The sequence below is a fragment of the Sarcophilus harrisii genome, chromosome 3 (genome assembly GCF_902635505.1).
Source record: "Sarcophilus harrisii chromosome 3, mSarHar1.11, whole genome shotgun sequence".
In the NCBI taxonomy this organism is placed as follows: Eukaryota; Metazoa; Chordata; class Mammalia; order Dasyuromorphia; family Dasyuridae; genus Sarcophilus; species Sarcophilus harrisii.
Window position 1 is genome coordinate 292,637,132 of NC_045428.1, and position 144,179 is coordinate 292,781,310.

At 34.8% G+C, this 144,179-nt stretch overlaps 4 protein-coding genes across 5 annotated transcripts in view; 1 reads left to right on the forward strand and 3 right to left on the reverse strand.

The window, feature by feature from the left end:
- Nucleotides 1-33,666: 33,666 nt before the first annotated feature.
- Nucleotides 33,667-51,010, reverse strand: LOC105750145 (cell surface glycoprotein CD200 receptor 1-like). Its single transcript, XM_012547028.3, has 7 exons — nucleotides 50,778-51,010; nucleotides 45,141-45,233; nucleotides 43,919-44,224; nucleotides 43,511-43,762; nucleotides 41,470-41,575; nucleotides 35,329-35,374; nucleotides 33,667-34,115 (listed from the first exon to the last, which is right to left on the reverse strand). The coding sequence occupies exons 1-7, from the start codon at nucleotides 50,845-50,847 to the stop codon at nucleotides 34,053-34,055; spliced, it is 936 nt and encodes a 311-aa protein (XP_012402482.1). The 5' UTR covers nucleotides 50,848-51,010; the 3' UTR covers nucleotides 33,667-34,052.
- A 10,624-nt stretch (nucleotides 51,011-61,634) lies between these two features.
- Nucleotides 61,635-96,645, reverse strand: LOC100934611 (cell surface glycoprotein CD200 receptor 1). 2 transcript variants are annotated; one of them, XM_012547024.3, is made up of 7 exons: nucleotides 96,341-96,642; nucleotides 73,025-73,108; nucleotides 71,986-72,303; nucleotides 71,621-71,875; nucleotides 65,835-65,931; nucleotides 65,009-65,048; nucleotides 61,635-63,807 (listed from the first exon to the last, which is right to left on the reverse strand). In XM_012547024.3, the coding sequence occupies exons 1-7, from the start codon at nucleotides 96,411-96,413 to the stop codon at nucleotides 63,718-63,720; spliced, it is 957 nt and encodes a 318-aa protein (XP_012402478.1). In that variant the 5' UTR covers nucleotides 96,414-96,642; the 3' UTR covers nucleotides 61,635-63,717. The 2 variants fall into 2 exon arrangements, with proteins under 2 accessions (XP_012402478.1, XP_031815524.1); XM_031959664.1 differs by lacking the exon at nucleotides 65,835-65,931 and having other exon boundaries at nucleotides 96,341-96,645.
- Nucleotides 96,646-119,285: 22,640 nt separating this feature from the next.
- Nucleotides 119,286-134,868, forward strand: GTPBP8 (GTP binding protein 8 (putative)). The gene is made up of 6 exons (XM_031959666.1): nucleotides 119,286-119,668; nucleotides 124,997-125,095; nucleotides 126,469-126,599; nucleotides 127,869-127,968; nucleotides 129,708-129,826; nucleotides 133,108-134,868. Exons 1-6 carry the CDS (start codon nucleotides 119,342-119,344, stop codon nucleotides 133,187-133,189), a joined length of 858 nt encoding a protein of 285 aa, XP_031815526.1. The 5' UTR covers nucleotides 119,286-119,341; the 3' UTR covers nucleotides 133,190-134,868.
- Nucleotides 134,869-137,386: 2,518 nt separating this feature from the next.
- The window catches only part of NEPRO (nucleolus and neural progenitor protein), an 11,545-nt gene continuing 4,752 nt past the window's right edge, over nucleotides 137,387-144,179 (reverse strand). The window contains exons 4-7 of the mRNA XM_031959665.1: nucleotides 144,117-144,179; nucleotides 143,675-143,733; nucleotides 140,926-141,185; nucleotides 137,387-138,730 (exon numbers count right to left, since the gene is read on the reverse strand). The exon at nucleotides 144,117-144,179 is cut by the window's right edge and continues 287 nt beyond it. Of these exons, the coding sequence (XP_031815525.1) occupies nucleotides 138,298-138,730; nucleotides 140,926-141,185; nucleotides 143,675-143,733; nucleotides 144,117-144,179 (815 nt within the window). The 3' untranslated portion in view covers nucleotides 137,387-138,297. The remainder of the gene's footprint in view (nucleotides 138,731-140,925; nucleotides 141,186-143,674; nucleotides 143,734-144,116) is intronic.

The following is a 144,179-nucleotide window of genomic DNA, read 5'->3' on the forward strand; positions in this document are numbered from 1 at the left end:
TATGGGAAATTTAAATCTGTATTATATTTGATTTTAAATTAAAAAATAGGTTATTAAAACAATGTTCTGGTAGCTTATCTTAGGGGGTTGTAATGCCAAAGAAACTGAGCAAGATAGAGGTTAGAGACCAATTCAATAGTTTATTAAATGGAGAGAGATACTGGGACCAGATGGATCTTGGTCCCAGGGCTGGACAAGACTATCATCTCAAAGAATCCAGCCCCAAGTATTGGGACAGCAAACTTTTTAATAGTATCACAAGAACAGTGACATAATGGGGGAGGTACCTAGGTGGAGATAACTTAATGGTGGGGGAGACCCCTAGGATGACACAATGGATGGAGGTTACTGATATTCTAATGACATCTAAAATGGATAAACCTTTATCCTGTCAAACATTAAGAAGGAATGTCTATAACCTAAAGATATAAAACCTTCATCTCAACCATTTAAGAAGGAATGATTATAGCCTGGGGTTTGGGGGCAGAGCAACTGAGGTAGACCTTTATCTCATCAAACATTAAGAGGGAAAGGTTATAATCTGAGGCAGAATAACTAAATAGGTCAATTGGAGAAACTGGGTCACGACATTAAAAGGGAACTTTGGTACAACAGGGTCACATGTTTATATTCCCTAAATAGATGAAGTATGTTGCTTTCTAAAATGTATATTGGGTAATTTGTAAAAAATTATGGGTTATGAGAGCTCTGCTGGATATATGCATAATATTTATGAAATTTGCTCCAAAGTTATTTAGATATTAGCTATATTGTGAATCACAATATTGTGAATATAGTAAAAAAGAGGTGATTTTAAAAAACAAAGGACAAGAAAAATTGATTTGCATAAGCAATTGTAGTTTGAATGGAATATCTAGTTAGAATATCATAAAGTACTGATTTTTTAAAATAACTTTTTAATTAGTGATTACATAAAAATTGGAAACGACTGTAAATTACATGAGATTCCTATCCATTTTAAAATAGGCTATGTTATATTTATTTGGCTATCATATATGAAATTTGTGAAATTGCTAATTAAATTATGTGGGTTATGTAGACACCAGATGAAGATAGGCTCCAAAGTTGGTGTTTAGTCATGTGGGGAATTCACATTGGCCATTGTCTTTAGCAAAAGGTAGACTGATTATAGAAAGGGACAAGTTCCTGGAGGAACTTCCCATTTGCCAGGGGAAAGAAGACACTCCATGAGGTTGGGGCATGTACTTGGCTGAAGGACTGGGTCCTGAAGGGGGACTTGACACCCAAAAAAGAATTAGGTCTAAGGAGAAGTGGGGTCAGGAAGCATGATGGAGTTGGAAGAGACACCACGGGGAGTGGAAGGGAAAGGGAAAGATTTGTCAGTATGGGAAGGTGAAGATTTAGCCTACTCTTTCCCCCCTGAGTTTGGCTAGTTCTTAGAAGTGAGAGAACAAATTTACTCACTGGAACTCATCCCCCTCACCCCCACCAACTTCTGCCACCACTCCCCCTTGCTGGTTAAATGAAATTACTTTAACATTAATTGCTTTTTTTGTTTAAAGGAACAACTTATATTTACATGGTGTTAATAACAATATTTGTTTTATTTTTCAAGTCTGTGGTTGTTTTAAGGCAAAAAGTCGTTTGTATACTATGTCAAAGGTTCTACCACTTAGCACTTCTAAGAGAAGTTTGTTATATTTCTGGTTAACTGCAAATTCTCTGAAAATGGTTATTTCAAAATCCAGTCAGCAAGTTATTTAAATATTATTTAAATGCATAATGGTCTCTTTGTTTAATGAATATGATAACAAATATGATATAAAGCTTTCTTGAAGTACCTAGAACAGAATTTTAAACTGATATCCTTGCTCTAGTTTTGATTATGTTTTACAGGAGCATTTGATAGGTTATGCACAATGGTTTGTAAGAATTTTTTTTGTTATTATATAGATCTGAAGCCCCAATTAATGAAACTTGTTACTAAGATGAAATTTCTAAGGACTGTAACTAATATTTTTAATGAGTTTTGATGTTGGATATGATTGCCTAATGGATCCTTAAGTCAGTAACTCATCATTCTAGAGAAATGTCAAAAGTTACTCAGAGGGATTCCTTCTTGAACTATTACAGGTGGATATCTTATCTAGACAAGAGCTGGGAGGACAACCTTACCTTCTGCTTAAGGTGGGATCCTTCTGACTCAGTTTCCCAGTTCTGTTTCTTTGCTTCCCAAATGATTATTCTTGAGTCTGGCTATGAGGGGGAATTGTTACTGCATGATTGGTTGTCAAAGCTAAGGATGCTTTATCCTGTCATGTATATGCTCTCAGGCTGAGGCCCTGAAGAATCAATTTTGACTGATTATATTATATTATAATTATGTCCCTGCTTTTTCCTTTTATAGCAAATTTCTGTAATCAGATCAAGTGGTCAGTAAAAGATATGAGGCACAATACAAATATGTAGATGATATTTTGATCTGCAGCTCAGCCCTGGAGGTTCCTCTGGATGCTGCCATAAAACCTTTAACTCTCTTGCTTCCTGAGTGCAGGACAATCTTATCACTGATAAGGTCAAAGTTTTTAAGACCATGAAGGCTAAAACTGACTTCTCCCTACCTTTTACATTGTTGGGATCAGGTCCTAGGGATCTCAATTCAGTCTCTGGAACTCTGTTCTAGACCCCTTGCCTACTTCTCAAAGAAACTTGTTGTCTTTGGGGTGAACCCTCCTGCCATAGAACTAGCTGCCACAGCCCTCCTAATTGAGGAAATCTCTAAGCTCATCCTGGGCCAATCGTTGGAGATTCTGGCTCCCCACCAGATTTGGAGCACTTTTACCTATATCAGAGGTTTTAGAATTGAGGAAAGGAATGAGATCTCTATACTGACTTCAAACATGTTTTTAATACTTATGGGACCTCTATGGAAAGAAAGGAGATTTTTGACAAACATTCCCCATTAAGTATACAGAGGAACAATTACTGCAATCTATCATTGTAATGGGCTGAAGCTCAAGTTGATGCACTGAGGTCCCAAGCACATGAGGCTGAATAGTAATTGGACCATACTCTATTAATATATACGCTGGGAGAAAGAATGGCCCCCGCCCACTCTTTGTGCAAGTCCTGATAAGTTGTATAGGAAATGACGATTTTGGTGGGTGGAGGCAGAGAGACAGGAAGAGAGGAGCGGAAAGAGACTGCTGGCTGGCTTCTTACCTGGCTGGCTTCTTGATGCAGCAGCACACATTGCTATCGCAATACCCCCTTCACCTCCAATCCCCCTTCGTCTCCGATCCTTCTTCACCTCTACTGAGAATAAAGATTGAAGATTTTCTCTTAACCTGAATTCCTGACTCTGACTGATTTGGACCTAGAGACATTTTTATCATGTTTTGTAAAAGAAGGGGAATTTACTTCAAGCCAAGAGAAATAGGCTTGACGATTTAGCTGCCCATGCTGCTGCCTGTTTGCCCCTGACCATGGCATCTTTAATTCCCCAACTCCTGATTCCTGCATTCCCTCATGTAGCTCCCAGGCAAGTAAATTCTGAACGTACTATTAAAAAGGCCTACATATATGCCCCCTTGCAGGGGCTTCCAACTGCTTTCAGTTTTGTTAACCCCTGTACTAGTTGGGTAAAAACCTTGCCTTGTAAGACTAAGGGCTCTATAGTTTTTGGTAAAGAAGATTATACTCACTTAAGGCCTCATGTTACACTATTGCCCCATCTCCTTTGGGGAAACAAAAGCAGGAATTTGGGGAAAATATTCTTTGGCATTTATTCTAGAAAAAGTTACCTGGATGAGAGATATTTGTGACAAGATCATCTTTCCCCCTAGCCTTCCTCTGGGAGGAGTTCCTGGTTACTGTCCCAAGTAACCCCCATATTGACTTCACTTTCGTTTATTCTTTTTCTTTTGCTCATATTTAGTTCTTGCATATATAATCTACTTGTAACAGTTGTTTCTTCCAGACTCTGAGCCATGAAATTCCAACCACTTGGTCAACCTGAAATCACCTGAGACCTAATTCTGACACTCAGCACTGGACACTGGCACTGTCACTGCCTACAAGTCACTTGTCTCCCCTCCTCAGTCTGGACCCCACTGGGCAGGGCCATCTCTATGCCCCTTGTCAGCCTGAAGCAGCTCCAAAAGATGAGACCTTTGTCTCTTTGTCCCAATGAGTCTGGGTCCGGACTGTTTGAGCTAGGAAGGATGTGACAATGGCCCTGAGACTCCTGGGCCTCCTGGGACTGGAGTTCTACAGTCGCCAGATGACAATCTATTGGTCTGTGATGACTGGGTTTCCAAGACAGATAATGGGAATTGGTGGAAGCCAGATCTGATTCCTGCTCCTTGCTTTAAGCAGCCATATCCTGTCACCTTCTTGTTTGTGCACTTAGTCACTAGAATAATTCAAGATTTCTTAGCCAAAATGGTTCCTTAAAGCTTCCACTGATGTGCAGCTGTTGGTTCTAAGTAATAGAGGGCAGATTACAATTAGTACTGAAGAGAAGGATGAGCCTTAAGGCCTAGGTAACAAGGATATCTTAGGGGAAGACATATCAAATTTGGCATGAGAAATCTTAAAACTTATGAAAAAGATGAGAGAGCTAAAGGGACCAAATGAAGATTTCTCAAAAACTCTATGAGATGGAGTAGGTCAGGCCTTAGGACTGAGTTTCAGGAAGTTACGTGACCCACAGGAAGCAGACAGCATTGCTGACCATTGGGCAGTGGTTACTTCCTTTTCAGTCCATCCAATGAACCCATGTCTTTTGCTATTGAACCAATTCACTAGTAATTGGTGCCAGACAATGCTGGGAGATGGAAGCTGAAGTGCTATGAGTCTGCTCAGTTGGTGTGCTTGGGCTTCTCCTTGCAAGAACCAAATAAATGCTTCCTTTTTGTATCTGAAGATGCCTCTGAGTAGTCAGTTTAGATAAGGGGGACTAGCACCTGTCCTACACCTCCACAAAAACAATCAGAGAATCCTAGAATAAGAAAAAGCAAAATGGGGTTTATTACAATCCCAAGAGAAAGGGCATCTTCCTTCTGACAAGGTGTTTGTCAACAAAGAAGTGCAAGCAAGCATAAACAGCAAAACACCAAATTAAATAGCCTGAAAGCAGAAACTCCAAAAACCTTCTCTTTCCCCCAATCCCAGGCTAACCTTTTCTGCCATTGTTTGAGAGAGTCCAGGCTTACACTCTAATCTCAGAAATCTAACCCAGAAGCAAAAGAATACAAGTCAATAATAATAAACTCCACCAATGAGAAATTTCAAAGTCATCACCTTTAAAAGAAATACTTAAATGCTAATTAAGAGGTGGTGAGAAGTAGGAGAGGACAAATACCTGCAACTTTTAGCTATAGCTCTATTATTATAAAATTATTGTATTATAAAAATATTATATATATAATATTTTATATGTTATATATATAACATATGTATGTATTATATATATATTATAAAATATTGTATTATAAAATAGAACTTTGGGGTTTTTTTTCAGGGCAGGAGATGAAGTAAAGGAAAGAATTTGGTAGCTCAGAGGGAAGGATGAAAGGGGAGCCAAATGGAATGCACCTGGCAGACCAGGCCCCAGACTTGTCTAAAGATATGATAATCAATATCTCAAAGGTTGTTTATAGATGTGGAAAGGTTTGAGGGATACACAATAGAGGATGAAAAAGATTTCCATCCTTAAAAATCACTCTATACAAACAGGATAGTGTGGATATTGATTATGCCTGATAATGGCCAGATTTTTTTTTTTTTTTCTGACAAGGGAAGAAAGTAAGTTCAAAGTCCATATCACTAAGACTAATCAGTGAAAGCTAGAGTGATTTGTGTGCAAGGCACGGTCAAGTAGCTCCATCTAATGCTTACAGGACTTTATCAAAGTCTCATTTTCTAGAGGCCAGCTCCTTAAACTTTGGGTTGTGACCCTATATAGAGGCTCATAACCCCTCACAATGTAGGGGGTCACAAAATTTTGATTTATTTTCATTGTGTTTGATTTGTGTATCTATTTTGTATACCTATATGTACAAGGTCACATAAATAATTCTAGGGTAAAAGAAGATCATGAGTGGAAAAAGGTGTACCTTAGATTAATAGGATTTAAAGGAGCTGATAAATATAATACTATTCAAGTATTCCATCTCACTGACCAGATCAGAATAGTTAGTCACTCCACAGTCAGCTTCCTGCTTCCCCTCCTGACAGGAATTAAAGTATCCTTTGGAGAAGGGGAAAGAGATGAGGCTAGAGAACACTAGTCTTCCTCCTTTTGAGCCACTTGAAACCTTCATATTATATGTGGGGTACAGATTGTCACATATGGAAAGAGCTCTAGGCCTGGAAACAGTTGCAGGATCTAAGTCTTTCTGGCTTTGATACTTGCTAGAAGTGACTGAGAGCAAGACCCTGAACCTCAGCTTCTTCAATATCGAAAGAAAGCTAACGCTGTCTTTGCAATGTAAATCAACAATAATAATTAAAATTATTAATATTAAAGCTAATATGTACATAATACTTTTAACACTTAAAGCATATTTGATCTCACTTAGCCCTCACAATAGCCCTTGGAGATGGTGTCATTATTATCCTTGTTTTATAGATGAAAAAAATCAGTTTGAGCAATATTAAATGTCTCATTCAGATTCCTACAGCTAGTATGAATCTGAGGCAGGATTTAACTCAGGTCTTCTTGACTCCAAGTATAGCACTCTATCCTCCATACTATCTACCTTTTGTTCTGGGGGTTGTACTCCAGAGCTACACAAACTGCATGATGAAATTTTCAGGTGCTAGATGGTTTAGGTAATATATATAGAGAAAACATTATCCTTCATCTTGAGAAACGTGGAATCTAATAGGAGATAAGCAAAATGCATAAATATAAAGATATAATAGAATCACCACATACTTTGTTCTAGAATCACCACACAATAGGGGCTGCTAAATGACTCAATGGATAGAGAAGAACTGAGGTCAAATCTGGTTTCAGACAGTTAGTAGTTGTGTGAACCTGGGCAAGTCACTTTAATCTGTAATCTCAGTTTCCTAAACCGTAAAATGCATCTACATTACATGCTGTTGTAAATCAGAGAAGATGTTATTTATTAAACTGCTAAACCCAGTGCCTGAGACAAAGTAATTGTTATGATAATGTTTATTCCTTTCCTCCTTCCCCACAAATAATGATCAACTTGATGAGGTTCAGATTGGTCTAGAGATTAGTGGCTATGAGAAAGTTATTAAGAATCCCCTTTAAATCAGCCACAGGTTTTAGGAGTGAAAGAATTCACTCATTCCCTAATATTAGTTGCAAAATGAAAGTTTATTGTTAGATAGAAATCAGTTTAACCAGAGACTGACTTCTATAGTGGCAGATCTATGGAAAATGAAGTTTTGCACTGAGAATGCAGTTCTCAGTGGACAGAAAGTCCTGGCAGCTGAGTGAGCCACTGAGGTCCATCTGCGAAGACTTTAGTTGATGGAAGCTCATATTGGGTATCTTAGTGGGGGTTGGAAAGCCCGAGCAGATCAGAACCAGTGAGGGCTGGACAGCCCACGCAAGTCAGAATGGGCGCTGGGATATGCCAGGATCTCCTATTGGAATTCAAAGCGATGCTTTTTGACCAGGATTTGTAATTAAATCAAAGGCTCTGGCATCCCAGAAAGACAACTTGTCACCCAGGAGGGGCTGGGAATCTGAAAGGAATCACAGATCAATAGGAAATACAGTTTCTTAAAGGGACCACAACCCGCTTCAAACTCTGCCCCCAAAAAAGAAAGAAGAAAATATACCCATTTGTTTTCTTGGCAGAAGTTAGGACTATCCCCACATCTACTTCCTCCTAGCTCCCTTTTTTTCTCCTTCCCTTTGTGCTCTGGTTTCCATCCAACAGGAAGTGTTTTCTTGAATCTACCTGTGGAAATGAGATGAGGAGGAGACATGCTGTGAATCTTGAAATCAGCTTATTTTCTCCCTTTTTCAGGAAATGCTAAAGGACTCATCCTGTAAACTTAGCTTCCCAGATTGTCTTGTTACCACATCAGATAATCATGATGTGCTCAGACAGCCTTGATGAGCATCTTTAAGATATTCATGATGGAAAGCCAGGCTTTCCCAGAAAGCCTTTGTTAGAATCTTCAAGTTAGTCTCAACAACTCAATATACATCCTGATTTTTACCTTTATTTCCCCTTCTCCTCTGAGAATTTCCTTTATATTTCTCCTATAAAAGATGTGCTTATGATGAAGGACTTTGCTAAGGTCTTTTCAGAACTAAGTCTGCTATGAGGTAATCTGTCTCTCTCCCTCCTCATTCTTACTTCCCTTTAGAGGTGTCTTTCTTCTTACTACAGCTAACTCTGGTTTGTCTGCTAATTCTTTATGGATTTGGCTTGCCAGTCAGTAGTATATTCACACCTCATGGCATATTTCCCTTCTCCTGGTTAATTGTGAGTTCCATTGAGGAATTTGTCTTTTTCATTGTTATTTCTTAAAAACCCTTTCTTTCCTCTCTATATGCTCTCCCAAATCTGTTTCAGATTTATCATTCCTGCTACCTATTTTACTTCTTCATTTTGTCTACAACCTCTTCTAAATAATTGTACCTTTTGACTAAGGAGAAAGCTCTTATGAGTTCTTCACATTGGAATTGCTACAGAACCCCATCATTTGATGCCTACACTCAATCTCATCAGATATAAGTATAGTCATTATAAATACTTCCTCTAAGAGAAAATCTCCAATTTTCTTCTCACCTAATTTCTTCCCCCAATATTATCTAGCTTATACTTTGCCCAAGAGAATCCATAAATTGTCCTGATTTATTCATATTTTTAAGGTTTATTTTTATAGTGTTTTATAATATGCTTTCAATACAGATCCATTTGGTTTCTTCAAGATTCCAGCCAGACATTCTATCAAAGTAGAATGAGAATTTGTGTGTATGTGTGTGTATTTGTTTCATTGTGTGTCTCTTTCTGTTTTCCCCAGTCAGGAATAATTCTCAGTTTCCTTTGAGCAAATAAAATATATAAAAACCAAAATATTTTCAATTTAAATGCAATTTTATCTTAATAATGGCTTTTAGAGACAACATGAACTGGGATAAAAAATAAAAATAAAATTTAGAATGAATTCACACTCTCCCAGAGGAAACAGAGAAGAAATATTAGAGGCTAGAAAAAGAATACAATCACTAGCATTATTGTCAGCAACCACAGGTACAGTCTTCATCAGCCCTGGATAGCTTCTGAAAGTTTCAGCTTCTCCCCTCAACATGGCTCTGACAATTTTGCCAGCATCAGTGGCAGTAACTGTTGATGGCCCCTAAGACTTCTGTCCATCATCATTCTGTAGCTGAAGAGGCTGGGCACAAAGTTTGTGATGAAGTAACTGTTACAGTATCTCTTGAAGCAGTTTTACACTTCAGAAGCTCTCTCTCTCTCTGTCAACTTCTCAGCCCCTTCTCAGAGACTGAAACTTCTGAGCTTCCCTTTTCTCTTAGAAAACAAAGGGATTGAACATCAAGTCTGCATCCTAGGATCTTCCAAATAAGCTAAAATAGATGAGCTTTTGGTTGCACAAATATACTTGCATAGACAAATACCAGAGTCTTGATCTAAACATATATTTGTGTAGGCTATAAGGTTATACCGTTACTTTGTGGTGGAAATCGTTTGGGTCAAAATCATGCTGATCTGACTGGAGAGATAAAAAAAGTTTCATTCTGCAGCTCCTGCTTTTGAACTATAAGCAAAACCCACTTCCGTACTAGAATGTGATTAAAGAGAGACCACACATTGTAAAGCACAAGGCTTAGGATCTGAGTGCGGGTAAATGTCAGTGTGGGACTCAGCCAGGCTCAGGAGAATCTGGCTAAAGTTTATTTCCCAAATAGGAATAGAAATAGCCATTTCTATGCCTTTACATAAAAGCCATATTTGTCCAAGTGTTTACACATTCTAGGACTCAATATCTTCAACAATCTGAATTTCAACCAACTACTTCATAATGCTCTATTAGCACGTCCTTTGGCTTCCCGTTTTGTGGTATCAAAAAGACTATGAAAAAATAAAATATAAATCAAAAGGATTAAAAACACTAAACTCTTCTGACAAGAATTATTATCCTAATTCCATTTCACTTTCTCTGTCTGTAAATCAGCTAATGTAGACATCATCCTGGTTGATGTTTCAATTTGTCCTAAAAGAATGCCTGGACATGCTTTAAATTTTTGTCTATTGTTGTAATGAATCTCACTTGTTGGTTGGCATTACAAATAATGGTTTTTGATGATTTTGCTACAAAGAATCTGCCAAAGTTTTGTTTTAAATGCACGCTTCAATCACTGGGAAAATGTCTGATACAAGCAAAAGTGAAGTTATTTGTACTGAGGAGATCCCATTGCTCAGGAGGAAGTAGAGCCAGAAGGAAGAAGAAAGGAAAGAAAGAAGAAAGAAAAGAAGAAAAGAAAAAAAAGAAGAAAGGCTTGGGATTTTCCTGGCAAAGATACTGGAATGTTTCCTTCTCCTGCTTATTTTACAGATGAGGAATTGAGACTTAAGTGAGATTTAAGTGACTTGCCCAGGGTCACACAGCTAGGACATATCTAAGCCCAAATTTGAACACAGGAAGGTGAGTATTTCTGACTCCAGATCTGGCACTCTATCTACTGCTCCATCTAGATACCCTGGGGTCAGGAAGCAATGAAATCAAATCCAGCCTCAGACACTTACTAGCTGTTTGCCTCAGTTTCCTCCTCTATAAAATGAAGACAATTATAATACCTACTTGTTGTTGTTATGTTGTTGTTGCAGATAAAATGAGATCATAATTGTAACGTACTTAACATAGTATCTGGTAATTGTAAAATAAGCACCATTTAAATGTTAGCTATTATTATTAATGATAATTGTGATAATGATAATACATCCCCCTTCATACCTGCTTCCCCATCTCCATCCTTTACTTTATTCAGAATTCTATTTATAACTGAGCTACATCAAGTATACCCTGCCCACATCAATGTCTCTACTTTAGTTTTCAGTAAAGCTTTCAAAGGATAAAGAATAACATTTTGACAACTTCTTCTAGTATATAATGTTTCATTTAAGAAGATTGTATGTGTGTGTGTTATAAAAGTGTCTTGAGCATTATGAGGACCTCATAAAGTTTAATCAATGAATTATTACCTGATACTATAGTTTGCCCAAAAGACTCAGAATGCCCCCCGAAATGAAAAATTTTACAATCCAAAGGATCAATGTAAAAGTTCCTGACATTCTGAAACCTTTGAACAAAGAATATGTTAAATATATCATAAGTTAATACATTTCAGCCTACAATTATTTGATAATTTTAATCTATTTATAAAAGGATTGTTAAAATTTCAATGATTTTTCTGTCTCACTAGTGTTGCTGCCATTTCTCTGCAATAGGCCTAGGAAACCTCCCCATTTGCATAAAGAAATGTTAAACTATGTAATCTGTCACAAAAAAGAATGGTGAGAGATATTTATTTATCCCTTAATACTAGCTTTTTCTGTAAAATAAGAGATTGCATTCATTGGTTTTCAAGGTCTCTTCTAGCTACAAGTCCTTGATTCCATTATCCTATAACCTTCCTGATTTCAATTCAATAAAATAAACATTGATTAAACACCTGACAAATGTAAAACATTGATCTAGTTACTGTAGGGACAAAAAGGGAAAAAACAATAAATTTCTTGATTGCAAAGAGGTTACAATCTAGTATGTAAAATGAGATTGTTATAGAAAATTTTTTTTAAAGAAGCATAAGACAAATTAAGATTTAATTAAATACTTTGTTGCTGTTCCATCATTTGAGTCATGTCCAACTCTTTGTGACCCTCATTTTGGGTTTTCTTGGCAAAGATACTACAGTAGTTTGCCATTTCCTTTTCCAGATGAGAAAACTGGGGCAAATAAGATTAATTGACTTGCAGAGAGTCTCACAGCTAGTATCTCAGGACAGATTTGAATTTGTGTTGATGAGTCTTCCTGATTCTAAGCATAGTACTGTAACCACTGGGCCACCCAACTGCTCACATTAAATGTAGAGAAGAGATCAAATCAAAGAGTATAAATAAGAACAGTAAGGACTTCCAGTCAGGAAGGATGGGAAGTTTCATGGAAAAGCTAGAGCTTGAGCTGAGCATATACAAAGATAAACATATTTCAACAAGCTCAATTAAGTCAGTTAAGTCAGTCAAAAAAATGCCTTCTATGTGTCTGCCACTATGATAAGTTCTAGAGATACAAAGAGACATAAAAGACACTCTTTGCCTTCAAAGAGCTACAATTTAATGGAAAAGGCAGCATGTAAACAGCTATGCAAATAATTCATGAACAGAATAAATTGGAGATATTCTTGAAGGGAAGTCACTGGAATTAACAGAGACTGGAAAAACTTCTTGTGAAAAGTGAGGCTATTTCTAGTACTTAAAGGAAAGCCAGGAGGAAAAGTTGAAGAAGGAAAGAATTTCAGGTTTTTATAAACACAGTAAAAAATGCCCAGAGTCCAGAGAAAGAAGGTCTTGTACAAGAGACAGCAAGGAGGGCAATGGGACCAGATTGCAGAGTACGTAATTGGGAATGAATGGTATATAAGGTATAAATAGATGAGACAAGTATTGGTGGGGAAAGTTATGAATGGATTTGAATGCAAGATGATTTTATATTTGTTACTACAACTATAGTTATGGTTTTATATTTGTTACTACTATTATAATTATAACCAAAAAGAGCAAAGAAAGAGATTGCAAAGATATGTTACTTTTGTAGTGGCAAAGAACTGAAAACTAAGGGGCTATCTGTTTCTTGGGGAATGGTTGAACAAATAATTACATATTAAAAGATGGAATATGATTGCTTACTCTTATTCCCTTCTCCTATTTCCCTGTAGAGAAATTTTCAGCTGTGTCTGTTTGTGTGTGTGTATATGTATGTATGTATTTTTCCCTCTTTGAACCAGTTCAAATAAGAGTAAAGTTTAAAATATTGCCTACTACCATTCCCATATCCCCCTCCATTGTAAAAACTGCTCTTTTTGCACCTCTTTTATGTAAGGCAATTTTCCTTATTCTTCCTCTCCCTCTTCCCTTCTTTTACTGTATCCTTCTTTCTCATTCCTCTATTTTTTTGAGAGGATCCCAACATAATTGACTCACAGGTTTGCCTTCTGTTTCATAGATGCACTCTACCTATCTTAATAATGAAAATATTTTTAGGAGATTATAATCTTCCCATATAGAAATGTAAGCAGTTTGCATTATTAAGTCCTTTATAATTTCTTTTTCATGAATCATGAAAACCTTTTTATGCTTCTCATGAGTCATGTATTTGAATGTTGAATTTTCTATTCTTCCTGATCTTTTCATTGAGAAAGGTAAAAAGTCATCAGTTTTGTTTGTTCAGTCATTTTTCAGTCAGGTCTGACTCTTCATGACACCATTTGAGGTTTTCTTGGCAAAGATACTGGAATGGTTTGCCATTTCCTTCTCCAGCTTATTTTGCATGGGAAAACTGAGGCAAACAGAGCTAGGTGACTAGCCCAGAATCACACAACTACCATATTTGAACTCAGTGTTTCCTATTCTAAGCCTGGCACTTGATGCACTGTAGCAATAGGAGTGTCTTCAATTTCATTATGTGTGTGTGTGTGTGTGTGTGTGTGTGTGTGTGTGTATGACGTAATAGCATGTTTCCTTTTGAAGGCTTATACTCCATTTTACTGGGTAGGTTCTTTTTGGCTGTAATGTGTAAGATTACTTGCACTTGAAAATCTCTAAATCTTATGTAATCGTCACTGTGGCTCATGATATTTAAATGATTTCTTTCTGGCTGCTTGAAATATTTTCTCTTTGACCCACAAACTCCTGAATTGGGCTATATAATATTCTGAGTTTTCATTTAGGAATCTCTTTCAGAAGGTGATCAGTGGATTCTTTCAATGTCTATATTTCCCTCCAAATTCTATGATATTGAGGCAGTTTTCCTTGATAATTTTTTTTTAAATATAATGTCTAGACCAATACCTTACAACATTTATCAAGATCAGGTCAAAATAGATCCATGATAATATGAATACATAAAGAAATATAGAAGAAAGTTTGAAGAATATATAATAAATTACTAATCAGATTAATGCATAAGCAAGCAAATCATAAATAAAAATGAGATAGAGAGGAGTATAGAATGTAAAGTGAAAAGTTTCAGTTATCTTCAATTATGAAGGTTTTGTGCAAATAAAACAAATACAAAGAAGATAAGGAGAAAATTAGAGGTGGGGGAGTGATTTTATGAACAGTTTCTCAGAAAAATCTCAAAAAGTTATCTCAAAAATAAAAAAAAATTTGGAAAATGTATAAGAATTGATAAATTTAATTGATAAATGGTTAAAGAATATGAACAAATAGTTTTCCAATGAAAAAATTTTAAAATATCATGTTAAAAATGTTGTAAATCATTATTGATTGTGGAAATGCAAGTTAAAACAATCTCATTTTATATCTTAAGTGGCTTAAGTGATTGTTGAAGAGGAAGGAAACACATTTTATAGGGAATGTGAAAAAATTGGGACACTAATGCATTGTTGGTGGCATTGCAAACTCAGTCAGCCATTTTGGAGAGCAATCTGGAATTATACCCAAAGAATTATTGAATTGTCTCTTCCCTTCAACCCAGCAATAGCACTATTGGGTCCATTTCTGAAGAAGCTTAGGGAGAAAGGAAAAGAACTTACTTGTTCTAAAATATTTATGGTGCAAAAAACTGGAAATAGTGGAGATGCCTTTCAATTGGAGAATGGTTTAACCAGTTATGGTATGTGGTTGTCATGGAATAGTAGTATGTTAGAAGAAATGATGAGCTCAGTGATCTTAGAAAAACATGAATGGACTTGCTTTAAAAGAGCAAAAATAAGTATAACCAAGAAAACATTGTATTCAGTAACAAAGTTGTTTTTAAGAACAATTTTAAATAAATAAGTTATTTTTGACTATTATAAATACTGAAATTCACTATTAAGGACATATAAAAAAAAAGATATCTAACCAGAGGAAAAAAAGTGATAAATAAAAATATGTATAAAATCATTTTAAACATACACACATACACACACACACACACACACATACACACACAACTGTATCTAATTGTAGCAATCTTGGGGGAGGAAAAAGAGAGGGGAAAAAAGAAATTTACATAATAACTATCATATATTTAAAAGGAATAACAAGTTGTCCATAATAGATTTGCAATTTCATATGCAATGAATTTTTTTAAAAAATATTCTGTAACATGGAAATGCTATCTTTATTTCATAAATTAAACTTAAATTAATACAAATTCAAAAATAAATATATCTAGGCTCTTTTTTTATTGTGGCTTTCAGATAGTGCAATAAGTCTGAAATTATCTCTCCTCAATCTCTTCCAGATTATTTGTTTTTTCTGATGAGATAGTTCACATTTTCTTCTACTTTTTTTTTTATTCTTTAGATTGTTTTATTGTTTCTTGATATCTCATGAAGTCATCAGCTCCCACTCACCCAATTCATATTTTTTAGGAATTAGTCTCTTCAGTGCATTTTTGTGCTTCTTTTTTCATTTCACCATTCTTTTTAAGAGGTTGTTTTCTTCGTGAATTTTGGTATCTCTAAATTGACATTAGGCCAATTCTATTTTTAAGGTGTTTTCTTCAATATTTTTTGTGCCTCTTTATTGTTAATTCTCTTTTCATAATTTTCTTGCACCACTCTCATTTCTTTTCCCAGTTTTTTCTCTATAGCTCTTTATTTCTTTAGCTCTTCCAGGAATTTTTGTTGGGCTTCTTCCCAACTTGCATTTTTCTCTGAGGCTTTCTTTTTGTTGTTTTCACATTGTGTCTTGAGTTTCCTTCTTATTATAGTAGCTTTTAATGCTCAGGTTCTTTTTTGTTTTTCTGCTTGTTCATTTTTTTAAGTCAACTTCTTGATATTAAATTTTTTTTTAAAGTTAAGAGTCTTTTCACTTTTGTGGAGGCATTATCCCAGGCTTCAGGTTTTTCTCTTTATTGTTTTCAGAACTACTACTAAGAAAGTGTAAGTAATCAGTATATTCAGTACTTTCATGATGAGATGTGGTTACTACTTTCCTGCTCTGTACCCAAAGGGTCTTGGTTCCTCTGCAGCCACAACCACTTCTCTCTGCACTGGAAATGCAACCAAAAATGGTCAGTGAAGTTGGCAATCAGTGCCTAGTTTTGCTCTCAATGCCCCTATAATCTCTTTTTGACCAATTGTTCAGTCCCATTACCATCTGTTGTCTGAAGCTGCTGTCACAGCCACCATTGATGCTCCTGCTGTGAATACTCCAGGCTAACCCCTACTCTGGTGTCATAGATCTTTCCTTCAGAATTCCTAAGTTGTCTTAGCTGGGAAAATGTCTCAGTATGACATTTTGTTGAATGTGATATCTTAGAATCGAATTTGATGCATAATTTTAAAGTTATTTGGAGGGGAATATAAGGAGAGTTCACCTAAATAGCTTCCTTTATTCCATCATCTTGGCTTTACTTTCTCCTTCAATGTGATTTACAAAACAGAGAGAGAGAAAAAAAGAAGATAATATTATAAGATGAAATAATATTATTATCTAGGTATTGTGGATGGATTTGGAAGACATCTATAAAATATTGCCATTTCTGTTCCCTTTTCATCTTCAATTCAATTGTTTTAGAATATCTTCAAATTATAATTTCTACATTCCTTATTTTAATTTTTGCCTTTCCTCAATATTCCCTCCCTGAGAGAAGATGTTGAGAGTTTTGTCTCTGAGGAATATGTCCCATGTTGCCATTGCAATATTTTTATTGAATTAGTAAGGCAGTAAGTAGAAGACGGTCTTAGTATCCTCCTGTACAAACAATGAGTTAGTAATTACACATAAAAACAAAAGAGAAACAGAGACTTTTTCTGGAACAGTTCCTCCCATAGCATCCTCTTTGAAGTTTTACCTGCTCCTGATCTAAGTCTCAGATTTGTAAAGTTACACATTCATTTAAAAAAAAAAATCCAAAATATGTAAGTGGGATAGGGAGAAGTTGGGATTATACCAATCCCCAGCAATTGATAAATCAGGTAATGACAGCTTAAGGCATTAAAGAAAGTGCACAGACATGTCCATCTATTATTAACTTTCCTATAACGGAGTTCTGCCCAATAGAATTATAAATCAAGTTATAATTTTCTCTATAATAATGAGCCATGGAAGAAGATGCAAAGAGAAGCAAGGTATGGAAGATAAAATAATTAAAGCAAAGAGAAATTCCTTCTCTCATTCCTACATGCTAAGTTATGAAATTTTGCAACAGAAATAATTACCATTAGGTAACTCTACATGCAGCAGATGTAGATTTGCAAAGAAGAGAGAACCACTTTCAATGAAAAGTGGCCTCTGTAATTGAGAATTAAGCTGTGAAGAGGAGCAGATTCTTGAATGATCCTTGATTTCTAGGATTTCTGTTACATCAAATACTTCTTCCATATTGGTCTGAATTAGATAATTGTTCCCTTTGTTGATCTCTATAACTTTTGAAAGGAAATTATCAGCAGAACAATCTAAGAATGCATTAGCTGCTTTTTTTTAGCAGGAAAGAACCTTCATATAATGTCTATATATATTGAAGACTATCTCTATAATCTCTGTGAAGGTGGTTCACAAAAGAAAATGATCATTTCCTATATCTAACTGAGTGGTCTATAGCACATTCCCTCTATGATACTGATTTTGTTTATTCCTCCCTATTGATCTTCACCCCAATAGTTTTCTATAGAGATGTTTATCTTCTTAATTAAGAATGCAGTACTTCTGTGCCTTCCATCTAATCTGTCATCTTCAAATGCTCACCCTGATTTACTGCATATAAGCAATCTACTGTCAAATCTTGTTCCTATCTACACAGTCTCTCTTGCATCCTTCTTAGTTACAAAGACACTGTTCTAATTCAGACCATCATAGCTCTTGCTTAGACTGCTGAAATAGTCTCCTAATTAGTCTGATTCAATCTTCTCCCTCTTCCTATGAACCCTCTATACAACTACCAAAATTATTTTACTAAAGTGAAGATCTGATCATGTTAGCTTCTCCAATAGGAGCCAGTAATTCCTCATTACTTCTAGGATCAAATGTAAACTCCTTTGCTTGATATTTAAAGCTTTCATAGCCTAGCCCAATTCTATTTATCCAGCTACATTACTCCCCTCTGTATACTCAAAGGCCAGTTTTACTTAGTTATTTGCTGTGGCTCTTCAGTCACGAGATTTCATATCTTCTCTCAGTGTCCAAACACTGACTATCCTCCCTGTCTGGAATGCTTTCACTCTTCACCTCTGCCTCTTGGAGGCAAGACTTTATTCAAGACTTTGCTCATAATCTACCTTCTGCAAGAAACCTTTCTTGCTGTTCCCTTTTTTCCTTTAATATCTGTTTTATATTGGTTTTTAATATAGTGATATATGTACATTCCATTCTTTCTTTACAATGTAAGTTCTTTGAGGATAGGGATAGTTTCAACTTGTCTTTATATTTCTAGTTCCTAGCACAATATCTAGCATATAGTATATACTCAGTGTGTGATTATTTGATGATTTCTTTATTATGTACACGTGTGTATGTGTACACACACATATTCTTCCATTGATCTATTTCATTCATGAATCACACAACCCATAACATTTTAGTGATACCATGAGTTCATATTTATCTGCTTTTAATTGAAGTCTCTATATTATCTAAAACATTAGCATGAGGGCATGAATACAGTTTTTGCCCATTTTCCATATTACTCTCTCTTGTGCTCTTCTCAAGTCACACCTGCTACTCTCTATGGTATCAGGCCTCGCAGTTTTAAGTGGGCAATCCTACATGTCAACTTCAATTTTTAATTTAATACTCCTTTAGTCAAATCGAATAAAGAGGTTTTTCCCTCACCCTGGTTAAATGAGTTATTTTAATTTATCTGTAAAAGGAGAATACATAGATAAGACCAACCATCTTTGGTGGAGGAATGAAAAAAGAAAAAAAGATTCATTGCATTCATCACATTATCTTTGTTTTGTGTTGTCATTTTTTATTTGATGATAACTAGTTTTAAACATGTAATTCTACCAGATAGATAATTGATTATATTTTTTAAAGTTTTTGTACAAACAAAACTAATACAGACAAGATCAGAAGGGAAGCAATAAATTGGGAAATAATTTTTATATTTAAGGATACTGATGATAAAGGCCTCATTTCTAAAATATAAAGTGAATTGACTCAAATTTATAAGAATTCAAGTCATTCTCCAAATGATTAATGATCATGTCAAAGGGTGCAGTAGATAGAGCACTAGCCCTGGAGTCAGGAGGAGCTAAGTTCAAATCTAACCTCAGTCACTTAGCACTTCCTAGGTATGTGACCTGGGCAAGTCACTTAACTCCAACTCCAACTACCTCATTGAGAGAGAGGGGGAGAGAGAGAGAGAGAGAGAGAGAGAGAGAGAGAGAGAGAGAGAGAGAGAGAGAGAAATTATTTTATATCTATCAGGTTGGCTAAAATAATTAAAAGAAATTGTGAAAAAGAATGGGACACTAATTCATTGTTGGTGGAATTGTGAACTCATCCAATCATTTTGGAAAACAATCTGGAGTCATGCCCCAAGAGTTATAAATGCCTACATATCCTATGATCTAGCAATACCACTACTATGTCTATTTCCAAAGACATGCTTAGGGAAAAAAGAAAAGAACTTCTGTATTCTGAATTATTTATAGCAGTTCTTTTTGTGGTGGTAAAGAAACGAAAATTGTGGGGATGCCTATCAATTGGGAAATAGCTAAACAAGTTGTGGCATATGATTGTGATGGAATACTATTGTGGTATAAGAAAGGATGAGTTCAATTATCCTAGAAAAAACATGGGTAGATGTGCATGAAACAATGAAGAACAAAATGAGCAAAACCAAGAGAGCATTGTGTACAATAACAGCATATTGTTTTAAGAACAGCTTTGAGCAGATCAGTCATTTTGATTATCATAAATACCTATGTTAACAACAAAGTACATATGAAGGAAGATGCTATCTGTGTCCAGAGAAAGAACCGATGAATAGAAATATTGATACACACACATATAACATCAACATACATGTATACATGCATATCTAGATACATATATTATATGCATTCATCTGAAGAGAGATTTAGGACACATATTTATATTTAATGGTCACCCCCTCCTCAGGAGGGGAGGGGAGGAAATTATATTTTAAAGGATTAGCAAGTTGTACATAACAGATTTGCTCTTTCATATGCAATTTTTTTAATACTATGTTGTAGAAATGTTTGTTTTATTTCATAAATTAAAATTAAAATAAGTACTTTTTAAAAAAAAACAATAAAAAAAAAACACATAAGACTACTCTGTACTTACCAGATTACATCATTCTCAAAGAAACAGAAGATGGAGTTTTAGACAAAAAGTAAAGACAATGACAAAAGATAAAATAGATGGCTTTGTATTATAAGCAACTGAAAGCTTCTACACATTAAAAATTAATGAAAATAAAAAAAGATGGGAAAAGGTCAAATGGAAAATCTTTGCATAAAATTTCTCTGATGAAGGTTATGTACTCAAGACAGATAAACAAGATATGTAAACATATATGCATACACACTAATACCCATTAACCATTTTCCTATAGATAAATTGTAAAAAAGATATGAATTACAAAGTATTTGCAATCACATGAAAAAAATGTTCTAAATTACAGATAATAAAAGAATTGCAAATTAAAACAACCTGAGATTTACCTGATATCCTACAAATCTGACCCACCCAAAAACACAAATAATTAATGTTAAAGTGGTTGTGGAATGATACTAGTGTACTGTTAGTGGAACTGTGAAATGGTATAATCATTTTGAAGAACAATTTTGAAAAATGTAAAAGAAAATAACTAATAAGTCCATATCATTTGAACCAGAGACATGTTTTCGGAGCTTAAAACCCTAGGAAACTATTCATAAGAAAAAATTGCCTATATAATCCAAAATATTATTAGCAGCACTTTGTGTGATAGCTAAGAATTAGGAACAAAACTAACACTCATCAGTTGAGGAATGGCTGAACAAATTGTGATATATGACTGTAATGGAATGTCTCTGTACTATGAAAAATTATTTAAGCAATAAATTCAGGGGAAATAGGGAAGATTTACAAGAACTAATATAGAATGAAGTAAGTAATTATTAATATAAATGAAAAGAATATTTACACATCAAAAAACCAAAAGTAAATGGAATAAAATTATAAAGACCAAGAAAGGCTTGAATGAAGAAATATGAATGGAGACCTCCCCAAAAAAAATTCATTCCTTCATGAAGATGGAAGATTCAAAGATCTTACATATTGCACATATATTTTAAATTTTTTGATATACCTATCATTTGTGCTGATTTTTTTCTCTCTTAAAAAAAATATTTGTTACATGGAATAGATTTTCTGAATGGGAGAGAAGGAAAGATATTGGGGATAACTATTATAATGTAAAATATGGAAGACATCAATAATAAAAACTTATTTTTAAATTTCAATTTATTTTATATAATTGACTGGATATAGAAGACTAGAGAGAATACAAAAAAATTTAAACCAGAGTGACAGATAAAATTATTTGCAAAAACAGAGAAGTTAGGAAAGGAAGTAAGTTTGGAGTGGAAAGTGATGAGTACATTTCTAGATAATGTTGAGTTTACAGTTAATGGTGGCACAACTAAGCCAAAATATCAACAAAGTAGTTGAACTCAGTGAAGAGATTAGGAATAGATGTACAAGGTTTTCTTGAGTGGTAGATACTTTATTTATTAATATCTCTTACATTGAAATGATTGGAGTAAAAAAGGAGAAAAGATAATAAAAGCAAAGAGAGAAAAAGAAAAGCCTGCATCTCTTACTTATAGCTCCTTATATCCCCCAAACTACATTCTACTTTTTGAATTTATTGCATCCCATTTGTGGCAAAACCAGCATATGATCAGTTAATACTCCAGGTCCAGAGAAAGTAGAGTCCCAGTTGGAAGAATAGTAAATATAAATTAGAAAATGAGAGCATTCAAAAAATTATCAAACTGTGCATACCCTTTGATCCAGCAGTGTTACTACTGGGATTATATCCCAAAGAGATTATAAAGAAGGGAAAGGGACCTGTATGTGCACGAATGTTTGTGGCAGCCCTTTTTTGTAGTGGCTAAAAACTGGAAACTGAATGGATGTCCATCAGTTGGAGAATGGCTGAATAAATTGTGGTATATGAATATTATGGAATATTACTGTTCTGTAAGAAATGACCAACAGGATGATTTCAGAAAGGCCTGGAGAGACTTACACGAACTGATGCTGAGTGAAATGAGCAGGACCAGGAGATCATTATATACTTCAACAACAATACTATATGATGACCAGTTCTGATGGACCAGGCCATCCTCAGCAACGAGATCAACCAAATCATTTCTAATGGAGCAGTAATGAACTGAACCAGCTATGCCCAGAAAAAGAACTCTGGGAGATGACTAAAAACCATTACATTGAATTCCCAATCCCTATATTTATGCCCACCTGCATTTTTGATTTCTTTCACAAGCTAATTGTACAATATTTCAGAGTCTGATTCTTTTTGTACAGCAAAATAACGTTTTGGTCATGTATACTTATTGTGTATCTAATTTATATTTTAATATATTTAACATCTACTGGTCATCCTGCCATCTAGGGGAGGGGGTAGGGGGGTAAGAGGTGAAAAATTGGAACAAGAGGTTTGGCAATTGTTAATGCTGTAAAGTTACCTATGCATATATCCTGTAAATAAAAGGCTATTAAATTAAAAAGAAAGAAAGAAAATGAGAGCATTTTACTTCATAGGGATCTATAAAATGTCATAAATCAAAAGTCTGAAAAAAGCAACATACCAAGATGAAATGGGCATGAAAGAAACAGGAATCATCATTGCATATAGTAGAAAGGCAATGACTGTTGGGATTTGTTTAAGCCCTTCCCTGAAAATTCTCTGTGTACTACAAAGAGGAGAAAAGAAAAAGAAAAAAAAAAAAAGAAAGGGAGTCAAAAATTCTCAGAGTGGGGTGGGCATTTTTATATGAGCGCAATTGTTTCTCAGTTTACTCATCTTAGAAATGGTAATAATAGAGGGCTACATAATTTTGCTCTATTCCATAGACTGTACCCTTAATCTTGGCAAACTGTTATAAGGGATGCCATTTGTCAAAAGGTAGACCAGAAGAGATGTGAAAACATTGATTCAGGTCCATCACTACTATTAGAATTACAATTCCAGATAGATAGATAGATAGAGATATGTTGAGAGGTCTAAATTGTGTCAATATCATATAGAATATTTGATATTATAATGAGTATTAGGATTCATTCTCTTAATTGGACTTATCAGCTACTATGATGACAATGATAGTCAGTAGTCTAAAAATAGAAGTCTTTCCAAAAGAAATAATTATTTTTTTCCATCCCAGCTATCCATTCATATGATGCTCCCTAACTTCAGTTAATTACAGATCAGGAGTTTCTCAGTCACTCTTTTTCTCAAATTGTTATTCAAGCTTTGTTCTCTAAGAGGACCAATGTTCTCAGAGTTCCACACTTAAATTCTGTATTTCTATAGACTTTCTGCCTCTGGATCAATATGTCCTTTTTCCTTCTCTCTTTGTTCTCTGGCTGATTATAACTTGGGATAAAGATTTCAGTTAGTGACTCATTAGGACACCCAATGTACTGGATTAAGTCCTGTGGTGAAGACAGAAGAAAGAGATTGGGTTAGGCTTGCTGCAGATTTCCTGTTTCATCTGTTCTACTTGTGATCACTTAAATTGTGCAACAAAAATCTGGACTAAATATTCTTTAAAATAACATAGTTAACAAATGCAGCTTTGAAACAGTATCCTTCAAGTTTTCTCTGTCTCTCATATTCTCTCCCTATCTGTGTGTGTGTGTGTGTGTGTGTATATGTGTGTGTGTGTGTGTGTGTGTGTGTGTGTGTGTATCTCTGTCTTTGTCTCTATATCTTTCTCTGCCTCTGTCTCCTGTCTATGTCATGCTCTCTCTCTGTCTCTGTCTCTGTTTTCTCTATCATTTTTGTCTACTTCTCTCTGTGTGTCTGTCTCTCTCCTAAAATAATTTTGTATTTATTCCTCTGTCTGTATGTTTCATTCAGCCAACAGAATGTAAACTCCTTGTTAGCAAGGAATGTTTCATTTTTCTCTTTAAAGCATTGTATGGTACCTTGCTCTTAGTAAATATTAATAATAATTTAATGAATTGATTTGGCTATTCTATCATATTATTTTATTAATTATTATATTATACCACATTATTCATTTAACAATTTTAAGTAGTCAAACTTGAAAATTTTTATTTCACATATTGTTCTTTGACATAAGGAAATGCAGTTTATGAAGTTGTTTCCTAATAATTAAACCAAGAAAACTCCTAATATTTTATTCCTACAACACATAGAAGGATGCATTCATTCAAATGGGAAGGGAAACCAGATAGAACTTTCTTATATGACTAAATAAATAAACTAAATAAATTAGGTCCTTAAAAGTAAATTGTAGTGTGCTTTCTAGAGCCCCCAAGTTGGGGTGCCAAAATGTAGTGTGCCAAAATATACCGTCCAGACTAGCTCTCTGGAGGATCTCGAGACCAGCCCAACTCCTTGCTCTTAGTGGAGGAGGGATGAAGCTGGAGACCCACAATATAGTCAAAAATGGAATCCATTTATTTCAAGTCCTCTCATCCCCTAAATATCTTAGTATGATTATATCACTACAGCACACTGAGCATGTGCCAACTATAATACCATTATAACACTATATCACCACAAGACACTGTGCAAATGCCTAATATAAGCACCCTACTATTGATATGTAAATGTATCTTTACTGTAACTATTTCTTGCTTCAAATAGAACACAGGTGGTCACACCACCCTTGACTTCTCAAGACGGGTAAGACACCCCAAGGGGAGATGGGAAGCCAAACTAGACATTGTCAGTAGGTTCCCTTTGGGCTGAAGGGTCTTACCCCTTACCCAGAGTTCCCCTACTATCTGTGGCTCTCTACAATAAACGTTCTATTATGAGAACCATCATTGTGTATAACAGAGGTGTCTATTTTTTCATTATTTCCTTGCATCATTTTCATTTCTTTTCCCAATTTTTCCTCTGCTTCTCTTATTTGATTTTTAAAGCCATTTTTACGTTCTTCCAGAAATTCTTTTTTGCAGCCAAAGAGCAGTTCATAATTTTCTTTGAGGTTTTGCATGTAACTGCTTTGATTTCATCGTCTTCTTCTGAGTTTGTGTTTTGATCTTCCCTGTCCCCATAAATTTTGGGGGTTATTTTTGGCTAATTTTTCTTATCTATTTCTTGATTTTTAACCTTATGTTGAAGATGGGATGTTTCCCTGATGGAGGGGGCATTGTAGCAAGCTTCAGGCATCTTATGCTACTGTTTTCAGAGCTTGTTCTGGGAATCTGTAAGTTTTCAATTCTTCTAAGGAAGTACAATCTAATGAAGGGTGTGGTCACTGTTCTTCTAGTCATGAACAACCACAAGCATACTTTTCTATTCTGGAACTGTGACCAGGGTCCCTGATCCTGCTATTGCTCCTCCTCACCCTGAAACTGCAACCCAGAACTATGTCTGATCAGTGCAATAAAGTCCCGCATCAGCAAAGAATTCTCGGTAATCTCTTTCTGACCAGTTGCCCAGTGTTCTTGCCATCCATAAATTGAAAGCTCTGGAAGCTACAGATTACAATTCAGTTTTCCCCAAAACCCGCTGATGGGGAAGTAGCCTGCATTGGAGCAGTCTGTGCCAGACTGCACTTCTCTCTCACCTTATTGAGGTAGACTGTTCCTTCTGAACTTATGAGCTGTCTTGAAGTGGAAAATTTTTCCACCCCAATCTTTTGTCAATTCTGACACTCAAGAATTTGTTTTAAGGTGTTATTTTAAGGTTATTTGAAGGAGACTTTGAGAGAGTTCAGGTGAGTCCCTGCCTTTACTACACTATCTTTGCTCCAAATCAATTAAGTAAAGGTATCAAACATACTGGCTACAACACATCAAATTGTACCCAGGTTAAAATGTAATTAGGAAATTATTTTTTCTCTTTTTTTTATTAAAGCTTTTTAATTTTCAAAAGATATGCATGGATAATTTTTCAACATTAACCCTTGCAAAACCCTGTGTTCCAATCCTCCCTTCTCCCCATCATTTCCCCTAGATAGCAAGTAATACTATATATTTTAAACAAGGTAAAAACATATGTTAAGTCCAATATATGAAACATGTTTATACAACAATCTTGCTGAATAAGAAAAATCAAATCAAAAAGGGAATACATGAAAAGAAAAGAAAATGCAAGCAAACAACAACAAAAAGAGTGAGGATGCTATGTTGTGATCTACATTCACTTCTCACAGTCCTCTCTCTGGGTGTAGATGGCTCTCTTTGTAACAAAATCATTGGAATTGGTCTGAATCATCTCATTGTTGAGAAGTGGCATGTCCATCAGAATTAATCATTGTATAATCTTGTTGTTGTTGTGTACAATAATCTCTTGGTTCTGCTCATTTCACTTAACATCAGTTCACAAAGCTCTCTCCAGGCCTCTCTGAAATCATCCTACTCATGGTTTCTTACAGTACAATAATATTCCATAACATTCATATAGCATAACTTATATAGCCATTCTCCAAATGATGGGCATCCATTCAATTTACAGTTTGTGGCCACTACAAAAAAGGCTGCCACAATTTGTATTAGAAATGTTAGCTTTGGCAATAAGAGAAGAAAAAGAGATTAAAGGAATTAGAGTAGGTAATGAGGAAACCAGATTTTTACATGTGTGAGTCCCTTTCCTTTCTTTAACATCTCTTTGGGAAATAGGCCCAGTAGAAACACTGCTGAGTCAAAGGATATGCACAGTTTGAACATAGTTCCAAATTGCTCTCCAGAATGGTTGGATCAGTTCACAAATCCACCAACAGTGTATTAGTCTCCCAGTTTTCCCACATCCCCTCCAACATTCGTCATTGTCCTTTCCTGTCATCTTATCCAATCTCACAGGTGAGTAATAGTATCTCAGAGTTGTTTTAATTTGCATTTCTCTGATCAATAGTGATTTGGAGTATTTTTTTTATATGACTAAAATGGTTTTAATTTCTTCATCTGAAAATTGTTCATATTCTTTGACCATTTATCAATTGGAGAATGGCTTGAATTATTATAAATTTGAGTCAACTCTCTATATATATATTTAGAAAAGAAGCCATTATCAAAACCTTTGAAAGTAAAAATTTCCCCAATTTATTGTTTCCCTTCTAATCTTGTCTGCACTAGTTTTGTTTGTACAAAAACTTTTTTAACTTAATATAATCAAAATTATCTATTTTTTGTTTAATAATGATTTCCAGTTCTTCTTTGGCAACAAATTCATTCCTTCCCCACAGATCTGAGAGGTAAACTATATTTTGTTCTTCTAATTTGTTTATAATATCACTCTTTATGTCTAAAGCATTAACCTATTTTGACCTTATCTTTGTATAGCATGTTAGATGCAGATCAATGCCGTAATTGTTTCCAATTTTCCTAGCAGTTTCTGTCAAATATTGAGTTTTTTTTTCCCAAAATCTGGGGATCTGAGGTTTGTCAAACACTATAATACTATAGTCATTTGTTGGAATCTTTACAAAGTGTTTAGCCATTGTGATTGATTTAATCTTAGAGTTATTTTGGGCCAGAACTTGAAACAAGGTACTAAGTACAACTGATGGAAACAATGCTTGTGTTCACACCTTTAGAGAGCTCATAAGTATCTAAGTACTCAATGGAGTTCACACATGTAGGGCTTAGTCTGAACTCACACCTCTCTCAGGACCAGAGAGCACTCTGGGAGGTAACCCAGAATCCCTCTCCCTCCAGAAGGCGGAGTTAACCTTTGGGAGATCACATAAATATAGGGAGCTCTTGGAGCTTGGGACAAACTGGAGATTGAGAAGCCACGAGTCGGAGCTGGCTGGAGGCTGAAGAAAGCAGAGGCAGAAGCTAAGGACAAAGCTGCAAGAGCTCTTGGAGCCAGGCAGAGAGATAGGCCTCAACTAACCGGGCTAATTTGGAAGGAGAAATAAACTTTTGCTTTTTACCAGCTCTATGATTTTGGAGTAATTATTTATTTTCAACTGAGACTAAGGCTGCATCCCACAAAACCTTCAGTCATTGACTTTTTTTTTTGTCCTGTGACCTTAACTTATTCCACTGGTTGATTACTCTATTTCTTAGCCAGTATCAAATGGTTTTGATGACCACTACTTTGTAATATAGTTTTAGATCTGGCACAGCTAATCCACCTTCATTTGTATTTTTTTATTAATTCCCTTGAAATTCTTGACCTTTTTTTCTTCCAAATGAATTTTGTTATTTTTTTTTTCTAGATCTGTGTAAGATTATTTCTTGGGAGTTTGATTGGTATGGCACTGAGTAAGTAGATTAATTTAATTGGTACTGTCATTTTTATTATATTAGCTTGGCCTACCCATGAGTACTTGATATTTTTCCAATTGATTAGATCTGAGTTTATCTGTGGAAAGTGTTGTGTACTTGTGTTCATATAATTCCCGAGTTTACCTTGACAGGGAGACTCCCAAATGTTTTATATTATCATCAGTTTCTCTTTGTATCTCTTGCTATTGGATTTTGTTGGTAATATATAAAAATGCTGATGATTTATGTGGATTTATCTTGTATCTTGTAACTTTGCTAACGATGTGGATTGGTTCTAGTAGGTTTGTAGTTGATTCTCTGGGATTCTCTAAGTATACCATCATATCATTTGTAGAGAGTGATAAATCTGGTTTCCTCATTACCTACTCTAATTCCTTTAATCTCTTTTTCTTCTCATTGCCAAAGCTAACATTTCTAATACAATCTTGACTAGTATTGGTGATGGTGGGCAAAGTTGTTTCACCGCTGATCTTATTGGGAATGGTTCTCATTACAATGATGCTTGTTGATAGTCTTAAAATAGATGCTACTAATCATTTTAACAAAAATCCATTTATTTCTATACTCTCTAAGGTTTTTTAATAGGAATAGATGTTGGATTTTATCAAATGTTTTTTCTGCATCTATTGAGATAATCATATGATTTTTCTTAGTTTGGTTATTGATATAGTCAATTATGGTAATAGTTTTTCTAATATTGAACTAGCCTTGCATGGAAATATGTTTTTAAAAATCAATAAAAATGTAACATAAGTAATATTAATTTGTGATTTTCTAAGTTAATATGCATTTCCTAGGGATCCTTTTCTTTTTAAATTTGACACTAAAAATCCCATCCTTTAATCAAGAGATCCCTGAGTTTGAATCTTGCATCTGCTATTAACTCTCTAAACCAGCACAAATCACTCAGTTTAATGTAATAAGGAGTGTGTTGGATGAGACCAGTCAGACTCACTTTGGTTTTACCTGAGAAGGAATCCAGTATGCCTTTCTTGTCCTTCCCCCACAGCTACATTAACTCTCTGTCATATGGCTATATTATATTGGTCATAAACCTTAAAGAGCCCTCCCTTCCTGAGAATGCTGATGTATACTGCTACAATTATTACACACTGCTTTGAAGAAATAATGTTGATTGGTATCACTTTTATCACAATTATAAGGGAATTCAGCAGAGAAACAGAAGCAAGGAATAAACATTTATCCAGCTTCTATCATTGTTATGCTAATTCTATGGGTTATAGGTAGGAAGGAATTTGGTTCTTATTGACCAGATTATTATGTAATGCATCAGTTTCCCTGAATTGTTCTGCCTCATTTTCCCTGATGGCCATCACCCTCGTTCCTGGCCATTAGGACGGAGAGAATTAGGGCCTCTGAAGCTCTGGCCACTCTTGCATTCCAGTAACCCAAAAAACTCCAGATGTCTTATCTCGATTGTTTAGGTATCTCTTGGTCTCAGACTTCCTATCTCCTGCTTTGGACCCCCAACCTGTCAGAATTAAAAAGTTATGGTCCTTCTTGCAATTTCTACTCACCCAGTGTTCTGCCCCACCTTGCCTTTGTTTCTCTGATAGCTGGACCCCTATAAAAGTCTCTGGAATTACTTGCTGGGTGCTCCATACTTTGAGACAAGAATCCAATACAGCCGGCTGGCTATGGCTCGTCCAAATTCGACAACTCTCTCAACAATCCTGATTGGTGGACATTTAATAAGGAGGTGGTCATTTCCTTCTGCTGAGAACATGGCTTGATAATAAGACTTAGCAGCTTCAAGGAATCTGAGTAGAAGGCATTCCCATCCAAACCTCTGTGGTTTGTTTTCTCCAAAAGCTAGGTAGCCTTAAACTTTAATGGGAAGGATTAAGGGCAGAGGATTCCCCCTCCTCCCCACCCCTGCCTCCCTCCAAGGGCAAAGATTCACCCAGACTATACATATTGTAAACAGAAATTAGGTTTCCTAATTGAGTGGGGTCCTGCTCAACCTACTTAACCAACATGCCTAGAGGGCTAGAAGTAATCTCATCACTCAGACTACCCTTTGGAGATTGACTTTTTCAGGAGTTGGATCTTAATAATAGAGGAAATGGGTGGATTACAAATTAAAAATTAGTTAACATGAAGGTATAATGTTAATTTCTCTTACCATCTAGCTCCTTTCCTTTATAAAACAAGTGTGATTATTTACTAGATATTAAGCTAAATCACTTCAATATGCTAGTAGAGACAAGTGTTGTCAGCACCTTATAAAATCTGGTATCCTAGGGAAAAATTCCAATTGCTCCAGCATAAATTATGACTCCAGAGTTCAAAAACCACATGTAGATAAAAAGATAACACCACAAGAGAAACTGACAATATTTTAACCAACCCTGAAAGAATCTGTAAGGGGATCATTTTGCAGGGAGGGGAACTCTCTTCAGCATGTCAGATGATAATCCTAGAGAGAGCCCTAAAAACATATATGTATATATACTTACAATTTGACATAGGAAGAAAAGGTGAATAATGCTTGAACTATTCAATAACTCATTCAAATTTGCTTTACTTTGCTCCACAAAAGATACTCAGATAAATCCCCATATCTATTTGTAATGTAATTATAGTGATGTAATTATACCACCATTACAAATGTGTCTAGGTAGAAATGGTAGCCAGTGACTTTTGTATTCTGATGTATCTCAAAGTACAAAATATTCTGACCACCTCAAAAAGTGATGAAATTGTTTTCTGAGGTGCTCCTGCTCAGAATTATCAAGACAAGGAAAGATAACTGTGGTCCATCATTGCTGTTATTGTTTGTCCTTCTTTCTCAAAGAAGATCAGTGACATCAGGCAGGTGATGTCTTTGATGAAATCCTAGATAACTAGGTAGGGGTGGCAAAGGAATCCTGAATTACTATATATATATAAAATCTAAAAGCCTAATTATTCCCTGAGTCAAAGAGGGAGGTGCATTGATAGGACTGTCTCAATTTTAAGTGTACCTTTTGTTCTTAAGTAGGCCTTTGTACAAATGGATTTTTGATTACCTTTCCCCCACCCCCCCCACCCCAGGGGGAGGCCTCTGGTAATCCCAGAATTACTTTACCCAATCAGAAAACCAAGTTATGATCTCACACCCCAGAGATTATTTTTCCTCTATAAAATGTCTTGCAAGTGAATTTGAATTGAGGTGAGGTCAGATTGGGCAGTCACTAGTGTTATCCTCTCCTCCAGGGTCATTTGAGTCCAATGGCAAGACATAGATCAGGACAACTAGAGACCTTGTCACTTTAAGCTAAGATCTTTCCCAGATCTTGATTTGTCTCAAGTAAAACCAACTTAGTAATTTAAGGCTAGTTAAGAAATGAGGGAAAAGATGTCATCCTATTAAAAAAAAAATTCAAACTGGCAGAAGACTCAGGATTTCTGATCAGAACAAATTTCTATTTACACTCATTCTGAACCATCAAAACTCAAACAATTAAGTCAGGCTTGAGTTAGGACCTATTATTGGCCTGCTGAAAGGGTGATTTGGATTTAAGGAATAGTCAAGTAGTTCTATTTGAATGTCAATGGGGTTTATCAAAGTCTGGAACCTGGCTTCTTAAACTGAATTGTGACTCCCATATAGGGTCTCATTGTTGAGGCTGGGAAGGAGGGATCCCAAGAGTTTGGGGTCTCAGACTCATGTCAGGAGGCATCTCAAAAGAATTTGCAGTCTTGAACCCATCTCCTACTCAAGGGGCAAAGTTTTATTGCAATGGTAATTATACCACAATTACAAAAAGTGGGCTGGAATTCTAAAGGAATTTCAGCTGAGAAACAAACAAGGATATATATTTATACAGCTTTCAATCATAGATATGCTAATTCTATGGCTCATTGGTAGGAAAGAGTGGTCTTCTGAAAGAATGGTTCTCCATTGATCAGATTATTACTGACAAGATTACCAGTCAGCAATGAACTGAGGAGGGGTCTTATTCACTATTGTCTCAGAAGTTTGATTTGTGGGAGTTCCCTGAAGCCAGAAGCTATCTGATTAAGGAATGGTGAGAATCAGACAGATTAGGTGTGAGAGTTTCCTGAGACAGATTCCAAAACTAGAAGACATTGTTTAGAACAGAAGCCCCACTAAAATTAAGGGACTAGAAAATCAGTTTACTTCATCACAACTGAACATAGAGGATCATTACAATTTATCTATAAATATCCATATATCTATTTTATATACCTATGTGCCCAGAATCACATAAAAGTTTCTCAGACAAAAAGGGATTACAAGTGGAGAAAGTTTAAGGAGCTCTGTTCTAGAGTTTATTTCAGGAAATCATGAAACAAACTACAATAAAGAGTTATTTTTTCCAAGTTTTTTAAAAAGTTAAAATAGATGAATAAGGAAGAGGAGAAAAAATTTAGTCCCAAGCCCCAAGATATGGGGACCAAAATTATCCAAATTGGTTTAAAAAAGCACAAGCAGAATGTTATATTTATAAATTCACAACCAACACTGATTACATGCTTTCAGGTTGCACTTTAGATACAAGAAAGGTGCCTGCTAATTATCACAAATTCTCTATCACTCAGAGTCCATGAAGGAAATAATACACAATGGAATGAAACCAAAATCACATTAATGCTGTTTGAGTGGTCTAGATTCCTGGTGGTCTAGAAGTTAGTGGCTATAAGAGAGTTACTAAGAATCCCCATTAAATTGACCGCAGGTTTTAGGAGTAAAAGAATTCACTCATTCCCGGATATTACTTGCAAAAATGAAAGTTTATTGTTAGATAGAAATCAGTTTACCAAGAGACTGACTTCTATAGTGGCAGATCTATGGAAAATGGAGTTTTGCACTGAGAATGCAGTTCTCAGTGGACAGAAAGTCCTGGCAGCTGAGTGAGCCACTGAGGTCCATCTGCGAAGACTTTAGTTGATGGAAGCTTATTATATTGGGTGTCTTGGTGGGGGCTGGGACAACCGGAGCAGATCAGAACCAGTGGAGGCTGAGCAGCCCAAGCAAGTCAGAATGGAGGCTGGGACAAGCCTAGATCTCCTATTGGAATTCAAAGGGATGCTTTTTGACCAGGATTTGTAATTGAATCAAAGGTTCTGGCATCCTGAAAAGATAACTTGTCTGGGGAAAATATGCCTCAGTCAGGAGGGGATGGGAATCTGAAAGGAATCACAGATCAATAGGAAATACAGTTTCTTAAAGGGACCCCAACATGCTTCAACATCACTTTTTCTTCTCTGGTTAGGTAAATGAAAAGGAGGGAAGGAGGAGAATTCTAGGCAGGTTAGAAATAATATTTCCAATTCTATTCTTTCTTCCCAAATCCTTGTTCAGTGAGTTGACAGGATTGGGAAAAAAAAAATATGGATCAGGATATAGATCTTCATGAGGTGTCTTCAAAGTCAATTTTTACTTTCATGATCGAAGTATAGAATCTTCATGTAATTTTCATAAGTTTGCTCTTCCTTTTATTCAGGAAAATAAAAGAAAAAAAAAAAAAAAACATGATCATGAGAATGAAAAAATCATATCCAATATTGAAAGCCACCCCTTTCCAATGAATGATCCTGACTTCTCTCTCTCTCTCTCTCAAGTATCTCTTCAAATAGAGAAATGCAAAGCTGATCAAACAAAAGTTCCATAGAATCTTATATCTTAGGCAAATGTAGTTCTGTCTGAGAGGAGTAGCAGTGTTCTGCCAGTGTTGCTGCTTCTATGGACACCTTGGATCCAATGCCTCAAAGAGTCTTGAAAAGAGGACTCAGGCTCATTATATCTGGCAAAATATTGACTTTATGCCACTAAATCCCATAAGAAATAATTAGCTTAAGTTGTACATCATTTGAACATGAAAGGATATTGCTTTGCTAATACCCAGTTTGTATAACCTTATGCCCAATATGGAGGTATGGAATGATGTGAATAAGACCCAGTCCTTGATTAACTAGGTGGGCCATAGGGATGTGTATTAACAGGAAGCAGGTCTGAATTACTGTATACAATCAGGAGACTAAACTACTCCCTGAGACAAGCAGCTATTCAAGCACTGACAAGATTATCTTGTCCTTTAGTAAGCCTTTGTTGAATTCCTTATTAAAATCCATACATTGATAAAATTATCATGACCCTATAATAATCAAAATTTATTGTAACTAATCAGAAGATCAAGCTTCTTGCCCTTGAGGTTTGCCTCCCATGTTTTGGAGGGATATTTGTATACTTGTTCTTATACCATTGAAATAAATATTCCATTGTAAAAGCTAATTTGACTTAAATTAAGTGGTTAAATTTCTATCTTGTTTTTACATAGCACCTACTTATTAACTTCATTTAACAGTTGGGAAAATTGAGGCAAACAGATGTGATTTGCCCAGTTAATGCCTAAGGTTGGGTTTAAACTCAGATCTTTCTGGCTGAAGGTTTAGTGTTCTATTCATTAGCTGCCAAGATAAATGGAATTGAGAAAATTGAGAAAATATAATTCACTGGAACCAATAACAGAGATTGAATGCTTTTAAATCCTCTTAAGGGGTTTTGGTGAACCCTACAAGAGGGACTGGCCTTCCAGTGGTGCCAGCCAGGGCAGTACTGTCATACCAACACTAAATCACAGTCCAAATTTATAAAACCTGGTGGGCACACTGATTTTGACTACAATCAACCTTTTCTTTACCTTACCATATTAACATTTGGAATAAACTGTGATCTTTGGGACTCATGATTCCTGCAAAAAAAAAAAAAGAAAGAAAGAAAGAAAAATGAAAAGTGAATTAAAAAGGGGAGAAAAGAAAAAAACCTTCCTCCATTAATATTACAGATAATAATGATAATAATAAAGAGCAACAGTTTACATTCAGGAAAAGTTAAACAAAAGAAGGAACTTCCTACTATTCAAAATGGAAAAAGGAACCTGAGGTTTTTTCCTACTGTTTTCATAAAAAATAATAGCATTAAAGCAATAGAGCTTTGCTGGTAACAGACACACATGATAAATATAGGAATATAGACTTAATGGGTAGAGACTATTAACCTGGATTTCTAAAATTACCTTTTGTTCTGATTTAAATTCCTTTGGATGGTAAACCAGAAATTATTTGGGGAATAGTTGAGCATCTTGGTCTAAGTAGTTATTTGTCACACAGGACTTGGACATTCCAGAGATTAAGAAAGGGGGAAAAAAAAAAGACATAATTTTAACCTGACAACATGCTGTCTAATTTTTGTTAGCTGGCCATGGTAGCCATCACTGAAGAGCTGTCAGTCCACTATTGTAAGTTAGGCCTGAATCTGGTCCAGGTGCTTTCAGTTACAGATTGGAACAAAATGCACTTGGATGAGACCACCTAAGAATTAGTGGAAGTGATGAGGAAAGCCCTGAAACTCTCTCTCTCTCTCTCTCTCTCTTGGACTTTGGGGGGGGAAGCTCAGAGAACTCCCTCAGTGAAGCTCTCCCCTGAGAGACCTGCCCCAGGGAATCAAGATAAAGTAGTTCATTCTGTTATCTAGGTGGGACTAGTTGAAGTAATCTCATTTAGCTGGAGATCTAGATTTCTATTAACTCCTATTGAGCTGAAAATTGGCTCAAAATCACTCCCAGTAAGTGGTCTCATCTATGCCTGGGGCCAGTGACAGCATTGAGGGAATCTCATTGGGTTGAAACTTCTGTCTCAGATTTCCTTATAAAAACGGCAATTTAAAATTCAATTCTTTGCAAAGGACCTAATATGCCATGCCAAGGAACCGCTCTCCCTGATATAGCAGCAACTTCTGCCCGCTGAAATGATATTCTCTTTCAGTGTTACCCTCTCTTATCTTTCTCACCTATTTCCCTAACAAGACTTTATACCTCTCTGTTGGGATTTCTCTGTTGGGATTTCTCTGCCAGGACTCCTCCACTAGAAACTTTATATCTCTCTGTTGGGACCTTTCCGCCAAGGAATTCAGTCTTTCTCTTCGTGCCTAGCAAAGACTGACTTCTCAATGCCAATATTAAACTTCTTTTACCAGTCTAGCTTTTCAGGTTCAAAAATTCCTTAATGAAGGACCTCTGTGCCGCCAGAAGGGGGTTCCCACAACTTCCTACCCTGCACTGAATCCTAGGGGGATCTAGGGGAGCCAAACCTCTTCATTTGATTCCCTGAACCCTGCCATTAACCTTATCATCTAACTCCCTGACCACCAGGAACCCTAACCTCATCAAAAGGAAATTTCCTTAACTAAAAAAAGACGATATTCAGCATGGATACAGCACTGATTCAATAGAGCATAGCTTCCCTTACTCTATTTGCCACACAGGCCTATAGATCAGAAGTCTGGGTGTGGGGCTCCAGCTTCTTTTTTCTTAAGCTTCCAAGAAATTTTATTCATAGTTTGAGCATTAATTCCCAAGGATGATTTCAATATCTTTTAAGGAAAAACTAACCTAGCTTGCTCAATATAGGACCTTTGGACCATTATGTTCTAGACACTATGACCTAGAAAAATTGAAATTAAAATGACTTGCCTGGTCCCCACAAAAAAATGAGTGGGAAAATCCATTTTAGTGGCAGGGAACAAGAAAGAGATGAGAAAACAACACACTCAGTGGAGATAATACATCTATTAGGAAGTGGGTGTAGTTAAATTAGAATGGAAATATCACTCAAAGACGTGAGTCCTATAGCATTGGAGGTATGAGCTGTTCCTCTCTGTATATTCTTCATGTGTGGACCATTCATACATGTGTGATATTTTAAAAGATTTGAGAAACATAATTTCTGCATAACATTCATTTTATTAATAAGTCCAACATATTTTTAATACAAAAATAAAATTTGGCTGTCTCTTAAAACAAAGGCCCCTAATGGAGGTGGGATCACAATTTATATTCCTTTGAAGAGAAGGCATTCCCAAGGAATGCCTAATCTTATTTGACTGGTTAATCAAACAGGAGATGAGCTATCTTGGGTATGTGACTTAGGTACTCAAATCTTGGTCAAAAAAATATCAATTTCCATATCACCTCTCTTGAAAATAGAGTCAACTTTTCCCCAGATTGTCTGAGCAAACACAATGAACAGGAATGCACTCTTTGGCCTAAAATTAGAATTTCTTGTACTGTCAAATTAGATTTTGGCCTGAATAAATCTCTAAAAGAGATTTCCATCCTGTTTGATTTCTGGATGTAGAAAAGGGGGAAAACCTCAATTCTAATATAATAATTAGTTATTAAATATGAGAGAAATATTCATTTCTCACACAAGATCTTTATGCATGCTCATTGTCCCCAGAGATATTTTTGGAAGTGATTATGAAGAGATTTATAGAGAGAAAGCTCTATTGTATGATTTCTTACTTTCCTATTTTATTAAATGCTCTTTATTTGAAATTTTGTGTCTTCTGACTGATTAGAGAAAAAAATAAACAAATTAGTAGAAGCTCACAAGTTGTCTTTTTTTTTTGTCATTGAACAAAATTGGATGCACAGAGAATATTGAACTTGGGTAGTTATTCTGAGTTATTTGCCCAAAGTACCAAACTTAAAAAACAATGAGTTTCATGTCATTGGAAGTGGTCAAGAAAAGGTTAAATATCTATCTGTTCAGGATGCTAGAGGGAAGATTGTAGCTTTGAGTGGGAAGCAGATCTAGGTGACCTCTAAAAAAATGTCCCAAGATTTTATGATTACTCATTCCTTTCACTGTCTCTAAACAGTATACTTGTAAGAGAAAGCTTTACTATTTTATTAAAGCTTTTTATTTTCAAAATACATGCACTGATAATTTTTCAACATTAACCCTTGCAAAATCTTGTGCTCCAATTTCCCCCTTTCCCTTCCCACCTCCCTTAGATGGCAAACAATCCAATATATGTTAAACATGGTAAAAATATATATTAGATCCAATATATGCATACATATTTATACTTTATTTTGTTGCACAAGAAAAATCAAATCAAATAGGAAAAAAATTGAGAAAGAAAATAAGCAAACAACAACAAAAAGAGTGAAAATGATATGTTGTTAACCACACTCAGTTCCCACGGTCCTCTCTCTGGATATAAATGGCTCTCTTCATCACAAGATCATTGGAACTGGTCTGAATCACCTCATTGTTGGAAAGAATCACGTTCATCAGAATTGATCATCATATAATCTTGTTGTTGCTGTGTACAACGATCTCCTCATTCTGCTCATTTCACTTAGCATCAGTTCTTGTAATAAGAGAAAACTTTTAAAATGCTTCCTATGCTTATAGTAAAAATAATCATGACACTGAAACAAGGTACTCATTTCTCTTCAAATTTCAGCATCTGTGAAGGATGGTATACATATAACCACATCACATTTCTATAAATCATAACAACTAGCATGTATATAGGCAGCTAGGTATTCCAGCAGATAGACTACTAGACCTGGAGTCCAGGAAGATGAGTTCAAATCTGTCTTTAGACACTAGCTGTGGAAACCTCAGCAAATCAATTAAGTAGCAAATCCCTACTTTCCAGGGATGTTATAAGGATCAACAAGATAACATATATAAAATATTTTGCAAATCTTAAAGTATCATATAAACACCACTATTATGCATCACTTTAAGTACTTGCAAAGCACTTTACATGTTACCTCATTTAATCTTTACAAAATGCATAGGAAGTAAGTACTATTTTTACTGATGGGGAAACTAAGGAAGACAGTAGTTAAGTGACTTTGTTGCCACAGTTCCCTTTTAATGTCCTGACCTTGTTTCCCCATTGTCCTATTTAGTTACTCTGGTGATGAAAACCTATCAGTCTCCTTTTCCAAACTGACCATATTGTTCCCGTTCATAGTGAACCAAGAATCAATTAGAATTTTGAGATTCCATTAACTCTCATTTCCTGTAGTTAAGAAAAGGAAAAGGTAGCTTGGAGCTTTATATTGATTGTTGTTATTTCTCAGTTCAGTTTTGTCTGACTATGTGACCCTGTAGACTGGAAGGTTATAATCTTCCGCTCTTAATGTTTGATGAGATAAAGGTTTTATATCTTTAGGCTATAATCATTCCTTCTTAATATTTGACAGGATAAAGGTCTATCCATTTTAGACATCATTAGAATATCAGTAACCTCTCCAGTACCCCCTCCATAGGAGTCATCCTAGGTGCCTCCCCCCCATTAGGTTACCCCCATTCGAGTATCTCCCCCATTATGTCATTGTTCTTGTTATCCTATAAAAAATCTTGCTGTCCAGATACTCAGGGCTGGATTCTTTGAGACAATAGTCTCGTTCAGCCCTGGAACCAAACATAGATCATTTGGTCCCAGAAAATCTCTCCATTTAATAAACTATTAAATTATTCTCTAATCTCTGTCTTGCTCAGCTCAGTTTCTCCGCATTACAGCATAGGGTTCCACAGCTAGTAAATACCTGAATTAGGATTTGAACTCAGCTCTTTCTGACTCTGAATTGAATACTAATCACTGAACAAATTCTACTCTACTATAAATAACAGGAATTCGTTACATTTAGAGGAAGCAGAGCGTCCTCCCTGAAAATAAAAACAAAACAAAACAAAAAACTTTGCCCTGAGGAAACTGGTTTAATTTTATTACTTATTTCCATCCTTGAAGATATGCTCTATTCAATAAAAATGATATTTGATGACCAGCAGGACGAATACAGAGAGGATTGGCGAGACCTACATGAACTGATGCTGAGCGAAATGAGCAGAACCAGGAAATCATTATATACCTCAACAACGATACTGTATGAGGATGTATTCTGATGGAAATGGATTTCTTCAACAAAGACAAGATCTAACTTAGTTTCAATTGATCAAGGATGGACAGAAGCAGCTACACCCAAAGAAAGAATACTGAGAAATGAATGTAAACTGCTTGCATTTTTGTTCTTCTTCCCAGGTTATTTATACCTTTTAAATCCAATTCTCCCTGAGCAACAAGAAAACTGTTCGGTTCTGCACAGATATATTGTATCCAAGATCTACTGTAATCTATTTAACATGTATAGGACTGCTTGCCATCTTTGGGGAGAGGGTGGAGGGAGGGAGGGGAAAAATCGGAACAGAAGTGAGTGCAAGGGATAATGTTGTAAAAAATTACCCTGGCATGGGTTCTGTCAATAAAAAGTTATTTAATTAAAAAAAAATGATATTTGATGCCTTCTTTGAAAAAAAATATTTAATTTGCTCTATTCTCTGGTGCTTTTTTTTTTTAATGACATTTCCCGAAACTACTTCAGTATAAGAAAAAAAAAATCTTCATGTCATGGTCCAAAGATATGAAACCATGTTGTCAATGAGATCAAATTAAGAGAAGGTCTTCTGTTCACTATTCTCCTTAAATTCTTTCAGGTAAGGTCCAGAATGTATTTACTTGACATTAAATTCTAGGTTTTGTTAGGACATGTTATTATATAGTGACCAGAGCACAGCTACTTTGAATCAGGAAGTTCTGTCCTCAGACACTTAATAACTATGTGACCCTGGGCCACACTGAAGAATGAAATGGCAAATCAGTACAGAAAACCACTGTCTATAAGGTCACATAGTCAGACAAAACTGAACAACTGAGAAATAACAACAATTAGTGTAAAGCTCCAAGCTACCTTTTCCTCTTCTTAACTACAGGAAATGAGAGTTAATGGAATATCAAAATTCTAATTGATTCTTGGTGCACTATGAACAGGAACAATATGGTCCGTTTGGAAAAACAGACTGATAGGTTTTCATCACCAGGTCTATGGCACCCTAACCTCCCCTAGATGCCAGACTTGACAACTATTAATTTTTCCAAGTAATAGATCATTTAGTGGCCTGCAATCCATATTAAATAACAAACCTGCAGCAATTAGCTTTCCAAATGAGGATGAATCCCACGATGGTCATTAAGCTCAAGAGAACACAAAGACTGATGTGGAATGACCATAGGGCAGGATGCTTGATACCTTGAAACATGAACACAAGAATGTCTGTAAGAGTGTCTCCAATATACTTATAATTCTATTATAGAGAATGTTACTTTTTTTTTTTTTTTAGATATCATCCATATAAGAGTTCTAAGAAACTTTTAAGGAGATTAAAAGATGTTATAAGGATCAAATGAGATCACATTTGTAAAGTGCTTACTACAGTTTTGGGCATACAGTAAGTACTTTAAAAAATACTACCTATTACCACAATTTTTAGGCTCTTACAGTGAAATTTCTCCTAGAGCACAATTATAAATATGTCCTTAAACAAAAAAATGTGAAAATAAGACAGAAATATATAATATTTAATTAATGCCCCACTGGGTTTGGGGGAGAAAGGAAGAAGAGTCAGGACATGCTTTTAAAATTGACTAGGATAGAGGGAGCAAGGAGAGTCATTCCATATTCCAGATATAGACAAAATGTCTTAAGAGTTTCTTATAAAGATGCTCCAAGTCATTATTAATCAGAGAAATGCAAATTAAGACAACTCTAAGATACCACTACACACCTGTCAGATTGGCTAAGATGACAGGAAAAAATAATGATGATTGTTAGAAGGGATGCGGGAAAACTGGGACATTGATGCATTGTTGGTGGAGTTGTGAACGAATCCAACCATTCTGGAGAGTAGTTTAGAACTATGTTCAAAAAGTTATCAAACTGTGCATACCCTTTGATCCAGCAGTGTTACTACTGGGCTTATATCCCAAAGAGATTATAAAGAAGGGAAAGGGACCTGTATGTGCACGAATGTTTGTGGCAGCCCTTTTTGTAGTGGCTAGAAACTGGAAACTGAATGGATGTCCATCAGTTGGAGAATGGCTGAATAAATTGTGGTATATGAATATTATGGAATATTACTGTTCTGTAAGAAATGACCAACAGGATGATTTCAGAAAGGCCTGGAGAGACTTACACGAACTGATGCTGAGTGAAATGAGCAGGACCAGGAGATCATTATATACTTCAACAACAATACTATATGATGACCAGTTCTGATGGACCTGGCCATCCTCAGCAACGAGATCAACCAAATCATTTCCAATGGAGCAGTAATGAACTGAACCAGCTACGCCCAGAGAAAGAACTCTGGGAGATGACTAAAAACCATTACATTGAATTCCCAATCCCTATATTTATGCCCACCTGCATTTTTGATTTCCTTCACAAGATAATTGTACAATATTTCAGAGTCTGATTCTTTTTATACAGCAAAATAACAGTTTGGTCATGTATACTTATTGTGTATCTAATTTATATTTTAATATATTTAACATCTACTGGTCATCCTACCATCTGGGAGAGGGGGTGGGGGGTAAGAGGTGAAAAACTGGAACAAGAGGTTTGGCAATTGTTAATGCTGTAAAGTTACCCATACATATAACCTGTAAATAAAAGGCTATTAAATTAAAAAAAAAAAAGAGTTTCTTATATTGGTTTAGGATAATTATGGAATGACATAACTGAATTCTCTGATCTACCCACAGCCTTTCCTTATTATCTTCCCTTTGGGATAAAATGTTGAATATTAAAGTAATAATTATGCCTAACTTCTAAAATTATATTCACCTCCTTAACATTTTTAGTTTGTGCTTAGATTTGTGGTTAGATCTTATAAAAGAAGACTGAGATCTCCCAGTAGTGTAGTTTTGCTCTATTTTTTCTTGCAACTCACTTAACTTCTTGTCTAAGAATTTGGACATAACTTGGTGCATATATGTTTAGTAATGATATCACTTCATTATCTATGATACTCTATGTAGTTTCCTTTATTGTCTCTTTTAATTAAATCTATTTTTGCTTTTACTTGACCTGGGATCAGAATCACTCTCTCTGCTGTTTTTATTTCAGCTGAAGCATTATGCTCCAGTATCAAAACAATAATTATAAGAAAAAAGAACTACTTACAATGGGGTAGAAGTTCTATGGATAGACTCTTGTTCCCAGTCAAATGGGACATGAAGCAGGTCACCTTAGTTTCATTGAGTCCATTCCAGTGACATATACTTCTCATAGTCACTGTCCTGTTGCCATGAGTTTCATTCACACTGTAGCAATATCCCTCTGGGACCCAGGAGATCTGGGCAGCTGGCTTTCCAGCAGAAGCTTCACATACAGCAGACCCATTTCCATCTGTAGTCAAGGCTATTTCAGGAGGCACTGCAGAAGATGAGATGGAATATTTTTTCCTTACCATAAGAGAGAAGTGATAGAGTTGAAATGATTACTTATCTTTTTTTGCCCTGGATCTAGTTAACATTAAAAAACAAAAACAAACAAACAAAAAAAAAAAAAACAACATAAACTGTTCCTTACCTAATACATTGAGCTGATGACCAGTTTGGAAATTTCCATCAGAGGTTATAATAATGCATTTGTAATACCCATCATCTTCAATGCTCACTGGGTCTAGCTGAAGTACAAAATTCCAATCAGGTATAAATTCACAGATTATCCTCTCATCAAAACAGTTTGCTTTCTTGATTTCCTTCGTATCTGATCTGTAGGCCACAATACAGGAACTTTTGTTTCTGCCAGGTATTTGCCACATTGCCATTACAATATTCTTCACTGAGATAGTATAGCAGGAGAAAACAGTCTTGGTATCTACCTGTACAAACCCTGAAGAGTCAAACAGTTATAAAAAATAATAAAAATAATTTTTAAAATATCCACATGCCAATTTAATCCACAGTTCCCTTAGTTTAAGGTGATTCCTAATAACTAACACTCATAATTTCCAATATTTCTCACTTTTAGCAAGAAACATTTCTACTCTGAGATAGAGAAATATGAGTCCTAATCTTAGAATTAGCCATTCTCTCTCAGTGTACTTTGGCATAGGAAGAATTAACCTCAAAACTAGGAAGATCTAGGTTTAGTCTTCCCTAGCTTAGTTAAAAACAAGATAAAATATCTTTAATTTTTACAAAAGAACTCCCATGGAAAACATGTCCAACTCATAGCATCTTGTTTTTAGACTCACATATTTAACCTGCTAAGTCTGTGAATTTGTTTTTAGTTTTTTGTTTTTTTTCATTTTGATGACTGATCAGAATGTTTCCTTTGTAATTCAATGTATTTTATTAAATACATTTTAAAATATTTTTGAAGGGATCCATAGGTCTTCCAGGCCTGCCAAAAGGGGTTATTAAAAAAAACCAAAAAGATTAAAAACCCTGCTTTAGAGTAAGGATGCAAGCAGAGGCTGACTCTACATCACCTAACCATCTTAATGAGCCAATAACTTTTGTTCTTCTCTCAACATCTAAATGCATCTGACTCATAAAGAATCACTGCTGCTGTGAATTTTACCCTGTCTCATGAAGCAATGTGTGTGTGTGCCACAGAAGTGGATCCAATCTAAGACAAAAAAAAATCATACAAAGCAAAGTTTTGATATTTATATCTGTCATACATACAATACTCAAAGCTGTGGGTGTTTAGACAACCTGTCTTGCTTATTGAGTTGGCCAACTTTTTTGTTCCAATGAGTTTCATCCTTTAGTATTAGCTGCTACATCAGGAAATACATTACCAGCTGCGGTGATCTCAATATTCATGGGTTGCATCTGCTCCTGAGTCAGGACTGAACTGCTAGGTCCATAGGTCCAAGATTCAGCATTATATCCTAGAGGTAAAGGGGTATAGAGGGAAAAACTGATACACCAGTGCATATGAAGATACCTACTTCCACCAGAAGACATAAAAAACGTGTTTCTTTTTAGGAAAGTCACTCACCCTAAATATCACTTCTACTTGCAGGCAATACAAATAAAAGCTAAATACTTCAAAACTCAGAAAGGAAAATTTTACCCAAAGGGGCAAAATATAAAAGGGACTGGGTAATCACAGCTTCTAGGTTCTACCTTTGGTTTTAAGCAAAAATTATCTGGACGCAAAATATTGACCAAGTCATACTGTTTCATTTCTGTCTCTTTTTTTTTTTTTTGGAGTTTTTTTCCACAAAATATCTATGGAAATTCTTCACATGACTGCACATTTTTAACTTAAATCGAACTGCTTATCATCTCAGGGGAAGGGTAAGTAGGGAGGGAGGAAGGGAGACAATTTGGAACTTGAAATTTTAAGAAACAAATATTTTAAAATTGTTTTTACTTATAATCAGGGGAAAGGTAAAATATTTTAAAAAACTATTATTAATATCAATGTAAAACTATATAACATTTTAACAGCTTGGACCAGGCTCAATGGTTTATAATGTGGATTAACAATTTCCTGTGTCATGGTTGTAAGTAAAGCCTCATTTCCTGTAGTCAGACCAACATTGAGGCCCAAAGATAAATGAAAGTTCCCCTTCTACTCTTTTTTGTACAAGTAAGTATCCATTGTTGGCTTGTATGCTATTAATAAGTTTTGTTAGTTTAGAGATAGTCAGTTAACTAGCTTTTATTATTATTATTATTAGACATATTTATTTACTTAAAATTTAAATTTTAATTAATTTAAATAAGTAATTAAATAAATTAAATTAAAACTAAATTTAAAGTTAATTAATTTTTTAAAAAATTGATCTCAAGGAGATCACAGTATAATGAGGAAAAAAACATGCAAAGAGTATTGTACAAACAATGGATATATGATGACTAGATTAGGGATAATGTCAGAGGGAAAGCACTAAGGAAAGATACAATTTTATTTCTGGATTAACACAGGCTATAAAGAAAAGCTACATTTATGGGACTTTTCTCAGTCTGGGTTCTTGGAGAGCCCAGAGAAAATTTCACCCATCAACTAAATCTGTAATTAAACTGTAATTTTAATTTAATTTAATTAAACTGTAAACTGGACTGTAATTAAACAATTTAAGGGCCAAATTAAAAATAGAAATATTTATTAGCATGCTAGAAAAATTTTTCTGGCTGGTAGCAGTGTCAATTTCCTAGGTACAATTTAGATAGCCTTTTCAGTACTGCTTAAATTACATAATCAGCAGCATTCCCCTACCACTTGAATACACCTATGGGATATAGTCTGTTCATAGAGGAAAGTTAATTTGGAATATTTTATGTTGAATATTGGGTGCAATATTTGTGGACTGAAAATAGAGTGGTGTGTGTGTGTGTGTGTGTGTGTGTGTATGCATGTACATACATGTTTGTTGGGGGAAACAAAGAGTCATTAAGTATTTAGCCTCAGCAGGATAGAAGTAGTTTTGTTATTCAATCTCTGGGAAAAAGTTTGACCAAACCACAAATCGTATAAAGTTTTTTCCACACTACTTACAGTAATCATTAAAAAAAAAAAAAGGCATCAGAGGTAATAAGTTCTCTCACTGAAGTCTTCAAATAAAGACTGTGTGATGTCTTATTATGTTTTAGAGCAAAATATCAAACCCACCCATTGCTGCAGTAAAGCAGAAACTACATTAAAATAGAATTGAGAAATACTTAACAAAACAAATGAAAATACATTAGCACACAGATAATGGTTAACTGTAATTTTCTAAATCAACAAAGACCAGCAAGGATTTTAATGTAGTTTTTAGTGGTCCCCTTTCTATTCAAAATTGATATTACTGCTCTAGAAAATAATTTTGTTCAAGGATTTTGTACTAGATATCCCTGAGGTCCCTACCAGCTGTGACTCTATGACTACTAGCTTTTTTTTTTCAACCTTTTTTTCAATCAAAGACTCCTTTGGCAGTCTAGTGAAATGTATGGATCTCTTCTCAAAATAATTATCACAAATGCATAAAATAGGATTCACAAAGAAAAACAATTGTATTTGTAACCAAGGACTCAGAGCCTATTTGCATAAGATTCTCCTCTTTCGTGAAGATTGATTATTCGATTTTCTGAGACTATATGAGAAGAAAATTTGATCAGAATTTGAGAGAGATCTTGGTCTCCTGGCTTCTCAGTTTGAGAAAACTTACTCTTTAGAGAGAGGGTCTCTAAAAAGAGGGAAAGATTCTGGCAAGAGGCTAACTTATAGAAGAACTAATACTTCAATCACGTCCCTAACCTGAGTCTACTATCCCAGAGACTAGGGGGAATTTCCCTTTGGATGGAATCTGGAAGTCTTTTGCTCGAGGTAATCCCAAAGAATTCATTCACTTTGTGTATGTAATTATTATCTGGTGTATTCTCATCTGTATACTTTTACTGATTTGTGATTACTATTAGTTTGGATCTATTCACTACCTGTGGTCTTTGTATAACAGCATTTGATAGAAAAAAGTCAAGTCTCTAGAGATATTTATTCATGTGAGAAATTTATAAGGCAGACCCACATGATCACATATAATCTATTTGAGCAACACAGCATACACACAGCTTCCATTTTGAAATATAATTATAAAAAATTTTAAAATCCCTAAATTTTAGGAAATCCCTAAATTTTATTAGGAAGGGTGTAAAAGCATGCTGTAAAGTATAATCCAGAGAGACATTTGTGATTCATCGTCATGAAATACAACCTAGTTACAGAGAAAGTCAAGAAATTCATGTAATGTAGCCTCCTTGAAAGAAAAGATTGTTTCAGGCTTTCTACTTTGATTTTCAGCCTCTTGCTAATGACTTTGAATGAAAAAAAAAGGGGATATAGACAAAATGGAGCATTTTCCTATGTAGGTCATTGATCCGACAGGTGGAAACACCAATCCATTCTGAGACAGATGAGAACATACACAACAGGGTCTAGTCAAGGGAGGTATAGGAGGGATAAGTAACTTCCATGGCAATCTCAAGAAGGTACTGAAGCTTGACAAGTCCTTTCTCCCCCTGCATTAGAGCTCTTCTCTGTTCCTAGACTGATGCACATGACAAGAGGGATAGAGTAAGCTTATGGCCAAATACCGAGGATATCAACCACTTACACGAAGCACCTTTCTCCATGACGTTAGCCTGAACATTTTCTGGAGAATTTCGGCACATTTTTGGAGGGAATATTATTTACTAATCTTCCCAAATGCCACCTGGATAGGCTCAAAGCCAAATATTAAAGAACTCAAGGTCTTCCTCACTGGTAACACAAGCCAGATTTTACAAGATTTTACTTACTACATCCAGGACTGTTATGTTATGATTCAGGACAAGTGAAAGAATAACAAAAGGTAAAATAATGAAGTAGTTTAGATATAAATATTGACTGCTCACTCTTTTCCCTAAAGCTACTTACAATAGGTCAGACATCATTCAGGATAGACAAAAGATGAAAAGTATCCCCAAAAGATCAGTTTAGCGGTAGACCTATTTTATGAAAAAGGAAACTGACGCTTAGAAAATGAGTCACCCAATCTGTCAGCAGAGTATAATTGGAATCCATCCTCCCAACTTCCTCAGTCATTTCAGAGCAACCCCACAACTTATGTTAAAAAATGAAACACATAGACACACAAAAACACACACATAGAAACAAAACCCAACGGATTCTACATGTGTGAAGAATCAGGTAAAAAGTCTAGTAAAAATGATTCTAAAGCATTTTAAAATGCAATATAGTTTTAATAATTCAAAATAATAAGGCCATTTAGAATCTGAATTATTGAATACTTTTTGAAGTGTTAAATTTTATTTAATCTAATTACATTTTAGAAATTTCAATTATTCATACAACAAATTAGGGACTAACAACAACAAAGCATAGCCAGAATATTACTACCAAATAAATATGCCTGTTTAAGAAGCAAGATAGAAATTATATAAAACTAATCTGTGTGCAATATTCCTAAATAGTTTTTAATCATAACTGGCACTTTTAAGGTGCATTAAAATGCACCTTATATAGGTGCATCGATATATTGGTTAATATGGCTGGAATTTAGTGTCATCAACAGTCTTAGGCCTGTTAAATAAAAAAGCAAGGTCACTTGTAAAAACATTATACACTTTTAATCTAGTAATGATCTTTATATTTTTCCCTATAAGAGTACAAAGGTTATTTCCTCCCCAAATTATCAAAAACTCTTCATTAATGCATGAGGTTTTTCTTTTCCTTTAATTATGTTCAGGCTTTGATTACATGAATGTTATGAAGTGGGATAATTGAAACATCTAGATAATAGAAACCAAAAAATGCTTTCTCCAGAAGTATATATCCAGAAGTGATTTTTCTAGATTGCTATTTATATAACTATACTACTTCTTCACTTCCCTTTGAATGTGTATAGTTATCTTCTGAGACTCAGATAGTTTCAAATAATAAAATGCCTCCTTATTTGTAATATTGGTTAAAACTGATGAGGATAAAAAATAGCTAAGGACATTTAAATCCTGGTTTAAAAGGCATGATAAGGGAAAGGTTAATATTGATTTTATTCATCTTTGTGCCACAATTATTAACATGCCACAATACTAAGCATGAGATACTAAGAACAGAACAAAGAGAAAAAATAAAATGCATTTATGGGCCAAAAATAGAAGAATAAAATGACACTGAACAATGCAAATAAAAAAAAAATCCACAAGAGAACATTCCAACTTGCTGTTTTGTTATCTTAGATGATAATTGCTTATTTAAAAAATAATAATAAAGGTCAGACTCCCACATGTGCAAAAATATTTATAGCAGCACTTTTTGTAGTGTCAAGGAATTGGAAACTGAGTGGATGCCCATCAGTTGGGGAATGACTGAATAAATTATGTATATGAATGTAATGGAATATTATTATTCTATGAGAAACAATCAGCAGTATGATTTCAGAAAGGCCTGCAGAAACTTATATGAATTGATGCTGAGTGAAGTGAACCAAGAGACATTGTAACAAGAAGTTTATATGGTGATCAACTCTAATGGATGTAACTCTTTTTAACCATGAGATGATTCACATCAATTCCAATAGACTTGTGATGGAGAGAGCCATCTGCATCCAGAAAGAGGACTATGGGGATTGAATGTGGATTATAACATAGTATTTTCAACTTTTTTGTTGTTATTTGCCTGCTTTTTTCTCTTTCTCATTTTTTTTTTCCTTTTTGATCTGATTTTTCTTGTTCAGCATGATAAATGTGGAAATATGTATAGAAGGAATGCACATGTTTAACCTCTATTAGATTACTTGCTATTTAGGAGAAAGGGGTGGAGGAAGGGAGGGAGAAAATTTTGGAACACAAGGTATTGCAAGGGTGAATGTTGAAAACTGTCTTTGCATGTATTTTGAAAATAAAAAGCTATTATTAAAATTTTTTAATTAAAAAAAGGTTAGACTTACCAAATAGCAAAAGAAGTATAATGATCCATAGCTTCAAAGAAGTCATCTTTCCAAGAGATCTTGTTGCCATATTTTTCCCTCTCCTTTCTTCCCCATAAATGTGTTTTTCAGCCTACTAGAGAACAAGCTATTGCTAATTAGATAAGAGATCTTTCTTGTTCTACCCCATCTTCTCTAGCTTGGATTATACCAAGCCATCATTACTGATAAATTCTTTTGTTCCTCTTCTTCTGCTGCTTGTAAGCAGCCTCAAATGAAATATATCCTGTGTGTAATTTGTCTGGGCTGGTTCACAGTAGATTTCCTGTGTAGTACTTTCTATTCAAACTCATTTACCATTTCAGACATAAAAATATAAAATATTTAACCCAGGATAACATTAAAGCAAGATTATGTATCTACTTCCAGCTCAGATTTTTGAACTATTTTTGCCACAAAATAAGTTTCAGAATTTTCAGAATTTTTTTTTTTAATTGTAAGGAGGTAAATCTGTTCATGTGGTTGGGTTTAGTTTTATTTGGTTTTTTTTTCCCTATCTAAACAGTTTTCTTTATTTTTTTGGTCAACAAATAGCACTGAAATGTTCAATTCAACAAACATACTATTAAGAGCCTAATCTATGTGAAGCACCTTACACTGATTAGTCTCTTATCAAAGAGATTATATTCTCTATAGTTCAAAGCTATTTAAAAGTACTCAGAGCAATAATTGAGACAATCTTGGTACTGCAAGTGGTATAATTAATATAATAATGTATGCCTAACCAGAAAATAATTATGAGACCTAAAGTATAGAGTAGCTATGTAATCAGAGTAACTAGTCTGTCTTCTCCTAACCAGAAAAACATGGAAGAGGACTAGGAAGAAGAATCCTACCATAAATTGGCTCAATTGTGGGTTACAATTTGTGTGGGTTTCATTCACAATTTGTTGGGGCTCAAAAATATTTGTAACAATACCTACTAAGAACAAAAGGACTGATTAACAAGAGCATGGATTCCTTTGGCAGCAACAAAGTTTTGCATAACTCTTTCTACTAAAGCACTAACTTCTGATTGTAGAGAGGAGAAAATGTTGAAGGTGTCAGATATATCCTGAGTTCATTTTTTGAGTTAGATTCTAATTTCTGCAGAAATATTTCTTAATGTAATTACTTAAAACATCCCAGTGATTGGGAATTAAGTGAAAAGAAAATATTCACTTAGAATAGAATTCTTTACAGGATTTGTAGCTAACATTTTTTCTTGTGGTGGTGCCACCAGCTCCCAAATTTTTAGCAATTGCTTTTCCTATTGAATCTACTTAGTGGTTTCTGAATTGGTCTGGGACTGGTGTAGCTACATAAACAATTTCACATATTCCATTGGGGGAAGGAAGTAGGTTGATTAAAATAAAATTGGCCTGAGGTCATTAATCACCATGTAACTCTCTGATTTCTTTAGGAACCAAAGTAAGGGTTAAAAAAGAAAAGGTCCTATTTATAATACCAGTAGAAGTAGTAACATTATAAAAGCAGTCTCTAATACAGATAAGGTGGGCAATTAGGTGATCCAGTGAATAGATTGCCAGACCAGAGTCAGGAGGTTCATCTTTCTAAGTCCAAATCTGGTCTTAGTAGCTGGGTGACCCTGAGCAAGTCACCTATCTCTATAGTTTGAGGTTAACTCTCAGTTTGCCTATAGTTACCTGTAAAATGCACTGGAGAAGGAAATGGCAAACTACTATAGTATCTTTGCCAAGAAAACTTCAAAGAGTTGGATTTGACTGGAAAATAACTGAACAATAACAGTACAGATAAATGAGTGTCCTCTTATGATATCAGGGTTTAGAAAAGTAAAGTTATATTTATGCCATTGTATATATCTGTGTATATGTGTGTGTGTGTGTATGTATATATATATATATATATGTATATGTAGTGTTCTCTTCTTTCTCTAAAATATATAATGGTTCTCTGAGAGCAGGTTTCTTGGGGAGGTTTCTGGAGGCAGCCTTAGTTTCAGTTCAGAGTAATAATCACCTTCACATACAGCTAGGAGTTAAAATCCAATCTTTTATTGTCTCTTCTAAAATAGCCCAGTTAGCTTTCTTTGGTTCTGAGAGCTCCCGTTGCTAGTCTTTTGCCTCTGCCAGCTTCTGCCTCTAGCTCAACTCCAACTTCTGGCTTCTCAGTCCCCTCAACTGACTGACTTCTGGCTTTCAATCTCTTCTTCAGCTGACTCTCCCACTGACTCCTGGCTCTCAATATCTCCAACTGACTCCTTCCTGAGACTGAGAGCTTCTTATATATGATCTCTTAAAGGTGTGAACCCAAAGGTTGACTCCTCCTCTGAGAGAGTGGGATTGTGAGAGGTATAAACTTGTCTCATACTGAATACTGACTTGTGAATCTCCCAAACTTGTGAACTCTAATGTGAGAGCTCTAATGTGTAAATTCTCTTAAAGGTGTGAGCTCTAATATGTGAACCAATTACATAAGCATTGTTTCTATCAACTCTAATGAATTAACACCTTGTAAGGATTCTAACATATATGTGTATATATATATATATATATATATATATATATATATATATATCCTTCCAATCTTTGACCTCTGTGTAAAATAAGATAATAGCTCAAACACACACACACACACACAGAGGAGTGTATGTGTGTATATATATATATATATATATACATATACACAATGTGTGTGCATGTGTATGTATATATATGTGTGTGTGTGTGTGTGTGTATGTGTGTATATATATATATATATACATATACACAATGTGTGTGCATGTGTATGTATATATGTGTGTGTGTGTGTGTGTGTGTGTGTGTGTGTGTGTGTGTTTGAGCTATTATCTTATTTTACACAGCGAACAAAAATTGGCAGAATGGGAATGTGGGAATGGGAATGGAAGTGAAGGGAGTCCTTCTTTTAAAATCACATCAAATTAAATGCTAAGTTATTTAGATATGAGGATTCTTAAGAAATTTAAACAATTGCAATAACTGGCTATGACTAATTATCTGGATTCCTGATGTTATGGTTAGTCTATAGGCAGCAAAAAGGAATTTTACAAAGAGTAATAATGTGCAACAGCACCAGGATAAGAAAAGGGACAATGAAAGACTACTCTGGGACTTGATACTGCTCTTTTTATTCTACACATTATAAAGCCAAGATAGCAAGATGGCACAGTGGATAGAGTCCCAGGGCTGGAGTAGGAAGACAATACATACTTCATGAGGTGTTCGCCATGTTTCCTAAGTTGTTCTCAGTCTTTCAGTTTCTGAGGAGTTAACCAACTTGATACAGTTACAGAAAGCCATAGGTAACATTTGAAGAATTAACAAAGTAAAAGATGCATTATGTAACAATACATGGTGCTGATTTTACATGGAAGCAGTGAATCCAGGAGTCCTTTTGTCTGACCTTAATTACAGTTGGAATAGTCAGTAGCATTTAGAACAGACCTTTCCAGTGAAATTGAGTTCTGCCAATTTACCAGAAATTCTTAATGTGGATTATCATCAGATTAGAAGTTGTATAGTGAGAAGTCCAAATACCCCATCTATTCTGTGGTTCCTGCCTAGCAAAGCACTTTCAGTTTGTGTTATATTTCTTGTATCTAGGAAGCAAGAGATATATTTCTTCCCAACAGTGATGTACACACTGGAGCAAAAGTTTGTGTTTTAATGCGAGGGTAACCTAACAGTATTTCAAAAGGAGAGATATGTAACTCCCCCTTCTTCCCCCTGCCCTCCTTGATATGCTTCACAGATGGAATTAAGCAAGGGGAAGCACATCTGATCATTAGAAGTGGTTTTCAAAATTAATTTGCCAAGGAAAGCTTTAAATTCTTTGTTCATATGTTCAACCCGACCTGAACTCTGTAAGTGGTAGAAGGAATGAGAATGAGGAGTGACAGCTAGACAGGAATGCACTTGAAATAATATTGGATCAATGAAGTGGGACCCTGAAACAGAGAATGTACAAGAGGGAAAACCAAAACAAGGAACAATTCCTTTAAGAAGCATTTTAAAAACAAAAGCAGCTGTGCTTTAGAACGAGGAAATGAGGGAGTTGGTCAACAATAGCAAGACAAAAACTTTATAATCATAATAAATTTGGACATACATGTGAAATCGACCTGGAGATGTTCAAATGGGGTAAAAGGTAAAGAGTGACCACCAAAAACAACATTTTAAAAGGCATCTTGGTTGTATATGTAGCAAAAAGGGTAGGTGGCAGTTATATGAACTACAACTATAATAATACCTCGGGTCATCCACATCTGTCATATTGTATTAACTACTCCTTGAGTGCCAAAATGGCATCCTCTATGGACAGAAAAATATACCTGTTGATAGAAACTCTGGGGGAAAAAAGTATCTTGCATTTCACAGTCACCCAAACCCCATCTACCTTCTTAGCCTCAAACCACTGTTTCTATTTCTCAGTTTCACAATCATTGTAGACAAGATTCAAATTGTGTTCATCAGAAAGAGAAAGATTTTTACAAATGCACAAGATTCTCTAGGGTGACATTCTTCCCAGCAGCATTAGTGTGATTGTTCCTTCCTGAGACAGGATCAGCTCCATTGGAGTAGGAGGACAAAGAATAATGGCTAGAGCCACAAATAATTTCAAGACAGACAAAAGATCCTTGATCAAATTTGCGTTAGTCATGACTTTTTCAGCAGAGGTGAGAAAGCACCTTTGTAGTCATGGCAGCCCAACCATATGCCAAATGAAGAGTCAGTATAGATGGTGGCAGTTTCACTGTCAGCAAGGTGACATACTTGTGTGAGGGCCACTGGCTCTGGGGCTTCGGCATTAAGATTGTTAGGAAACAGAGATGACCAAACAGTATCAAGGTCAGAGACCATTGCAGCACCAGTTTGTAATAAACACTGTATCTCATAAAAGAGAACTCATCAGTATCTATAAAATAACCAGAATTGAGCAAAGAAGTATCCAAAGGCCATCATGGGGGTTTTATGTCTATTGTAGAATATAGTCATGTAGTGACTCCCTAGAGATTGGCAAATTGGGGGGAAATATAGCAAGACTGAGGATGGCACATCCTTTAAGAGTAACATTTTCTCTACTCCGTAAAGTCAATTCATACTTTGTTAGTCATTGATTAGAAAAATCCCGTGTTTGATGACAGAGTACAAGGGATTCAACCTCATGGGGACATTGCACTGTTAACTAAATCACAAGTCTTCTCTCTATCAAAAGGGTGGTGGCAGTCACAGCCTATGAGCAGAGCACCAACTGCCACTGAATCCAACTGAACCAAGTAATAGGTGACCCAATATAAAGGGGACCCGAAAGACATGGCCAGGAACCAAAGGCTACCTCCCTTCGTTAATGTATGAAAAGAATGAAGGGCTTAATATAATCTGGGAACCCCAGTGTAAAGGCTGATAACAAGGTCTTCTTGAGATCCACAAGGGCAACCAGATGCTGAGGCTTAAACTGTAAAGGTTCTGGAACAGTCTTGGTTTTGTTTGTTTGGTTTTGAAGGCGTTGTTTTGTTTTTTAAATTAATAGATTTTTTTCAAATAAATGCAGAGATAGTTTTCAACATTCACCTTGCAAAATTTTGTGTAACATATTTTTCTCCCTCTCCTCCCTCTTCCCCTTTCCCCAAGGTAGCAAGCAATTTGATATAGATAAAAATAAGTACAGTTCTTTTAAACATATTTCCATATTTGTTATGCTGCACACACATACAAAATCAGATCAAAAGGGGAAAAAAACAATCAATCAAACAAATAAAAACAAAAGATGGAAATACTATGCTCTGACCCACATTCAGTCTTCATAGTTCTCTCTCTGGATGTGGATGTGGATGTGGATTTCATCACAAATATATTGTAATTGCTTTGAATCACCTCATTGTTGAAAAGAGCCAAGTCAGTCAAAACTGATCATCACATAATTTTCTTGTTGCCATGTTCTCTTGGTTCTACTCATATTACTCAGCATCAGTTCATGTAAACCTCTCCAGGTCTCTCTGAAATCATCCTGCTGATAGTTTCTGGAGCAACAATATTCCATTATATTCATATACCATGACTTATTCAGCCATTCCCCAACTGATAGTCATCCACTCAGTTTTCAGTTCCTTGACACTGGAAAAAGGGATGCTACAAACATTTGTGCATATATGGGTCCTTTCCCTTTTTTATGATCTCTTTAGGATACAGATCCAGTAGAGACACTGGTGGATTAAAGGGTATGCGCAGTTTCCTAGTCTTCTGGGTATAACTGAGCTCTTATTCTGTAATCTACAAATGTTAAAGGAATTTGAATATCTCTCGAAGGCAAAATAGAACCACTGAAAATTTCTGAGCAAGGAGAATGAAATGGTCAAACTTGTGCCTTAAGATTAGTTTAGTTATAGCCATGACCCAATTGACAAATGATCAAAAAGTATGATATATGTCCAAAGGGCTATAAAATCATATATATTCTTTAACCCAATAATACCACTACTAGCCATGAATTCCAAAATTAAAAAAAAAAATTAAATAGGAAAAAGACCTATGTATCTAAAAATATTAGTAGTAGCTCTCTTCTTAAGACAAAAAATAAAATGGAAATTGATAGGGGACATCTATCAATTGGGAACTGGTTAAATAAATCATATGTGATTCATGATGAAATACTATTATTCTAAGGGAAATGACAAGCAGGATGCTTTTAACGAAGAGAGCCTGAAACTGAAGGGGGGACCATGAAACTCTCTCTCTGAAAACTCCTTCAAGGAGAAAGTCTCCTTGAATTCTGGGCCTGTAAAAGACCCCAACCGAGGGAAACAGGATAAACAGCTTCATTCTGTTATCCTGAGAGAGAGGCACCACCCCCACTGATAACACTCACTACTGATTAAGTTTCCCATTGAGGTGAAGATCAGCCCAAAAACACTCATTCAATTCTCAAATTTTCTGTTCTGATTCCAGCCCAAGTTGCCCCATCAAGAGTTGCTAGCCTAGGCTTCTATTATAAAATGAGACAATTGGGGGGGGGGGGCTCAGTCCTTGCAGAGAACCTAATATGCCATGCCAAGGAACTTCTTCCTGACGTAGCAGCAACCCCCTGCCCCCTGAAATGATATTTGATTCCAGCACTATCCTCTCTTTGTCTTTCTCACCTATTTCCCTAACAAGACTTTATACCTCTCTGTTGGGATTTTTCTGCTAGAAACTTTACTTCTCTGCCAGGATTCCTCCACTAGAAACTTTACTTCTCTGTTGGGACCTTACCACCAAGGAATTCAGTCTTTCTAATTATTCATAGCAAAGGCTGACTTCACAATGCCAATAATAAACTTCTTTTACCATTCTAGCTTTTCAGGTTCATAAATTCCTTTACGAAGGACCTTTGCACCACCAGAAAGGGGTTCGCCCAACTCCCTACCTTGTGCTAAATCCTAGGGGAATCCAGGGGAGTCAAACCTCCTCATTTGTTTCCCTGAACCTCGAACCTGCCACTAGCCTCATCATTTAACTCCCTGACCACCAGGAACCCTAACCTTATCACTTTCAGGAAAACGTGGAAAATCCTCCATGAACTCAAGCAAAGTGAAATGTACTGTGTATAAAGTAATAGCAATGTTCTGGGATAATCAGCTGTGAATGACTTTGATATATTCTCAATAGTACAATGATCCATGACTATTCTGTGGTGAAAAACCCTTGAAAAGAAATTCATTGTGTCTGAATACAGATTGAAGAATTTTCTCTCCTTCTTTCCTCTCTCTCTCTCCCTCCCTCCTTCCTTCTCTCCTTCTCTCTCTCTCTCTCTCTCTCTCTCTCTCTCTCTCTCTCTCTCTCTCCCCTATTTCTTTATTTTTTTTTGAGGGTTGTTTTTAGGGGAGGAGGATCTATGTTTTCTGTCACAATGTGACTTTTAAGGAAATGTTTTGCAAAACTTCACATGTGCTTTCTTAATGGAAGCTTGGGGTGAGGATAAGGGAGTGAAGTTTGGAACTCAAGAGTTTAAAAAAAATGTAAAAAATTGTTTTCAACACAACTGGGGAAATATTAAATAAATAAAATTTAAAAGAAAAAAAAGATTAGTTTGGTTGCTAAGCAGAAAATGAATTGGAAACAGGGAAAAAAAGGATTTAAATTAAAAGATTATATCAATAGTCCACTTAACAGTGAATAAGAGTGAAATCAATAAGTCTTGGGAATGAATTAGACATGGAGAGTGAGGGAGAAGGAAGAGTCAAAGATAACTCCAACTATGTAAACTGGATTAACTGAAAAGACATGACACCTTCAAATTCAATAGACTTGTGATGTAAAGTGCCTTATACATCCTAAGAGAACTATGGAGACTGAATGCGGATCAAAGCATAGTATTTTCACCATTTTTGTTGGTTTCTTGCTCATTTATTTTTTCTTTCTCATGCTTTTTCCCTTTTGATCTGATTTTTCTTGTGCAGTATGACAAATATCTTAATATACTTAGAAGAATTGCATATATTTCACCTATATTGGATTGCTTGTTGTCTTGGCAAGAGAGAAGGGGAAGAACTAGAAAATTTTGAAACACAAAATTTTGCAAAGGTGAATATTGAAAATTATCTTTGCATGTATTTGGAAAAAATGAAATACTATTTTAAAAACTTACTAATAAAAAAGTAACCCGACATTATGCCTTCAATAGAAAGAGGGGAGTTTAGAAAACTTCTGATAGGAAATATCCAGAAGGCGTTTGGTAAAATTTGGTCAGAATAAATATTAAATCTAGATTTATATTTTTAAAAATAATTTGAATAAAAATGATAATTTAACCCATGGAAGCTAATTAGATGAGAGACAGTTAGACAAAGACAAAGATACACATAGAGAATAGAGAGAACTACCCAGAAAGAGTTGTTAGGAGTAGAACCTGGATAAAGGTCCAATAATGACAAACTGAGAAAGAAAACCAAGAAAGCCGTGTCACAAAAACCACAAAAAGACAGAATATACAGAAAAATGTGCTCATCAACAATATCAAACCTGCAGATAGGTCAAGAATAATGAAGACTAATGAAAGATCATCATTTTTAGCAATTAAAACATCATTGGTAACCTTAGAAAGAACAGTTTCAGCCAAGAGGCATTGTAACAAGATAGATTTCAAAGGAGTAAAAAGTGATGGGGATTGAATAAGTGGAGCCACTGAGTAGACAGGCCTTCTAGAAATAAATTTTTATAGAACAGTAGCTGAAGAGAATGGGACTTTTAATGCTATGTTAGATAGTGTCACAAGTGAAATTAAGTCTGAGAAAGTAAAATGAGAGCAAATCAATTTATTAGCAAGGCTAGCAGTTGCACAATAAATTGGATCCAAGGCCCCTCGGTTGGCACAAGGACACTGAATGATAGATAACAAAATTTTCTTATAACTTATAATGAGGATTAAATTAGGTTACATAACCTTGAGCAACAAGAGCACTTATTCTTTCGGATTGGCCAAAGTATGACAAAATCAAAAGGTACTAAACATACATTGTACCATTATTTCCCAGAACATTTGGCAATTAATGCTATTTAATTTCCTAAAATCATATGGACAAATTTTTTACAAAATATAATATTTTAAGTTACAAAATGAATACTGTTCACAATATGGAATTGGTCTGGTTCTTTCATCAATTTATGAAGAAAATAAAACATAATCCCTGTTTACCTCAAACTTGCTCAGACAGTATTGATGTAGAACATCGCATCAAAAGATACATTCAATTTACACAGATGACTAGGTATTTCTCCATCTAATTTGTGTCAGTCAAATGTTTCTATCTCACAAGCTCAACTTTATTCTGCTTTATTCTCTTAATTCTATTTCTATCTAATGAACAACCTCAGATAAAGTACTTTCCTTTGACACAGTCACCAAATAATAATAATAATTATTATTATTATTGTCATTATAATTATTCTGTGTGAATTGGAGAACTGCAGTTAGATAATCAGATCAATTAATTTACACTAATTTGTTCATGATTTCTCTTAATGCTATGAACAAACAATAATGTTTTGCCTCTAGATATGTCAAGTACATAAAGAATACAGCACTGTTGGGAATATAGCAGTTTTAAAGAAAATATTCTATAGTGAATTGGCTAGGAAAACTAAAAGGCAAGGCTGAAAAGAAAGACAGCAGATCTATAGAATGTTATCACTCTCAGTGATGCGAAGAGTATAGAAAGGGGATAAACTTTTATTAAGCACCTACTATGTGCTAGTTACCATGCTAAGCATCTTACAATTGTTATCTTTTTACTCCTCAAAAGGAACAGTCAATACAATCCATTTAAATTGAATCTGTAATTTGGAAAATTAATTTTTCTGAAATGCCATTTTCATCACATCACTCTTGAAACATGGTCTCTATTTCCTCTGATATCAAATTTCAAGGAATGAATGAAAAACTTTTGTTAAAAATATGAAGTTATTATATTAATTATCACTGTTGTTGTGTCTAACATTTCTATAGCACTTTAAAATTTGGAGCAGGGGGCAGGAAATGTTGAACATTTGTTAGATGCCAAGAGTTAGTGATACAAATAAAATAGATAAAAGCTTCTGCTCTCAAGGACCCTTCCTCTCATTAGGGAAGACAGCACTTATAGGAGAGTTATTCAGCTAAAAAGTAGATGGAAAAACTCAAAGGTCCTAGCCCAGTAATTATATATAGGGCTATGATGGTAAATGCTTTACAACCATCTCTAAGGTGGGGGGGCAGCCCACTTTTAGATACTGGGGGGGGGGGAGAGGGAATATAATATGGACACACTTTTAAATTTAATCTTCATTATTAACATTTACTCCATTACTTTTTAAAATCTAAATAATTAACAAATAAACCAGGCCCTGATTTGTAGCATTTGCTGATTTCCAAGGTGTAGATTTTTCAATGAATATTTGACAATAGGCAGTCTGAAGTTCAATGGAGCTGGTTTCAGCACACCCTAGACAGAGATTATAGCAACCTCATAAGTCCTTACAATCCATCCCAGTATCTAAAAGTGGGCTGCCACCATTAAGAAAGGGAAATTGTACTTATGGTTCAAAATAAAGGAGTTCCCTTTGACAAAGATAGGGATGATGGGTAGAAGGAAAAGAGATGATTTGGGAAGGGTATTCGTTGTTTAGAGAGGAGGAGAAAGGGGGAAGTGACATTGGTAGAAAAGTTGGAGATGGGCTTCAGAGTATGAGAAGAAGAGATTTAGGTCATTCTAGGTGCTAGTTCCAGGTAGCAAGCACCAGATTAATCTGAGTCTGGGGTACATTGCTGGTGGGAGCAGGGAAAAATATTTTAAAAAGATCTACATAATTCCTGTTTAAATTCTTTCTTCACTATTCCTCCAAACACAACTTTCATTTCAAGAGTCAATTTCGGAGCCCCTCAAAAACATGTCATGCTCATTCTTGCCCATGTTCATTCCTTTATGTTGTTTTCCTTGCATGTAATAGTCTCCCTTTCTCCTCTTCACTGATCTAAATGCTGCTCATCTTTCAATGTATATTCACATATCATCTCCTCTATGAAACTTTCCTTGACTATTCTAGTCTTCTTTGATCTTCATGATGCAGTGACAAGAATCCTAGACTTACAATCTGAAAAATCTGAATTTGAATTCTAATGTTGCCAGTTACTGGGCAATTAGGTTGCTCCGTGGATAGAGCACTGGTCCTGGAGTTAGGAAAACTCATCCTCCTGAATTCAAATCAAGCCTCCAGACATTTCCTAGCAAGGTGATTCTGACCAAGTCACTTCACCTGTTGGCTTTAATTCCTCATCCATAAAAAGAGCCAGAGAAGGAAATGACTATTCTAGTATCTTTGCCAAGAAAATCCCAAATGAGATCAAGAAGAATCAGATATGACAAAGCAACAGTTGCCAATTAATAGTAACTTTGGGTGACTTCTTTATGAGACTCCTTTGTAAAATGAAGGAATTGTGCTAAATTATCTATACAACTCAAAATTCTAAGTTCCTAGAATATACACAGCTTATGTTATACAATTTGGCAATTACAACTCAAAATTCTAAGTTCCTAGAGTATACACAGCCTATGTTATACAATTTGGCAATTACTGATAAATAATTATAAATTATCCCACACTATTTACTATTGCTGGCATTCTCTCCTCAATTAAACTGTAAATTCCTTTTAAAAAAGAGTCATATATTTCTTTTTTTTTTTCTAAATCTCCTATAGCACCTAGATTATTGGTGAGAATATTGAAAGTATTTGATAAATATTTGTTGATCAACCTTCATATTAATTAGTATTTTTTTACTGCATGATTCAAGGTGATATAATGGTCTTATTTCCAAATTATCATGTCATTAAATCAAATCAAGTTTCTAAGGCTCACAAAGATCATGGCCTCATGATACCAAACATTGTGTGTTTGCATGTGTGGATATATACACAAATACATATACCTAGTCATATATATGTATACATATATAGATAAAATGTAGATACACATATACTTCATAACAACTCAAAAAGGCAATAATCCAGGAATGACTAAATTAATGGCTAAATAAATAAATGATTAAATAAATGGTTCATTATTTTATTATGTTAGCTAAGAATAAGAATTTGATTAGTTGAGTAAAGGGGAATTAGGAAGTATGAGTACTAGAATGTTTCTGTAATCCATCAGCTTATAAAATCACCAACTGGTGACCACTGAATTTCCCAAAATTTCACTACCAGTGACTATTAGGAAATGTGACTTTTCTTTTAGTCTCTGATGTTGAGAGGTGTCAGAAGGGAGTCTTCTATTCCCCAGAAATCCCAGGAGATAACAAACAAGCAGCAGTGGGTTTCTATTGCAGCAATGGGTTTCTATTGCACCAGGATTAATCTGTCCTCACAGGTAAATCCTGTTTGGAATTCCAACCCAAAGTTGTCACTTTATGAAGTTGTAGAAATCTTCACCTCAGTCCTACAATCATAGAGTGGATTGCTCTTCTCTGTGTAGCTGGCATATGGCTCCACTTCATCCTAATTTCATATAGAAATCAGAGTTAAAACTCCACATACAAAGACCAAAAAATAATTGCAGAAACTTGTTCTAATATTCTATTAAGGCCAAACTACTTAAAGACAGTCATTACTCTCAAGTCCATATACAATTCAAGTCATCGATCTCATTGATAAATAAACAGAAACAAAGAGACATTCCATTCACTGGACAAACATTTTTAGAGTATCTACAAACTGCATGGCATGTGTACGCTACAAGAAGCATACTATCTGTATAGGTTATCATAGTTAGAGAAAGTCTCAAACTAAAACTTGGTCTAGAATGATGATTTAAATAGGGCAGAAGGGGAAAGGCATACATAGTGCTTGATAAGTATTTGTTTATTTGACCCTCAACAAAGACTTGAGAGAAATGTTCTAATGAAAATAGCCTAGTTACAGTACAGATATTTTTGGAGTTAGTGATAGATAAAATTGATGGGGCCAGATTGTAGGGAATTTTGAAGGCCACATAAGGAACTTGGATTTTATTCTGCAGGCAATAGAGAGATTCATGGAGATTAATAACATGTAGTGACATAATGAAATGAATGATTAGCCAGATTAAAATAGGAAAAGTTATAGAACAAATCAAACAAGAAGAGGTTAAAGATATGAAATTACTGAGCATGTATCTATCATAGACAGAAAATTATAGTCACGACACAATGTTTAAATATTATTATAATATTACAAGTTGAAACAATGATGGTTTGTATTTAAATGGATAAAATATGAATGGAAAAGAAGCAGTAGATAAGAGACATTTTAAAAGAAAAGTAATAATTGAAATTTGATGACTATTACTAAGGAATAAATCTCAAGTTTTAGCCCTTGGTGACTATAAGAAAGGTGATACCATTAACTTTAGTCAAAGCTGAAAATAGGTAGGGTTTGAGGAAGATTAGAAAAGAAAGGATAAGTTCATTTCCCTCAATGATTTTGAGAATTTGGAAAAATATAAAATTTTATGTACTTGAATCTGAAACAAGGTGGATTTCAGTTCAGCTTGGATTGAGAAGGTCCAACCTTTAGGTTGACCACAAACAAAATGGATCAGTCCAAAGTGATTAAAACAAAATGTGCTGTTTTCATATAAAATACCAATCTTCCCATAAGACAATCAGCCTGAAAGATTAAAGTAAAGAAAAAGATTCACAGAAATTTCCCTTTATCTTACCTCTCCAGTTCCTGGAGTAGCTTCTGGTTTAGGACATTTCCTGTAAACAAACAAACAAATATATATGTGTGTGGATGTGTGGATGTGGATATGAAGGTGTATAAACAAAGTAAGCAGGAATGACTACAGTAAATCTCTATTTAGGTTTCAGGATGAAAAGAAGCACTAAATTCCTGATCCTGTGCTATCTTCCTATGCTTGCTGTAATAGAAATAAGATTTTCTAAGACAAAACAAAACAAAACAAAACAAACAAACAAACAAAAAACTCCAAGAAATGAATACCTACTCAGCTACCAGCAGTCCCTGAATGCTACTCTTGGGTACATACACATATTTCAGTTCAGGGAGAGCTTAGTATATGCAGTATATTTGGAACATTCACACCAAGGATGTGGGAGATGGGTCTTATTTCATGGGCTTTATTTCAAAATAAGAAGGGAAGATTATTAACACCTATCTGAACTAGATGAAGATTATACATGATGACATCTCTTCTTGGTATATATGAGGCATTGCTATAATTAATTTTCCAGCACAGATTATCAGCAGACATCCTTTTTTCTAGGCCCCCAAATCCTGCATGACTGAATTCACCATGCTTTTACCCTATTTCCCATAATATCTTTATCCCTGGAAGTTACTATCAGCTAATAAAATTCCTTCCTTCATTTAACATTCAGCCTCCTAAATCTACTTTTTCCATGACATCTTTCCTGATTAAATGGAATAAGGTAGTTTGCCCTCCCTAAAGTTATTCACACGAACCAAACCTGCCTTTTCTCTACTAAAATTTAAAAGATACATTAAAAAATATTAATCAATACCTGCACCAACTGGATTTCTTATAAAAAACCAATCCCACGAAGCCCAAGGGAATAACAGAAAGGATCCAAAATAAGAATTTTGAAGAAGTCTGGGGACCTTTAAATAAAGATATAGATAATGTTTTAAGAATGTCAAAAATTGCTTTTTTGTGACATCTTACCAACCTAAAAGTTATAGGGTATTTCATTATGAAGTTGATTTATCAATAGTGTTTGTAGCTTCATTGGATTCTTTAATCCCGATTAGTTTTTCAGCTCTGTTCTTTATACATGATTCTTCACCTCCCATTTCCATGTCTTTGCATTGGCATTTCCATTTCCTAAAATGCATACTTTTCTCACCTCTACATCATAAAATTCTTCTCTTCCTTTGAGATCTAGTTTCTTCTACATGTTCTACATGAAACCTTTCCTGGTCTCCTCAATTGCTAACACATTTCTTCATTTACTCAATCAATAAAATTTATTAAGCACTTATGATGTGCCAGACACTGTGCTACACACTTCTCCAACTACCTATTAACTAACTACTTAGTATTTATTTTCATTTATTCTCTTTATTTTAGAACTCTTGTCTTGACCATTAGAATATAAATTCCTAAGGAGTAAAAATTACTGCTTTTTTTTATATTTGTATCTAAAAACCTAAAACAGTGACTGGAATAAAATAAGTATTTAATAAATGCATGTTGATTGATTGATTCTAGGTTTATCATTTCCTTTTTCTCATTATTTATTTTTTTAAAAATATTTTTATTTTCCTCAGTTACATGCAAAACAAGTTTTTTTTACATTTGTTTTTAAATTTTTAAGTTCCAGATTCTCTTCCTTCCTCCCCATATCACCCAATGAGAAGGTTCATGTGAAGTTGTGCAAAATATTTCCATAAAACTCATATTGCAATAGAAAACAGATTCCCCTCCCCTTCAAAAAAAAAAAAAAAACTTTAAGGAAAAAAGTAGTATGCTTTAGTCTGTATTCAGGGCTTAATATTTTCTTATGGCACCATTTAGAATTCTTACTGATGCAGAGAACTCAGCACTTTCTAGATGGACCAAATGAATGGTGAATTACTGATGCTGAGAATGAAACTAGAGAGTTTTCAGGAACACTAATTTAATAATTAACTATTAATTAACTAATAGCACTTATAAGTTACCCAAGATTAACCAGGTATCACTTACTAAAATTCATAAATAAAAGTAGTATGTAAAGTAATTGAGGGGGATAAAAAGAATCCTAAAAATTGTAATACTCATCCAGTGTGGAATTTCCTTCCATAACTTACTACATAAGACCCACAGAGTTTCCTAAAGCACAGAGAAGGTAAATAACTTGCTTAGGATCACATAGCTAGTGAAAGACAATACTGGAATCCAAACCCTTCTGACTCCAAGTTCAGTATTCTTCTGTGATGCCATCCTGTTTTATATTCAAACAATATAAAGTTTTAAAGGGGGGGGGGGAGCAGACCTACCTAACAATTAGAGTTGAACAAAATAAAATGAACTGCTTTATTCTGTATATAATTCTGTATCCCTGGAAATGTTCAAGGAGACTCTAGGGGACCTTGTCTCAGGGATACTGCAGAAAGGAACACTGCATAAGAGACTAGACTTCATAGTGGTTGGCAACCCTATAAAACACTCTTGTATTCAACTATATAAAGCAATTCTGGCATTTGGGAATTGTGACAGTAAAGACCTGGCAGACAGGAACAGCATAATTCTCTGACTTACTGAGCTCTGAGCTGGAAAAAGAGAATGCCTAAAGCAGGTAGCAACTTTGTATATCTATGTCACAAGGAAGGACAAGCTGGTGATAATCAAACATGTATCATAGAATTTTGAAGGAGGATTCAAAGGGTTCAAAGCCTCCTGGTTTCCATGACTTCCTTTACAACTTCCTGGTCATTTTTAAGGGCATACAAAGTTCTAATCATGCAAAGGTGGCTCATCCCACTTAAGAAATAAGTCAAAAATCACATATCCTGCCCTGCCCATATTTAAATGCCTTTCTGAAATCCAGGTATGTTATATCTATAGTCGTCCTCCATTCTAACAACATAATAATTTTGCTGACTGGATGTTTCTATATGGGGATATAGGAAAAGCCACATCAATAGAATCTCCGTACCTCTATATTATTATAACATTTTCTTTCCATATTAGGGCAAAGGGCAAAGTAAACCACCTTTTGTTAAATGCTCCAGGGCATGACTATCTAATTTCATCACCAAATCCAACCTGATGTAAGGTCTGGTGTAAGGCCATCTCCAACACCCTTACCCGGTCTTCAAGCAATGACTGGATGACCATTTAGTCACGTATCTTAGAGATTCTTCTCTAGGTAGAGGCTCTACTAGTTTCCTTAAGTTCTTTCTCTCTCTGAGATTCTGGGATTCTGTTGATTAATATGCTATTGTCTACCTGGGGGATTCAGATGTAGAAGTCAGATTTCCCTTATCAGCCACAAGGAGGCCATCTAGTGGCTGGCTTCAGACTTGTGGCCTTGGTTTTGATCTAGTTAATGTGTTTAGCCTTGTCTGGAGGAAGGAGCTCAGTTAGGAGTTTTGAAGTTCCTTCACTGTGTTAACTAAAAATGAACTTTCAGTCTACTAAAATGCCATGGATATTTTCATAAAAACTGCTGTCTATACACCTCTCCCTTTCTTTGTGTGTTTTAGCCCATTGGTTGTAATTTACATTTATTCCTATTAAATTACATTTTGTTAAATATAATCTGTTTTTTTTTAACCTTTTTGGATCCCAGTTCAACTATCCCATGTATTCATTACGCCAACTAATTTTGTGATATTTGCACAGCTGATTAATGCGTTTCCATCCAAGTCATTAATAATGAACAGAAAAAGAAAAAGGACAGAACCATTCAACACTGGTTCAGTCTATTAGTTTCCTTAAGTTCTTTTTCTCCCGCCTTGTGCTCATTCTTTAAATTACCATGCTTTAAACCAATTAGTGGTTACTATCTAACTCTGCTACCATCATGTCCATGGCTCCTCATCTTATACAAAAAGAAATGCTAAGAGATATTCAAATGTTTTTCTGAAATTCCCTTACATTATGTTTATAGTAGTCCTTGACCTATCAATATAATAAATTCATTGTTGTTTTTCAGTCATTTTAGTCAATTTTTATGACACCTTTTGGGATTTTCTTAGCAAAGATTTTCCCTTTTCCTTCCCTAGCTTATTTTATAGATGAGGAAACTGAGGCAAACAGGGTGAAATGATTTGCCCAGGGTCAAGAGCTAAGAAGTGTCAAAAGTCAGATTTGAACTCAGTTCTTCCTGACTTCAGGATAAAGGACACTGTACCTCCTAACTCACTTCCCCCAAAAAGGAAGAGAGGGCTCAGTCTCTTTGCCTGGTACAGGGACTATGCAGCACAGAGCAGAACCTAAGCTCCAGCCATGGCTACAATTTGGACTTGCCTCTTTCTTGTCTTCTGTAAGGAGCAGTTTCCTGAGGTCTGTGTCCCTGAGGTCTAGTCATCCCTGATTATCTTGATCTTGATCTTGAAAGTGAGGAAGATATGGGGAAATGGACCATCCCTCATCCTACCGAGTGTCAGAACTTAGCCTTTGCTCTCATCTGAAATAAGTCTGTGCTTTCCATATTAAAAAAAAAAAAAAAAAAAAAAGGGGGTAGAGAGGGAGGGGAAGTGGTCTTTATTATTTATCCTGTCCTAGGACACCCTGGACTCTGGTCCCAGATCACTGCCTTCTCATGGTGGAGGGGTTTGTGAAATGAAATTACGAGCTATGTCATACAGGATGACCAAGATGAATAGGTCATAGTGGAGAGCTGTGACAAAGAATGATCCACTAGAGAACAAAATGGCAAACCACTCCAGTATTTCTGCCAAGAAAAATCCACAGACATTGTGGCGTGTTATGGTGCATGGGGTCACAAAGAGTTTGACATAACTGAACAAGTGAACAACAATAAAGTGTCATCTATCAGCATTTTTTTTTTTTTACATTTCCCCTAATTTAAGCATGTACTGATTTGCTTTTAACAAGAATGACTTCCCTAAGAGGTCTATATAGATTGAAGAGTCCCATTCCAACATTATTTTATCTCTATTATGGTGACCTATAAAAGAAACTGGTCATCTATTTTTAGTATCTGGCTAGGTGGTCTGTAATATAGTCCTTCCATGAGACTGATTTTGTTTATTCCTTCTTATTGATCTTCATCAAATGCTTTTCACCAATTGTTTTCAATTATTTCTGCAAATTTCCATACAGATTTACATTTTATTTAAGAATGCAATCTTTCTGTAGCTTCCATTTAATCTATTATCCTCAACATTTCATTTTCACTCACTTGATATAGCTGAATTATTGCCAAGTATTGATTCTATCTATATAATATCTCTTATACACATGTCCTCTCTGCGCACACAGCTACCACCCAGTTTAGACCATCATAATTTCTCACCTGGACTATTAAAATAGTCCTCCTAAGTGTTCGCCCTCAAGTCTCTCCCTATTCCAAAGAATCCTCCATATAACTACCAAAATTATTTTCCTGTAGGAAGATTTGACCACATTACTCCTTCCAATACAATCTAGTAATACCCTTTACTTCTAGGATTAAATGAGTTTTTAAAAGTTTTCACAATCAAGCCCCATCTTATCTATCCAGCTTTCTTATGCATTACTCCTCTCCATACATTCATTGTTTAGGCTTACTTAGCTATTTGCTGATGTCCCTCACTCATGAAACTTCATCTCCCCTTCTCAGTGCCTTAATGCTGGCTCTCCCGCCTGCTGGTAATGCTCTAGCTCTTCACCTCTTGGAATTGAAGGCTTCATCTAAGACTAAACTCAAGTTCCTCTTTCTGAAAGAGGCCTTTCCTGGCGTTTCCCTTTCCTCCCCTGGTTGTTAATGTTTTCCCCTCCTCTGATATTTGTTTGGTCTTTTAATTTGATAGGTCTTTTAATATACTGGCATATGTACATGTTGATTCATTAAAATGAGTTCTTTGAAAACAGGGACAGTTTCACTTTCTTTGTCTTTATATCTGAAATTCCTAGCACAATGTCTGTCATATAGTAGAGACTTACTATGTGATTATTTGATGATTTCATATATATACATTTATGTTTAAACATGTCTGTATGTATATATTCATACATTTATCTATATATGTGTGTATAGATATTCCATTAATCTAATTCTGAATGAATCACAACCCATAATATCTTAGTGATAACCTTGAGTTCATATTTACCTGCTTTTAATTGAAGTCTCTATTGATTAAACTATCCAAAAAATTGACATGAGGTCATGAATTCGGTTTTTGCATATTTTCCTGATTATCTCTTGTGCATTATTCAGCATCCCCTCTGCTCTTCTCCTTATGTCACAACTGCTGCTCTCTATAGTATCAAGGCTAATTGTTTTAAGTGGGCAGTCCTACATGTCACCTTCAATTTTCAGTTTAATATTCCCTCAGTCAAATCAAGCAAATAGGTTTTTCCCTCACCCTGGTTAAATGAGTTCCTTTTAATTTACCTGTAAAAGGAGAATACATAGAAGATAAAACTAACCACCATTGGCAGAGGAATGAAAAAAAGAAGAAAAGATTCATTCCATTTATCTCACTATTTTTGTTCTATTTAGTCACTTTTCATTTGATATTGAGATAGCTTTAAATGTACAGTTCTAATACCCCTTAGAGTACCACTTTTCTCTCCTGATATTATTTCTCTGAGTGAATAGTGAACGAAACACAGTATAAGAGAAATGCTACTTACTAAGGATCTCATGGTTTAAGTACAGAGTTCTATTCCCAGTCAAATGGGAAATGAAGCAGCTGACATTGGATGCATTGAAGCTATTCCGGGTACAAGTGCTTTTCACAGTCACTGTCCTGTTATCATGAGTTTCCTTCACAGTGAAGCAGTCTCCTTTTGGGACCCAGGAGATCTGGGCAGCTGGCTTCCCAGCTGCAGCCTTGCATACAACGGTTCCATTTTCCTCCTCAGACAGGTTTACTACAGGAGGAGGCACTACAGAACAGGAAGAGAGATTTAGCGAGACCTGGTAGTTTTGAGCAACTTACCTGTTTTCCAGTCCTGAACCTGGTTGCCCCTAAGACCCTGCTGAAGCTGAACCTTACCTAACACACTGAGGTGATAGAGAGATCGAAAATTCCCATCAGGTGTTACAAGATCACATTGATAATATCCCTCATGATGAATAGTCACTGGCTCTATATGAAGGCTGAAGTTCCTCTCAGGTTCAGATTCCCAGGTTATTCTAGTACCAGAGCAATTTGTTTCCTTAGTGATATTCTTGTCTTTTTTGTAAGCTATGATACAGGAAGTTTCATCTCCGGGGAATATGGTCCATGTGATCATTACAAATTCCTTTGGTGAGCAATGTAAGCAGCAGAGAACAACGTCGGTGTCCATCTGTACAGACACTTTGATGGTAGCTAGATATAAAAACAAGAGAATAGTGAAGGCTTTTCTGAAGCAGATTTTCCCCCAGAATCCCACATGAGGCAGTACTTGCTCCTTATCTCACTCCCAGCAATGTGAACTTATACATTCATGGTGTGAACACTTAAAAAATAATCACAAAATGAACTGAGGAAGAGGGAGGAGTTGGGATCCCAGCAAATGATTTTTCTTCCCAACACAGTTGATAAATCAGGCAATGGGGTATTAAGGCATTAAAAGAAGCACAAAGACATGTCCAAGTATTAGACCTTCCTCTAAAGAAGTTCACCCTGACAAAATTAGAAGGGCAGCTGGTCTTAGCTAAATGATTATTCCATGGCTAGGGAAGACAAAGGTGGGAGGTATGGAGGAAGGAAGGAATTGAAAGAAATTCCTCCCTCTCAATCCAACTTTTCAAGCCATGGAGTCTTGCATCAGAGCTAATTACCCAATAGGAGACACTAAATCCAGTAAACACAGGTATGGAGAAGAGAAGGGCAGGAAGCACTTCAAGGAAAAGTAGCCTGGATAGCTGAGAACTAAAGGTTGTGAAGAGGAATAGACTCAGTAATACAAGCTGCGTGCCCATTCTTCAACAGAAACCATGCCCAGGAAAGCAGCCACATATGGACTCCTTGAGAAGACAAAGGACATGGGAACTTATGCATTGCCTGTGTGTGCTTTCTGCCATAATTACTGAGGAAAGAACATTACCATTGGTGTGACATTGTTGGGATACCTGCCCAGCTGACATGTTTGCTGATGGAACTTGAGTCTCTGCTTCTGTGCTTTTATAGTCTGAAAGGGAGGAAATACACATTGATACATCTTCATTGAATCTGAAACATTTTTATTTTCATAATATCCAGACTATTTTTGGAATGGAGCTGCCAATGGGGTGATGGAAATAAAGGAAACAGCCCTAAGAAATGTAATGCCTGAGAAACTGAGGCAAGATAGAGATTAGAGTGTTTTTAATATTTTATTTGGATTTCTGAAAGGGAGAGATTTTCTGGAACCAAAGGATCCATTTTGGTCCCAGGGCTGATGTCTTAAAGCATTCAGCATCGAGCATTGACTAAGAGATTCCAGTGAATTATATATGGCTCCAGAGGTCAGGGAGAGAAAAGTCAGAATACTGGCAAACGTGGGAATTTCCATGAATGGACCATCAATCTGATTCTGACAGGATGGGGGGTGAGGACCATATTCTGATAAACTAGGAGTGAAGGGGGTAGTCCATTAGAGATAGAAAGTCTGGAACTTAGAGATAGAGGATGCCAATTAGGTATCTGAGGTAGGACATCTGGAGTTTTATCTTTTGGAGTGCCAGAGTGGCCAGATCTCCACAATCCTAATTATTTCAGTCCTAATGAACAGGAAAGGGGGGGGGAGGGTTTGCAACCAGGGGGATTGAGGCAGAACAATTCAAGGAACTGAGGCAGAACAATTTAGGGAAAATAAGGCAAGACAATTTAGGGAAATTGAGGCAGTACAATAAAAGGAAACTGTGGCACAACAGAAACATCTCAAAGTCCACAAAATGTGTCAATTGTCTTTTAACTCTTGGCCTGGTGTTCTATTCATTGTGCTATCTACCTATCCCCAACTGATAAAGATATAACCTGGTATTTTTCTCTTTTCAGGGATTTGAAACAAGCCTAGCAGATATGAAACAAGTGATTCTGACTGATAAATATTGATGCTTCATAATCATTTCTCTTCATAGAAACCATCTCCCAAAGCACAACCAATTTCAATTTCACAAAATCATAGTATACTACAGCTGAATAGATATAAAATACATAGAATACTACCTGAAAGAACCCTCAGAAATAAACTAATTAAACCCATTCATTTTATTCAGTTTTCTGTTTGTTGACTTATTTAGGTTTCTCTAAAGTAAATTCTCAGAAGTAAATTCCTTCAGGGCAAGGACAAATTTTCAGTTTATCTTCCTATCCCCAATGTCTAGAACAATGCTTTACATGGGATAGATGAATATTAAATTCTTGATGACTGCTTCATTACACATATAAAATATATTTTGATTGGATAAATACTATTTTTTCCTAGGAGATTCAGTATAAGATTCTGATATTAGTTTTTCAGTCATTTCATTAGTGTCTGATTCTTTATGACCCTATTTAGGATGCTCTTGGCAAAGATACTAAAGTGATTTGCCATTTCCTTCTCCAGTTCATTTTACAGATGAAGAAATTAAAGCAAAGAAGGTTAAGTGTCTTGCTCAGGATCATACCACTAGAAAATGTCTGAGGCAAGATCTGAACTCTGTTCTTCCTAATTCCAGGGCTAGCACTCTATCCACTGTGCCACCTAGCTGCTCCATGGTCCTGATATAAAAACATTAATTTTGATGAATATTTATATCATATTTATATTATACATATATGCTACAATTTTTTCAGTTATTCCCTTATGATTAGACGCATGGATTGTTTCTTTTTTTTTCTTTTGGCTATTATGAACATTGCCGTTAATAGATCTCTTTATTTCTTGTCAATAAAATAGGATATTAGAGTATAGTCCTAGTAGTAGGATCACTAGAATAAAAGTTATGAGCAGTTTTGTAGTTAGTTCTTTTTTGTATAATGCCATATCCCTTTCCAAAAGAGATTGAATCAGTAGTACTAGTGCTTGTAGTGCTTCTGATAGTGCAGTGATGTGTAATCAGAAAGCTATTGAACAAAGTTATCTCAGTACTTATGCTCCAAATGAACGCTGCATAATAAAATAAAATTCACAACCACACAAAATATACTCACCTAATAATCCACACAAGAAAAATCAAATGGAAAGATACCTATTGTCCAGACTGTGATAGACAGTGAATGGACACCTTTTGTGCAAATGAGCCCAAAATTGAAGAAAAATGAGTTAAGTTACATTTTCTATTGTGAGAGCAAAAAACTAGAAAGTTGGTAGTCACCTATTGTAGAACGTTTAATCAAATTCTGGCATATGAAAGTGATGGAATACTATTGTGAAACAATATTATAACACTAATCATCTCTGAAAGCAGCTACTCTGATCAATATGATTTACAACAATTCCAAAGGAAAATGCTATCTACTTCCAGAGAGAGGACTATTAATTCTAAATGATATCAAAACATATTTTATCACCTTCTTTTTTATTTTTTCCCCCTACAAAATGGCAAAAGTAGAAATATATATGTATATATTTCATGACTTCATATGTATAATGGCTATCTTATTTCTTGTCTTTTTTAATGCATGGGAGAGAGGATGGAGACAGGGAGAAAATTTGGAAGTGAAAATATTTTGTTTAGTCCTTTATTTGAAACAAATTTAATTGACTCAAATGGAAATTGAATTGAAATAGATATGGCTGCATTTTGTTCTAAAGTCAATATTTTATTTTTGTTTTTGTTTTTATTTGTTTGTTTGTTTTAATAATCAACAAACAAAAGACACCTAAGGATCTTAATTCCCTATTCCTTTCAAGTGCTTATATGAAGATTGGGTCTTCTGCAGCAAATTATCTAGAAAAGTTTGTCTGTACCTTTCTCATATTTTTTCAAGGACACCCTTAATTATAAACAAACCAGTTTCCTAAAGATTTTATGAAAGTAGGCAAATGGATCAACCAACCAAGCATGTATCCAGTTCTGTACCAGGTGCTAGGAATATAAATATAAAAATGATATTGTCCTTGCCCTCACTATATAAAAACATTCACAGACGAAAACAGGAAAATATAAATAAAAATGATATTTGTTGTTGTCATTCCAGTTTTCATTCGTGTCTAACTCTTCATGATTCCATTTGGGGTTTTCCTGGCAAAAATCCTAGAGTGACTTGGCCATTTCCTTCTTCAGTTCATTTTACAAATTAGGAAACTGAGGTGAACAAGGTTTAATTTTACCCATCTGTAATATCTGTATTATTGTATATCTGTATACAATCAATATTGTATCTGTATACATATCTGTATATCTGTACAGATATGTATATTGCATATCTGTAAGTATGGGAGGCCAGATTTTAACTCAGGAAGATAAGTCTTTTTGACTCCAGGCCTAATCCTCTATCCCCTTCATTATCTAGTTGCCCCTATATAAATGATAGATGAAGCTACACACAACATATGCATTTTGACAATCAGAGGCCTTTAAAATAAAGTATTTGAGGCAACCCTTGAGGTTTCCAAGAAGTTTAGGTGAGGAGACATAATTATAGGCAGCAATCAACAATTGGTGATTTCTTCTTAGTAATTTTTTGGAATATTACATCTGATATTTTTCATTCTTTTGGAATTAAGAATTTAAGAAAGCTTGAAAATCAATCTCTGTATAATTCTAAAATTGTATTACCTTCAGCACAGAATTATTTAGTCAAATTGAACTGTTTTTCTCAATATGTTCTTAAGTGGTATTCTTTATTTATATGATGCTTCCATTATAATCACAGATGAGGCTAAATTGTTACAGAAATGCTGAAACTATTTCTTTCTGAAGTTAAGAATTATATTTATCAAATCTTTTTTAACATATGTATCTCACCACTATTAAACTGTAAATTTATGTTGGAGGAGTGTCCCAAAGGATGGCTGCTTCCATTGGTTCTGGGGTTGAGTCTGTGGATCTGCACTCCTAACAAGATAGGAAGTGTTGGGGGTGAGGGGGAGTGGTGGGAAGTATCATAGTTATTACCTTACACAATTGTGAAGAAAATTTATATCTCTTTCATTGCTCCTTTAAATATTTTATTATATAAACTTTTTTTTTCTTTGTGCTTCACTTAAAATCATAGAGCATAGTTAGAGCTGAAAGAGACTTTTGAAATAATATAGTCTAACTTTCTATTTTGCGGATGCAGGAAGTATCCCAGAAAGATTAAATGAGTTGTCCTAAATCATATAATTTTAATTTTTAGAATTGGAGCAAGAAAATATATCTCACTACTATGGTTCAGTTTTCTTTCTACTCTAATTTGTGAATTCCTTTTAGCTTAAGTTTAACTATTTTTTTTAACCATGTAATCATTGAGACTGTTATGGTACAATGGAAAAAGCACTGAACTTGGGACCAGAGAATTGAGTTTGATTCCAGTTCTATTACTTATTGTGTGGTTTGGGGCAAATTATGTAAAATTTCAAGTTTTAATTCCTTTAGTGTAAAATGAGGGGATCAAACAGAATGAGCTTCTAAGCCTTTCAAGTTCTAACCATAATCAATTTAACATAAATATATTTTATGCTAATATATGTTATATATTATAATAGATATCAATAATACATTACATATCTCTATTTATATTATGTTATAGAAATATGTATTGCACAATATCAATATCATGCCATTAATATATTAATAATGTCTTTAATTCTCTAGAATTTTCTTCTAATGGTTGCTTTGAAAATTACTTTAAAATCCCTGCAGTTAAAAATCTATATCAGAAAAATTAGCCCGTCATATGAAAAGATGCTGCAAGTCATTATTAATCAGAGAAATGCAAATTAAGACAACTCTAAGATACCACTACACACCTGTCAGATTGGCTAAGATGACAGGAAAAAATAATGATGATTGTTGGAGGGGATGCGGGAAAACTGGGACATTGATGCATTGTTGGTGGAGTTGTGAATGAATCCAACCATTTTGGAGAGTAGTTTGGAACTATGCTCAAAAAGTTATCAAACTGTGCATACCCTTTGATCCAGCAGTGTTACTACTGGGCTTATATCCCAAAGAGATTATAAAGAAGGGAAAGGGACCTGTATGTGCACGAATGTTTGTGGCAGCCCTTTTTGTAGTGGCTAAAAACTGGAAACTGAATGAATGTCCATCAGTTGGAGAATGGCTGAATAAATTGTGGTATATGAATATTATGGAATATTACTGTTCTGTAAGAAATGACCAACAGGATGATTTCAGAAAGGCCTGGAGAGACTTACACGAACTGATGCTGAGTGAAATGAGCAGGACCAGGAGATCATTATATACTTCAACAACAATACTATATGATGACCAGTTCTGATGGACCAGGCCATCCTCAGCAACGAGATCAACCAAATCATTTCCAATGGAGCAGTAATGAACTGACCAGCTATGCCCAGAAAAAGAACTCTGGGAGATGACTAAAAACCATTACATTGAATTCCCAATCCCTATATTTATGCACACCTGCATTTTTTATTTCCTTCCCAAGCTAATTGTACAATATTTCAGAGTCTGATTCTTTTTGTACAGCAAAATAACGTTTTGGTCATGTATACTTATTGTGTATCTAATTTATATTTTAATATATTTAACATCTACTGGTCATCCTGCCATCTAGGGGAGGGGGTGGGGGGGTAAGAGGTAAAAAATTGGAACAAGAGGTTTGGCAATTGTTAATGCTGTAAAGTTACCCATGCATATATCCTGTAAATAAAAGGCTATTAAAAAAAAAAGAAAAGAAAAATTAGCCCTTTGCAATTATGATGCTCAAAAACAAAACCACAACACCAAAAACTATAGTTTCTCAAAAACATATATAGTTTCTTCATCTAAGACAAAGTCATAAGAAGTATAATCACTTTCTTATTTTAGTACTATTGAAACCTCTTACTCACTTTGAACACTAAAATTTTCCTTTCCAAAATTTTCATTACCATATATCTAGATGAGAACATACCACCCACATTATAGACCTTGGACAGGCATGACTCTGCAAAACCTGACAATGCAAAGACTTCCATAACTGGGGTGCTTCACATCATGGAAAATGGTTATCAGAAATAGCACATCTCTTCCTTATGAGTCACTTGTTAATCTGTGTAAATACAATAAAGTTCCAGAAAACCCCACTTTCAATATTTTCTCAAAACCAACTACTGATCCAGTAACTGGTACTCATTGAAATTGCAGCATGGATTATTCTGTGTTATTATTATGTGACTAGAGTTTTATTACTTAGGGTTTTTTTTTTCTTCTATTTGCTAGGAAGAGTAGGTGGAAGCTAGACCAATCTCAGAAGATTTCTACCTCTGACAATTACCCTTACTGCTTTTTGATCCACTTATAGGTAATTAGAGAAGGCTTTATAAGGAAGAACTAAGCACCTAGGTTATTATGAATTAAGATGAGAATTTTGACTATACAGAATCCTTCATTTTGTCCCCAAATTTTGGACAAGAAAAACAAAGGTTTAAACTCAAAATTTGAGGTCTTAACTTACTTTCTTTTCCGTTTTTAAATAATTATAACGATGTTCTGACTTTTACCTATATTTTTCTGAAGAAAGTGAGAAATAACATTTTTTTCCTTTTAAAACTCTCCGCTGACACAGGTCTCTTTAGGTGTCCATATAAGTCACTAAACTTCATTAGATTTTATTTGTCCAAGTATATCTGAACATGATTACCTTATTTTATCTTTATCAATTTTTAAACGGTAACTTGAAATTTTTAAATATAAAGAATTTAGGACAGACTTCCAACTCCATTCTGCTTGTCTGAGACCCTTCCTTCTGCTCTCTTTTGTGCATTTTTAAAAATGTTTCAATGATGTTCTCTATCCCAACCCCACTACTACCCTCCTTAGCTTTCAGTCATTAGTCAAACATTCAATTCAATTAACCATATTCATTTCAATCAAACTGATTGATTATCCTACTCCTTATTATGGTATTCTTATAAAATTCATTATTTCCAATTTGCTAATTATAAAAAATAAAATTACATTGCTCTGGTATGATCTAAATATACCTCCTCTTTTGGTTCAATTACTATGAAATTAACTACTATTGCTTTCCTGACATCTACATCATTTAGAGGAAGTTAAAACCTCAGGCCAAGTCCTAGGAAGATTTTAAAAAATCATCTTAAGTTCTTTGCCCTGGACAATGGTCACTGATTTCAATGATGCATGATACTTCATTAAATTGTTCCAGACAGAGAAATTAGACTTACTTTTGTATACACTCATCCACTTTTATAAAACAACACAAATCAGCATCACTCTCTGCTTATGATCTATGGCACATACAAATTTTAAAAGAAGCTTAACCCTCATAAGTGCCAATTTTGTGTGTTGTTGTTTCAGACTCTTTGGGAGCCCATTTGGATGTCTTTTTTTTCTGTCAAGATACTGGAGTGATTTGAGATTTCCTTCTTTAGCTCATTTTACAGATGAAGAAAGTGAGGCAAACAGAATTAAGTGACTTGTCCAGTGTCATCCAGCTAATAAGTATCAGAGGTCAGATTTCAATTCAGGTCTTTCTGACTCCATCCCTGGCTCTCTTTGCACTGGGCCTAACAATTTTGTATAATCTGTCATTAATATAAGGATTGTTTTTTTCTCCTAACATTGGCTTGCTAATTTTCTCCAGCTTGTGATCTCCCCAAGTCCATTTTTTTTTTTTTTTTTTTTTTTCCCCAAGTCCATTTTTACTGCCACTGTTTGGTTAGCTTAATTACAAGTGTTAAATTATCTAATTCAAAGCTTTCTGAATAAATTACCATTCATTCTGAATAATAATCATCATTATCAATAAATTATTATTCATTGTGGATAACAATTTTACCATAAGCTACATTTCTAATAAGGTCTCAGCTTCAATATCTATTCTTATGGCTCCTCAGCTCAGTGGTCCTATACCTCAGAATCAGTGATTCAGTAGAAAAATCTTTGACTTAAATGTTGAAGACCTGGTGCGATTCTGTTTGCTGTTTGCTAGTTACTTTGTTACCTTAGATTAATAACAACTCTTCTAGCTCTCAGTTTTCACTTTTTATTGTTTACAAAGTAAGATGATTAAACTAAATAATTTCTAAGGTCTTCTCTGTCTCTAAACCTATGAATGTATTGCTTTCCCTTTCTAGAAGTTCTGGATTGCCTTTTTTAAAAATTGCTTTTATTGCTGCATCATGTCATATGAGAAAATGGATAAACAAGTTTTCCCTACTCCCAACTGGAGTCTCTCTTATAACAAAGAACAAGAATTAAGAAAAATAATACGCAACAATGAACCAGTATGAAGTGCATAAAACATTCAGCTCTGATAGTCCCCTTCCTTTCTAATGAAAGAAGGAAGATAGTCTTCATTTTCTATTCTCTGGGACCATTAAGCGATTTTTTTTTTTTATTTACTCTGAGGCAGTTTCCTTTGAAAACTCTTTCCTTTATATTATTGGAGCCATTTTAGAAACTTTAAGGTCTACTTAATTTACAACAATTCATATAAATCTTCCCATCTTTAAATTTCTCATATTTGTCATTTCTTATAGCTCAATAATATTCTAATATATTCCTAGACCATAGTTTTTCCAGATATCCCCTAAGTCATGGACTACTTTATTTCTGGTTGAACTCGATTTTAAAAACCAGAATAACATAATAGTATTATATTTCCAAAATGTTTTTATTCTTCCACTCAGAATTTCTCTCTTCACTTGCAGAGATAAGAAAACTTGGAGTAAGATCTTTATCTTTTATACTCACAATTTAAAAGATCAATTTAAAATGCCTTTAAATATTTAAGTGGATTTCTTTACATCTGCCATCTTTTTATTGTCTAAAACAACTGGTAATAAGTCAGCTATTATTCATTTTTCTTATATCCTTGGCAAAGAGGAATAATGTTCATGATTAGCATTTTAATTTGAATTCCTAAGGAGTAGTTAACTTGCAAGACTTTGTTACAAAAATTTGATGCCAAGTATGATACCGAAGAATAGATGCCTTCTAACTATGTGGCTTTGGGCAAAATGCATAACCTCTTTTTTTTTTTTCAATTGTCTCATTCATAAAGTAGAAAAAACCAATATTTTATCTGTCTGAAGGCAAAGGACTTAACCTGGTGATTTTTAGAGATCTCTTTTAGTATCAAGAATTTTACAATTCTATTATGGAATTTGGCCAGTAAATAAATATTACATAAGCTGGCACTTTTAATGATTAGCATTGTGGAGTTTATTGTCTGATGACAAAGATAATATATTGGATTTATGCAATAGCATAAACTTAAATTCTGGATCTTTAAGTCCCCTTTCAGTGATCAGTTCCCAGAAATGCCCTCATCATTCACCCTGGAGTGATTTCTTCTTTCATGGGACTACTAGAGGAAATGGTTATATCTATGGATATAACATTTTTAAATTTCTGTTGCCTGCTACCATTAATGGTTTCTTATTTACTCAGAGGCCAGCTTCCTTTGAAAGCTCTTTTCTTTTACATGTTGTAGTCATATAAGGAACTGCATCTATATATAGGTTTACAAAGCAGATCAAAATGTTTCACCTGCTTTCTGGGAGTTGGTCATATTAACACTGAAAAATCAAACGCATCATTTGCTTACCCATCACAGCAGAACATGGGCATTCACACTGATGGGGTCAAGAATCTACAGAAATAGCTAACCATTACTTTGTCCATGTTCTGGCTGCCACAAAAAAATTGAATTAAACATAATCTCTTCTCTTCAAGTTAAATATGCAACTGCTTTTTTTGACTCAAAAACAATCTAAAAACATCAAGTGAATTCCAAAAGATTCAAATAAATTATGACAATTTCCAGATTATAAATACCTAAAGATCAGGAACTGTCTTTTGCTTCTTTTTGTATTCCCAACACTTCGCACAGTGTGAGGCACATAGTAAGTGCTTACTAAATGCTTATTGATTGATTTTTGTCTTCATGAAAAACAAATATCTGAATGGGTAAGTACGATTTTTCAATTTTCATCAAGACATTTTAAAAGTGGTGAGCCAGGATTACAGACTATTGATTATTGGTTTTTTTTTCCCCTCATTGATCTTTCCAATTACTATTCCTCTTTTTTTTTGTTTGTTTTCAGTCATTTCAATCATCTCCAACTTTTTATGACACCATTTGGGGTTTCCTTGGCAAAGACACTGGAGTGTTTTGCCATGTCCTTCTCCAGATTATTTTACAGATAAGGAAACTGAGGCAAAGTTTCATGTAAGTGTCTGAGGCCAAATTTGAACTCAGTAATATGAATCTTCCAAACTCCAGGGCTTGGACTCTATTCACCAAGTCATCTAGCTCAATTATTCCTTTTTTTCTTTTCTCAGATAAATCACCATTAGACAACAGCTGCTTCTTTTAAATAAAAATTCCACAGTTAGTCGTTTTCAATGAATAATTAGAAATATTTGAAATATAGTAATAAAGCACTATGAATTAAATGATAAGTGAAAGAAAAGAAGGTCTGGAGACATTCTCTTAGTTCTACTCATCAAACATGAAATTGAATTTACACAATTCAATTAATCTATGAACTATAGTGTGCTCATTTTTTAAACGAAAAATAATGCTTATCAACTTGCATATATACAATGAGGGATTGTTATGAATGTGACATATAATACCTTCCAAAGCATTACATAAAGACTAAAATTATATAAAATCATACAACACACTTTTTCTAAGTTCTCTAAGCTCTGAGATCTTATCTCAAATTACTAGTAAATTTTGGTTGAGATCTTAATCAGTGAAGCAAAATCCAGGAAATTCAAACTCTACATTAAAGCAAACTTTCTTTTGTAACAATGTACCAATGACATTTTCTGGACATTCTCACAATTTTTCAGTGCAAACATGTACTCTGACTCAAGTGCAGTGGCTAGGGAAGCTGTAATCTAAATTTCCTGGCACTTGAGTGTTTGAAATATCAACCTTAAAATTGCCTCAAAGGTCTAATGAAAAATGTGGACAAACCATTTTCCAAAAAAGCATAATCTATCCATAACCATATGATAAACATGTTCCAAGTCAATAATAAAAAGAAATGCAAATTTAAACAATACTAAGGTTTTACTGCACCCCCTTCAAAGTTATTAAAAAAAAAAAAAAGACAAACTATTAATGCTGTAAGTGCGATAAGAAAGACAAATATATGCTATTGGTAGAACAAATATATGCTATTGGTCCAACTAATCAGAATAATAATATGAGATTACTCAAGAAAAATGATCCAGCATCTTAGGCTCATATTTCTTTGTATGTAGCCAATGGAAAAGAAAGAAAGAAAGGAAGAGAGAGAGAGAGAGAGGAGAGAGGGAAGGAGGGAGGAAGGGAGGAAAGAAACAAAGAAAGAAGGTGAAAGGTAAAAAGACAGATAGAAAGAAAGAAAAAAGATAAAAAGAAAGAAAGAAGGAAGGAAGGAAGGAAGGAAGAAAAAAGAAGGAAGGAAGGAAGGAGAGAAAGAAAAATTGGATATTTGTCAATTGGAGAATGCCTTAAAAAATCTATGGAATATGAATTAAACAACAAGCATCATTACACTTACATGTAATATTAAAGTGAATGTAATTTTAAAAAATCATACAGTAGGAAATGGTGAAAATGACAAATTTAAAGGGTAGGTATACATGAAAATTGGTAAGCATTATTTTTCATTTTAAAATAAGATTACTATAGTACATAGATTAATTGAATTGTGTAAATTCAGTTTCATGTATGATGAGCAGAACTAAGAAAAGAGAATGTCTCCAAAGAAACATGTGGAATTAATTCAGTATAATCTAAAGGGAACCAGAAGAATAGCATACACAATGACTACAGCAAAATAAATGTAAAGATAACTAAAGGAAGCTGACTTCTAAGTAATTGAAAATAACAACAATGATACCAGTGAAAAGATAATCACAAATACATACACACACACACACACACACACACACACACACACACACACAATCCTTCCATCCTCTGAGAAGATAGGCACAGAATTATCAATGTTAGTCCACAGAATTTTATTAATTAAATAACTGTGCCTACTATGAGCCATGCACTGCTAAGAGCAGGGGATACAAAGAAAGACAAAATTTAGTCTTGCCTTTAGGGAGCTCATAGTGTAATGGGGAGAGAACCTGAAAAAAAAAAACTACATATAAACAATGTAAATATATAGGATATGTTGAAAATAATCAACAGAGGGAAGAAACTAGAATAAAGTAGGATTGGGAAAGGCTTCCAATAAAAGACTGGATTTTAGCTGGGATGTGAAGGAAACTAAAAAGCCAACAGGAAGAGATAAGGAAGAAAAGCATTCCATTCATGAAGGTTAGCCAATGAAAATACCAGGAGTTAGATATAGTATCTTGTTTAAGGAAGTCAATGTTATTGAATTACTTGAGAATGTAAGAAGGAGATATGTGGTGTAAGAAGTTTAGAAAATTGGGAGAGGAAGTTATAAAGGGTTTTGATGGTCAAATAGACAATTTTATATTTGATTATGGAGATGACAGGAAGCCAATGGAACTTCTTGAAAAGAAGACTGACATTATCTGCTTTAGGAAGATCACTTTGACAGCTTTGTGGAGGGTAGACTGGAGTAATAGGAAACCTGTGTCAGGAAGATGAATTGGCTAGCAATTGCAACAGTCTAAAAGTGAGGTGCCATGATCCTACATCCAAATAATGGCAGTTAGTGTCAGAGAAGAATTTTGTGAGAGACGCTACAAAAATAAATTCAACAGATAATAGATTGGATATGGAAGGTAATTGTTGCCCTGGACAATAATAGAGAAATTTGAAAAAGTGGAAGGTTTGGAGGAAAAGATAATGAATAAATTTGAATATGTTAAATTTAAGATGTCTACAGGAAATCCAGTTGGAGATGTCCAATAGGCAGTTAGAGATACAAGAATGAAGATCTGCAGAGAGGCCTGGAAAAATATATTTGAGAATCATTAGCAAAGAGATGATCATTGAATTCATAAGAGTTAATGAGATTACCAAGGGAAATAGAATTGATGAAGAAGAGAAAAGAGCTCAGAATAGAATTATAAAGGCAAAATGTTGTATACAGTGTCAGATATAGTCACTGCAGATATAATCACATCTATTGTTTTTGCTTAACAATATTCTTTGTAATAAGGAAAGGAACAATTTTGGGATGGGGAGGTGGGATGTAGGACAGGACATTTCCATATCTAGAAATGACTGTGACATAAAAACAAAAGGTAACAATAAGATTGATTCCAAACAAATAAGATAAATTAAGGAAAACTTTCGCTGAACATTTTGAATTTTTTCTTAACATTTATATTCTCTAAATCTCTAAACTTGAAGAGGTAGGGGAAAACTTCCAGGTACCATTTTTAGACTCTAAGATGAGTTATAAGGAACCAATATAAGGATGCCTTTTTTAGAACTCATAAAAATAATTAAATGATTGACTTATATGCTTTTAAGTGCAAAGTAAGTTAAATATCTAAAAAACAGTATGAAAGTCTTATCTGGAGACTACTGGTATTTAGTAAGGTATTCTTAAATTATCCATGAAATGATCCATGAACTATCAGAATTGTATTAGTATTTATTATATAGCCCATGGTTTCTTCAATATGACTCAAGCTTAGGTTTAAGATACATTGTGAAATCTATATTCATTTTTTTAAAAACACAGCACATGAGTCATGTTTCCCTTTTAGGAAAGCAGAGTCATGTTAATTGGTAAACAAAATCACAAAGCAAATAACAAGGAAACATACACACACAAAGACACACACACACACACACACACACACACACACGTGAGATACTTTCCCACAGACTACCACCATGCTACTTGTAAAAGAGGGGACTCATAGTCTGGACAATTAATACTCCCAGGGTTGCAGTTCAGTTGGAATACTTTCTAATAATACTCTTTGCTCTTTGGCTAAGCTTCTAATTCGGATCTACTTTAACTGTTTAGCTGATGGCTGCTACTTCTTCACTGAATTGTAGCTGTTTAGGTAATCTCTTCCTCTCAGGAAAGTACCTACAACTCTTGTATAATACCCCATAGTCTCATGTCTAATTTTTTTTAAGTCACACTGGTAGCCACATCGAGCTAGCAGAGATGTAGTCCTTTAGGTCAAGTCTGTCTTTTTGACTCTCTATTTCCAGACCCAGTAGTATTTGGGTTTTGTTAAACAAATTTCTTTCAATTAACCTTCTTGTCCCTAGGAACTAGCACTTACATTATACAAGATTATTTTGGAACTTTATTTAATCCTCCAAGGGCAGAGCTGATGTGGTGACTTTGGTTCTCCATCTCTTCCCTCCTTCCTCCCATCTCCTTTTTTAAATCCAGCTCTGAGAATAGTTCCTGGTATGTAATAAGCATAGTATGTTATCCTGCTGATAAGCTGCTGTAATCTCTTTGCTAATATTTTCTTTAAAATTTTTGCATCAATATTCATTAGGAGATTGGTCTTTTATTTTATTTCTCTGTTTTGGCTCTTCCTGGTTTAGGTATCAGTACCATTTTTGTTTGATAGAAGAAATTTGGCAAGACTCCTTCTTTATCTATTTCTTTAATTGTTTGGTAGAATTCACTTGTGAATCCATCTGACCCTGGAAATTTTTCTTAAGTAGTTCATTAATAGATTGTGTGTGTGTATATATATATATATATATATATATATATATATATACATATAGATATATAGAGATATATAGATATAGATGAGGGAAGAAGATAGAATATCTGGAACTCAAAAATTTAAAAAAAAAGAATGCTAATAATTATCATTGCATTTAATTGGGGAAAAAAGAAAAAATAATCAAATGAAAAACTCTGAATACCTAGGTAAAAGAAATTTTGATTTCTTAGGTGTACAAGCAGAGAATGGACAAACATATTAGAATATTATATACTATAATATTATTTTAGACGGGATTTCCAGTGGGAAGTTAAACATTTAATCCTATTCTAAGTCTGTAACTTTAAGAAAGTAAAGGAGAGGCAGCTAGGTAGTACAGTGGATAGAGCACCAGCCCTGAAGTCAGGAGGACCTGAGTTCAAATTTGGTCTCAGACACTTAACACTTCATAGCTGTGTGACCCTGGGCAAAGTCACTTAACCCCAATTGTCTCAACAAAATAAAACAAAACAAAACGTAAACTGTCAGATAATGAGGATAAAAGGTAAATCAGATCCCACTGATCCACTAAATATTCTCATCTAAATTCTCCTATTTGGTTCAACATATGGTAGTCATTTAACTACTGCTTTTGCCACTAAACCTCTCTCCCCTAATGATTTTAAATTTTACTTTTTTATTTTGATCCATGAGAGATGCATTTTGTGCTACAGTGAACTTTTAAGTTACTATACAAGAAAAATTAAATAAATAATTAAATATTAAATAAATTAAGCAAATAAGCTTTTATTTTCAGAGATTACAGAAAAGTTTTTTTTTTTTTTTTTCAAATGAAGGAAACATTAAAACTAACCCTTCTCATCGAAACATTTTGTGGCCAGTCTTCATTTACTGAATGTGTTAGTTCTAAGTGCTTACTTCCAAAAAAGGAAGGAAGTTTAACTACAAAGTGTACAGTTTTCTATTTTAAGTTATACTTAACAGTTATTTCTCAATAGAATTTTTCCAAATGAAGCAGAAAGGATTATGCCTAAGAAAAGAGAAAGTTTAGGATAAGGTTAAGAAATTACAAAGTAATTCAAAAGAGCTATAAAAACTATTCATCTAAAATAGAGGCTGTTGACTGTGACACTGTAATAATTTTATCTTTATTCTTTTAGTCCATCCTATTAATTCAAGTTTGTTAAAACATTAGTTGGTCAGGAGACAGCCACATTGGTGGAAAGTTAAACAAGCCATTAGAAATAGGCTGTTCTCAGATGCATTCAAACATCAACTTTTTTTTTGTGGGTTGTTTAGGATGTTTAAGTTATAAACTCAGAAATGTGTCACTAATTATTCAAATATTACATATTTGTGGAAGATAGATAGGTATACCTTAATTTTATTTAGTGAAACCTACCAATGTAAAATTTGAAATGTTTTCCCCCGAAATCCTTAATGTTTATATATGTATATATAGTGGATCTGGACTACTCTCTTTGTATGTTGTGATGAATGAATTAAAGAAATATGACTTTAAAAATAATAATGAAAGAATAATATCTTGGATAGCCAAGCACTATTTATTTATGCTACACTTTAACTAACATTCTGAATTTCATGCTCCTCACCAAGAAAGCAACATTAAGGAAACATAATTTTAAAAAATAATAATGAAAGAGTAGAAAACAAAAAAACAGAAATAGATATAGACTCAACTAGAAGTGTGGAATGATTGCAATTTACAAGAATGTAGAGATAAATGCCCCCAGATAAATGACAGGTCCTTAAAAAAGAACTAGGATCTGTACTTGAATCTGAACCCAGATCCTGGCAAAATGTAAGAACCGTCTCAAAGGATTCATGCTTGGGCAGTGTGGGAACCTAAAGCATTAATGACTTCAATAAATGAGGTCTGGTAGACTAGTCTTTGGAAAGTAAAAGATTAAAAAAAGTAAGACTGAATGAAATAACATGATGTATCATTTGTGTATATCTATTTCTTAATCACTATCAAAAAGCAACAATGTTGCTTTCTTGGGGATGGGTGTGAAATTCACTGTTATTATAAATTGTACCACAAATAAATTATACCTGGGTAGCCAAAATATTATATTGTTGTTCTTGTTCAGTTTTTTTAATGACCCCATTTGGGGTTTTCTTGGCAAAGATATTAGAATGGTTTGTCTTTTCCTTCTCCAGCTCATTTTACAGATAAGAAAACTGAGGCAAACTAGGTTAAGTGACTTACACAGGGTCACACAGCTAGGGTCAGGCTAAGTCTGAACTCAGGAAAATGAATCACCTTGACATCAGGTCAAGCACTCTATCCATTGTACCACATAGCTGCCCCTATATATAATTTCTATTATGCTGTCTTTTTTCCTTCTGATTTTCTGAGCATTGATTCTTTGTGTCTCCTTCTTCTTCACTGTGAGTATTCCCTCATTACCCCCATTATACCTATTTGTTTTAACTACTCTCATAATTCTAATTATTGCTGTCCTTTTTGGGGATTATTCACCAATCCCCAGGCCTGATTTGTGCTCTTATTTGTGCTATAAGTTTGTATTCACTATTATTGATAAGACACGTTATACCATTCTACCATTACAATTTCAATATTTCTCAAATGAAACTCTTCATTTTGCCCACCACATAGGCTCTCTTTTCCAACTACCTGAATTTTCTTTGTGATATCAATCATTCCAGTGTCCCAAGACTGATCTTCTAGCTCTTTCATCTGTAGTCAATCTTTATTTTATTCTTCCAAATTTCAACCTCTCTTCTCCATTCCCAATGCTGCCATGGCTATATCAAGTGCAACAGCAAAAATACTTCACTGGTCTCTGTGACTGCAGTCTTTAGCTCATGTAGCTCAGTGACTAGCTCCACAGCACCAAAGTCTATGGTAGCCAGACCTGCTTTTCTCTGCCTGATTCATTCCTTGTTCTTTTTATCCTTTTAATTTACCTTTAATGTATACATAGACAAGTTATTGATAATTATAAACTTAGTAGTTCTCAACAAAACAAGTGACAAAAATCTTATCCTAACTTACTGTTCTTTAACAAAACAAAAACCAAAAGAATTAACAAATAATAAGTTTTTGTTTCCTGGCTTATTTGAAATAAATCTAATTTTGATCTTGTTTTCCTTTTTTTTTCTTTTTTCTCTTTAATGATAGTAATGTGTACACAATTCTAATTCTACTGATTTCACTATCATGTAGATCACTTCATATTTTCTTATGTATTCATCATTATATGTTATATATCATTATTAAATATTATCATAAATTATATTTCATGTTATCATGATTACTTATTTTATAGTCACAATATTCTATTAATATACAAAACTTTATCCATTTTCCATATTACAGCTAAAGCAGCTATCAATATTTTTGTATAGATTGATCTTTCTTTTCCCTTTTTAAAGTAATTTTGGAAAAAAAGTCCTAGAAATAGAATAATTACGTCAAAAGGCATAATTTGTTTTTTGACCCTTGTTGCAAACTGAGATGTTTCTCTCTAAAAGGTTTATGCCTAGCTATAGTTACACCAACGATGTATTAGAATGCCCCTTTTCCCAGAGATACATTAATAGCATCATCTCTGCAACTTAAAGTCTGAGAGAGGTTAAGTAACTTGCTCCAGATCACAAAATCAATATGTCTCAAATCTATCCTGACTTTGAAGCCCACCATCCATTATACTATACTGCCTCCCAAAATCTTCCCTGTCTTTTTCTAATCAAGCCCATTAGTTTTGTTTCCAATGATTTTTTTCCTACTCATTTGGTTAATAAAAGTGTCATTTCTCTGCATAGTTGAGGCAAATATTTTATTCTTTTACTTTAATTTGTGCTACCATATTTAAAATATGATTTGGAATGCTGGTTCTGTCAAAGTTAATGGTGGTGTATAGTTTAAGATATAAATTCAAACTCCATTTTTTTTCTGTCTTTTTAAAAGCTAAAGCCAAGAACCCAACTCAAGTGTGTGATCAGCTTGACTTCAATCATTTTTAAAGTAGATTCAATTAACCAAGGAGTACCCAAGATTCATTTTGATAAGGAACTATTGGAGGGATGGGTGGAAATAATGTAGCATTTGTTGTCACACGATTCAAGTTTGAACCCTGCATCTTCCATTTTATAGATCCCTCCCAACTCTAGCTATTTGAGCCTGTGATTAATGTCAGAACAAAAACCTGAACCTGATCAATTTTATTAACAAGAAATTAAAATTCTCTCAGGGAAATATTACAGAAAGGCCAGTCTTTGCTACCCTTTATATCAATATAGATTATTTAAATAACAATTCATAGTATATATGCTATTAATTGCAGATAATTGTAGTATAGTAGGTAAAGCACTGGGAAGGCTTGAAATCAGTGTCTCTCTGTAAAATAAGCTAGAAAAGGAAATGGCTAAGTACTCCAGTATCTTTGCCAACAAAATCTCCCAAAAAAGGATCACAAAGAGTAGGACACAACTGAAAATCACTGAACAAATCATTTCAAGCCTTTTTTTTTTTTTTTTTGCTTTTATGTATTTTCTTAATGAACTAGCATAGAGATAGTAGTTCAATTAGTATCAAATTGGGTTCCAATTTTCTAATTTTTTAACATATCCTAATAATAATGATGATAGTAATTTACATTTATATAGAACTTTGAAGTTTTTAACATTTTCCATATATTTATCTTACCTGAGCCTTTCCCAATCTCCCTTCACTTTGCTGATTATCTCCTATATATCATATATATGCGTATATATATATATATATATATATATATATATATATTATAGATAGCTTACTTGCACATAACTATGTTTGCATGTTGTTTCCTCATTAGACTGTGAGCTTATTGGGGTTAAAAACAATCTTTTACGTTTCTTAGAATCCTTAGTGTTTGGCACAATATACTGCTTAACAAATGTTTATTGATTGACTGACAATAACTTTGTAAATAACAGGAGCTATCAATCTAGCTCCATTATTTACAAAGTTATTGTCAGTCAATCTCATCCTATTTATACTTCCACTTCCATTTATACAATTCTTTTAACACAGGAGTTTTTCACCTCTTATGTCATTGATTCAATTCTGGTGAAGCATGTGGACTCTTTCTCAGAATAATGATTTTAAATACAACAAATAAATAAATAATTTTTTTTTAATATTACCAAATAAATTAATTATATTGAGATAAGTATGTATTTTTTTCCTACCCAAATTCAAAGACCCTAGGGATTTCAGGTTAAGAATTTCTACTCCAAAGCTTAATAAATAATCTTCAAGAGTTACTATAACCAAAATATGCATTAGCCCACAGTCAGTCAAGGGATATATCTATACAAATTGATCCTCAATTTGGTCTTCAGACCTTTAAAGGATAAACCACTGTCAGATTCATTCTCCTACGTCCACCAGCTTTTTACATGTCAAGCTTGCCCTGTAATTAGCATACTCTTCAAAAAGCGAGGTCACTTCTCTCTCTCAGACTGAGAAGAATTACAGGACTAGTGACACAGTGAATATTTTTGCATTTCACCCTCTTTTCTTGCTACTTGACTGACCTCTAGTGGAACATGAAAATTAAGACAAAAAGACAGAAAAAAATAAATAAAAGGGTCTGCTAGGATTACCCATACTTTAGATAAGCCCTTCTCAAAATTACTGACTTATAAATGGCAATAATGAATTTAATTGAAATATGGAACTATAGTCTTAACACTAAGGAGAAATTAGCGAAAATAATTTATGATTAACACCTTCAAGGCTATGTTCACAAACTTAGATGTTTAAAACTAGATAAATTAAAATGTTAAAAATATGGGAAATATAATAAACTACTTAGGACTATTTTCTTTCAAGACACTCTATTGAAAACTCAATTCTATTGCTTGCTACATTGCTTGAGATAACAAAATTTCTCCCACTAACCCTGGTTATAAGCAACTAACATGATCTGTATCAAAGTCATTGGCTCAAAGGCAATGATAGTTCAGTAGTGGTGATAGTATTCTTGAAACAATCTAATTCCACAATAATTTGTTTATTTCATATTTCATTCGTTCATTCTTACAAAATTCTACTATAGTACCAAATGATCTCCATTATCAAGGTCTCAGGGACTTAAAGAAAAACCCACTTATTCCAATAAATGTGCATTAAAAGGACAGTCCCAGAATTATCTTGAGCACTAAACAGCAACCCAAATTCTCCTACAATCCACACTTTTTTCTAAAATTTATGTCAAGTTTCTGGAAGGCCCATTATCTTATAACATATACCAAAATCTACCATATTAAGCAACTGTATATGTTTTTATTTAGTATTAATAATAATTAGAGAAACATGGCATAGGCAACAGAAAGCTGACTTCAAAGCTTGCTTCTCAAGCAAAAAAGGGTTCAGAGTGGAAAAGTAAACCCTGCTCTAGGCAACTCTATAAAACTATTAAGTTGAGGAGAAGGTGCTGATCTATATAGATAGAGGGAGTTTCCTTATCCTGGAGTTCCCTATATTAATGGAACCACAGGTCTAGTTCCTTTCCACAAAAACAATGCTAATACATGGAATTTATATCATGTTATAAAGTTTGTAAAGGTCTTATTAGTTTTCTTTAATAGCTCTAAAATAAGAGTCAAATCAGCACTTTCTATGCTGTGTGTCTTTCTGTGTGTCAGGCACTATGCAAAGTATTGTGGTTGCAAAATTTTTTTTAAAAGGCAAAAGATAGATCTTGTTCTCAAGGAATCCACAGTCTAATGGGAGAAACAATATCCAAACAACTATGTACAGATAATCTATAGACTAGATACATTGGAAATAATAAATAGAGGGAAAACACTATTATTTATAGGTGGGATTTTAGCTGGGACTTGAAGAAAGTTCAGTAAACCAAGAGACAGAGATGAGGAGGCAGAGCATTCCAGACATGAGAGACAACTAGGGGGAAAATGTATTATAGAATAGGAAAATAAAGTCTCTTGTGCAAGCAAAGGTAAGGAGCCCAGAGTATAGTAGGAAGGAATATGGTAGAAGAAAAAAGGTACATTTTATTGGCATTTCTCTTTTAGTATCTCTGTGTTTTAGTATTATTTAGTATTTCTATTATTTAGAGATAATAGACACATTGAAATTAGAGATTAAGGTTTATAAATTTTTCTAAAATAAATTTTCTAAACCATGGTGGATTTTTTTACCTTAATGTGAAATTTATGGGGGGGAATAATAAGACAATGTCTTATTTGCAATGTATTTGTTTTCCTTACTCAGTGTTGCTTCTACAACTTTTTGGTCATAGAACACTGGGCAAATCATTTAATCTATCTGAGTCTCAGTTCCTTATCTATAAAATAAGGATAATAATACTTGCAGTTCTTCACAGGAAAGTTGTGACAAAAGCATTTCATAAACCTGAAAGTGCTTTAGAAACATTTTTAAAATGTGATTTTCTTTTTCAAAATTATTTTCTTATGAATGTTATCATCAAAAATATTTCAATTAAGAAAAAGAGGATTACACATAAAATCTCAAGCTTCTCTGATGTGCAATTTGGATTTTAAGGTGTATATTATATTTAACAGAGTGGCAACAAATAACCCTGTTTGCATCTTCATTTTATTTGTTTCTACATATTTTTATTGACGCTTTTTCCCTCCTTTTTTTCATCTCTAACACTACTCACACTAACTCATCCTTATTCCCCCAAAACCTGAGTTTTTCATTGAATGATTATTAATGAAACTTAACAAAGTATTCTGTCAGAAGCATCAAGTCACAGAAATAACTTCAAAAGTTATGCAGCCTGATGTCAAAATAAGTTTAAACTGATGAATTATTTCAACCTTAAGGACTGTTACGTGTTACTATGAATATTGCTATTCTTTGTTTAAAAAAAAAAAAACACTTAAAAGTCAGAGTATAAAGTAAAGGAAACCCCTCTGTTCAAAATGCTTACTAAGACAGGTATTCAGGCATATTGTTAACATCAACTATTTTGTATTTTTACCGTCAAGCTTTTAAATTATCCCACGACACAAAGGGATGTCTCAAGAGAGTAGAGAAGACTTCACACTTAACACTTGGGGAAATGCATTTTAATCATATATGATTATTAAATGTAGTTCTCTTGTGCCCACTTCTTTCTACTCAAAGCGAAACCTCAAAATCACCTCCTACAGTAACTCCTACCAACCCTTTACAGTGAAACCAGGACTCCTGAAGAGTAACTTCTTGCCCCTCAGAACTCCCACAGAAACCCACAGGTTGAAGAGTATCTCCTCCAACCCACAATTCTCAGTGATGAATACACATCTCCACCACAGATAAGATGCCATAGTTGTTCAATCATATGAAACAACCATATAGTCTGTGCATGTAAAACAGTCATTTGTTTCCAATTCCTATTAAACCAGGAGACAAAAGTTGTTCAGACTATTTTAGAAAAAAATGAAAAGGCTTAAAGAAAGCAGGAAAGGAACCCCCATCTACATACGTAAGCATGTGTTTGTATATATATATATATATACATTTTTTTTTAAAAAGTGGCACAGTACGCAAATGAATTTTAGTTTAACAGTCCATAAGTTTAGTTTAGCAGTCCTTAAGATCAAGACTTACTAATTATTCTCTAAATATCCATTCAAAGACAATTTAGACTTACCAACTACTAGGAAGCTAATCAGAAGAGTCAGCAGCATCAAATCAAAAGACTTCCAAAAGGAGTTCATTTCCATACTTTTGCCCTTTCACTCTGTACTCTCTCGCCAGTCAGCTAGCAACAGAATTGTAGACATGGTGAGTCTGTCTAACATGACCCCCTCTTCTCCTTGCTGGTAGTTCCCAGCCCATGAGTTCTACACCCTTTCTCCAACCAGCCTCTTCCTTCAGCAATATGTGTTTCTGACTGATTAGTAACTTGAGGCGAGTTGTTCTCTAAGACTTGACACAGCAACAGATTTCCTGTAAGAAATGCTGAGATGAAAAAAAAAAAACCAAGGAAGCTGATTGACAAGGTTATCTGCATGCTCATTGGTTCTCCATGAGGTTCTGTTGTGAACAGATTAACTTTTCAGTAGGGTACTCAAATGAAGTCAAACCGAATTACTCTGACTTAGGTTTGACAGTAAAACAGGATATTTATTTATACCTGACAGTTGTCATCGGATTATCCCCAGCAGGGTAACTATTAGAAGTTTTTTAAAGTCTGAAAAGTTCCATGATTTTAATGACAAAATTCAAATAAGGATTTTTTTTCCTGATAACTCTTTTTTCCTATGCAAAATAAATAAATTCCTCAGTGGGGATTTTCACCTGTGACTAAAAACATTGTTGTCATTCCCTAGCCATACATCAGTTATTTTTTAAATTTTAAGATGACAATGACAAGGAGAAATCTTATTTTAGTTCTTCATAAACATCCCAACTTGTCAGGGTACCATCTTTCTAATATATTCAGTAAATTTTACATTTAAATTCTGTCCAGTGAAAGATTATATCATACATAGAAAGGTAAATAATGAACTTCTATTATATTGGAAATCTTTGACACCCCCTCTCCCCCAGTAAAGAACTCTCCACTAAGGCAAAGAAAAAAATTATTCCCAGAAAAGAGAACAACAACAAAAAAAGCAAAACAAAAACAAAACAATAAAAAAACTTGCATTTTTGCTTTTGAAATTAATCTTGTTTTATTTTCTAAACATTTTTTCAATATTCCTCTTTCTTCATCTCCTTATCATACTTTCCCTTTGCACATTCATGTATAGTAAGTGAGAAAGTGAACTCCTTGAGAGTAAGAACTGATAGGTCTATATTAATATCTAATAAGATATTTTACACAGAATTAAATAATTTTACAAGAAAAAAATGACACTTCCCAATATGTATATAATACCAAGCATCTAATATGTAAATTTTATTAGGCAATAAATGTTAATAGTTACTATTATTATGTATTATAAATATCACATATTATAGTAAGTTCTATAGTAAGTTCAAGTGTTATATATTATAATATGTGAAATTATATACTATGGAATAGTTCATAGTAAATATGGTATAAGACATACACATTCATCTAAATAGCTGCAAAGCCATAACTAGAGTGTGGTGACCAGGGATGACAAAGCCCTGACATTGGAATTTAGAAGGCACTAATAGCAAGAGTACTTAGATAATTCAATGGATCTCTGATCTCAATGATGTGAGTATGCCCCTATCACTGGTATGAGCCATTCATATTTTCCCCTTTTTATGCTATCCTTTTGCATAGAAATAGAATGTGCTAGAGGTCTTTCCCTGGAGCTCTCTCTCTTTAAATTTATTTTTAATACATATTGCTTTATGAATTATGTTGAGAGATAAAAATCATAATAAAAGGGAAAAACCAAGAGAGAGATTAAAAAAAAAAAAAAACAGAAAAAGAAGTAAACATTGTATGTGTTGATTTACATTCAGTCTCCATAGTTCTTTTTTGGGATGCAGATGGCATTTTCTGTCCAAAGTTTATTGGGATTTCTTTGGGTGGATCTCTTAACCTCACATGGATACCAATAGAGCCCAAGTGTTAATTTTTGGTCAAACTTCAATCTTGCCAATCAGTCAATAAATGTTTATTAAACACTAGATACTATACTAAGTTGGCTGGTTGGTTATCCTTAGTTCTTGAAGAGGACCAAAATGACATCACTCTTGTTAGAAACAAATTAGGGTGTCCAACTGTGGATGATCAGACCAATATGAGCTCAGAATGATCTGTCACAGGTCAGACACAAATAGTCCCTATAAGAATTTGGAGTAGCTTCTTTACTGTGCATCTTGAGCTTCTTGTGAGCTAATTCAATTCTACTTTGCTTATAGAGCACAGTACCTTCTCTGATGAGGGCACACCATAGCAGGCAGTCCTGTGCCAGTGTCTACCATTTCATTCAATCAATTCTAAAATTCTTAAGAGAGAGACCTTGAATATGCAAAAAGAGTCAAAAGACAGCCCCTGCATCAAGAAGCTGCCTCATGAGGGAGACAACATGAATGGAAATATGTTCAAATAAACTAGGCTAAATTAGAAATAAGAGAAGGAAGGCACAAGATCAGTTTGTAGTTGAGACTTGAAGGGAGCCAGAAAACCAGCAGAAGGAAATGAAGGAGGAGAATATTTCAAGCATGGGGACAAAGAAAATTCCCAGAGCTGAAAGATGGTATGAATGTTTCATTCACAGAACAAAAACAAGACTAGTGTCTTGGATTAAAGATCCAAGATAGTGTCATTGGATCAAAAAAACTGTGTTGGGGAGCAAGATATAAGAAATAACTGTCTTTTTTCTAGTCATCTATCTCTGACAACATCCTTATACAACTTGCCTTCTAGATTGGGAGTCAGAAGTTTGAGCTTTGAATATGGGCTCTAACTATTTGTGTGATTTTGAACTAGTCTCATCCTCTCTAAGTGAGTTTCTTCATCCTCTTCTCTCCACTCATATTCATTATCTCTGGCCTAGATCATTACAACAGCCTTCTAAATGATCTTCTTGACTCAAGTTTCTCCCTATTCTTTTTCATCTTTTATTCAATCAAACTGACTTCCCAAAAGTGTAGATCTGCTTGTTTCACCCCTTTTACCCTCCCACCAACTCAGTAAACTCTAGAGGTTCCCTATTTACCCATAGGATCAAATATAAAGAAAGCTTATGTTTAACACGTAAAAATCTTCAAATGGCTTCTTTCTACTGTAAGGTACTTCCCCTCTAAGATTTGAACAAGTCAGCTGCTGATAGAGGCAGGAAAAAAAGTACTTTTGTAATAAGAAGAAATAAATAAACTTGGGAAAAGAATAAAATAATGTCCTTTTCATAGGGAAATAATTTAGTAGTTAAAATGGGCAGGAAAAAATATTTTTTAAAAGTTGCTAAAAATCTATGTGGGAAGTTTTTAGATAAGTGATTTTTTTTGCCAAAAGGAGGAGGAAACAAACTTTTATATAATCATATAGAGACTATGAGATGATTTTTTAAAGTTCTATTGATTTTATAAGTAACAGAAAATGGGGAAGAGGGCTCAAAAACTTTTTTAAAATTTAATTTTATGAGGAAAAGGTAACTCATTGAGTACAAACAGGGACTGATTTGAGTCATTGAAAGTAGTAAAGTATCTGGGGGGAGTGGTCAAAAAGGCAAGAGAGAGCAAGGGGTGTGAAAAGCTAGCTTTAAAGGAGTTGTGTGAAGAAAATGGTAACAGGAAAAGAATTATCTGACTAGAAAATTTCAGGTAATAATTCCTGATTGACCAAGAAAAGCTGCTTCTCAAAAAAATATTTGAATTACTCTTAAGCACCATCTACAATATGACAGATAAAGCCTTTCAGCTGTTGTCACTCTCTCTGGGATGAGAGAAGGCAAAAGATAGAAATACAGTTTTGTAATTGATTTGCTGTTGGGCTGAATAGCTGACACCTGGATAGATATCATAGATTCCTGGTATGTGAAGAAATGGTTGGGCTTGTCTATATTTCCCAGAAAGAGGAAGTTGGATAAACTTTGCAGTTTTCTAGATTAAAGGAAACTGCTAAGAACATTTATATTTTCTTGATATACTTTCTTGATACTTTTTTAGGGTGATTTTAAGTTTAAAGAGTTTGTCAGTGTTCTTCAGTTTGATAATAGAAGTGGGGGCAGAACCAAGATGACATTAGAAACAACCTATCTGATTATTCCAACATTCCCTTTCAAACAATTTTAAATTAACTCCTCAAATCAAAATTGGGAGTGGCAGAGCCAACAAAAAATCAGTTGAAAACATTTTTTTCCAATGTAAGAAAACCCAAGAGGTCAGCAGGAAATCTTTGTAACATCAGGGTGAGAGCCAGCCTAGAGCAAACATGGCAGCAGCAGCAGTAGTGGACCCTAGAGGTGGCCATGGCTGGGCAGCTTCTTCAGGAGCTCTCAACCCAGAAATGGTAAAAGGGTTAGATAATTGGTCAGAAAGAAATTATAGCAAACCCTTTGTTGGTACACAGTACAGTTGGCACTAATTGCTCATACACATGTTACAGTCCAGAGTGGTCATCACATCACATCCCTGGTTACAATTCCAAGGTAGAAAAGATCATTAGGCTTCTAGCTGCAGGAGAACAAGGGACCTGGTCACGGTTTTAAGGTCAAGAGGAGTGCGAGTATTTGTGGTTGCAGGGAAGCAGGGGCTCTTCCTAGGTAAAGACCAAGGTGTAGACTAGGAAAGCCGTGTCCAAACCTCTTCTCAGTTCATACTACCTTGGAAGAACCAAAAACTCTATTACCTTCGAACTCTTTCTGAAAACTGTAACATGAAAAAGCCTGTAGGTTAAGATCTTGCCTCCCCATCCTGAGATTAAGACTATTGATCAGAGAAAGGCAAATTAAAACAACTCTGTAGAATCATCTCACATCTATGAGAAATGATAAATCTTGTAGGGGATGAAGGAAAATAGGTACACTAATAAACTATTGGTAGAGTTGTATAATGATGTAACCATTCTGGAAAACAATTTGGAATTATACCAAAAGGATTAAATATAAATATAAAACTGTGCATATCCTTTAACTCTGCAATGTCACAATTAGAAATTGAGGGAATACCCATCAATTGGGGAATGATTAAACAATTTGTAGCATATGGTTGTAATGGAGAATTGTTGTGCTATAAGAAATGAGGAAGAGAGTGGTTTAAAAAAAAAAAAAACATGGGATGACCTATATTAACTGATGATGCAAAATGAAGCGAGAAGACTTGGGAAATCATTGTGCATGGTAGCAGCAATGTTGCAATGACAATTAACTGTGAAAGACTTAGTCTGATCATTACAATGATTCAAGACAATTCTGAGAGACATATGATGAAAAAAAATGCTATTTCTAGAGAGAGAACTGATAAACTCCAAGTACAACTTAATTTTCTCATTTTTGTTAATTTTTGGTTTTTGCAATATAGCTAATATGGAAATATACATGATTTCACATATATAATAGATATAATTTTGCGTACTCTCTCAGTGGTGTAGTAGTAGTTTAAGAAAGGGGGAGAATTTGGAACTCAATTTAAAAAGAAAATAATATTTAAAAAAGAAATATTTTTTTTTAAAGACAGAAGAAGCCTATAGGAAAGCAGGACCTGAGGGAGAACAGTTGGCAGAAAACTGACTTTATGTGTTACAGATAAATAGATCTGTAATAATAAGTAGATCAATGATATCAAAGACTAAAATCTAGTTATGAGTAACCAGCTTCCTTTACTCAATTCCATGCCATTTTTCTTTAAACATGTGCCTGATCTTCCTCCGGATAATGAGTTTTTAAGTGGGGGAATGCAGCCCAGATTTATGTGTGGATTGTAAGGTATTTCTCATTCTTCCATTTGCTTTATATGAAGTGCCTGTGATGTGCTACTTATTACTGATTTCATCTTGTTGTTAAGCACATGGTTATGTTTAAGAACTAAAACTCTCATTATTAAGAATAACTGGTTTTATATAGTTGGAAATCACACCAGTTGCGGGGAGGAGAGTCAGATCTATAACTGATGTAAGGAAATCATCATCCCCACAACAACAATATTTTGTGATTATGTATTTGCACATAGTTAGCACATAATAAATCCTTATTGACCAACTGACTTCTTCCTAGCAGCTGCTCACCGGATAAGCTCCTTCCCAATTCATCCCTATTTTCCCTACCTGATTGAAAGTCTTTCCAACTGGGGTCACATAATGTCCTGAATTCTCTTTCTCTACCCCATGGGATAATATCCTAGGGTGTCTCTGACTTCAACTGAATTTGTCTGAAAACTTAATATGAGGCTGTGTTTTATTCCACTTACCTCAGGTATGTTTTGTGAAGCTTGCCACAGTGACCAACACTGCTAATTACAAGTCAAAATGGATTTTATTTGATAATCCATACTAATGAAGAGAACCAGAGGGAGGCATAAAATGTCCAAGATATCTATTACAATAATGACTTGAATTTGGGGAGATATCACTTCTTATTGAGTGGCCATTTCATTACACTACTATCATTTGGAAAGTAATCATAATCACCTCAGATACATAATGCCTCTTTACTCCTCTACTGCCATGCAAATCATTAGGCCCATTCTGAAATTGGTGAGAAAGAAGAGAAGTTACTTCTGGATCACAAAGCCTTTAGTCATTTTTTACAAGAAGACTCAAAACAAAAAACAATGAAAGAAATAAAGAGAAAATTCTATGCTTCTTTATTCAGACAGTATCAGTTCTTTCTCTAGAGGTGAATAGCATGCTTTATCATGAGTTCTTTGGAATTGTTTTGGACATTGTCACTGTATTGCTGAGAATAGCTAAATCATTCACAATTCTTCACTGTACAATACTACTGCTACTGTGTACAACATTCTCCTGGTTCTGCTCACTTCACTTTCCATCAACTCATATAATTCTTTTCAGATTTTTCTGAAATTAGCCTAAATTGTGAAGGACTTTCAATTACCAGAAAAATGTATATTTATCCTAGAGGCAATAGGGTTCCATTGAAATGTTTTATTGAATAAGGGAGTAACCTTGTCCAATCTGTGTTTAAGGAAAAACATTTTGACAATCCTAGGATAAGAGTCTAAGGAGAAGACAAAAACAATTAGGAGGCTACTGCAGTACCCCGGGGAGGAAATGAACTGAGGTAGTGAGACAATATCCAAATCCTTAATCTGCTGCTTGAGTTCCCAAGCTGCAGGATCTTCCAGAGTCTTAGCCTTCCTTTCCTAAACTTCAAGTTCCTAACCTTTCCAGATGTCCTGGACTCAATATTTCAGGGTATTAGAAGTAAATATTACATGTCTTGATCAATATTTAATGAAGTGATTATCCCTTTGGATACCTGGATTTACTTGCTCTTTCATGATGTGCTTGACCTCTTTTGCCTTGAAAACTGGCCCATCCAACTTATATTCTATGGTACTTCTCTCTCCTGATTCTGGTCCTTTCTAGCCAAAACTGTCTTGTTTTCACCTCAGCCATTTCACCCTTATCCAAGAAACAAAATAGCAAGGGCCCACTAACGTGGAGAACAGCAGCAAATTCAAATTCCCATAGAAATAGACCAGCCCCTATCAAATTCTTCCACTCCCCTAAAACATGTTGATGTTTTTTGTTGTTAAGGAACTGGAGTGCCCCAGTGGAACAACATGAACCTAGTTACACACACACACACACACACACACACACAAGTCATGAGATTTGAACTCCACTGGATATAATATTCACAGGAATATGATACAGGAAGACAATACTACAATGGTTCCATCCCCAAAGAAGTCTCTACTTCCTTGTTACGATGACTATGACTTATTTTCTCCCTTCTCCTCTGCTTTCTTTAAATGAACTTCCAGAAAGATTTCTCTGTAATGACTCTTACAAGAGGCTCGCAAAATGAGGAAGATTTCAGTTCTCTAAATCATTTCATTGCATTGAGATACATGAAGTTTCTCTGGAAAGTGACTCACTTGTGTTGAATATTTATCTGGCTAATATTATTTTGCCTACATAATAATCTTCCCTAGAAAAACATAACATTTATACCAAATAAGAGCCATTCATTATTCAGTGATTTCATTTTAAGACTTATATGTACCAATGAGTGCTTTTTGAAATAGTTCTAAATACAGTAGGATGCAGATTAACTGGACAAAATAAATTAATTAAATATACTTACATATAATAAGCCTTGCAATTTTTTCATCTTTAAAAAGCTTTTTAACAGGTGATATCTCTTCTTATTGTTTCAATATTTTGTTTTACATAATTAGGCATTGAGTTTACAAGATTTTGTCACATTTTTAAATTTGTTATTATGAAATCACATCACACTGGCTATTAAGTCATGTTTGAGGAAATGTCTATTTTTCCAGTTAGCCTTCTTTATAATCATAAGTTTTCTGTTCCTAGATAACTGAAGCATTTTTTTATCTCCATTTCTGGTTATATTTTTTAATTTTTCATGATGTATGGTATGATGCAAGTTTCTGTTACAATATGCTTTCTTTAATGATGAGCAGGCTGATTTTGAAGAAGTCTAGAAAGACTTATATGAACTGATACTGTGAAGTGAGCAGTAACATTGTACACAATAATAACAAGAGTATATGATGATCAGCTGTGATGAACTTGGCTCTTGTCAGCAATGAAATGATCTAAGACAATTCCAATTATCTGTAATAGAAAGTACCATCCACATCCAAAGAGAGAACTATGGAGATCAAATGTGTATCAAAGCAAAGTATTTTCATCTTTTGTTTTTGTTGTTGTTTGTTTGCTTGTTTGCTTTTTTCTTTCTCATGCTTTTTTCCCTTTTGATCAGATTTTTCTTGTGCAGCATGACAAATATGGAAATATGTTTAGACAAATTGCATGTTTCACTTATATCATATTGCTTACTGTCTTGGGGGAAGAGGATGGCAAAGAAACAGAAAAAAAAGTGGAATACAAGGTTTTGCAAAGATGAATGTTGAAAACTATCTTTGGAAAAATTAAATACTATTTAAAAAACAAAAATCATTATTCCTTCTTTATTTGAAGAGATCTGTAATTGCATAACAATTTTGCTTCTCATCATATATTTATATCTGAATTCATCATTCTCTTAATGATGATATGATTCCTAGTTCCATTGGAAGTAAAAAACAAACAAACAAACAAAACCTTTTAAAATGTTTTATGGTTGTTATTTTGTAATATCTAATGAAAAAACCCAGATTTTACGTGGACTTGTTTTGGCAACAGTTTTGGCATAACTTTAAAAAAAAAACAAGGGTTTCACTGTAAAGACTATATTTTTCTAATCATCAGTATTCCAATTTTTTTTTGGTATCTTGCTCCTGACTTTTTTTTCTCCTCTTTATAGAAGTAATTAGCAGTTGTTTCATTACTGGTCTTATATTTAACTTTGATTAAAATGTAGACACCTATGAAAAGCATTTTGGTTTTTGGCTTCTGTCTTTGCAAAGTATAACTGCAGTCAGAAATTGCATATTTTATATTGGACTCAGAAAAAATCTAGACTATGGTGGTCATATCAATAACCAGCCCAACAACATGTTTCAGTTGAAAAGATTCTACATTTGGAGTTGGGAAACCTGTTATTTAATCTGGACTCTGAAAAGTTCCTTAGCCATGCTAGTCCTGAGTTTCCTTATATAAAAACTGATGGAGTTGGACTAGGGGGCCTTGGGTTTCTGCTAACTTTCAATTTATGATACCATAATCCCACTTGTATTAGTATTGTTTTGAATGCATATGGGAGTATCTATTTGTAAAAATATAGTATCTCTCATTAAACAGTGACATAGTTCCTACTTTCATCACTTCCTGAAATGAAATTATCTATTTCAAAGGTGTGGCCTTTGACATTTATTCATATGGTAGCTAGAATGTTTTAAACTCACATGAGTAAATTTAACATATCTATGAGTGATGAAATCAAACAAATATTGCCTTCTGAACTCAATTTAACTTAACATTTATTAATAAGCTTCTTATTAAGACAGTGTACTAGATAACAGAAATATACAATACACACAAACACACACACATATACATATAGCACACACACTGAAGGAATTTAACATTCTATTTGTGAGACTTCTGGTTAAGATGACAATGTAGAAAGTTATAAAGGACCCTAGTTCTCTCACACAGACTGATATCAGCAAAGATCTAATCAAGCACCAAATGATGAAGCAATGGCTAAGAAAATTAAAAAGAAATAGCAGTAAGCATCCTGTATAGTTCTACCAAAAAAAATTAATCAAAAACCTAGAGACCCTGGGAATGGATGCATCAGGAATGGTTAGAAGCCAGCATAAGCTATAGTGAAAAGCCTTAAACCTTTGAATACTGTGTGTAGGGAAAGGTTGAAGAGGTGTGAACCTGACCTGATTTCATAGAGCCTGAAATGTGTGGGAGCTCTGAGCAGGGTCACACCCAAGAATACAGAAGCTAGAATGAGTTCTAGAAATTCAGTCCTGAAGTTAGTGAGATCAAGATTTCAGACTGAAAGAGCAGCAGTGAGGGGTAAGAGGATAGGAAGATGACAGAACAGGGTAGAATCAAAGTTACAGCAAGAAATAAGGATAATTCAATGATTGGGCATACATGTCAGGGGTCCTTACAGAAAGCCTGAATTTAGCATGATTTTTTTTTTTGTTGTTGTTCAGTCACATCATGCTCCTCATGACCCCATTTGAGGATTTCTTGGCAAAGATGATGGAGTGGTTTGCCATTTCTCTTTCCAGATCATTTTCAAATAGAGTTAAGTGAATTGCTCAGAATCACACAGCTAATAAGTATCTGAGTCCTAATTTGAATTTAGGAGGATGAGACTTCCTAATTTTCAGGCCAGAATTCTAACTACTATGCCACATAGCTTCTAAAGAGGTTGCTAATATCCAACTGGCTCATTTCAGGGTCATAAAAGAGGATGGGACCAATTCTGGTTTGGGATAGGGCTATGTGAAAGAGGCAGAGATGGCCATTACCTTGACCACATTATCAGGAAAGGCAGCAGAAGTCAGGGAAGGCAGCAGAGAGTAGGACATGGTCCAAGCTACCCCATCCAGAACTGCAGCAGTAGCATCCAAATTACAAAAAGAGCAGGACCAGACAAGGCTTGCTCATCCTAAACAAGAATGTATAAAGAGTCAAAGACTTACTCTTGCACAAAATCCCAATTAAGAAGCAATTAGTGAAATATGAACAATCAGAAAAGAAGAAAAAACAAAATGAAGAAATACTATAAGTTAAGAGACTACCAAATGGCCATCTCAGAAAAAGAGGGTAACTCTACAATAAGCACAAGTACAGCCTCGGAGGAAGGAATGGCTTGTCCACAAGAACTCAAAGAGTGAATGAAGGAAATGAAATGAGATTTTAAAATAGAACTGGAAATTAATTTGGAGTCCCTGAGGACACAGAGTAGATAAAATTATGCAAGTGATAGAAACCCTAAAAAACAGAATAGAACAAAAAAAAATAAGACAACAAGAATTATTAGAACAAAATTTTAAAAATAGAACAAAATTAAAAATTAGAAAATGTATTTAATATAGAAAAATGATACATACACAAATTACCCTGTACATAAGGATGTCCAGATATTTACTTGGGAAAAATCAACAGAAAAACTCCCCTAGAAGGTACTAACCTAAAAGCAAACCTTTGGTACAATCTATGAACATTTGTGACCATATTCAATGGAAAGATCTAGGCAAAAAGCTATGAAAAATTTGAAGATAAAGAAGTTAGCTTTCAGCTGGGAGATCAGGACAGAAGATAATATTCATGAACATAAAGCATTTGAATTGAGCCTTGAAAGAATCATCACCTAATTAGAGTTCAAGATAAAAAGATGTGGAAGTGTTTCTCAAACATAAAGAGATGCCATTAGTAAAGGAAGAGAAATAATGTTCTAGTCTGGATGTAACACAGAGGATATAAAGAGATAAGGAAGGCTAGAAAAGTATTGTAGAGCCACATCACTTGAATCAAAAAGGGTATCAAAGCAAAAAGAACCCTGAGTAGATTTATTAGGGACTCTTCTAATTATCTGTTGACAGATGCAAGACATTCAAATATTAAAAGTATTAAACAAAAGGTCCCGAAAATGTTAGCTTATTTGCTGTACTTATAGAATGCTGTTGTAGACTCTTTCAGTAGTTTGGTAAAACCCATGAATCTCTTCTCAGAATTATGTTTGTTGCCTTCATTCTTAATAAAAGGAAATATGAATTAAGAGTTAACCTTAGAAATTGATAAAAATAGAAATACAATCTTTTTTTCAATTCAAATTCATATACCCTTTGAAATTTTATCCATGGATACCAGGTAATGGACTTCTCTAGAGTTTAGAGTCAAGAGAATTAAAAGTTAAATCAGAAATTCAAGCCATGAACAAGCTTTAGTGATTTCGTGATTTCTTTCTTTCCTTTTTTTTGTATGACCCCATGACCACATATCAGAGAAAGTTTTTTCAGAAATCCAATAAAGACTATGTATGAAGAGTAGATTCCTAATTCTAAGAGAACAGGACCAAAGTTAGGCATAGATTCTTCCTCCACTTTCTTTTCTCCTTCTTTTATCCTTTCAACAAAGTTGTTGGTCAGTCATTTTTCAATTGTGTCTGATTTTTCATGACACTGGGCTTTTCTTGGCAAAGATATGATAGTGATTTGCCATTTCCTTCTCCAGTTCATTTTACAGATGAGAAAACTGAGGCACACAGGGTTAAGTGACTTGTCTACAATCACATAGCTAGTAAATGTCTGAAGCTAGACTTGAACTCAAGTACATGAATCTTCCTGACTCCACACCCTGTATTAAATTGTGCCAGTTAACTGCCCTTCAACTAAATAAATGCTCAAAAATCCCAAAATCTAGATCTGGAAGAATAAATACACAATACCTTGATTCCCTAGAGCCCCCTTTTTTTCATCCCCTTTTCCAAAGTGAGAGAGCATCCCTAATACAAATCAGAAATGGTACTTTTCCTATACAAGTGGGGAAAACTGAGAAGCTATATTGAAAGCTGCCATATCACCACCTCAATATGGACAAAAACTTAGAGGCCCACACTTTCCTCTTGCTAGCCAATTTTAATTGATATCACTTAAAAGCATGTCATTTACATGAATTTTCTCTTTGTTCCATTCCTAGTAGATTACAGATTATTCAAATACTAAATTACCATATGATCACTCATCTAAGGATACTTTTGCTACCAAATGTAGGAAGTAAAATGGCAGGAGGAAATGATCATCTGTTTTATTTCAAAACCCTTTGAGTTTTAAATATCTCTCACTAGAACTTGCTGAAATGAGTGGCCCTAATCAATATAGCATCATATGCTATGCAAAAAATCCTAAACTAATGAGCATTTTCAAGGCTTCCTTTTCCCTCCAGGGACCTCTCCCTGGAGAGGCTCTAGAACTCCTTGTGTGTGCTCTTGAATCGAAAACTCAGAAAAAGAAACTCCTCCTAAGTTCTGAGAGCTTTCTATGTCTCTTATATGTTCCAATTTGCCTAAAGATTGGTCTTATGCAAAATATGTTTATTAAAGAGAAGAAACAAATCATCTAAATTGGGTGAGAGCAACCTATATGACAGATACCAATGAGTGAACTAGAAATATCAACCTTTGAAATCCTACTCAGCATCCTAATATAAAATATACCCTTAGTGTCTTCAAGACTAGATATTACCCTCTTCATAGCAGAAAGTCAGGTAACTACTAGACAGATATTGTTAGATTTGCTTAGTGATGTAAAAGATGTTTTTGCTTGTTTTTCTTTGTTACTAGGATTGATTCAACCTGAAGAAAGTTGAAATGACTATTGTTAAGAAAAAGACAAGGACCAATAAAATATTTCTTTTTTAAAAAGACTAGACATGAGATCGATCTGAATAGAAAATTTTGTCCTCACTAAACATATCTATTACTTTTCTAATCACTTAAATATAAAAATGACATGCATAAACACACATCAACTTTAATTTACAAGATGCCTTACTCTTCCAGGCATCAGCTATCACATTATTCAAATAAAACCCAGCCACTGGAACCTCCCCTGGATTAAGATTAAATAAATAAAAGAGAGTGGGAGAAAGTAACTTTCAAATCTATGGCTAGGAGAACAATCTTTAAATGAGCAAAGGATAGAAGAGACAAGAAAAACAAAATAAATAATTCTGATAACATAAAATCATAAAAATTTTGCACCAACAAATTCAAAGCAACAAAAAAAGGAGAAACTATAAACTGAAAAAATGCTAGTATCAAATTTCTCTGAGAAAAGTTTAATGTCCAAGAAATTCAAAGAATTGACATACATAAATCTGAGTCATTCCTTTATAGATAAATAAAGGCTAAAGAATTAAAAATAAAGGCTACAACCACTTGATATTATATGAAAAAAAATGACTTGGCTTTTTCATGTACTAGAGCCCAACCATCCAACTAGTTGACAATATGTGGAACTAAATCTTAGCAGAAAGGAAGTCAAGTCTTGGATATAGTGCTGGGGAAATTGGATGAAGAACATAGCTTGAACATGAAAATTATATCGCCTAGACAGATAATATTTAAGGAAGCAGTTTATACATATCAGTCTCATATCTCTCTGAGGAGAGTAGGTTGGCTGGATCACTCAGATCTCCTACTTCTATGTCTAGCAAGAATTAAAGTCTCAGGGGGAAATCTTTTTATAGAGAGTTTCTCAGATAAGAGTCATATCACCTATGTGTAGAAAATCAGGTCAAATTTAATAAGAATATAAAGTTTACATCAAGGGATATGAATAATAGGCAGTTTTTGAAAGAAAAATCAAAGCTACATATACTCATTTGAAAAAATACATTAAATCATTATTGATTAGAGGCATGAAAATTAGTATAACTTTGAGGTAACATACCATATCTACCAGATTAGTTAAAATGATTGAAAGGAAAAATGACCAATGTTGGAGGAGATATGGAAAAAGTGGGATACCTAATACACTGTTGATGAAATTGTGAACTAATCCAACCATTTTGTAGAACAATCTGCAATTATTTCTAAAGAGTTATAAAACTGTGTGTACCCTTTGGTTTAGCAATACCACTATTTGGTCTGTTTCCCAATATGATCAGGATAAAAGGAAAAGAACTGATATGTTCTAAAATACTGATAGCAGTTCTCTTTGTGATCGCAAAGAACTGAAAATTGAGGAGATGCCCATCAATTGAGGAATGGATGAATAAATTGTGTTATAGATTACTACTGTGCTATTAAAAATGATGAGCAGCTAGATTTTAGAAAACCATAGAAATACTTGCATAAAATAATGTAGGGAAATGAGAAGAACCAAGAGAGCTTTAAATACAATAGCAGCAATATTGTTTGAAGAATATCTGTGAATGACTAACCTATTCTGAGTTAAATGAATATTTAAGTCAACTATGAAAGATTTATGAAAAAAATGCTATCCACCTTCAAATAAAGACCTGATATATGTATTATTATATGGTTCCACATAAATATCTATATTGAATGTTGGCCTTCTCTAATGTGGGCCTGGGAGGAAGAGGAGACAACTCAGAACTTAAAATGTAACAATTGAATAAAATAAGTATTTTTTTAATTAAATGAGGAAAAAAAGAATTAAAGCCTCCTTTGGAGAAGGAAGCAGGAGAAAGAGATACTAGAGATGATTATTCTTGCCTTCTTAAGACAGATCAATATGAATATAAATAGCTTACATGATCAAAATCAGAACCCACATACTATACAAGGGAAAATTAGGTGTGCAGAAAAAGAGGCATATAAGGAAATCACCACAATGTTTTAAAACAAGGGTGGGGACATTAATTATAAAAGAAAAAAATTACTCTGGGGGAAAAAAGATTAAATAATCTTAACTACATCTCTCTCCTCACAGCTTTTTCGTTTTATTTGAAATCACTCCTCTCCGTCCTTGTCTTTTCATTTTTGCAGAGTTCACTGGGGGGTGATCGATCTTGAAAAAGCACCCAGAATTCAAACAAAAGCAAGTGTACTCAGCCTCCTCCCCATAAGAAAAGTTAACCTGTCTCTGCAATACATCTTCTGCAAGCAGTTCTTCATATTGTCCCTCCTAATCCCTCTGTTAATAATGGGAAGGTAGATTTGTACTACTTAGTTTCTATTTTCTAGTTAAAATATTTATGACTGCTTTCTTCAACTCCTTGACTTAGTCTCCTCAAACCATCAAAATGCATCAGTTATCATCATCAATACCAGAATATATATGATAAAGAATAAAAATAAATCTAATAAAGTCACTCAATAAACTTGTAACCACTTGATAAGTATAATGAATGAACAAAAAACATTTCTCTAATACAGCTGTATTTTCCATTGTTTTTTAAGTGAAATTTCTATTTAATGTTCAAACTATCCAAACTTGGAGCATTTCCACATAGAAGATCCAAACAAGTCCCAATTTTCACATAATCCAAACACACAGAAAACAAAAACTGACATCAAACTGTCCATGAAGCTCAAGATTGCCATTACTGAGGGGAACAATCTGCCTCAATTCTTTGACTTAATGTAAATAATGACCTCTCTCACTTAAATCCAATCCATTTGCAAGTCTTAACATCACCTGTCAGACTTTGAATCCTCTTCAGAAATAAAGGACAAATTGAAAAGGTTACAATTTATTGAGCAGTCAAAAGGGAGCTGCTTTAGAAATAGCTTCATTTGTGGTTAGTCAGAAGTTGTTTATTCCTGGAAACTCCCACTCAGCTGAAAGTCTCAAATTGACAATGTACTTACATATATATATAAAATTTACTCCCACCTAGCATAAGTTACAATTTTTTAATAGCTGAGAGAAGCTCTGTTATTTTCTATTTTTAATATTTTTAATCATGTATTCACCTTTTCACTAGTCGTTCAATAATTCATATATTTTGTCCTCACTGTTATACTAGGTATTTTTTCTAAGATCGTCGCAGTACCTATGTCATAGATATGTTTTAATATTAAAAAAAAAAAAGCCTTGTCCTCAAGGAGCTTATAAACTATTTGGATAAAGAAAATAATTAAAGAACAACATATGAACAAGCATAAGATAACATAATGATATAGATTTTAAGGTGAATTTAAAGCACAGATAAGATCAGAATGAATGAGTCAATCAGGAAACAACTTTGGTGGACAGTGATTTTCATTCTGATAATAATGAAATAACAGATGAACAGTGGTGTAAAGAAAGGGAGAGCATTCCAGATGAAAATAGCAAGAGCAAAGACTCATAGACAGAAGTTAGTAAGACATGTTCAGGGAATAGCAAGCATACAGGTTTCCTGGAGCATAATGGGCATGTTGGGTGGTGAAAGATCAGAAAGGAAAAAAGGTTCTCCTACTCATAAGACCTAGAACTAAAAGGTCTAGTACAATCCCCTCATTTTTCAAATGACTGAGGGTCAGAAGGATTAAATGATTTGCCTCACAAAAGTCACATAAGTGGCATAAATGGCAGAGCCAGGTTTCAAAACCAGTTCTTTCTGATACTAAATCTACCATTTTTTTCCTTGAACATCACATGAGGAGATTGCCTCAAATTAGATTTCATATTGTGGGCAACTCATCATTGCCTTTTGTTTTTACTCCACAGCCCACCTCTTAAACCACCATTTCCCCCTAGCATCACACACACACACACACACACACCCCAAATACCATCTTTGTAAAAGAAACAAAACTAATAAATACAGTGATTGTATCTTACAATTTATACCAGATTTCACATCTGATAATCCCCCTATTTACTGTGAGGAGAAACTTGTGTTTCATCACCAATTAACTGAATCATTACAATTAATCACAGATTGGTTACATTATTGTTCTGCATACATAATTCTGTATCCATTCATATAAGTCTTACTGTGCTTTTCTGGATTCTTCATATTCATAATTTATTCTAAGATGCAGAATGATATACTGGAAAGATAACTGAACTTAAGAGTCACAGGATCTAAATTCAAATCCCAATTCAACTAGTTATTATTTTATAACCTTGAGAAAGACATTCTTTCTCAGCCTTGGTTTCCTCATCTATAATCCAGCTTCTTAAACTGTGGTTTGAAACTTCATATTGGGTCTTGTAACTGAATGTGGGAGTCACAAAATTATAATTTATTATTAGTAAATGTTTGATTTGTACACCTCTTTTATATATCTATATACCCAGGATGGGTCATGTATAAAGTTCTTGGGCTTAAAGAAATTACAAAGTTTAAGAAACCTTCATCTATAAAATGAGGCTGAACTGGATGATCTCTAAGGCCATTTCAACTATAGAAAAGCTGTAATCCTAATATTCTATTACATGTATATGCCACAATTTATTCATTTGCTCAGTCATTCTTTTAAATATGGGTACCTATTAATGGGCATTCTTTTGCTGATGGGCACCTACATGTTTTCATGGTTTTGCCTTGGGTCTTGTTTTTTGGGGTTTTGGTGCTTTGATTCTGCTAAAACAAAAGTATAGCTCAGAATATTTTGTAACATAATAGGCCTCTCCTTTTTGTCTTTTAGCTTTATTTGTATCTCTAGCACTTAGCACTATTCCTGGCACATAGTAGGAGCTAATTAAATACTTGTTGACTATTGAATGATTGTTGTAGCAGATAGAGCAACACTCACTCCTGGACCCCTGGGAAAGCTAGTGGTCTCAAGGCACTCAAATCACAGTTTACAAATCACAAACAATGTATTTACTTTTACCAGAAAACCAGAGAAACCCTTTGTTCAAAACAAAAGATATAATCAAACATCATAGCAAATAAAATGAAAAGAAAATAGACATTTAGGTACATATGGGGTATGTGGTCCCAAAGGTGATTACTATATCACCAATGGGGCAAGTACATAGAATACCATAGAGGAGACATGTATAAGTAACATACATGAAAAACAAGACAGCTAATAGTGGCTAAAGTATATTGTGCATAAGTCACATATTTAAGAAACAGATAAATAATTGGTAGGCACTGATAGCTGGGGAAACCCCCACTTTCAGATATCCTGCAGAGATGTTTTATTATGCTACTTTGGACTGGACATCATCTCTCTAATAATCTCTTCTGCTTAACAACTCTACTGCACTGTTATCTAGTTAGTCACTGATAAACCACCTATAAATTATAATGAACCTAAGAGCTGGCAAAGCACAAAAAATCCCTCTCAGGATAAGATTAGGTCTCTTTTTTTTTTTATACAGACCTGTGTCTTATCCATGGTCCAAGAAAAATTTCTGATTTAAGATTTAAAAATTCCTCTTTAACTCCTGCTACATCCCTATTTGATATTTATGTCTCCCAATCATTTGATAGGCAGATTTCAAAGAATGCTCACTTCCTTCCCTCCACCACCCCCCAAGAAAAAAAAATGAACCCCAAAAAATCCATCAAGTACAAAAATAGAAGGACTAGATACAGACCAGAACAATCAAATCCATCTCAGGACTGATATATACTATTTGTTTTGTATGCAAGAACAAAAGGTGAATGAAAAAGGTAAGCGATTCACTTTTCATCCAGGCCCACATTTCTATCTTTATCATCTATACGTACCAACAACAAACTCCTCATTTTCATACTATATTTTGGCCTGCACCAAACCTCATAGGCTCCCTTCCCTGATTTTGATCTCTTTGAATTAGTTATCTCTTCTATGTCACAATTTTTCCTATCACAGTTTTGATATGTCGAAAATTGACATAAAAAATTAGATGGGAATTTGGGGGAGTTTTGTGGAAGTCTCAGACAACATTTGAAGACTAGAAGACAACAGAGAGTCTATGACCAAATACTTAACCCAAATTTTATAATAAGGTATGGTAAACAGTAGAAAAGAGAAAAGAAAAAAAAAAATTCAGCCTTCTTCTCTGGTATGAAGGGAGGGCCAAAATATTATCTTTTTTTTATTTTTCAGACCAAATAGGGTCAAATAGGGATACAGCACCCCTATCCCTCACCCCCTCCCCACACTCTACCTTTGTGATGTGGAAGGAATAATTGTGTATGCTGAATTGTAAAATCACTGAGTCAAATGGTATAAACAGTAGTGACTTATCTTGCTTACCTCCAAACTGTTTTCTAGAATGGTTGTGGTGAGATTCTCAGTAGCTGGGTGCAGTTGGCAAAGAGAACTTGAGCACTGATGGAATCATTCCCTGGGGCAGACGGAAAAAAAGTCTGATAGAGATCACTTTCACTACTTAGTCCCACCCTCCAGTCAGAAATCCAAGTTTTGTTAAACCTGAGAAACCCCCTCTATAGAGCTCATGGGCAGTCCCATTTTGCTGTGCTCAGCCAAGGAAGCCGAGTCATGTTAAATTTCCCCTATCAGTCTGCTTATGGCCCATCTTTGCTGAAGCCCCTTTGGGTCAGTCCACCACAGCATTCTGCTTTGGGGTGTCTTTCCCTTCACCCCTCCCTTTTGCCATGCAGTGTTTCATCCCTCCTCTATTCTCTCCTCTGATCCCCCACCATGCTTCATAGTGTCTCTCCTCTCAATTCACCCACCATGTCTTATGGTATCTCTTTCCTTCTTATCACTAACTCTTTTAGGGTGCTAAGTCCCTTTTAGGATTTAGCCTTCCGACTAAGGGCATACCCCAACTTCATGGGGTGTTCCCTTTCTCATGGCTAATTGTGGTTTCCATCAGGGACCTTGTCGTTTTCATCATTAATTGTTAAAACCCCTTTCTTGCTAGCTATGTGCTCTCCCACTCTATTTCATATTTACCATTCTTGGTGTCTAGTGTATCTCCTCATCTTGTCCTAGATAAAACTACCTTTGCCAAAGAGAATGACCATTGCATTGAGGTTGGGAAAGGGGGGACCCAAAAGTTTGGGGTCCCAGACCGGTGTCGAGAAGTGTCTCAAAAGAATTTACAGGTTTGAACCCAAGGGGTAAAGCTTTATTGCAATAGTAACACCATAATAAGCAGGCTAGAATTCTAAGGAAATTTCAGCAAAGAAACAGAAAAGAGATACTTTTATTCAGCTTTTAGTCATAGATATGCTAATTCTATGGCTCATAAGTAGTCTCCAGAATTGGTTCTCTTGACCAGATTATTACTGACAAGATTGCCAGTCAGCAATGAATTGAGGAGTGGGCTATTCACTATTGTCTTAGGAGTTTGATCTGTGGAAGTTTCCTGAAGCCAGACACTAACTTAAGGAGTGGTCAGAATCACTGGCAATCACTGACAGATTGGGCATGGGAGTTTCCTGAGACAGATTCCAAAGCTAGAAGATTTAGGACTACTGACTTATTGTTAGAAGTCAAGGTCAGGGGACCCCAAAATTATATTACATCAATTGTAATATCTGGTGCTCTCCTAAATAACATCATTTAGTGTCTATAACAACCACATCATTTGCTTCATCAACCACATCAGCTAGACCCATTCATATCTTTCACATATCAGTGTGCTTGTCCTCTTGCAGTCTTTTCAGACACTATCTTGACTTTTTCCATCTTTGCTACTTTGATTAATATAAGATTAAATTTCAGAGTTCTTTTAATTTATATTTCTCTTGTTAGTGATATAAAGAAATTTTGTTTATAAATACCAATAGTTTAGATATTTTTTTTTTTTTGAAAATCACTGATATTCTAGGAAATCACTGTTAACTCCCAATGTTACTGTCTTTCCATTTCCTTTTCTATTACTGATAGTAACCTTTGATCCTCTTGCTGTTTCTCTGTGTGGATGGCTTACTGAGGAGACTTAAGGATGTTACCCCATCCACCCAGAATGTCTGTTCATTACCATCAGAAAGGTGGAAGGAAGGAAAGGGGAGCCCCAAAACAGAGACTCTTCTCTCTACAATTGGTGTCAACCACTCACCTCAGAATCATCATTTCTGCTCTAGCCCTTTAGCTCTTTTTGACTCAGTCAAAACTTTATGAAAAACATCAAACTAACACATAAGCCCATAACTAATCAGATGGCACACTTATATAACTAACTTTTTCCTTAAATTTTTTTCACTAGATAATTTTGAGAATAAAAGTTCATGGTGTATAATTTAGCCAAATCTGAAAATATGAAGAAATCAGAAAGGTTCTCATGGAGAAAGATTTAGTGTTATTGATCCAATCGAATAAATCCAAATTAGTTATCAATTTTTAAAAATACACAATTTCAGCACCACAGAAAAAATATCAAAGATATTTACAAATGATAATAATAAATAATTATTTGCCTTTATATAGCATTAAGAGGATGATGGCTATTATTTACATAACGCTTCAAGATTTATATAGCACTTTAAGAAAATACAAATATTTTCTCATTTTATCCTAACAACAACTATTAGAAATAGGTGCAATTATTTATCCTCATTTTATAGAGAAGGGAAATTGAGGCAGAAGTCAAATGATTTGTTCAGGATCACACAATTAGTGGCTTGAGATAGGATTTGATTTCAGATCTTCTGGACTCCGGGTCTCATATTATATAGTCTACCTATTCTAGTCTGATATGTCTGCCTGGCTCAAATCTCTCCCCTTTCCAACCCATTGTCTATTTAGCAACTCAAGTGATTTTCCTAAAGTACAAGCCCTCTCATATTACCCCCTTACTGGATAAAGTCACGGTCCCTATTACCTCCAAGATTAAATACAAAATCATGTTTGGTGTTCACATCCTTTCTTAACTAAGAGCCGTCGTCCTTTCCATCCTTTTACTTCCACCTTGCTGAGGGCCACGGTCTCTGGTCTAACCTTCTCTCTATTGCACCCCAATAGTATTGCCCCAATAATAATACTATATATAATTAATAATAATTGATTAATAAATATGATTGATTAAATAAAAAATAATAATAATACGATAATATGTATAGGATACTCTTAATCCGGTGCTCTGTTCATTGCACCACGCAGATACTAGTTAATTTTCCTTAGAAGTATGCAAAGTTTTCTGTTTGACACATTGTATCTTCTCAGCGAGTTAGGAAAAGACACGTAGGGAGGAGCTGGAGAGTAACGCTGAAAGACTACGACTCCCAGGAGGCAGCGCGAGAAACCTGCGCACGCGCCCCGGAGTTCGGCCGCCAGCGCCAAAGATGAGCGTGCCGGGGCTGTCCGCTGCCCTGGCGGGGTTCGTCCCGCGGCGGGCGTTGGCAGTGCGAGCGCACACCGGGCCCGGGGCCGTCTCGCAAGTGCTGCACCTGCCGGAGAGGCAGCAGAGGAGGCTGGTGTTTCCGCTGCAGGAACTGGAGCGCTGCTTGGTCCCTAGGGCGGGGACCAAGCTGCACGTGAGAACGTTTGACCCGAGCCTGGAGGACATCGCGAGAGCCGAGGCCGCCTTCTGCCCTGCCCCCAGCCACCGAATCGATTACGTCAGCAGCGCCGAGCGCCTCGACCACGCCCCCGCCCCCTCCCGCCCCGAGGTGAGGGAGGAGGAAGAGGGAGGAGGGGTAGCGCCTCGCAGCCGCCGCGCCTCGGCGCGCAGGCTGGCCCCGGTACCCAGTCCGATGTAGTCAGGAGAGTGGGCAGATAGTGAGCGTCCAGCCAGAGCCTCGGCGGTGCGCCGGGCTCTGAGGTGATGCTCGATACGACACCCCGGGGAGGTCGGAGCTGTTATTACCCCCATTTTACAGATCAGGTAACTGAGGCAAAAGTGAGCTGGCTTGTCTGTGTTCACCCGGCTGTGAAAATGCAGGTCTTAAAGCCCCGGACTCCTACAAAGCCCCATCCCTACAGAAGCTCTTGGAAGTGGCCGGCGGCATTGACCCCAACTTACAAAGTAACTGGGTAGAGATCTAGACTCGGAGTTGGGAAGATCTGAGTTCAAATCCACTCCCAGACTCTTCCTGGCTTATAGGAGTGGGGCAAGTCACTTAGTCTCTCGCGGCCTCAGTTTACTCATCTGTAAAATGGGGGTTGCGAACAACATCTCCCTCCCAGGATGACCGTGAGGCTCAGATGAGGCGATGTTTTAAAAGTGCGTTACAAATGCTCGCTTTTAGCGATGATGGGGTCCCCGTTTCCTAGACTCCTTACCTCTTTATGCCCTCCAAATGGAACCCCATCCCAGCCTTGGGGGCTGGAAGTCCTAAGCCTTACCCCCTCGTTTTATTTAATTCCAATGTCATGTAATTTCAGAGGATATGTTGGGTGTGGGGCACTGGAGAGGTCTCCTCCAGGGGTTTGCGGAGGGGGTGAGTCGATCTCTGTTCTCCTAATCAAATCTCTCCTTTACAGAGGAAGAAAATGGGGGGGAGAGGGGCTGAATTGTTGAGAGACTTCTGTGATCACCTAAAGCAGGATTCAGCCAGGTGTTAGGAAACCCAAGTCCAGCTGTCCATCCACTGTCCCACACTGCCTCTCTGTCACTGAATAACACCCATGTGGTGTTCTTTTTCCAAAACACTGCCAGGTGATAAAAGTTCAGATCTTTTATTGTGTCCTTCAATATATCCCCGTTAGCTCAGAGACCCATCTCTCTTGGTTCTAAGAGATCTTGCAGCTTTGTCCTTGGCTTCTGCCTCTGCTTTCTTCAGCCTCCAGCCAGCAATGAATCTCTCTTGCCTCAAAGATAGGGCTTGTGGGCTTCCTCCCAGAGTGCTCCTCTCTGACCCCAGTCAATGTTCCCAAGAAACTCTCTCAAGCTCTAAGAGCTTCCTGTATATATATATATGATCTCCCAAAGGTAACTCCTCCTCTGAGAGAATGGGATTCTGGGTTATCTCCCAGAGTGCTCTCTGGCCCTAAGGGAGGTGTGAATTCAGATATCTCATACTAATCCCTGAACTCTCCCAAACGTGTGAACTCCATTGAGTACTTAGATACTTATGAGCTCTCTAAAGGTGTGAACACAAGCATCGTTTCTATCAGTTGTACTTAGTACCTTGTTTCAAGTTCTGGCCCCAAATATCTCCTTCTAAGATCAAATCAATCATATTGAACCATGCCAAATTAGATAATTATTGTCTCTATCAACTCCAATGGCTTAACAGTTTGTAAAGATTCCAACAATATCATATAACTGAGACCCTTCGCAAAGACTCCTTAGGGTAGGAGTAACCCTTTTTTTAACCTTTCTATATTATTTTATTTTTTTCAAATACATGCAAACACCTTAGCAAAAATCTTGTGTTCCAATAAATTGACATTCTGTACAAAGCACTTCCCACCCCCACCGCCATCCCACCCTAACCCCCCACAATGCCTACTTAATGGGAGGTAATGTTGCTGGAGGTCACATCTATAAGGAGAGATGGTTTTTAGACCTACTTCTTATTGCAAGTCTATGGTTCACCAGCTATCATATCTCCCCTCCCATCTGCAGTTTCTTCATCTCAAAATCATACCTGCCCTTGTGTCCCAAGGAGGCAGGTCGGTGGATAGAGCACTGGGCCTGGAGTCAAGAAATCCTGAGTTCACATCCAGCCTCAAACACTTAGCTATGTGAACCTGGACCTGTTTCCACACATGTAAAATAAATTAGAGAAGGAATGACAAACCAGTCCTGGATCTTTGCCAAGAAAGACCCAAATGAGGTCACAAGAACCATTTATAAGTAAAAAACAACACAGTATCCCAGAGTGTATGTGTTGTTCAGTTCAATAAGCAATAATCAGAGACTCCTTCCTCTCTGCATCAGACTCTACTTTTTCCTCATTTCTTTTCCCCTATTTGCTGACTCGATATCTCCACAGGGCCTGTAACTATGAGTGTTTTACCAAAGTTCTGAGCTGGGCCCTTTCTTCCAGACTTCCCTCTTAACTGTTTCCATTTGAACATCAATAAATAAAAACAAATTATAAGCTGATACATAAAGAACAATTTTCTTAAAAGACCAATAAAACTGGGATATCCAGTATGAAATTCCAAAACACAACTAGTGATGAGGCTGAAACTCAGGGTAGATGGTACATTTTGATACATAGTTTGAAATTTCTCTGGGACATCTTAAATGCCTACCCTATACCATCCTTTCTTACAGACTTCCAAGGCTCCACCATGCTTTCATGATCTCTGCTTTATCTTCAGTTCTTCACCTCAGATAGTCATTTATTTTGCCATTTGCCTGGTGAACCAGAACAATTCTTACAATAAGAAGTAGGTTTAAAAATTTGGCACATTTGCAGGATATCTCCTATCCAGTCCTGTGTATTCCCTCACTCTAAGCTACCTCCATAATTCAGGTTCTGATTATCTCTCAATCAGGTTAATGCAAAAGCCTCCTAATTGACAAGCTTTTTAATTAAGTTTTATTTTATTTTTAATTTATGGAATAAAATAAGCATTTCCATAACATAAAAAGATGATTACTGCAAATCTACCATGTACAAATTCTATTCCTTTCAAATATGCAGCAAATTTAGGTGAATTTCTTTTTTTCCCCTTCTTCCCCACTACCACGAGACATAGAGAGATACTTAGATAAATATAAAATTATTCTATACATATTTATGTTTATCATTTCTTTTTCTGGATGCAGATAATGTCTTTCTTCATCTGTCCCTTACAGTTAATTTGGGTATTTATTAATAGACCAAATAACTTACTGGCTCAAAGTTGTTCTTAAGATACTGTTTCAGTTTTAAAACCTGAAGCAGCCTGGGTTGTATCATCATGCTTCAGACTATCAAACCTTTCACACAGCTTTTAAAAATATCTTCATCAAGTACAGGTATGGCCTCATCTCCTCACTGCTTAGTAATTTTCATTGGATCTCTGTTATTTCTTGAGTAAATTGTGTGAATCCAGATGGACAATCTGACTCCAGACATTTTTCCTAGACTTTTTTCCTTATCACTTTTCATTCATTCTATGTTCCTTTCCAGATTCATTAGACATTACTTCCCTTCTGGTACTCTGTAGTCCAATTCTGCCTTTTGAGTTCATTTATAATTGGATTATATAAACTTGATATTCTGTTTTATTAATCTGATATTTTACATTTATATAAATATTTATGTTTACCATTTGCTTGTAGGAAGATTTGGGAGCATATAATTGGTTATAATAGTTGTTTTATTTCTTTCCATTATAAATTCTTATTAATTTCCACATTTTAATGTTTTTGGTTATAATTTTCCCCTTTATTATTATGAATTTGACAAAAATTTTTTAAAAAATTAACATTTCCCCATGCAAAGGAGAGAAAAAAGAGATTTGCATAGAACAATGTGAATTTGTATCATGTATGCCTTCCTTTTTACTGTATATTTTAAGTATATATATGGTAATTCTAACACGTCTCTACTCCCTTTCAAAATTTCTTCTGTTGGATTTTTAAATGATTCAATGATGTTCTACTTTTTGCAAGGCAATCTAGGTCATTACATGACTTACCTAGTGTCACATAGCTAATAAGTTTCAAATACTTGAGGTTGACTTTGAACTCAGGTCTTCCTGACTCCAAAGATGGCACTCTATCCACTGTTGCCCCTCTTTTTTTCTTTTCAAAGCAAAGCACTCCCTTCATCTCTTTTTCTGGATCAAATTGTTAACAGTTTTGTTGCCCTTTAAAGAAAATAGTTCTTTATTTTATGTATCAGCTCAATAGTTTGTTTTCTATGTTATTTATTTCTTTGATTCTCAAAATTTTGCTTTTGTGCTTGTTTGTTTGGGATCTTTAAGTTGGTGATTTCCAATTAGATTTTTTAGCTCCATGCACAATGGTTCTCCTCTTTTTTGTTAATATAAATGTTCAGTGTCATTGACCATTGCTTCTTAGGAAGGGGTAGTAGACCCCAGCAAGAGGTCTGCATTACCTCCACCAGGAGAGGGAGGGGAGGGGAATCAGCTTGGCAGTAACTAGGCAGTCGGGGCAGGGAACACATGCCTTGCTTCCCAGTACACTGGTTATTCTTTATTTTTTTTTTTTTTTAAGCAATCAAGCCTATTTTTAAATTTGAACACAAAGAAAAAAATCTATTTTCATAGATGAAAACCATTTTTCATAGTTTTCAATGAAAACTATTTGCTGGCCCCCTGTCTGACCAAAAGTCAATTAGAACAAAGCATTTTTTCTCTTTGGGACAATTACACAAATGCTTCACATTTTGATTAGTGGTTTTTGGCAGACCAGGAACACACCAGTGCAATCCCTAGAAAGGCAATACATGCTACATTTCCATCAATTTGGCAGTGTCTGAACTGATTCAGCTGACAAAGCCGTGCTGGTTTATTGCCACAATGTCTTTGGGACATGTCACCTTGAGCAAGTTTCTGAATCTCCAAGAGCCTGAATATCCTTTTCAATAAAATGAGAGGGTTAGATATCTATCAGCTTTATATCTGTGCTTCTGCCCTACAGGAAATGGTTGTATAAATAGTTTCAGATTCTCACTTACATGCAGAGGCTATTAAATACCAAAGGAATAAATGAGAAAATAGAGCTCAAGGGATGCTGCTTGTTTTTTTTTTTTTTTTTTTAAAGACAATTTTCTTGAAATATTCAGCACCTAGGGAGTATTCAGTAAATATTTTGGATCAAAATAAAATTATTTTGTTCAACATATTAGGGACATACTTGAAATACATAGAAATGCCATAAAAACTTCCAAACCTTTTTTAACCTGTAGTAGAGCTCATATGTTCTTGAATATAATCATTTTTTTTTCTTTTCCAATAGATTCATCCAAATTTAAATTTCTCATCCCCTGAATTTGGGAAGGGGGGGACGGTAATCTTTAAAAGGTTTGTAACTGAGGGAGAAAAATACACAGGTTTTACATTATTATTTTATTCTTTTTTTCTGTAAGGTCTGCTTTATAGGAAGAAGCAATGTTGGAAAGTCATCTTTAATAAAGGCTTTATTTTCCCTGGCCCCTGAAGTCCAAGTCAGAGTTTCAAAAAAGCCGGTATGTTTAAAATGTTTGAAGTTGAATGGAACATATCTGTATTTTGTAAAGTAAGTGGTGATGGGTGGGAGGATGCAAAAAACCTTTTTCTCTTAAGTTCCCATGGGCCATGTTCTTTGATGGTAGCCACCATTCATTTGGGACATGGGTTAATTTACTCCAGGGACAATTCATGCTTTAATTACTTGTGTACCTTGGAAAGAAAAGCATTTTTTATTTTTTAATATAATTATCAACAGTTTTTTCCCTTTCCAAAATAATGTAATTTTTTTTCCTTTTGTATCACTTTTTCCTCCCATGGACAGCCTTTATTTCCTTTTCTAGGAAAAGTCTATTTGTGATTCCACATCTGTTTCAGGGCCTCTGGTTTCACATACTTTAATTTCTTAACCTCTATTGTACCATGTCAACTTTTCTATACATATAAAAAGTTTAAACTTATATATATGTGTATATATAATTTATACTTATGTACATATAAATAAATAGTTTCTACTTATATACATATGAATACATATAGTTTATAGTTACATACATAAGTACAGACAGCCCCCAATCTTCTTATATATCTTTTGTGTTAAGAGCCAGCTCTATGACATTAACAGGGCAATTAGGTGGTGCAATGGATAAAGTCCTGAGCCTGGACTCAGGAAACCCCTAGTTCAAATTCCACCTTCAACACTAACTAGTTGTGTGACACTGGGCAAATCGCTTACCCCTGTTTACCTCAGTTTCTTCATCATAAATTGAGTTGGAGAAGGAAATAGCAAAACATCTTTGCCAAGAAGCCCCCAAATGGGGTCATAAGGAGACTGAAACAACTCCACAATAACAAATGAAGTTAACACAGGATCTTTCTTTCATGATATTAATGGGAGTTTCTTTTGCCTACCCTAAAACAGATCCTTTGTCCATGACCTAGCCCTCACCAATTCTTTTATCATCTTTACTAATTCAACCCCAGTTTCCTGATTCTTAGCACCTCACTCCAGTACGCATTGCTAGAAAGGGTGAGAGAGAAAATCTCATCCAGGTACTCTCAAAGAATTCTTCCACAATCTTCCTTTCTCCTACCAATTTGGTCACCTACAGAGCCAGATGGAAAATAAAAATTTGCTGTGAGAACTGGTTCCTTTCTTTTCTGTAACATAGCTTCCTCAGCCCCAGAGCATTATTGAGAAGGATAAAAGACAGGGTTTCTGAGAGTCACCTTAGTGTAATGCATACATGATTAAAATCGGTATTAAGGGTTCAGAATTCTTATTCTACTTCTATTATCCCTGAGATACTATATGATCTTTAATATTCAAATTAGCTAGACATTTTGATTTGGAAATTTTCTTAATCCATCTTTTTCCCATTCATTTTCATAGGGACACACAAAGAAAATGAATTTTTTCCAAGTTGGAAAATATTTTACGTTGGTGGACATGCCAGGTTATGGATTTAAAGCACCTAAGGATTTTGTTGACATGGTAGAAGCTTATCTGAAAGAACGACCAAAGTAAGGAAAAACTTCCTAACAATATGCAGTTTTTTGGTATTAAAATAACATTTTAAAATTGAATTATGTCTTTCGATCCCTGAGAGACTAAAAAGTTATGTTACCAACAGACATTTTTAAGATCCTTTTTTTTTTTGGTGGGGGGGAAGGGATGAAAGGGAGCTGCTTGTAATTTTCTAAAATACTATTTGGGACCAAAGTATTTTCTTATTTGCTTCAGTTTTGTAGGTGAGGATAATTAATCATTTTAAGTTCTTTTTCGAGTCTAGAAATACTTCACCTTGGTTTGTTTTTCTTACTTAGAATTGTTTGGTTTTTTTTTTTTTTTAACGTTTTCATAACCAAACTTGATAAATTCAGAAAGAGATAAGTGCCTAATATAATTCTTGCTATACAGAAAGAAACCTCAGTAACATTTCTAGTAGAGTTCTTTTTTGAGTTTCTGAGAGGCAGTCAACAAATAGTTGGCTGCTTCAAAGGCTAAACATTTTGTGTACATACCACTGTTGTATTGATGAGATGGATAGTACCCACTTCCAAATATTTTTCTTTTTAACAGTAACCTGGAAATCCATTGCCTCTTTATATGTGAGACAGTTAAAAAGCAAATTAGATAAAGCATTGGTGAGTCTGGATAACGATTTCAAATCCTGCTTCAGACACACAGAAGTAGTGTGACCTTTGGGAAATCATTTAACCTTTTAGCCTCAGTTTTCTCATTCATAAAAATGGAATAAGAATAGCATCTATCTCATTGAGGGTGAAGAAAAAATAATGTGAAGAAATCTCTACAAAGCTTTATAAATATTATATAAATGTTAGCCATTATTATGTGTAATAATCACACCTTAGAAATATGCTCTGTGTTATTGGTCATATTTCATATATTTACTGGTTCCTATTATCATATATGTCCATTTGAAATGGCAAGCTATATAAAAATATTTCTATAAGCATTTGGTAGATATTAATATATTTAATCCTCAGTATTATAATGCAGAGTGGCTTTCTATTTATTGAGTGTAAAGTTATTCAAAAGTATGTATGTGCTAAACGATAACACCTTTGGAGCCAAAGACCGAATTTCCTGGTGAAATGATATTTTTACTTTTGAAAATTTTCAAGTGATTATGACCTGAGGATGATTTAAGAATATCCTAAGGAAAAATTATGCTTGTTGATTTGAGGACTGGGAGGTTGTGAAGGAGACAGGAAAGATAAATCTGTTGAAAGTGTTATTGTACTCATCTTTGTTTTTAATTCTTACAGTTTGACCAGAACATTTTTGTTGATAGATGGTGTCGTTGGAATTCAAAAAACAGATAGCATTGCTATAGAAATGTGTGAAGAATTTTCCTTGCCCTATGTGGTAGGTGATAGTTATTTTGCATCCTTCTTACATTCACACATATTCAAATGTTTCAATAAAGATAGGTTTATGCTTCTGAATAAATGTGGAGATCTTCAGTTTTGGAAGATGAGATAAAATTTCTGTTGAAGCTTGTAAAAACATGTTCTATAAAACTTACACTTTTGCCCTCCTTCCTGCCTGAATCTTTTGATATTAAAACCATAGGCATTTAAAACATACACACAACACACACACACACACACACAAACATGTATTCTAAAGAAAACTTTTCATGCAAAGTAGAAGTTCCATAGTTGATGCTTATCTCAATGATTCCAATTATATATTTTGCACAACCTGCATTCAGATTATCTGACTCACATTCTTGTAACATAGAATTACAAGTTCCAGACCATACACATTTTTTGTACAAAATAAAATCCTTCTTGAATGTTACCAACCCTAAAAAGACAATCCATTTTTCAAAGACTTTGGTTTTTTTTTGTTTGTTTGTTTTTGTTTTTTAAGAATAATTTGTCCCAGGTAAAGAGGCAGTTGGAATAGTTCCTAGTAAGCCAAAATATCTAGAGGAATATGGGAATAATTCCTATCTCACCTACTCTTTTGCTCCAATCACTTTTATTAAAGACACACACACAATAGATAAATCACAAAAGGGTTGGTTTTGGGGCTTTTTGTTGGTAAATTTCACATCATTATTTACAGCACAATAGTATTGCATCACATTTATAAAGCATAACTTGTTCAGTCACTCCTTGATTGATGGGCATCTCCTCAGTTTCCAATTTTTGGACACCACAAAAAAAGCTGCTATAAATATTTTTTATTTTATGGGTCCCAGATCCTCCTCCTCCTCCTCCTCCTGCTCTTCCTCCTCTTTCTCCTCTTCCTCTTCTTCCCTCCTCCTCTTCCTTCTTCTTTCTTCTTCCTTCTTCTTTTTTAATGAAACATGCTAGTTTATTGAATATAAAAGTGCTGTAAGATAGAGTCTCAACATTTTTTACCTCACACAACAAAATCAGTGAATAATCCTTTAGTTAATTTTTTTTTAATGGCCACATGCTATATAAATATTTAAAATCCTTGGTCTGGTAAACACATGTGTTTATAAAATCATGATTCTTTGATTTCAACTAAAAATCTAAAGAATTATATAGTATTTTAATTTTAAACTCCAGTGTATCTTTTTTTCCTTCTTAAGAATAAGCCCCAAAGTAGAGAGACAATAGTGGACCAAAATGCCTAGAACAAGGGTAGGAAACATCCAGGTTACATAAGGCTGACCAACTCATTTGCTAAGGCAACCACAGATGATGATGAAGTGAAAGATAGGTACATCAATCTCCCACTGCTTGAGTTCTACTGTTGATAATTTTGTATGGCCCCTGATTGATGTTATAAATATTCAAATAGCCTATAGCAAAAAAAAAAAAAAAAAAATTTCCCCACCTCTGGCCTAGCAGAGATGGGAATAATTCTCAGTAAAAGTAGATAGACTGATATTCAAAATCTGATATTAAATTCTATGGGACCTTGGCTGTTCTCTCAGCAGTGATTTTTCTTGTTTGTAAAAGAGGACTAATAATATTTGCATCATCTAATGTAGGACTTCTGTAAAAAAAAAAGTACTATATAAGCATGAGTTATTAGGATTATATTGTTTTCAATCACATATTGAGTCACTTAAATTTTTTCCAGCTTCCATTCACTCTCCTTTTTGAAATGAATTTCCATAGATGGTGTTAACAAAAATTGACAAAGCTTCCAAAGGTTATCTTGCAAAACAAGTTCTTCAGATCCAAGAATTTGTTGACACTCAGACTCAGGGATGCTTTCCTCAACTGTTTCCTGTCAGGTAAGTTAAATTGCTGTATTTTTCTGTAACTCAATTTCTTTTAAATTGAATGTTAAAAATAAATTTTGAAAAAAAATTCTGATGTTAAAGAATTAGTTGAAATGGGGCAGTATCAGTGGAGAAGGCTAGTAGACCTTGGAGATGAGTATGACTTTTTAGTCCACCATCTTTCCTTGTGATTGCCAACAACTTCAGCAACCATATTTTTTTTTTTGAACTCGTGTTTGTTTGTTTGTTTTTTGCCATTTCTTACTTTTTTTTTTTTAACCATTTTTACTTTTTTACCATTTCTTACTTTTCCTCCTTTTTGCTTTTTATTTGCTTGTTATCTAAAAGTTCTTCACTGTCACTTTATTTTGATGTTGCTTTTTCCAACTCATTTTGGCAGTCACTCCTAATGAGTGGAGTTTGGTAGAGTTTAAGTTTGGACTCCAAATGTTCTGATATGGATAGATGATTAATGCATACCTTTTGAACAGCAGGAAAATACTGTTCTACTTTTTAGTGCAGTATTAGCATATATTAAAAAAAAACCTTGCTGACTAAAAAAAAAGTATTTTTTATTTCTAAGACTGATTTAGCCACTGGAAGCCAGTGAAGCAGAAGGATTATTATTTCTCAAGTTAATAATTTTTATTGATAAGAGCATTTATTAAGTACCTCTGTGTGCCAGGCACTAATTTAGATAGTGGGGATACAAAAACCAAAGTAAAAACACTCCCTCTCTCAGAGAGGTTACATTTTAAATTGGGGAAAATAGAACACATTCCCTGATAGATGACTATATATAAAGTACAAAGTGATCTTAAAGTGAAGGGCAAAGAAGGGAGGCAACAAGTCAGGAAATCCTGAAGGAAGTTGCACTTTACCATTAACATTATAAGAATAGAAGATGAGGGCAGGCATTATAGAACAAGCTCTGAAGGAAGCCAGAGGGGAAATGTTCTGAATGGAAGACAGAAAATATAGGCCAGTTTAACTGGATCGTAGAGAGAGGGAGGGAGAATAATTCAGGACAAGTGACAGGAGGCTTATTAAGCACTTTTTATGGCTAAGCACTGTGATAAGTTCTGGTGTTATAAATGCAAGTGAAAAAAAGAGAGAGTCCCTTTCTTCAAGAAGCTTACATTATAACATAGAAAAGGGAACCAGAAAACATGGAGGTGAAGCCCAGAGTCAGAAGTAGAGCTGAGAGGAATATAGTCAGCCTAAGCCTGGGAAGATGGGCTTGCTGTCAGATTGTTAATGGAGTTTAAATGATGGGGGGAGGAGTGTATTTTATCCTAGAGGCAATGTGGAACCAGCTTCACTGATAGGGTCAAGTGGCAAAAATGTGAACCTTGAACAACAGATTCTCCCTACCTCATCAAAGTAAAGCTTCATTTCACCTGCCATTCCTGCAGAGATTGGAAACATATAAGACTAGAGACACTGTAGGTATTCTATCTTCCACTTGGATTCTTTTTCAGTCAAAAACATTTTGTATGAGCCAGGCACTGTGCTAAGTGCTGGGGATATAAATAAGAAAAAAATAGCCTTTGCCTTCAAGGAATTTATAATCTAATGGGGGAAGATAATAAATAAACAGACAGACAGACAGACACACACACACACACACACACACACACACACACACACAAAGAAGCTGAAAAGGGAATTGGGGGAGGCTACCAGAAGGTACCCGATTCAGGAGCATGATTTAGATTTTTGAACCAAACAAAGCAGCTAATGGAAAATAAAGAATTTATGGTGAGTACTTTATAAAGGGAGACTTTAGAAGGAATTCATTGCTGTGTGCCCTCCAATCAGGGGGAAAGGCAATTGAGGGCTGAAAAGATATAGAGGGATCAGAATTGTATCATTTCTTTGCCTTTCCTTTGGGAGGTAGTTTTTCCTCTTCTGATACTTTTTCATCCTACCCTTAACACTAAATTAGAGACTAATTTTATTTAGAATAACATGCATAGCCTTTAAGCATAAAAAGAAAAGACATTTTTTAAATAGGATTCTTTGTAATCGACTAAGCAAAACACCAATTTAGAAACAATTCTATATTGTTTCTAAATGTATATTCTATGTATGTCATCTTAGGCAGTGCCAGTCTAGGTCAGATTTAAATTTTTATATCTTAAGTGTTTGCCTAGAATTCCCTATTTACTTTTATTTTTTATTTTATTATTATTATTATTATTTGGTGAGGCAATTAGGCTCAAATGACTTGCTCAGTCAGAGTCACACAGCCAGTTTCAAGGGTCAGAGACCCTTGAAGAAGTCTAGGTGCTTCTGACTCTAGACTTGGTGCTCTATGTACTGCGCCACCTAGCTACCTCCCCTCCCCCATTTACTGTTGATGTTAAGATAATGATAAAGGTTGACAGGAAGATCTCAGGAAGTTGTGAGTTAGCAGCAGAGTAGTATGGGCAAATTCAAGACATGCTATTGAAGAAGGAAAAAAATCACAATCCAAACTATAGTTACAGGATGATGGAAGATCCAAGGTTCTCAAAGAGATCCTGGGAATTATTGTGATTACCCCAAATATGTTGTGATTTAAGATACATATTATATCTTTGTAAAAATACATAGAGTGTATACATAAAATACTCTGTGCCATTGTGAATGGACAATTAAAAATGACTGAAAGTTTGAAGGACTACCACTATTAAGATTGCAAACTAAAGAAATATGACCTGGAAAAGGAAGGTTAGGAAGGCATTTAGCAAGGATAGATTTAGCTATTCAAAGTGAAAAGCTGCCTTTAAAAAATAGTCAAAAATCTGACGTGAAGTGTCTTCAAATCCTTTTAGAGGCTGCTAAGGTAAGAAAACTGATCAAGTCCTATATTACAAACAAAACCCCTCACCCCAGTTGCTAGTGCCCTCCCTCCCACACTACCTTGTTTGTATTTTTTCATCTTAGGTTTATGCTCTCGGCATTTTTAGAGATACTTGTCTTCATCATTAGAATGTAAGGTGCTTGCAACTGGGTAGGATCCTATTCCTTCTATTTGTATTCCCCATTGACTTACACAGTTCTAGATACATAGTAGGTACTTAATAAATACTTGTTAATTGATTGTTCAATAAGTCCCAGGATTGTAGAACTGAAAGGCATCCTTTAAAGTTTTAGAGAGACATTTTTGAAAAATAATCACTATTTCACAAATGGAATTTCCAAGAGGTGATACATATTCTAAAAGTAATTTCAAAAGTTTAAATAAATTGAGATTAATATTATTCAGAGAAAAAATATGTAATTGTTCTTTTTTCTTCTTTTCACAGTTCTGTGACATACTCTGGAATCCATCTATTGAGGTGCTTTTTAGCTCATATAACAGGAAATCTTCACATCAATAGCTCATAGCTTGGCTAAAGACTCAAAGGCTGGCTGTGTCATCCAGAACATCAGCATTGTTTTAGATGTTGTCCATCTTTAACAAGGCAAGAGGACCATTTGCATCTTCCCAAAGAAACCTTTGTTCCATTTTTAATGCCCAAGAAGTTGCTATGATGGATCTAATCTTGCTGTTCAATTCAGAACAATTATTTTGAAAACTAATTACCTTGATGTCCAAGAAGAATCTACCAATAGATCTAATTTTGCTGTTCTAATCAGAACACTTATTTTTAAGTTATCTTTTTAACAATCTGAAACTTTAACTTGTTTTGCTCATGACTCATGGTTTTTCTGTGTCATGAAAAATCATAGCACATTAATTAAGCTGACAACAAAGAAGGGCTCTCAGATGCCTCCCTCTAGACTTTCAGATCCCTTCACCCCTCTCATCACCCCCTCCCCACCATTTACTTCTCCAGAACTTATAACAGAGTAAACAGCTCTTTATCAACATGGGTGAAGCTATCATGACTTCCCCAATACTAAACCTGGAAGAACAGGGAACCAACTGCTGCTGTGGGAATGGGTAGAAACTGGAGAATGTGGAAGTCTCAAATAGAGTTTTGTGGTACATTCTCAAAAAATATAAAATTTGGGATCTTCCAACAAACTGTTGGGAAGTATTTACTATAGTACAACTTAGCAAGCTAAGCCATTACTGAACACAATTAAACAGAAAAGAAAAGCTTTATTATTATAATTTCCATACCATCTAGTAAAAAGGCAAATAAGGCAAGAAAATCTCATTAACTTTAAAATAAAAAAGATATATATATATGTAATATACTTGAAAAAACAAATAGAAAATTTTGAATCCAAACAATAATAGTATACCCTACAATATGAAAGCTTGAAAAGAATAAAACTAATAGTCTTTGTAACTTAGATGCACAATGACATTATTTTGCAAATGACTAAATTATAGCACCTACACTTTCACATAATTAGTTCTCATTGAAAAGGTGAGAGTTCCTTTTGGCCCACTAATCAGAAAGACAAGTTGTTATTATTCTTAAATAATCAAATACAGTTGTTTGAATCATATTTGGCATTTCAAAGTGAGAAATAGCTTAAAAGACTAGATATGGTTGATGAAAATCAAACTGTAAAGTTATGGAAATGTGACTTTTTCAGAACTCATTTCTCATTTCCTTAATAAATAGTGAGAGGTAGAATATGTCCATGTTATATCAGCATTGATAAAATGGATTCATTTTTGCTTGTAGTGGTTAATTGCACCTTTAGAAGTACTGGTGAGTAAAATGTTACCCATTTTAAACAGCAAAAATAACTTGGCAACTTTGAAAGCTATTCTCCTAAGAACTTTGATCAACACAGTGACCAACAATGGTTTCAGAAGTCTGCTGCCTACCTCCTCCTAACCGAGGGGTAAATGGAATCAAGATGCAAGAGACATTTTGGGGCATATAGCCAGCGCAAGGATTTGTTTTAATCGACTATGCATGATTGTTACCAGGTTTTTGTTTTGTATGGGGAAGGAGGAAAAACAAACTGATTTTTGTTAATTGGAAAAAATTGGTTAAAAAAAATAGAATTAGCTGTATATGGTGGGAGGGGTTGTGTGTATCTATATTTGTTATGGTAATGGTGCAGGTCACCAAAAAAATAAAACTTGGTGACTAGAACTACTGCTTCCAAATGTCACACTTTCCCCTTTCCTTTGGAGCTAATTAGCACATTAATAATTTTTCCCTTCAATGGTTCTATTATATTTCTCTACCTTCTCAAAGATATATGGATTTTCTTCAAGATAAAAGCTCTTCTATTATTAGTAATCTGTATATTCAGAAAAGCCTGGGTTGGTATCTCTTAATATATTTGCCATATTTCTGTCTGCCAATATTACTTCTAATTAAATTCATGAGTTGGGGCCTTCAATATAAATTAATAAAAAGAAACTTTCAAGAAAAAAAATGGATTCATCATGTGATATAAAGGACATGTTAGGAGATCAAGACTAATTCTAGCTTACACTGATTTCAATGTCATTTGATTTCAAATCGTTTAACATGTTTTATTTAACCTGCTTTGAAAGAAAATATTTGTTTTATTTGTGCCAGGCTCTGTGTGAAGCATTTCACAAATAAGTGATTTGATTTTCCTTACCCTGGAAGTTAGATACAATTATTACCTCCCCCGAACCCCCATTTTGCAGCTAAAGAAACTGAAATAGAGATTTAACTTGCCTAAGATCATGAAGCAAGGAAGGATATGAAGATGGATTTGAACTCAGACCCAGTGCTCTATCCACTATGCCATATAGCTACCTCCTGTTGTTTGTTTCAATTTTCTCATCTGCAAAGTGAAAGCTTTAGCTAAAAGTTCTCTTCCACTGATATATAGCATCATAGGCTTAAAGTAGTAAGGGACCTGGAAATCATTCAGCTTAATCCTTTCACTTTACAGATAAGGAAACTTAGAACCCAAAGAGTGAAATAACTATTGATCTGTCAACTGATAGTAATGAAGATTTGGAATTGGGATAGTGGACCTTCTCCCAAATACAAGAGCATAACCCTATCAATCCTGTGAAAGTAAAGGGAGACAGCACCGGGAATATATTTTAATGATGAAATGATTTGGAAGCTACTGACAAAGGTCATCAATGTTTATTTTTTATGACAAGAAATTGCATACAAATGGGCTGCTTCTAGTAAGTCGGTGATTTTTCAGAAAAGCTAGCCAAATAGCCTTTATTAAAAAAGAGAAGCTAAAACACATTGGCTAGCTTTAAAAAAAAAAAAAAAGTTTCCAGTGTAACTCACAGTATCAAGTCCTCAACTATATCAGCTACCTTAGAAAATATAGTAACTGATTTAGTATGAATTGAATCCTTAAGAAAAAGTTAAGTCATATTTTGGATGCTGTTACTAAGAAAGGGAAATATATATATATATTTTAGAAAGACCCATTAAAGAGTGAAAATGGAAAAAGGCCAACGCTTCACTTATTTATAAAAGTCCCTTATGCAAAAATGTATTCCTTGATGTGGTAAAAGATTGGTCACCCTGTCAAGAATGGGGGCACCATAGTTGTGTCTGCAGCTGCAGGGAGTTTGCCTTCCTCCCCCTCCTGATGCTCCACATAAACAGGCAGTGGCTCCCACAATGTGTGCTGGTTGGTTCTTTAGAATGGCAGGGAAGCTGTTAGCATGCAAGGTAGGTATAGTCAAGTTTGAGTATTTGGAGGGGTGAGGAGGAGGAGGTAATGACAGCAGAACTTATTGCTGAAGTGCAACTGCTCGTTTAGCTTGTAGGTTTAGCTTCCTAAATTCCAGACTTGTTAATACAGAAGAAGGAGCATTTTTTAATATTTTAACTTTAAAATAGGTCCCTTAGTTTTTTAACTTTAAAATAGGTCCCTTAGTTTTAGTTGGATTTCACATTCCTAAACTACTTATTTTAAAGCTCAAAAGTAAATAACTAGACTCACTCAATAGAGGCTTTACCCACAGTAATTAAATACTAGATAAGTAGGATATTGCACTTTTTAAAAATAGAACTGATAGATAAAGCCTGGATGTTTAAATGAAAAAGGAGACCAAAAAACGGGGAGATGAAAGGGATGGTAACAGTTCTTAATCTAAGATCTGTGAACTTTTTTATCCTATTGGTAACTATTTCAATATAGCTGGCTTCTTTTGTAATCTTATGTATTTTATGTTGAGCACTTAAAAATCCCTGGAGTAGGATGAGAAATAGCAAAGGGGGGTAAAAAGACAAAAATAAACATTAAGTTTGGGAGGTGCTTTTCATGTCTTGTTTCATTTGATCCTCAAATATCCTGGGAAGAGGGTGCTATTATTAACCCCATCCTAAGGATGAGGAAGGAAACACAAACACACAGGCTGATATGGCTAGTTAAGAGACTTGAGGTAGGAGTCATACTCAAGCCTCTGTGCCTTCAAGTCTACTGGACCTCCTGACTGCCTCAGTTACAGAACAGAATCCTCTCTGGATCTTCTGTTAATTTGTCCTACGTTGTCAAAGAGGACTAATAACCAGGTGATGTCCTGACTTGTGCGTGAACTGGATTGGAGGGAGGCAGAGCTTCACGCAAGTCAGCCTTACTCATTTTTTTGTTATTGCTGGGGCAATTAGGGTTAAGTGACTTGCCCAAGATTACACAGCTATTAGTGTTAAGTGTTTGAAGCCACATTTGAACTCAGGTCCTCCTGACATCCCCATCGTACTCTCTTTTCCAGAGTCATAGTTCAGTGGCAAAAGCCATAGCCAAAACATCAAATATAGCCTACTAAAAGAACTGGAGATTCTTTTGCTTAATTCTTAAAGCCAAAAAATTCATTAAGGAATACAGCCCAGGCATTTCCTACAATCTTTAGAGGAATAAAATGCTCCATCTCTCCTGCCTTAAAAACTCCCACCCCCCTCAAAAAAAGCTTTTATTCAAAGAGAATAGAAATATAAGTAAAAATTTAAGAAAAGTATACTAATTCCATATACTGAAAAGATTTAACTTTTCAAAACACTTAACCTTTGAGTAAATGGAAAAAAGAGGAAAAGACCAGTGTTAACACTAACTTTTCTTGGTAATCAATTCTATTTATATCATGTAAAAACTAGACAACATAATTACCTAAAACCAGAAATTCTGATGCCCCATGGATGATGATAATAAAGGGCAATGTCATTGTAATTAAGCCAGTAAATCTAATAGAGACCTTTTGTATAATACCTCCATTTTCCAGCTTCACAGCATACATGCTGGAACCATCAGAGCCAGTCAAGGAATATGGGTCTTGACCAAGGCAGATTTGTTTTAAGTACCTAATTTGTTCCAATACACAGATTCCTCAAAGCTAATCTACCTAGAATTCTTGGTAAACAGCTCAAACCAATCCAGAGACCTTCCAAAGTTAATTCAGGATTTGGGTGGTAATTCTATAGGAATTGGAGGCCAATACTTTTTGTTGCTTCTGGGTACAATGCAGAACTCCCACACTCAGAGGCACAATATGGAGACCCATCTAGCAGCCACAATCATGAACTGCTTCCTTTCTTAATAAATTATAGCAGTTTCACATAAATATATTTCTAAACTCCCAATGAAGAAAAAATATCATCAATGTCATCCATGTCTCTGACAGTTTCTGCCATAGTGTTATTTTCCTTTACTTTAGTCAATGTTGGTAACTTTGTTGCAACGCTACAATTTTCAATAAGATTTGCATTTTTGTTGTCCAACAGTTGGCTCTTTTTTGAAGTCATTTCAGGTCTATGAATTTTAAGGTCTGAGAATGTTCTTTTAGCATCTCTCTTTGTGATAACCTTCTCAGTCTGATGAAGAAACTGCTGGATTTCCTTTAGAACAGCAGGCTGTAACTTTCTCTGTGGTTTCCTCTGTTGCTTCATAAATTTATTTTGTGAACTGATTCGTCTCGGGTGACACTTTGAAGACATCTTACCCAAGCCATGGAGAAGAAAGTTACAGATGGATGTTTTTATGCAATTCAATTTCTTGGGCAAGCTTTTAAAAGAAAAATGAAAAAGTTTAAAATTAAAAAGTTTATTAGCTGAAGAAAAACCTATCAGAATTTCCTATTTTCTCTTTTCTCCCTTCTTTCCATCTCTGTCAACAAAATATAAAAATACAGAGGCAGCTAGGTAGTGCAATGGTTAGAGCACTAGCCCTGAAATCAGGAGGACCTGAGTTCAAAGTATAATAATATACAATATAATGGACTTTGTGTAAAGCACTCTATGAGCACTGTAGAAGATGAAAGGTAAATGAAGACAAAATGAGAGTCTTTGCTTGATGTGTTATCTTGTTTTGCTAAACTATTTTTTTCCTTCCCATTCTACATTGCAAGGGATGGCTCTAGATAGATGAGGAAGACAGGAAATGAATATGATATAAAAAGAAATAATGTAATTCAGAAGAACATATGCTCCTTAAGCAGAGGGACTATATACTTTTTTTTATCTTAATATATTCAGCACTTGGGACAATATAGGGACTTTTTTGTTTGCCTGGGAACTGCATTTTTGGAGGCAGTCAGGGTCAAGTGCCTTGTCCAGCATCAAACAACTACAAAGTGTCTGAGTCAGGATTTGAACTTGGGTCCTCCTCTTTCTAGGACCAGTGCTCCATTCACTGTGCCATCTACACATCACCACCCCCACCCCCCCAGCCCTTTTAATAACTATTTGTTGACCTGAATGAGTTACAATTTAATTTCCAGATTTCTGTTTTCAAAATATTACTTCTGTATCATAATAAATATTTTTTAGGACGCAAAATCATTCCATTACATTCATATATCGCAATTTTATTTAGCTAATCCCCAAATTTATGGATTTTTTTTCCTTTCTAATTCTTTGCTATTATAAGAAATAGTATTATAAATTCTGTTAAACATGTGAGAGTCTTTTACACTCTGTTTTTGATCTTTAGATATATGCTTAATAACAACACTACTGAGTCAAAAGATATAATTGGGCACTTTTAAGGTATATGTAGTTCTAAATTGTTTTCCAATATGATTGAACTAGTTCACAAATCCACCAACAGAAATATGGAAGGGAACACAAATAAATTTATTACCCTGCTAAATCTAACACAGGCATTTTTAGGAGTCAATAAACTACAGTGAACTAAGAAAGGCTTTTTACATTTTGAAATACAATGTATTTAAATAGATTAATTCTTAAGTCAGAGCTAAACAAAAAGGTAGAGGATTCTTCATACTTTTCTTCATAAACTGAAAGTTCAAAATTTTAAAGGGGGGGAAATTTAAATTAAAAAGGAAAAAATACCTCTGCACAATAGCAGTTGTCTGTCCCTACAGGAAACATAGGAAAGACTGAATAGGGAAAAAAGGGATATGAAGTAAAAAAAGGGAGACCTGACTCTTTGTCAGGGGTTAACACAAAGACATATACAACTGGACAGTTGAAAAACACATACAAGGCTGCTCCTGAAAAGGAAGGAGCTAGATCCTCTAAAGAGGTAGATGTTTTTTGTCCTCCAAAACCAGAGCCACAGAAGCTTTTAGGTGAGCTATTATCCATTAAGCGTCAAAGGAAGAATTCAGTAGTAGATGATGATTCCTCCCCCCCCCACCCCCCCCCCCCCCCCCCCCCCCCCCCCAATATAGTAAGGCAACTATCTGTCCACCTGATATGACATCAGACAGTTCTGCTGTCTTCCTGGAGAGAAACTGCCAAACTTATCAAAGTAGAATATGATTACTCATAATTCACCTAGATGATAATTAAAAAAAAAAAAAAAAAAACCCATTTACACAGAACTTACTATGTGCTAAGAGCACTGTGCTAAAGTACTTTGCAATTATTATCTAATTTGATGCTCACAAAAACATGCTATTATTATCCCTGTTTTACAGATGAGGAAACTATGACAAACAGGAATTAAGTAACTTGCCCATGATCACACAGCTAGTAAATGTCTGAAAATGGTTTTGAACCCAGATTTTTCTATTTCCAGGTCCAACACTTCTATCTACTGTGCCAGAGCAGAAGGGATTGTGGGAACTCTAAGCAATGTAAAGACAAAAGTTATAAATAAAAATCCGTTAAAGATTAGAGAGTGAAAAGTAAGTATGTTTCTTTATTAAGCATTAGTGAATATAAGAAGTAGCAAAATGAACAAAATAAGCAAAGGAATTCACTGTTTGTACCCAAAAGGTAAATCTGACTTACCTACAACCTTGAGCTTCCACATGTTTAAGCCGGTTACTTTTTAGAAGTTTGTTACCCAGAAAGGTGACTTTATGCTTCAGTTTTTTGCTTCTACACCAGAAAATAGCCCTTTGGAGTTCTTCTGAAAGTTGTGTAAAAGATCGCGCTTCTCGGATTCTCAGCACAAGGTTTTTAGTACAAGAAGATCTTATCAATGGCTGGGATGAGCCAATGACTTTTCGTATTCTCCTTTCTGAACATAGAGACTTGAAGCTGGTATCCTGGAGGGGACAGGGCAAGAATATGTTAACTGTGATATGGAAACTGATAAGTTACATTTGTGTGATAAGCCCTAAGGCAAGGGAAAGCTTGACTTAAAGACACTACAACAATATAAAATGCATTTACAAATACATGGTGGTTTTTTTAAACTGACACAAAGTATTGGTATTTTACTAAATTTTAACTTGGAAACAACATAACATAATAAATAGGGAGTTCAACTTGGAGCCAAGAAAATGAGCTGTCTTCCTTCAGATACAGATTAGCTGTGTGATCCTATAGAAGTCACTTCACCTGCCAGACCTCGGGGAACTCTCTAAAGCTAAGTTACTGAATACCCTGTTGATCTGCATGGGGGAGGGAGGAGGAAAGGGGAAGGAAGTAAGTTTCTACCACAAATAGAAATCACAGTGTAGAGACACAGACTACCTCCCCACCCTTCTACTCTATGAAATAAATTTAACTCAAAAAAATGTATTTATACTGTTCTTAAATTCAATATGTAGATTTAAGGACCCATAACTTAAATAATTTTTAAGGTCTTAATCAAGATTTCTTCTATACAGTGATCATTCTTTGGAAAGGCCAGATTTTTCTAATGAGCTCTGACATAAGAGAACAGAACATACAACCCAGAACAAACTCCCAGAGGCATTAAGTTCTCCACATGACAAATTTCTGATCCAAGTCATATCCTTCCCACAAATGACCCACCATAAACTATTTTTCATCAGCACATGTATTTCTAGTGCCCCTATTCAGTATTTAGTCCCTAAATCCTTGCTGACCACATCAGCATTAACCAACTAATTCTAGTCTCTCCATTTCTTTCTCCTCTTATGTCCACTGCCCAGTAAAGCTTGGGCATGTCCAATTTCCACAATATTCCTATTGCTAAGACTGTCAGGAGCCATAGAGATGTTAAGAACTAATTCCCCAAGAGGTGAGCAATCTTCAAGAACTTTCTGTATCCTGAGAGATATAAAGAGAAATTCCATTTAAAATAACTGTTAGCCACAAGCAAAGCCTCAAAGAAAACTGCTAATTGAACCTAAGGCTAGCAAGAATTTCTAGAAGAATTAAAGGAAGAAATAAGAGGTAGAGGAAAAAATCCCTTTTCTACAAAATTACCAAGTAATTTTCATAAAACACAAGGTGGTCTGATTCCATACTCAATAAATTCTAATGATTTCTTATTGATTCTAGGATAAAAAGTTATTTAGTCTTTTAATATTTAAAAGGTAAGCCCTTTAAAGTTTTAATTTTTTCATAAATATAATAGCATAAACTTGTTACGACTTTTACTTCCTCTAGATAGTCAAGTTCGACCGTCTTCTCAGCGCTCCGCCAGGGCCGTGGGCCGACCCCGGCGGGGCCGATCCGAGGACCTCACTAAACCATCCAATCGGTAGTAGCGACGGGCGGTGTGTACAAAGGGCAGGGACTTAATCAACGCAAGCTTATGACCCGCACTTACTGGGAATTCCTCGTTCATATGGAATAATTGCAATCCCTGATCCCCATCACAAATGGGGTTCAATGGGTTACTCGCACCTGCCAGTGGATAGGCACGTGCTGAGCCAGTCAGTGTAGGGCACATTTAGCCCTGGACATCTAAGGGCATCACAGACCTATTATTACTCAATTATACATATGTCTAGTTTAAATGACTAAAATAAGCTATGATATATAAATATAATGAAATATTATTGTTCTATAAGAAATAATGAGTAGGCTGATTTCAGAAAAGCCTAGAAAGACTTACATGAATTGATGGTAATTGAAGTGAGAAAAACGAGGAGAATACTGTATATATTAACAGCAAGATTATGTAATGATTAACTATAAGAGACTTAGCTCTTCTCACAATCCCAAAGTATTTGGGATGGAAAATGTCATCTGTATCCACAGAGAACTATGGAGACTGAATGTGGATCTAGGTATAGTAGTGCTTTTTCTTTTTCATGTTTTTTTTTTTTTTTTCCCCCTTTTAGTCTCATTTTTCTTGTAAATATGTTTAAAAGAATTGTACATGTTTAATCTGTCAGATTGTTTGCTATCTTGGAGAGAGAGGAGGTAAGAGGAGGGAGAAAAAATTTGGAACACAAAATCTCACAAAAATGAGTGTTGAAAACTATCTTTCATGTATTTGGATAAATAAAATACTACTGAGAGAAAAAAGAAAATAGATTCAATATATAAAAAAAAAAATTAATTCTTTAATCACTCTTCTCCCTTCTCTTGACCACTTCCTGAGAAGGAAAGAAATATGACATCAATTATACATGTGATCTTATGCAAAACATATTTCCACATTCAAAGGCACTATATTTATATATCAACCTGATTTAAAGTCTTTCTTTTAAATAAATTAACTGATTAAATAGTAATTCTCCAAAATAAATAAAAACCCAACTTTTCCCCATAAATTTCAAATTTGCAGTTAAACACTATTATTAATACACAATAAATTTTAAAACAAACATACCATGATAGCTTTGTGCTTTGGTCGTTTGCAAAAAGCCTTCAGATCAAATCCTGATGTTTCTATAGAAACAGAAAAATCACATGTCAATTTAGTCTAATAGACACAAACCTCACAATATAATTCTCTCATAGTCTTTTTCTTGCTAGACTATTGAAAGTGACTCCGAGAGGAATCAATTGACTATTAAGTGATTAACAAAACCTAAAAAAAAAAAAAAAAAAAAAAAAAAAAAACATCAAAATCAATGTTTAAATGCCCAAATTCAGAAATTTATTTATTACCACGCCTCATTAGGAATACCCCATCTTATACTCAGAGTAACAATTCTATAATTAAAATGAATGTGGACAATAAAATCTGACTAAGGTAATACAAATTTATACTAAGAGCAAATGTCCAGTTTAGACAAAAATATAAGGAAAGCTGAACAAAAATGACTTACCTCTGTAGATTTTCCTCTTTTGCACAGCTTTCCCAATATCCACATTATCTGTTATCTTTATCT

What these genes read in the sequence shown, in the direction of transcription:
- LOC105750145 (XM_012547028.3), bottom strand. Translation starts at nt 50,847, where the DNA reads ATGGCAACAAGATCTCTTGGAAAGATGACTTCTTTGAAGCTATGGATC. An exon ending in TATACTTCTTTTGCTATTTG is followed by an intron (nt 45,234 to 50,777) that starts GTAAGTCTAACC and finishes CTTTACCTCTAG; the next exon opens with GATATAATGCTGAATCTTGG. An exon ending in TTATTCCAAATGTTAATATG is followed by an intron (nt 34,116 to 35,328) that starts GTAAGGTAAAGA and finishes CCTGAATAAAAG; the next exon opens with GAAGAGCAAACTTATGAAAA.
- LOC100934611 (XM_012547024.3), bottom strand. Translation starts at nt 96,413, where the DNA reads ATGGAAATGAACTCCTTTTGGAAGTCTTTTGATTTGATGCTGCTGACT. An exon ending in GATTAGCTTCCTAGTAGTTG is followed by an intron (nt 73,109 to 96,340) that starts GTAAGTCTAAAT and finishes CCTCCCTTTCAG; the next exon opens with ACTATAAAAGCACAGAAGCA. An exon ending in CTATCACCTCAGTGTGTTAG is followed by an intron (nt 71,876 to 71,985) that starts GTAAGGTTCAGC and finishes CCTGTTCTGTAG; the next exon opens with TGCCTCCTCCTGTAGTAAAC.
- GTPBP8 (XM_031959666.1), top strand. Translation starts at nt 119,342, where the DNA reads ATGAGCGTGCCGGGGCTGTCCGCTGCCCTGGCGGGGTTCGTCCCGCGG. An exon ending in CCGCCCCCTCCCGCCCCGAG is followed by an intron (nt 119,669 to 124,996) that starts GTGAGGGAGGAG and finishes TTTTTCTGTAAG; the next exon opens with GTCTGCTTTATAGGAAGAAG. An exon ending in TATCTGAAAGAACGACCAAA is followed by an intron (nt 126,600 to 127,868) that starts GTAAGGAAAAAC and finishes TAATTCTTACAG; the next exon opens with TTTGACCAGAACATTTTTGT.